Genomic DNA, 144,179 nt, shown 5'->3' on the forward strand with positions numbered 1-144,179 from the left:
AGTCATTACCTGGGAAGGGATAGAGAAATACGGAATGATGCCACTTAAGAAACCACAGAGCATACAAGTTCTTGAAAGGTCTTTTGCACTCTGAGCTTTACCCCTCATCAAAGATATAGCAGAATTAGAAAAGATTTTAAAGGATCAGAATGAAGAATGCTATTTTCAGAAACATATGAAAAGATTACGACTGTCCAATCTCGCAGGAGATTGCATGAGACAGACACAATAAATATCTCTACAAAACAGGGTACTCCAGATCACAGAGAATAATCACACAATGTTTATAATAATGACAGAATTCGGGTCATCAAATGGGCAGTAGGTTTATTAAAATGTCAAGATTCACAAGGTTTGGAGTCTAGTTATGGACATCCTTGTCAGCAGGTATTATGAACACCGAGTATTTATACAGATCCTAAAGACCACTGTTCAACTAAGGGAAGAAAAATTCTTAGGAGCATTCTGATATTCATATTCCTACAAAAAATGGGGCTTCACAAGTCCCCAGGCCACAACTGTAGTCACAGAGGAGTTACTGGGGCAGTGTCACGACCCACTGGTGTTGTTTGTGTGCTTCTTTCCCACCCTTCCACCCCAGAAGGGATGGGGAATGGGACAGACCTGCTCTGCTTCAACACACTCATCCTTAAGCCCTTGACCTGCATGTAAAAGAGCTTGGAAAGGTCCCTGGCCCCTTCCAAGTCAGCAGAATCACTTGCTCAGTGACCCAAACCTTTGCTTTCTTTCAGCATGTTGAGCCCTTGCAAAATCAACTACTTTCCAGGAAGGTGGAAGTCCTGGAGGAACCCAAGGCACCCCTTCAGTAAGGCTGGCATGAAGAGCTCATATCTCAGCAAGCAGGAGAGACCAGGGCAGGTTTTCATCTTTATTGTAGAGGACCAACCTCTCAGAGCTAGTTAAGCAGTCTGGCCAGAAGTTTTGCAAGGTGGGACAGTGCAGGAAGGAGCTGGATGCCCGTTTCCCATGTTTTGATCTCATGCTGTTCTTCCTGCAGGTCCATGATACATCTGTGATGCTCTGCAAGTAATTAACATCAATTCAACACTAAAATAAAACCAGCAGTGGCTGAACAATGAGGATTCAGACAGGAAATGCCTATTCATTGACCTTTCAATCCACTTGCATGTGAAACCTAGAGCAGACAGCAAAACCAATTCCACTTCAATCCCTCTTACTCTGTGTCATCACTGGCCATTGTCCTCTTGCTCCAAGTTAATATTCATCTCTGCTACCCTGGAGATCTCTGGCTGTTTACATATTGAAATATTATCCCTTTTATCCCTTGTGGTGGCTTAATGTCTCATTCCCTCTTGGCTTCCCTCCATTTCTGATTCAAAATTTCTCTATATGGGACCGTTTCAAATAAGAAGCAACTCTGATCAAGGCAACTGTTGCAGCTTTCATTTCTACAGATGATGACTAAAGCTTCAGCTTATGATTGTGGTTGATTTTTGTTCTCCACCCCAGTGCCTGGAACATTGATATGGAATTTTTAGTCTACAAAGTTCTCAACATATTGGTCCTATTAGGAGCTCATCTGTGACTGATGGCATCTCTGGAAATGGCTCTTCTCCCACCCACCCAGTTTAATTCCTGTTCTTGACTTCTGTTAACATGCCCTTGGTTTGCCCTGAGCAAATGGCCAGGATCAGCATCACACCCACCCTTGTGTGGGAACAGGCTACTCTCTGTCCTTTGGGATCTCCCCCAGCTCCACCCTTTCTTCTTTTATATCTTCCAGTCATCTCAGGAGCCACCAAATGATGATATTTTTCTGTGGTCTGAGAATATTAGTGATGGCTCACCCCAAATGCTCATCACAGCGTGTGTGAAAGTTGCTGCTAGGAAGAAAACTCCTACTGCTACTGGCTTCAGATCCTCAAACAGAGTGAAAACTTCAAGGCAAGTGAAGATGCCAAACTTACATCCAGAAACCTCTCAGGGCAAGAATACTTGAAAATCTGAAGGGGGCACATGAGAGACAGGGGAGTTATGCAGTTATGTCCTTCCCAAAACACCCTTGATTGTTCTGACAGCTCTCTAAGGGCTTGTGGCATTTGCCACTCCTGACAACTTCCTAGAGTCAGAGAATAGTTTGGTGGGAGGTCATCTACTCCAATACCCTACCATGGACATGGACACCTTCTACTAGACCAGTTTGTTCCCAGCCTTGTCCTGCCTGGCCTAGAATATTTCCAGGGATGAAGCATTTGCCACCTCACTGGGCAATCTGTGCCAATGTTTCATCACGCTCACTGTAAAAAATTTTCCTTACACCTAGTCTATATCTACCCTCTTTTGGTTTAAAATCAATACCCCTTGCTTTATTTCAGCAGATCCTACCATAAAGTTTGTCCCCATCTTTCTTATAAGCCCCCTTTAGACTTTGGCAGGGGTCTGAGGTCTCCCTGGAGCCTTCCCTTCTCCAGGCTGGACACCCCCAACTCTCCCAACCTGTCCAGAGTAGAGGGTCTCCAACCCTCAAAGCATCTCTGTGGCCTCCTCTGGATTAATTTCAGCAGCTCCACGTCCTTCTGATGTTGGTCACCAGGGCTGGAGGCAGCTCTGCAGGTGGGGTCTCACCTGGGTGGGGCAGAGGGGCAGAATCCCCTCTCTGGAGTTGATGGTCACGCTTCCAGTGCTCCAGCCCAGGGCATGGCTGACTGTCTGGTCTTCAGTCACACACTGCTGTGTCACCTCCAGCCTTTCCTCCCCTTCCACCTGCCAGCCCTCTCAGCAGGGTTGGTCTCAGTCCTCAGCTGCATTAGCAACAGATACAGGCTGGACTCCAGCAGCTGCTGAACCCACTGAGTAAACATTTGATAAGAGATTTACTTTTCCCATGTACACCAGACAAAGGAGGCATTTGATGTATCTCCACTTTACAGCTGATGTGCTGAGCAGGTTTAAGAGGCATGAGGGTACCCAAATACCATGGAAATCAATACGATCTGGGCATGTGTGTACTTCTGAGGACTTCAGATTCTACTTTTAAAATAGTTTGGTGGATGGTGGCGGATGTTTTTTGCCCTTTGTCACATGATGAAATCCTCAGATCTGCAGGGTGCAAGGTGCTGTCTTCCTTGAGACAATATATAGAGAGAAGAGATCTCCAAAGTTGGGCAAACAAAGACCTTTCACTATCTAGGTCAGAAAATGGATACATGCTTTAAACACCTCTAGCCAGGACACGTCCAGCCTGCTTCAGCACCAGGCTTTTTATCCTTGCTGCTAGATTCCATTGCCCAAAATTTCTGTTCAGAGAATATTTCCCATCCCACGGCAGTAGGGATCTTGACACCATGTCCCAGGAAAGAGTGAGAAAAGCCATGGATAAGTCAGGGCATCAAACCAAGTCTCTTCCTTATATCCAGTGGGGCAAGAATGAGATCCTGGGTCACTTGTGTGAAGAAGTGGCCATCCATCCACGAGCATTGCCACCTGGCTGTCCCTTGTGCAGTGTGTCAGCTCAAGGCTCAGAGATCCTCTGTAGAATCAGGTAGCAGAAGGGACCAACCCAAGACTTGTCTCTAGGGCTTTGATGTAAAGTCTGATCAAAGCCTCGGCTGGAAGACATGAACATGTTAGTGCCAACGAGCAGGAGTGTAATATCCTTGGGTCTAGACAGTAGTTGAGTAGCATTTCTGTGTGTCATGTCCATTACTAATGTATTTAGTCCAGATCTGGCAAAGCATTTTAGCCAAGACCACAGAATACTCCGTGGCAGAGCTGAGATCAAAATCTGACCCTCTGACCTCCAGATGAGTGCTTCAACCACATGAGCACATTTGTTGTGCTATTTACTCTCCCTTTTCATGAACCTTTCTGTATTTTTCATAACTAATTTGCCCCTGCTCATGAGGAAAAAAAGGATCCCCTTTCACATACAAATTGCAATGAATAAAAAACATTTTCATAGTCCTCAAACCCTTTATTTTTTTCAGTCTCTGTAAAACATGTCCTTTGGGTATTTATTAAATACAAAGGTTGTGAGATAGCAATTGTAAGTACACCTATAAATGACACACATACATATAGTCTCACAGAATATTCTAGAAGCCTTCTGGCCAATCACAGGCTGTTTGAATGGCCACTTCCAATTAGTCCCAGAGTCCTTTGTGAGTCCTTTGCTCCTCTCTATGAGCTGCCTGGATGTCATCAGTTGTGCCTTCTTGTTTCTTGAGGCATGGGTGTCTGTGGTGTGGCAGTGCTGCCCATCTCCAGCCCATCCCCTCCAGGACAAGCTCCCACACAGCCTCGGCTCTGAGGGGCTGCAGGATGGCTGAGAACTTGTTGTGGGTCCTTAGGGACCAACAGATTCCCTAAATTAAGCAAGTGTTGGTCATGGGAGGTCCATAGATAGAAGGAAGCTCAAGCAAAACAGGGAGAAACAGAGAGATCTGCAGAACCTGAATGTTTTGGACAGTGAAATTAACATCCAAAACTGGAGCCTGAATTTTATGTACACTTTACTACCTCGATCCTTTAGGTAGTACATCCTTATAAAGAGACACATTGGTATTTGGCATTTAATCTAAATACCTTCTATCAGTCCTACAGATATTAACACAAGTTCTTGCCACTGCCCTGGTGGCTGCCAACATATTCAGAGCTGCATTTTCTGCATCTCCACGAGGAACAAGCATCGTGATAGCCTTTTCCATGACTTCCCACCAGGTCCTTTTCAAGTCCCTCCTTCCCTCAAGGGTTAAACTAACTGCAACAAAGATAAGCTACCAGTGGGGACAGCTTCATGTCTCCCTTCGTGTCTCTGCAGAAATAGAGATTTTGAAGCACAATGTGTGCATGCTGCTGCTTCATGTCCTTCCAGGCTTCTGTCTTGGGGACTCGATCTATCCACATACTTGCCCAAACCTGTTTGCTGTGGTGATTCCAAGCACCTTTTGCTTTCTCTTGGAGGAAAAACTCCTCACAAGTGCTGTTTCATGTGCTCTCCCTGCTCCCTGTTCATGCTCTCTACAACTCTTGGTATTTTCCATCTGTGCTATTTCAGCCACTTTGCCCTGTGTCTTTCCAGCTGGGTGGGGCTAAGCTATAAAAGGGATCTGACCATCTTCCCCCGTTCCTTGGCGCAGAGCCTTGGGCTATACACAGCTTGGCTAAATCATTCCAAGCATTCCTTTCACTCTGTAGTAAGAGCATAATTCATTGCAAAGGTCTTTTTCACCATGCCCTCCTGTGACAGGAAATTACTGTTTTGCAGCTGCCTTGACTCACAGATCTTGGGATGAACTTATCTCAAGCATCTTGTGTGCAGAAAGATTCCATGGCAGCACTGAACAATAAACAGATGATAGAAGTGTGTGCAATGTGCAAGCACCATGAAAATGGTTCATGTTCCTAAACAGATGTTTCTACCCAGATCTTTCTCCTGCTGCCATTTCCCAGTTAGAAATACATGGTTTCACCCAACTGCTCAAATGTCAGAATTTTATGGAACATGCCTCGGTTGCCATTTGGTGGACCATGACCCAGCTCTGCCTTTTCCATTGCTGACTCTGATGAACTCATGGTTTCTGAAGAAGCAGGCATGATGACATTGTATAAAAGCCATGTCCTACTCAAAGGATGAGTGTGGCATTCACATTCTCAGAATAAACCCCTTCGCCCAGGATTTTTCTCCTGGGGAGCTGAAAAGCCTCAGAGAAAGGGAGAACAGTTCTTATCTCATTTGCTTCTCCTGTGTTGTGCTCATGTGGAATGTGTTTGGAGATTGTTTACCCACAGGTGATTGTTTGGTTGGATTCTGGTGTGAGTTGTTTTCACTCTTTGGGCAATCAGGGCCAAGCTGTGTCGGGACTCTGGAAAGAGTCACGAGTTTTCATTATTAGCTTTTTAGCATCCATTCAGGATCCTTTCTGGATTCTTTAGTATAGTATAGTATTCTGCAATATAATATAGTATTATAAAGTAATAAATTAGGCTCCTGAGAACATGGAGGCAGATGCATCATTCCTGCCTTCGTCAGGGCTTCCCTGCAAATACAATAGATAAGGACTAGCCACAGTTTTAGCTTTCCTCTACAGAAACCTGGGAAGGAATACAAACTCACACAAACTTCATGATGCCAACTGTCTTCGAAAGAGGGTCTCGGGATTAAGAGGGACATTTTCCTGATCTGTACAGCCTTTTGCAGGCCTCAAAAGTCACAATTCCTTTACTAAAAGTGTTTGCCCTTAAGGTGGGGGCCACGGCAAATCCTCTTTCTGTCTCTGGTGCATAGTTGTCGGCACTATATGTTCATACTTTGTGCTTGTGTCTTCTCAGAAAAGCATTTTAATCCATCAACTCCATACTGCAGCCCCAGAAGATCTTCTGCATTGTGGTGGCCAGGACATGTTCCTGTCCTTGGGTGCACATGGGGTGTCCTGGAAGGGACTGTGCATGTGAGATTTCCTGGGCAGTGCTGGGAGACTGAATGAAGTGGAGGCTGAAAAGTTACAGATTTGGCTCATTCCTAAGGTTAGATTAGCTTTTCTTTACTTGGGATGATCAGGGAAGAGGAATTGGGACTTATTTCAGGAGATAAATTATAGGACTACATTGACAATCTCCATTTCCTGCAATTAGAGAGAAATGTATGGGACAAGGTAGCTTGAGTTTTCCAAGTGTTTTCACAACTAGTTTTATCTCCCATGCCAAAAGCCCATCCAAGTCTCCTATTACTGCTAATTTTCAAACCCAGGTTGGATATCCAAAGTCCAAGGCGGCTAAAATTTCCAGGATCCATCCGCAGCATGGTTGTTTCACCCATTCTGGAAAAGAAAGAGACGACCCTAAATTTGTGTGATGATTTGCACTGAGAAGTTATATCATTCAGCATCTGGAATCATGGCGAACATGGGAACCTTCTGAGAGTCTCACATCTCCTTCCTAGAAAATGGCCATGCTTGCTTATCCACTCACACACCAAATTTTTCTTGTGCTCAGAGTGGTAACTGAACATGTTGTGAAGTGAATGCACATCATCTCTGTGGTCTACGAGCTTGTTTACTGGGAACTTGGAAAGGTCATGCCACAGGATGCCTTTCTGTTTCTCTGTATTTCAAACTTCAGACCTCTAGTTACACATTTGGCTTATGCTATGGACAGCTGCGGGATTGCAGCTTCTGGAATACTTGGTCAGGGTGATAGGGCACTGCCTTTCTTCACAGGGTCTTTTAGCTGGAGAAATAACTTCTTGAAAGAGCCTTGCCACTGTACATTGGATGTGCTGGGTGGTTCCCACAGGATGCCCAGAGGAAATGGTTTCTCTCCAGCACAGTTAGAAATGTGACCTTGCAATCTGTGCTGTGGGTGATGACCTCGTCAGGAAAAGGGCACTGGGGTTTTCAATGAGAACTCAAGCCAGGAGGAAATATTCTGTACACTTTTTGATCATTTGCTCCAGGGCTTATAGATTACATCCTGTTAAAAGTGTTCATTTTTAGTAAGCACAAAGCTTAAATTCCATTTGAAGTGCAGGGGATTTTGCATGGGCCTCTCTGCTTGGACAAATCTGGAACACTTAACACGTACTCAGTGTTCTGGTGACTTCAATGAGAAAAAACTTCTGGGGGTCTGCTCAAGTGTTGACTAATGAATTACAGTCAAACCAGTCCAGAAGCTTTTTTCCTCAACTCAAATCTGAGTCAGATTTCTTGTTGCTGGCTCTATCTCCATTTCTTTACTAATGTACTCATCTATAAAGTGCTAAGAATGCTAAGAATTCAAAGATTCTTGTCTGAAGATAGCACTACCACAGATTTTGCTTCAATGACGCATGAAAAACACAATAATTAGTATCAGACAGCAAACCTCCTTGCTGATACAAAGCAATTCCGATAAAACAGAGGTGACCTGTGAGGACACTTGACCACTGCTTAGTTTACCAGGCCTTGTCCCAGTGACAGTGCCTGTGTTTGAGGGAAATGGCACTTCAGGTAGTGCAGTTTTAAATAAATTTAACCATCTCTCCAAACTCTATATACCAACACAGGCTTCTTTTTGTTTTTCTTTAGCTCATAATAAAAAATCAGATCAGGCTTTCTAACTTCAGGGCTCTTTATGCTTATTCTACCTTTTTTGAGTCTAAAAGTTTGGATTTCACCTACAGTTGATATATATGCCTATTAGATGTATTTGCTACTTGGGCCTCCTTCCTAGGCTTCCAAGAGAATCATACATGGACTGGATGACATGTTTCAGTTCCTGGCTATGTCCCTGTTGGGAGATTTTTCTCTGTACTTCTATTCCCACACAGTATACAGAAAAATAAATCTTCTTTGCCCACAGTTTTTAACTACTTGCTCTAGTTATGGCATTTAGTCCATATTTGTAGAACATTTCACACAGCCCTGATCAGAGATGTAGTCATCAGACACTACCAGAACCTTAGAAAAATGACACTTTTAAGGAAAAAAATTCTATTATCAATGACAAATTCCCAATGGAATTAGTTATTTGGGTGCAGAAATGCCTTCAGAAATACTGAAAGTATGTAGGTTACATTAGATAAACTATAATAAATATTGGACACCTATTCTTGTGGTCATATAGGGCTGGAGCAGGGAACATCAAACTCCAGAGGGTCTTTGTTATGAAGTCCAATTGAAAGAAATCAAGGTCCCCTGGGTATTGCCAACAGGAGGCTGGACACACTGCAGATGTGTGAGTCCTTTTAATACCCTCTCCAAACCTTGAAGGGGAACAGTTAGCAATTCTGAACACGTGGATTTTTTGGGAGTATGTGTATTTGTACTTAATTTACTTACATAATTCTTTCCCACTCATAATCTGATCACCTTCATGTTCCAGGAAAAAAACCAAGAAAGCCCCAGTGCAAACAATTACTGCCCTAACAGACAATATTGTTTTCATTTACTCCCTTACAGCACAGACAAGTTGGGAAAGAAGTCTTAGTCATGAATTGGTGCTGCAAGAAGGGAAATTCCTGGGGAGTGAATTAGCACAGCAATATCCCAACATTTTTTTTCCTTCTTTTGTTTTTTAATGAGCACTCTACTAGTCAGCATCAACTAAACTTTTTAAATCATTTGTCATAATTTTATTCTGATCAGCACTTCACATGGAGTGATTCTCATCCGCATGGACTTAGCTTGTATTGACTTTACCTTTTTGGTATCACGATGAGCTGACTTTTTGCTGGGAACAGAAAAAAGGACAAGATTTCACACCACCACCACCACCACCACCAGGCCCCCTAACTTCGGTGGGTACTAGCAGGACTTGATTCAAAACCTCATGATGGAGTAATCACCTTGCAGCCAGGCAGGTTCCTGACTCACGTGTGAGTTTGATTTGATAATCATAGAATGGTTTGGGTTGGAAGGGACTGCAAAGCTCATCCAGTTCCACCCCCTGCCATGGGCAGGGACACCTTCCACTGGAACAAGCTGCTCCAAGACCTGTCCAACCTGACCTTGAACGTTTCCAGGGATGGGGCAGCCACAGCTTCTCTGGGCAACCTGTGCCAGGGCCTCACCACCCTCCCAGCCAAGAATTTCTTCCAATTTAAATCCACTCTCAGTTTCAAGCCATTTCCCCTTGCCCTTTTGAGGCCCAGCTCAAAAGTCCCTCTCCACCCTTCTTGTAGGCTCTCTCCAGGATTTACCCTCAGTTAATCCATGTTTTTATCTGTCAGCTTGACAGAGAAATTTGGCCAGTATAAATAGTGCTATCAAGCCTTGGTATGTCCTATTCTGTGGAAGAAAGGCTTTAAATGGTTCGAAAAGAAGACAGAAAATTATCCTGGGAAACACTATAGAAAACAAGTTATCAGTACTGAACTGCAGATAGTCCAATGCCTGACATTTGATCGTAATTTCTATATCTGCTGCTCAAAAAATATAGGCACAGCAGAATAAATAATCTGGGGAAACCTGGGAACATATTTATTGAAGGTAACATGGAAAATGTGGCTTCTTAAACGTCTCTCCATTCCCACTGGAAATTTCTAAGGTGGAAACAGCTTCAAACTGACAGAGGGCAGGATTAGATTGGATATTTGAAAGACATTCTTGGCTGTGAGGGCGGTGAGGCCCTGGCACAGGTTGCTCAGAGAAGCTGTGGCTGCCCCATCCCTGGAAGTGTCCAAGGCCAGGTTGGATGGGGCTTGGAGCAGCCTGGTCTAGTGAAGGTGGCACACCCATGGCAGGGGGCTGGAACTGGATGATCTTTAAAGTCCCTTCTGCCCCAAACCCTTCTATGCTTCCATGAAATCAGAGTTCAAATAGCAGTAGAACCATTTCATATTTCATCCTTCTGGCTTCTTAAGCACTACTACAAATAAACTTAAAAGTAACTTTGTCTAACACATTCCAAACCACTTTTGACCACCCCAGGGCCTTGACAGTGAAACTACCAGTTGTGAGGTGCAGGTTACTCCCTGCATTCAAAGATATCAATCAATACTTTCCCAGTGGGAAGGTGGGCACATTTTAAAGAAGGGGAAAGAAAGGCATGGGAAAGGTTGGGATCGGGCTGACCAAAAGCATCCTTTGGTTGGAGTCACTCCAGGCTCTCCTTGTAACCCAAGGGGTGGGATTCACCTTCTTGGGAAGGCAATGTCTAAAAGAAATCAGATGAACCACAGCAAGAAAGTGCCTCTCTCTACTGACTGCAAGGGCTAAATCAGGTATAGACATCAACCCAAATATCTAAAGTCACGTGTGAGGAGTCACATCTTCTGTGGCTTGCCCAGGACCTGATAGCCATTTAACAATTGCAGCAAAGTCAGAAGATCTTCTTTATGATCATGAAATGAAATGAAATGAAATGAAATGAAATGAAATGAAATGAAATAAAATAAAATAAAATAAAATAAAATAAAATAAAATAAAATAAAATAAAATAAAATAAAATAATAAAAGAAAATTTTAAAGAGATCAATCTGGTAATCTGGTTTGAGGTCCCATGACTTTAATCTGACTCAGACCCTGTTATTTACCACACTTACATCTCTGTAGCAATAGGAAGTCAACACATTATGGACTACAGGAAACACAGCAACTTTCTCCCGGAATAGTGTTGCCAGTGCCAGTGAAGACTCTGGGGGACCTGTGTGGATCCAGGCTTTGTGTATGATGCATGCAGGGGATGCAATTGACACACCATGAGTGGAAAACCTGACCCCAAGTGTCCTGCAATGTCTGTTTTGTATTACTTTTTGTTCCTTAAGTTACTACATGCCCTTCTGAGTTCAAAAGAGCAGTGGAGAAGATGGACTGCTCCTCCAACTTCCTCCTGGAAAAAGAATAGGAATCTGACAAATATCCCATGGATTTGAGACTTGACACAAACGAAATCTGCTCCAGAGATGGACCCCAAACACCACCCGGTCCTACTTTTCCTGTGAGCTGTGGGTTTTAGGAGAGTCAGTGGTAAGAAGAGGGCATTTTCATCTGGAGATGGTCCCATACTGCCATGTATTCAGAGATCTCATGGCATTTCAACAATGGTCAGTGCCTCCAAGAAAAGCCATGACCCAGATGATAACCCTCCAGGGCACCTTGCACTTGCAAAGGACTGCTTGGAGCTGTGCAGGTTTCTTTAGCTCAGACACTGCTATTTTTCTTTTCATTGGGATTTTCCCAGCAGACATAGCGTGGAGAGCTGTAAGAGATGAGGAATTTTGCAATCTCTCTAGATTGAAACCACCAGAAACCTTGAAATGGCAGAAGGGTGCCTTGGACTGAAATATGGTGGGAAAGACCCAACAAGGAGATTTTTCCTCATCCTGGTATGAGCTCTGCTCTCTGCTGGGGTGGCTCTGGCTGGATTCAGAGCAGGATGGGGCGGGGTGTTCAGGTGTTACTTGTCTCCTTATGATACAATTTCTAAGGAATCAATACCAGCCTCTACATTCTGGGCACACAAGAGAGTTAATGAACTTTGTAACTGCTGTTACCTTTCCTGGAGGTGCCTTTGCCACAACTTTTGTGATGAAATTCCTTGGTAAACCTACGTTTCCCTGTAAAGGATCACAGCTACCATGTACATCTTTCATAATCCCCTGAACCATTGGGGTTTACTTTACTTTGAAGCTCAGTTTAGCTTGTCTTTAGCTTAGAGACACCGTTTTACTGAGTGAAATTTTGCAAGCATATGAGTCAAAACTGGGTTCCTACAGCCATGTTTAGGTGTTCTGAGAAATGTGATCTCATCCAGAGAAATGTCAAGGACCTTTCTGTGGCCATGGAGAGCAGAGGTGCTCAGTACCTTTGAAATACTGTCAGCCTTGAAGAGTCTAAATGTAGGTTTTAAGGTCTAATTTGAGACCGTGGTTGAAAAATAAAGAAAATTCTGTGTCTTTTTTTCCCTTGAATATCTACAGAATAGAAAACTTCTAGTGCAATATACTATCACATACTTGTAATCTTGATTATTTCACTTACCAAGAAGCTGCTTTTCAGTAGACTTAAGATATTTGCTCAAAATAATTTTGATGTAATATCTATGTTGTCCCATTTTACTTTGGTGAAATTTAATTTTAAATTACTTTAAATCACTATGTTAAATATCTGTCATGAGTAAAGTCCTACGAATCCCTTCAAGACACAAAGCATGACGACTTTTTTTTTTTTAAATAATAAAACAAGAATAAAAATGTTGTACAAATATATGCACATGCCTTATGTCAGGTTTCAAAAGCAGAGAGCACAATTTCAGTAAGATGTCATTTAACTGAGACATCTGATAAACTTCCACTGAATGACATGCATTTGCATTTTTATTCTGGTTAAACATTCTGTCCTGTATTTTTGTTGGGAAACACTCAGAAGAGCGATGTGATGACCTGAGATTAGGAAAAAACCCACAAAAATCTCTTGGACTTTACCCCTAACCTCAATAGCAGCATGTGGCAGGAGAATGTTGTACCAGGGATGTCACCCAAAGACTTGTACAGCACTCTGACTGTGACCCAGAGCTATTATTTCATGTGAGCACCAGGGATGGAGCCAGGAGAAGCATGAGGAGTGTCAAGAAGGATTGCAGAGCCCTGGGTGGGGTGGTAAGAGACTCAGGACTGCAGGCAGATTTTTCCTGGATGCTCCTGGTTAAAGGGAAGGGGTTTGAAAAATCCAGTTGAAGCTGGGCAGTGCACAAATCCTTACAGGACTAGTGCCAGAGGCAGGGATTCTGATATCTAGAATGTGGGACTTGCTTTGAAAAACCTGCTCTGGTGGGGTCCTTCTGTCAGAAAAGGGAAAAATCAGTTTTGGTTATAAGTTGGCCAACCTGGCAAGGAGGGCTGTGAACTGAAGCTGCTGGGGAAGGTGAACCTCAATCCCTCCCACTCCTACCAGTTTGATGCCAAGGCCATGCCCAGAACCTGGAGAGGGACCCAGGTCAGCAGAAGAGCCCCTGCAGAGCAGCACAAAGCTGCTGCAGCCACCAAGGCAGCTTCAATGCCTCGGTGCAAATGCACACAGCGTGGGGAACACAAGAGGACATGCACACACACGGAGCACTGCAAACTTACCAGGATCAGGGAGATGTGGTGGGATGGCTGCTGTGCCTGGAGTGTTGGAATGGTGGGATACAGCTCTTTGGGAAGCACACACAGCAGTGGGTCTTGTCAGTGGAATGCATGGAGCCCTGCCTGGGGATGGATCAGGATGAGCTCATGGATCAGGGTCAAAGCAGAGAAAGGGACGGGTGACATTGCAGTGGGCTCTGCTACAGGGCACCTGAGCAGGAAGAACAAGGGGGTAAGATCATCTATAGCTAGGAGTAGCCACACATTCAAGCAGGGCATTGGAACTGGATGATCTTTAAGGCTTCTTGCAACCCAAATCATTCCATGACTCCATTATTTTGTATTAGCTAAGTTGTAGGTTTTGAACTCCGGGCCATGCTTTTTCTCTATCGGACCAACAAATCAAAAGAAACGTAGCTAACTTACCAGTTGGTTATTGAAACTCATTAAAATTATTCAACAGACATGTATTTCTCCCCAGTTTTTCTCTTGTATGGTCCTGTTATCAGTCAGGAAGGAGAAAAAAGATGCATCTGATGTATAAATTTAATTATCACATTTTAGGATCAGCTATAGAATTTAATTATTTTCTATAAAAATAAATAGGAATGCTATAGCAGGTGAGAGTTTTCAAAAGATGCCTGCTGAGTTTCTGAGCATGTGTGTTATCTTCAGTATGGTGACATGGTGTCTGAGGCTTAGATATTTTAAGTCAAACTAAGACATGATTTACAATTTACATCACTTTTTCCAAATAGCCATGGAAAGTCCCCAGCTGTGAAAGTCTCACCAAAAAAAGCGATGAACAGATATTGGGCAAAAAACCCTACAGACCATTTAAAAAATTAAACTCAAAAGAAAAGTGGGGGGAAGAATGTGTGGTTTAAAATGATCAACAGCTTACATTGTCCCCTCCTTGCAATTCTGCAAACCTGCTGCACAACCAGCTGCGTCCTTAAAAGAAACCTTGCTTGGTAACAGAGTCATGTGTTCAGTGGGACACACCACACACCACAACCACGATGAGGGGATGGAAAGACTGTGCTTGCCACCCAGTCATCTTAAGGTGCACAGCACACTGCAGAGCAGTCATGGCTCACAAGGGCTTGGGAAGACAGCTCCCATCTCTGCTCTTCCCACCCACACCACACTGAGTCAAAACTGCTGGCCATCATCTCCAAGGCATCTGGTGTCCTTTCCTGGTGCCCAACAGCTCCCAGCTCCTCAGAGCTCACCCCAACACAGCTCTTGAGCTGTGTGTCAAGTGCAGACATGTGTAGCATGATGTGCTATGATTGAACACATAATTGGATCACACGATGTGTCCTGAGGCTCCCATCCCTCAAGAAGGACCTGCACCCAGGTATTATCCCAAAACACTTTTGACACCCCTTATCCATCACCATGAGATAAGAATATATGGGATTAACAGAGTTGGCACCAAACCAAGCATTGCATCAAGCCCTGCAGATTGAAGTCTCTTTACTCCAACAGCCATACAAATCTCACATACCTCCAAGGAATTATAGAGGCACCAAAACAGCAAGCAACAAAGTGAGCTGTAACTAGCTGTAACTAAAAAAATTCCTTGAAAGAGAATAAGCAGGCAAAAATATTGTGGCAAGTTGTTGCAACAAATGTGTCTGGTCTTGCTTAGAGCAGTCTTACTTGAGGTGAAATTGTCAATGGTTTTCTTAGGTGACTTGCTCTGTTCTGGCTTTGTGGTGGGAGCACACCCTAGGAAAATGTGGTAAGGAGGAACAATTTTATTTTCATTATTCCAAATACTTGCACAAGATGATTTATCTTGACAGCAACAAATTCTTAGGAGGAAACTACCACTCACTGATGCATCCTACTGCTGACATGTCCCAGATGTGCAGTCCCCTCCCAGTTTGAATAGCAGAAGACCTCTCCTAGGCAGAAGAATTCAGCCTAGGACATCACAGTGCCCTTTGTTTAACCTCTTAATGCTCTGTAGGCTCCTACTTGTTAGGTTCTGCTTATTACTGAGTATCAGACAACTTCTAGATAGAAGTGGTGTTTTTTCTGTTCAGTTTCTGCCAAATTTGGAGCAGCATCTTAAGAAACCTGACCTCTCTGTAAAGCTTAATGTGAATCCATCCCATGCTCAAGGCTTCAAAACCCCTTACAGATTTTGGGAATGAAGAGTTTAAGTGTTTGTTGCCTTCAGGCCTGTCAATCTGTGAGCTTCATAAGCAGTTAATTTTGTGTGACAATGCAATATCGCACCTTATCCCCTTTTCTGTGAAGGAGACCCTGTTTCCACTGGACACAGGAATGAGATGCTCTCACAACAGGTTTGCAAGCAAGCACTGATAAAAGTAATTAAAATGAAAGTGCTTTGAGGATGCAAAGGTCGCTAGGTAGGAGTGAGAGCAGGAGACAACATCAGGCTAAGTCAGAGGAAATGAAGAAATGGAAGGAGTCTGTGCAATGGAGACCTTGCTGCTGGAGGAAACGTTGCGTCATATCTCCAAGTGGCATCACTTGTGGTGGCAGGAGCAGGTCTGGGGGACTTTTTACCCTCCAGATGTGCCAGCAGGGGGATTGTGGTGACCGAGACCAGCTTAGACTCACACAAAACTCTACCCACGCACCAAGGCAGAAGTGGGTTTTCAAGTATGCCTTGCCCTTCTCAGAAATTACTATCACAAATTAGGGGAAGATAATTGGAAATCATTCTAAACCTTCTTAGGCCACAAGTCCTCCTCTGCTAATTACAGCTGAGACAACTCTGAAAACATCTGGCCTGCCAAAACCCATGTCTGTCACACAATACATGTGGATTTCACCTCAGAACATGTAGCCAAACACTGGGCTCAGACAACTGAGTTCAGGAGTAATTTGAACAGCAAAGAACTTCTACCTTTTTTTACCATTATTATGCAAAACTGAGCTTAGAAGCTGTCTCAAAAAAAATCTACTAGAAAATCACATCAGTAGGATTAGGATTTCAGAATTGATGACTTTTGCCAATTTCAAGCCCAGCCTCTGTCAAATCCTTGCTCTGCCACTTCATCCCTTCTCCCAGGCTTCAGGCAGTGTTGCTCACACACCACCCAATATCAAAATAGTCAACTAACTGGGCAGTGCAGTGAGGGGTGCCATAGGTGTCACAGGTGAAGTGACACCTAATGTTAGGAAAATTAATCCACAAACACCAGAGGTTTATGTCCAAAAAGGAGACAGAGGAGTCATTTTTTGACTTTATTTGAATAAAGGGAGAGGCCATGGGGCATTCCCCTGGGATCTCTCAGATTTTTGGAGAACGCAGCCTCCTTTTTATCCTAATTTCCTGGGCACATTTCCCTTCTCTCTTTCCCCACTGGCTGAGGTACTGGAGAGGTACAGACTCCCCAATACACCTGATACCAAAGATTTCCCTCTAATGTATAACCCTCCCTTTTAATTTTTAATTCTTATGGAATTTACGGGTGTTTCTTCCCATTGTGTCTTTCATCTTTCAATGTCTAATTTCATTTATCAGCAAACCTAAAGTTTATTTGTAAAAACAAATATCTCTTTCCATTCATCAATCAGTGGAATCCTTTCCATTGTTTCTTTTATGTCTCGGTGCTAGTTTTATCTACCAGCAGACCCACAGCTCGTTTGTAAAGACAAATCCTTCATTCCCCTCACTAAGAACACATCCTGGCAATGCTGCTTGGCTCAGTTATGACCACGCTCCTCCATCACTGCCCAGCACCATTGACCTGCACAAGAAGGGAATGGGATGGGACTGGACTCCAGATGTTGCTGCAAGGACAATTGCACAACCTCCAGACAGGAATGTCCCACGTTTGAGTGACCACTTGAGCTGAGTGACCTAAATGTGTGCAAGGTGGGGACATCCCCTGGGTGTCACTTAGAGGTTGTTTTTGGGTAGTGGCTCATTAACAGCCTGGAAACCACCATGAGAGGTGATACTGATGCCTTAAAGAACCTAGAAATGAAACAACACACTTTTGGGATAATATTAGCCTGGGAGGTAATATAAAGACTGGTCTTTACTGGAGGCCTCCAAGGCCAGATATGGAAAATGCCTAAATGCCCAAATGCCCACCCTGACTGATTAATACAGCTTTATAAGTTTAGCAAATTAGCATAATTGCCAAAAAATCACCATAGGAGCACAAGTGGTGAGGCAAATCTTCCCCGGTTCAGCCCCTTTCTAAATCCTTCCTCCTCAGATGGGAGCTAAGCTTTGTTTAGGAAAATGTGTCTCAAAGAGCCGATTTCAACCTTGGTTCCCAGGAATAACCAAGATAGGATAGGAGCCTTGTACCCCCGGGGCTTGGAGACCTGGAATGTGTTTTGTCTTTCTGCCTAGGGAAAAGGTAGGGAGAAGCTACAAACACAGTAATAGGCTACAGAGCTACAAACACATGTCTAAAGAATATAGAGAATATATAAAAGCAAAAATAATTCTGGCAACATTTCCACCATGGAGCTCAGCAGCCAGCCAAGGCACTCAGCTGCAGCACAAGGGCACCAGCACCCATGTGGATAAAGCTACAAATTTGTGCCACCCACCTGCCCCCCAACAATGTTGTTTTGATGTATTTTGAGGCAGTCAGATCTCTCTGGGCCCCCACTCATCCTCCTTCTTGTCCTTACAGGGAATTGAAGGGGAGCTTATATGATGAAACTCTTCCCAGGGAGGGTGGTGAGGCCCTGGCACAAGCTGTCCAGTGAAGCTGTGGCTATTCCACTCCTGGAAGTGTTCAAGGCCAGGCTGAATGGGGCTTGGAGCAACCTGGTGTCCCTGCCCATGGCACATGGCTTGGACTAGATGGTCTTTAATGCCTTTTCCAACACAAACCATGCTGTGATTCTCTGAAATTCAATATTTTGCATAAAGTTCTGGAGTCAGGAGTGACTTTGAGAAAGGACAAAGAAAAATGTGCTGACCAGCAACCCCTACACATTATTCCCATGCCCCAGATAAGATTTGTCTTTTAGATCAAAAGACTGTGACATTTACAAATCACCATGTAGGCTTCCTGATAAATAATTTTTACGTGGAAATTCCCCAGCTATTCCAGGCCAAAAACAAACACTGCAAGAGAGAGAAAGAAGCCCATAAGACTTTACAAAGGTGAGATAGGACTAAAGGGTTGGAGAGAAGAAGCCAGTGCCTTGTGTAATGGCACACACAGATACCTATGTTATTTGCTGTGAGATGCATGCAGCATTTATAAGGAAGAAAGCAAGTGAAATGGTGCTAAGAAAAGAGACAGGTCAAGAGTAATCTTTTGTGCAAAGGCAATGGGCAGCTTTGGTCTGTATGGTGGAGTGGGAGGCAGTTAGGCATAGAATTCAGGAAATACCCAATGCCCAACTTTTAATGGCCACAACAATGCTGTGTTGTTCACAGTTCCTGGATATGCTGCGAAAGAAAACTCCAGGATAACCAAGATTTTGGTAAATGCCAATGAACCTTGTGTTGTGCTGCTTTCCTGGTGCAGCAGAGGAAGAAACCAACCTGCTTAGTCATAGTAGTTATTTCTATCCACACATCCACATTGGATAACACGCAGGACAGTGCCATATTGATTGCATTTCTTACAAACTCAGTCAGGAGGACTAATAACTCCACCAGTTTCCCTTGATGCTTCCTTGTTTACTTCAGGAAAAACTTTGAGTCCCAGGGACTGTACTGGTGTGAATCTGGGGGAAAAAAAGGGAAAGAGCAACCACTGGTCTAGAACAAAAAACTAAAGCACTGAGATTGAACATGAATTAGAAATATTCATCATAGAATAACAATGGCTTGCTTTGGAAGGGACCTAAAAGACCTTTGGTTCTAAACTCCCTGCCACGGGCAGGGACACCTTTCACTAGACCAGGCTGTTCCAAGACCCACCCAACCTGACCCTGAACAATTCCAGGGATGGGGCAGCCACAGCTTCTCTGGACAACCTGTGCCAGGGCCTCAACACCCTCACAGCCAGAAATTTCAGCCCAATATCCCATCTAAGCCTGCCCCCTATCAGGGTGAAGCCATTCCCCCTTGTCCTGTCCCTCCATGCCCTTGCCCAAAGTCCCCCTCCAGGTCTCCCAGAGGCCCTTTAAGCTCTGCCAGGGGCTCTGAGGTCTCCCTGGAGCCATCTCTTCTCCAGGCTGACCAGCCCCAGCTCTCCCAGCCTGTCTCCAGAGCAGAGCTCCAGTCCTTGGAGCATCCTTTGGCCTCCTCTGGACTCACTTTGCATGGTTATTTACCCATTGGGCAAATTACATTGGCGTGCAGGGATGAAGGTATGATACATCACTGACTGTCTCCCTGTGCTGCTAAACAAAACCCTTGGATCAATTTTTTCCCCATTTATGTCATTGAAGCAGAGCCAGCATTTCCTGACTGACCCAATACACTGATTAATACAGTCAACAGTCACATCTTATCCTTATTCCAACCCACTTATTCCACTCAGCCTGAGCAGAAATTAATTTCCCCCCTCAAAAAAAAAAAAGGCCAATTACTTTTATTATTATTACTTCATTTCACACTCCATTCAGCCCTTCAATTCCTATATGAGTCAATCCCCTCCAGCTGTGAACCTGGGCTAGTTCCTGGCAAAGCACCTTTTGTCCTGCCCAGCATTCCTTTGAGAGCACTACACTAAGGGAAAAATCCTCTTGCCATTATTCTTCAGCACCTTTGCCTTTACTCTGAATGTTAATGCAGACTAGAGGTGCCAGCTGGGGTGTTTTGTAGAATGAAGCCCCTGAGCAAATTCTCTCCACTTCTGTAAAACAGGGAAGAACATAAACTTGGTATCATCACATAGACATCAGCACAGATATTGTGAGTTCTCTTCGAGACTTTATGGGTTTTGGATAAAGAAACCCATTCCCTTAGTTTGGTTGGGATTCAAGGGTGGTGTGAGAGATGAGAGTGGATTAGGCATAAAAGAAATTACAGAGTTTATAAGATTTAGCCTAGGAGACAGATTTGTGTCCTATATTGCAGTTAATCCCGTAAGATATAAATAATGCAAATTTTAAAAGGTCAGAGGTGTGGGTTGCCCTTGGTTACATCTGAGCTGGACCAAGAAACACAGTTTGGGTTTAAATAAACAACTTTATGGAGAGAGTCAGGCACTGCAGCTCTGAGGTCCTGGCTGTGAGCTCAATGACCCCCTCTTTTGCTACCAGACAGACCCAGTGGTGCCCTTAGATAGACATTAACTTAGACATATGGAGAGACATCTGCCAACCTATTGTGAAACCCAGTAACTGGCTTCAGAGCCCCATATTCCTCACCCCTACAAGTGCAGTTTCTGTTAAATCACTGATTTATATTTCAAAATCACAAATTATAGATGGGCTGAAGCCTCAGGAGGATTTTTTAAGGTTTATTACTTTATTAGTTCTGTTTATCTTTCTGTTCTATGGTGACATAGAAGTAACCCCAGACTTCAGGAATAAACTTACCTGAGTGATCCTTGCCTGTGTTTAGTTAAAGACAATGAGGTACAATACTTTCCACAATTGTCAGGGGAGTCATACACCATGCATTGTGCTGGAAATAACATTTAGTGTCCATTTGGTGCCCAGTAAACTGGTGGAAACTTAAAAATGTTGGCGGCAAATAAGGAAAACAGCTCTATTTTCAGTTCTGCCAAAATCTCAGCTGAAGGTTTGTCAAGAGGTCCCCAGTACACCTTTCCTTACAAACTTGCTGACTCTGAATTTATGTTGTTTGTTTGTTTGATTTTATTAAGTGTCTGATAATCCATATAAAAGATTGAAACAGAGTGTTACTGAACAAGTTTCAACTTTGCAAAGAGAAGCGATAGAAAATCAAAACAAACAAAACCCTCAATGAATCTCCAGTTAAAATGTTGCATCTGAGCAGACATCTGGCATCAGTTTCTGCTGTGGGCTGAAACCTTGTCCATCCCCAAAGTGAGACTTTGAGCCAAAGTAGTTTTTGGCCAAGTACAGTTTCTTCAGGAAGGTCAAGCCCTTAACCTCCAGTCCTCCTTTTGCTGGCAGCTTAGAGCCTGAATATTTTGGGACAGATGTTCAGGTCTGTGGATCACTTAAAAAATAGGGGGACCTGTTTGCCTTTCTGAAAGTCTGAAAGATATTATTCAAAGCCCTTTTCATGATGAATTTTTCATTTTAGTTTTATATCAAAAGATCTGTTACCTATTTTTTTTCTGCTAGTGAAAGAAACCACAAATAATTTTTGTCATAAAAAAACCCCTAAACCCCAAAACAAATTAAAAAAAACCCAAAAGCAAAACAAAAAAAAAACCCCAAAAACAAAACAAAACCAAAAAAAAAAAGAGTGTGGAAGGAAATGGGATTTCTGGCAGAAGGTCACTTATTATGTGCATTGTGTCCTGAAATGGTTGGAGTGTGAGATGGGCATCAGGAAATATTGGGAAACTGCAGGAACAGGCAGCATTTCTCAGTCCTAAATGTATGTAGGAAGGAGACCAAGTTCCACCCCTTCCTCTACTCTTCCTGTGCTGGTTTCCTCAGCAAGAAAACCTGCATGGGTGTGTGAGGAAGGAGCCAAAGTGCCTTCCAGCAGGGCTCTGGTTGAGGTGGCTGTCCCAGGTTTAGATACTTTGGTAGACAATCAGCTCAGATGAAGTAAGGGATCCTCTGCATTTAATGTAGCTTTAGGTTCCTATTATTAAGTTTCTGAAATAAATATATACCCTCATTTTTTCAAGAACATCAGATTAATTTGCAAGAGGCTTTTGGTTTCTCTCTTGCACTTGGATAGCCATCTTCCAACTGGCCTGTACACAACACATCTGGGTCTTACTCAGGTTCTCTGTCCTGTTTCTACAAGACCAATGACCACTGTTCTACCAGAGGGTTTCTGGGGTGATTCCAGAGATGTTGGGATTGCTTGGTCCTTGGGAAGACAGTCTGGGAGGATCTTGGAATACCCAGCTGAGTGCTCAAGCTATCCATGCATGGAACCAGCAGTGCCTGAGAGGGCACACATGGCTCCCACCCATGCCATGGCACACGAGGCAGACGCAGCAGCTTCCCAAGAGATGGGTGTGCTTGCAGTGCCTTACAAGGTGGGGCTCAGGGCTTCTGCCCACACCCTGCCTGCCTTCCCAAGCACAGTAGCACACAGCCCTCTCACAGCCAGACCCAGCAGAGAACACTGACACATCCTAGAATTAACAAGGTCAAAAGGAGAGCTGAGGGAGGAAGGGTCTGACTCAGGTTCTGATATAGAAGATTCAGCTGGGAGGAAGGGAAGGGTTCCAGACTCCTGATCTCTTCACAAATGGGATCCCTTCCAAATCTCTTCACACTCTCATGGTGCTTTGTCTGTATTCCCTTCAGCAGTCACAGCACAGCACAGACTTTCCCGTCCCAAAAAAAGGTGAAAATTTCTGGTAACTTTTGCCTGGAAATGTGGCTGAAGTAGCTATGGACAATTGATAATAACATAGACACAAGGCAGACCCACTGCCCTGGGATTAGTTGGCAAGAATTGCCTAGGAACTCAATCTAAATTGCTGCGAGGAGGGTGAGATGGGAAGGAAGCCTGAACACGTCACAGAGGAATTTATATCACAGGCTTTGCTTCACACGTGATGTTTTTTCCCCCACCTACTCACACAGTAGGTTTGTGACTTTAATCTGTTTATTTTTAGTAGGAAGTGTAAGTAGGTAAATACTCTGAGCTGATAGTGCTCTGAGCTGCTATTTTAGGCAGAGAGGCTTAATTGTATATGTGTGCTAATTGTTGTTTTGTTTCTGGGTATTATTGATTTTGGACTTGCTCCCACACACTCCCACACTCCAGGTGAAGAGGTTGTTTGGCTACTATCACAAACACTCCCTGCTACTACTGTACAAACTGCTCAGGGTGGGGGTTCCCACACCTCCCACATCCCCCTCCTGTTCTCTGCTAAAAAAAGTTGGAGCCATTGGAAGCTGCCAAATAGGTCTTCAGAGAGAATTCTCTTGTTTGTCTGCAGGATGAGTGGAGGAGACAATTGCCATGCAGGTTGTGAGAAATGATACTCACATCTAAAATATTTGAAAGGTTTATTAAAATCTTATCCAAAATACAACAGAAGGCTGAATAGAGAAAATATTACTGCGCCAGGAGCAAAGGATTTTTCCCTCCATGTGCTCATCCACACAATGGAGGTTCTGCTTTTAACCCTTTAACCCCTCCCAAAGTTCTGTCCCTCTTCTCTGTCCAGTGGTAGAGTTTACTTTCTTAAATCTGGGTTGGAGGTCAGGCGCTGCCACAAGCCAACCCTGCCAAATGTCCTGCCTACCCAGGTCACCCCCTGATAATAACACAGGGGGAGGTAAAACATAACTATAAATCTGTAAAACTTCTCTTAACATTTATGCATTATATTTGCCTTTTAATTGTGAGAGTCAACCATCCCATTACTCATCTATCACACAGGTGGCCCCTACACTACACGGGCAAAAGGCAGTCACAAAGATGGTAAAACTGAGATGCAAGCTCTGCTTTTGCTTCCTTTGCTGCAAGAAGAGATGAAATCAGCTGTACCAGCATAGAAACTGGCTGTGAACTTCACCTGTCCTGCTAAACTACTTGATGACTTACATCTCACTGCCTCCAACACCTCAGTGAAGGTGCTCAGGGCTCAGGCTGGTAAGAAAGGCTCTCACCTGCTGCCTGTGTTGTAAGTCTGCAGTCACTCAAGGAGCTGTGCAAGCACTTGGCCCCAATTCCATAAGCAGCATGAGATTCCTCAATCATGCACAGATATCTTCATCTTCTAGGACATCCTTTCTTTAACATTTGGTAAAGAAAACTTTATAACCTGGTAAATTCGCACTGAATTTGGAATCTTTACACAGCCCTCTCCTGATTCCCTATTTCATTCTGACTTCCTGAGTAAAAAGCTCTTTCAGTAAATACCAGATTTTTTTATAAACATTCAAGTTCAATTCCAGACAATTTACATGGTTTGGGTAACATATAAATAAAACACAGTATAAATAATGTCACAAACCATAATGCAAATAGGTAAACAAATTACAAGTTTTTAAAAAATTACTTAATTTTTATTAAAACCAAGAATAAAAGTCAGACCAGAGTTTAGTCTTCAAATGGCTGAGGTCAGCTTGGACTAGCTGAAGACCTCTCAACCAAAGTGTTAACATGCTTAACTTAGTTTCTAGACTGTAAATCAATCTGTAATTAATCACCACCACCCCAAGCAAACAATCTCCTCTAATCTCCTTGTCATGACAGTACATTTTTGTAATATTGCAGATGCTCAGGGACGCCTTACAAACAAGAAGTGCACATCTATTTAAAAAATTAACTGGGTTACTGCCATTACAGATAGGTAATGAGGTGGTTGGCTCTTGCAATTAAGACATAAATATTATGTGCATGTTAAGAGAAGTTTTATTGATCTATAGTTATGTCATAGTTTTGCAGGGAGAACAGGGGTTTATGTAGGAATAGTGAGGGGTGGGGCAGAACACTGGAATGTATGGGATGAAGGCAAGGGGGTGGAACAAAGGGGAAGGACCAATGGGGTACAGAGAATCAACACAGGGTAACAAAACATTCTGGGGGAAATCCTGCTACTCACCATAACCACAAGGTTATGGCTTGTGGGTTGATTCTCCAAGGGAGGGCAGCCAGCTTGTCCTCAGCAGGTTTTCTGCCCTCCACACCTGACCTGCAATCAAACTGCGAGAAAGGAGTCTCCACCAATGGACAGAGAAGAAGAGTTAACTGGCAGACTTTGGGAGGGGCTGGGGTTACCTGATGCAATACCAAAGGTATAAAAGTTAGAGCATCCATTTGTAGATGAGCACATGGCGGTTTAGTTCAATGCTCCCAGCGCTGTATTTTGCCTTATTCAGTCTTTTCTTGTATTAAGGTTTAATAAGCATTTTAAATTTTAAAAGTGAGCATCATTTCTCGCACTGCAGTTACTAAATATTATTCCAAGTTCCATAATACTGCGTGCTTTAAGGCCAACATATAAAACAGCAGGTGCTGTTAGAGGAGATTGCTTTTCTACTAATAATCAAATTTTGGCTTGTGAAAGGCTGTTGTTTTCTACCCTCATTTTTTTTTCCTGGGAATTGTTGCACCAAGCACAGGCATAAAAAAAACAAGGGTGGGAAAAAAAAGCTGTCTTCCTGAATTTTTTCTTAATGGGTTTATTTTTTTTTGGTTTTAATCCCCCCACCTCCCCGCTCATCAATTGCTGGTAGCTCTCTTCTGTTACGTTGGTGCTGCTGGAGACAGCTCATTCTCTCTGCATTTATATTGCTAAACCAGGAGATTTCTCAGATCCTGTGCCCCAAACCAGCTCCTGGATTGACAGAATGATGCTAATTTTTAACTCAGGTTCTTGCACAAATTAGCAACATAAAGGTGGGGTGTTCTTTTGGACACATATTGCTATACCCAAGGGAGAGAGCTCCACCAAGAGCATGGCATCCTTCCTGCCAAGAGAAGAATGATAACCCACTCTGTATCAGCTGCCAGGGTGGAAAACCTACACCAGGACACGGCTTTCCTGTATCATTGCAGCACCCTGAAGGTCAGCCAGAGGGTCTACTTGGGTCCAAGTCAAAGAATAAAGCAAGTGGCAGACTGATCAACACAGACAGGGGAGCACAGTCATGCTCAACAGAAGCCATCAAGGTTTCTGCAAGGTGTAGATTTATCTGAGGGGGAATTTTATCAAGGGTAAGGCACAGAATGGAAAAGCACAGACTTGTGGTTTTGGAAGTATGCCTGATCTAATGCAAGCTGTCCCTGTCCATGGCAGGGAGTTGGACTAGATGATCTTTAATGCCCCTTCCAGGCTAACCCATTCCATGATTCTAGGATAAGCAACAATGGCCACATCCAGCCAGGAACAATTGGCTTCTCTACATTGGAGAAGACAGAGGGAACAATGTCTTTGACAGAAAAAAGTTGAAGAAGGTGTCCCTGAACATTTTACCACAAATCTTTCTGCAAGGGCTCCTCTGTCTCTAATCTATTCTGTGTATTGGTGTTGAGCTGGATCATGATTTTGCTCCTCCATGTTTCCTTCTATCCATCTCCTCTCCTGAAGTATTTTATCCATGCTTCTCCTGCCATCCAGACAAGGTAAGGCACTGAGTTTTGACCTCTCTTCCCCCTCTATCTAGATACAGGGAGCTCTCACTACCAAGATCTGCTTTTCAAACACACTTCTTGTTCCCAGAAGTGAACACATTTTCCTTCCAGATCCTACCTCTCCTCCTCGCATTGATTCACAGACCTCTGACTCCTTTTCCTCCTTTTCTGTCCTTGGTGCAGCATACCACTCATGCTTTTCTTTCATTCCCACACTTCCCTCTTGGAGACCAGTATTCAATCACACAGTTGAAGTTATAAACACAGCTGTCCTAAGACCTTTTATTTTCTACCTGTGCTACTCCCCAGCATTCACTACTGGAGTTCTACCTGGGACCAAGATCCAGACTACTATTTCAGAATGCACTGGCTTATCTCTGTCTTCTTATCTAATTTCTTTTTCTATCTCTTCACATTCTTGGCCTTGTGCCTTTGCCTTTTCTCTGTGTTCGTCTGTGAAATATCCTCCTTTCTTCAAAGCACTGCTTAAAATTCAGCTCTCCAACCAGCACTCCTCTTTTCTAGTCACTGGTAACCTCACATAATCCTTGTGATGAAATATTTTCTCATGCCCTGCCATGTGTTAAACTTGACTACATTAGATTTCAAAGTGTCCTAGACAGGGAGTATGTCTTTCATGCAATCTATAAAATACTGTTCACATCTAAGGTACCCTACAAATGTTATCTAATAAATGGAATTCATTGCACTGTACTTATGATCAGTTATAAAAGGATGAGGAAGAACAGCTAAGATGTGAAGTTAACCATTAAAAGCCTAAAACAACCCAGTGACATGAAGACTTGGATTAGGCTTTAAGCTGAAGGCAGGTAGATTTAGATGGGGCATTAGGAAGGAATTCTTCCCTTTGAGGGCAGTGAGGCCCTGGCACAGGTTGCCCAGAGAAGCTGTGGCTGCCTCATGCCTGGAATTGTTCAAGGCTGGGCTGGATGGGGCTTGGAACAACCTGATGTACTGGAAGGTGTGGGGTGGAATTGGATAAGCTCTAAAGTCACTTCAAATCCAAACCATTCTGTGATTCTATAACTTTCAAGTGAGATTTCACTTTGTTGTATAAAGAAATTTTTTTTTTTTGCACTTGAGCAAAATGCTGAGTTTTGCTTCAGGGCTTCTACTCAGAAGGAATTTACTCTGAAGCATCTGTGAATAGGCATTTCAGATTGCTTTGCATGAATAGCCATTGTTGTGTTAAGGTCTTGGTAACCACATGACCATGCTCTGACCCTGTTGGGCTTACTGGGAGAGTTGCAGCCCGTAAAGTTAGGCTACTGAGACCCTGTGTATTGCCAAAAGTCGGGAGAAAGGGAACAAAAAAAAAGAAAAAAGTGGCTTTTCAGAAGAAGCCAGAATGATCTCCAGTTCCTTTATAGTCACCAAACTGGTACGTCCTGGCCTTCTATTTAGTGAGAAGATCATTTGGGCATAGAGCAAAGGCAGTTAAAAACATTTAAAAAAATAATGGAATTGAAGCTCATAAGCAGTTTTGAGCAGTGTAGCTCTACTACAATGAGCATGGACTGGTTGATGTACAGTCCCTTTGAACCCAGTTAATTTTAACCTAACCCTGTAAAACAATTTATCTTGTATCAGAACTACAAACACCTTGGACATGACTGCCTGGTTGTATCTGGGCAGTCATAGCTATGACTTCTGTGGATTTTAGTCCAACCCATAAACTTGGATTTGAATTAAATGATAGATGTTACAGACAAATAATCAGAGAATCTCTATATAAGTAACATATAATCTAATAGCAAAAGAAGGCTAAATTGAGCACAGCTTCCTCTGAAAAGCAGATAGTGTGGGGAAAGCCCTGGAAGAGGATGCTAGTTGGGTCTTATTCTTCAGGCATCACCAGGAACGTTGCAGGGAAGGGAGGAATTGTGCTAGAAGAGAGTGATTTACCAATTAAAAGCTGCTAGCTGGGGAGAGAAGTTGCAGGGCCCTGTAGAGAACTGCTGAGCAAGGACACCAGATGAGCAGCAGCTTGGGATGGTGAACTGGCCCAAGGAAAGACACAGTGGTTGGTTAATTACCTGAGGAGGGTTGGAGACCAGAGAAAAGACTCTAGAAGATGCATTTCTGTTTCTGTACTGTTAATTTTGCCCCAAGTGCCAACAGTATCCAAGTGACTCAATCACAAATGGATTTTATCTTTGCACTACCCTGTGGAGAAAGTAGATGGCCAAAGGCTTGGGGGGCCAAGGCAAAGAGCAAAGCAAGTGATGTATTAGCCTGGGGTCACAGAAATTCTGGTGATGTGAGCCCTTGTTAAGACTCTTCACCACAAAAGCATGCTTTCCCCAAAGGAGGGACCTGATCAGAAACCTACTGGTGTTTTTTTGAAAAAAAGGCCTGAGGATAAGGAAAACACTGATCATAGAGTAATTAAGGTTTGAAAAACCCTCTAAGTTTATGGAGTACTCATTAAACCAGCACCACCGTGTTCACCCCTAAACCATGTCCCCAGCTGCCATATAATGGAGAAGTGTCACACACACAAAACCACAACCACATGGTTATTATAACATTTTTCCACTGGAAAAAGAAATACATTACTATAAATGTGCCAAGCTGAGGCAGAGCTCACATTGCATCATACTGTTGGGTCTGCTCATGAGAGACAGTAGCGGGATGGGTCCTGATGAGAGGCAAGATATTGATCCATTCATGTGGGTTTTTTCTGTAGGCTACATGAAAAGGACTCCTGCATACTTCTCACAGCTAGTCCACCTGTATTTCCCACCATCTGAACAGTTTGGTGAAGTTCACACATTTTCCCCAAAATAACAACACTTACTTGTGGCATTTAGACTGGCAGTTCAGTACTGATATAAAACTGGCCATTGCTAGGTGATGTTCCCATCATTCAGATACGGCATAGTCTTCCTGGCTTCAGCACAAGCCTTTTGTGCTTAGAAGTTCTATTACAAAAGTTCACCTGTAAAAGCAAAATGTGGGAGATGCATGAACAGCAGAATAAGAAATTAAATGCAGAAGTAGAATTATTTTTATTCCGTTTGACACATAGAATCATAGAATGGTTTGGGTTCGAAAGGACCTTAAAGATCATCTACTTCCAACCCCATAGTGAAGAATTCATTCTCATAGTGAAAAAATCATATTTATAGTGTCGTGGTACATGGTGTAACTAAATTAAGTAATTTGGGGATTTTCTGGTATTAACTTGATTTTTTTTGAGCTATTTCTTTTGTCAAAAGATCAGGAAGAAAACCAGCCTGCCACCATACTCAAACTGCAACATAAAAGCTGATTGGGTATTGTTCTTCACAGGAAACCATTTATAGCACAATGCAGTTTGGGCTGTTCTGGCTTAGCTTTGCCGTGACACATCTGCATGAGACTGTTTACGCTCCTGGAAAAACAAGAGAGAGCTTACAGCATGGCTGGAGAAGCCTGGCTACATTCCTAGAGAGCTTCATGCAGGTGGCATCCAATAAAGGCACCTGACCCTTTGATTTGTCTTTTACGTCAATAATTGTATGTTTTTGAGGGGGACAGAGTGGAATCATATGTTGAATTTAAAACTCGCCTACGTTTTCCTGCCAGCAAAATCCTTCATCATTCATAAAAGAAAAACATAAACATGTGACGTCATGAGCTCATGTTTCAAAAATGAAGCATCCAATTAAAAGAATCAGTCATTTCCAAACAGCAGTCTTTTTTCACTTCCATTGTAATCAAGTTATATTATTTTGGCAAAACTATTTACTTTTTTCATATGAAATAATGAATTCTGAGTAGCTGTACCTGAAAGCAAGCAGAAATTGAAGCTGTGGCAGAGAAACCCACGGAAATCCAGGGGGGATCAGGGACAATGGTTTCAAACTAAAAGAGGAGAATTTTAGATTAGAAACTTGTTTCCCAGAGAGTGGTGGGGCCCTGGCACAAGCTGTCCAGAGAAGCTGTGGCTGTCCCATCCCTGGAAGTGTTCAAGGCCAGGCTGGATGGGGCTTGGAGCAACCTGGTCTAGTGGAATGTGTTCTCATGGCAGGGAGATTGGAATGAGATAATTTCAAAGGTCCTTTCCAACCCAAGCCTTTCTGTGGTTCTATGAAATCCAGAGTATAATTGGCCTTTAGTTTTGTTGTTTAACCCATCCACACCACTCATGGCCCTGAGCTACCCTTCATCCTTGGTGCATTAGAAATTGCAGAGACTCCTTGCTTTTCTATTACACAAACAAGCAGTATCCTACAAAGTTCAGAAGGGACTGGTGTTACCTGAATAGCAATAGAACAGTAAATGATAGTGACAGAAAACTAAATCTGTGTGCTAACATGAGACTGTAAGGGAAAGGAAGCAGGACTGAGCTTGAGCAGTCCCCCAGGTGACTCCTCTCTGGTGAAGAGAAGATGGACCAACACAAGGCACTAGCATTAAGAAGAAATTTTTCAAAATGTTTGTGAAAGAACAGGACAAATTTGAACACCCCACAATAGCAAAATGGGGACATTACAGCCCCAAACTGAGAGGAACAAGGCTGTAGCCAAGACACTGGGCACAGCGTGGAACGTGTTATGGACCTCTAGGCTGGGTTCCTGCCAGGCCAAACCAGAAGATATCTACACTAAGCTCCCCCAAGTTGGAAAATGTACTTTTGTATCAAGAAATTAAATGCAGAAATTAAATACCAAACAACATTTCTGGTGATACTCCAACAGCAGCAATAGTGAGTTTTAAGCTGTTTTAAGCTGCTATTACAAAACACATCTGGCCAAGGGAAGCACAAGACAAGTCTGATGGACAAGTCACACCAGAAAGACACACACCAGAATTCCAGAAGTGAGACTATTCTGTTTCATTGGGCTTCTTGCACTGGTTTGGTGGAAACTTGTGACTCTACAAGAAATATTATGATCAGCAGGATGGGTGGAATATTGCAAAAAGAGGGTTCAAATCACAAGACTTTGGATTTTCATAAAACATCAAGCCAAAAAGTTGAAACATAACTTAGAAACAGATTCTTAAGTCTGTAAGGGAAACAATCACCATTTTCCATAGGAATAAAATCCAAGCTGTCTAATTGCATCCTGGTGTTTGCATTGCCTGTTATACTCCAGGGTTCAAGAGGGAGCTCAAAAAATAATGCAGGAGCTGTCATTGCTTTAAGTTGTCATAGGATGCAGCAGCAAATGGGATGTCTGGCAACGGGGAATGTTTTTGTAGAGTGGACTCATTTATTTGTGGAGGACTGTGTAGCACCCTGCCAAAAAAAAGGTGAAGGATGAAAACAGGTTTGCTTCCTCACAGGAGACTCCACAGGTCCTTGGGGGTCATTATAATGTCTGTCTTTGCTTTTGTACTGCTTAATTTCATCACATTTAGGACTCTTTACAAATCCCACAGGAGAGTTGTAATGATTGCATGGTTCTCTCAGGGGTGTGATTGACAACCCAAAGTTTGCAAGTTCATGTCTGTCACCATGATATTTTCTGAAAAATCTCTTTGCCAGGATTTCTCTCCTGGCAAGATGGAAAGCCTCAGCTTCTCCATGTTTTTCTGTTCTGGAATGTGATCTGGAGATTGTTTATCCAAACATCTGAATTGTTTTTAATTGATGGCCAATCACAGCCAGCTGTGTCAGGCTCTCTGAGTCAGTCACGAGCTTTCATTATCATTCTTAAAAAAGCCTTCTGATGTATCCTTTTTCTTTAGTATAGTTTTAGTATGGCATTTTTTAATATAATATAATAAAATAACAAATCAGCCTTCTGAGAACATGGAGTCAAATTCTCATTGCTCACCTCATCCTGGGGACTCTCACAAACACCACATGTCATTTCACCTGCTGTGCTCACCAGGCTACAGAAGGCATTCTCTTTCTTCCTTCCTGCTTTTCAATGGCCCCATGAACTCCACCGACCTGTGCAGTAGCTCATGTATCTCTCCAAAGAATTAGTGCATGTGTAGCACAACATCAGCACCTTGGGCTGTGCCATGCATTCAGAGTGCCACAAGCCCTCCTCCAAATCATAAACCACACTATTGTTTAGGTTGGAAAAGATTATTGAGTCGCATTGTTACCCCAGCAGTGCCATATTCACCACCAAACCACGTTCACACCTTTTGGAAACTTCCAGGGATGGCAGTTCCATCATTTCTGTAGGAAGCCTGTTCCAGTGTCCCATCCCACAGCAAACCTCAGTTCTGTGAGGGAGTCTCCATGGCATGGAAATCCAGATCTTCTAGGCCTATGTTAAGGAAGCTGTCTCATGCTTTTCTACAGTCATCCTAACTAACTAAAGAATTTCTTGGCAATTTCCAAGGGGAACTTAATTTAGATTTGACCTGAGAACCCCCGTTCCTTACATCACTCTGTCCTGCTAATCTCTAGGCTGTAGATTACTGCAATATGACCACAAAGTCCAGAAAGGAAAGGACAGAGAAAAAGGGAAAGGGAAATAATGAAGTCCTTTGGAAATCACACAAAGGACACCCTTTCTGCCTGAACCAAGATCAAGAATGTGATTTGTAATGAAAATGAACTTCACTCTCCTAAAAAAGTTGTTGGACAGGAATAGTGATTTCCAGTAGCTTTAAGAACTAAGTTGAGTAATTTCAACTTTTTTCTCTAGGCATGGAAGGTAAGGAGAAAAGAGGTGATGGGGGGCATAGCCCACCTCAGTCAGGAACTTGGTAACTTACTGAGTTCTTGTAAGTTTTGCAAACAAGGGTACCACCACTACCAAATCAACCATCTAAGTGCAGACCATGGCTGTGTCTCACCATAAGAGGAGCTGCAGCTCTCTGTAGGGGATTTTGGTAGTTCCTCTCCAGTTGTCCTGCTGGCATCTGCACACCATCTTTTCCCACATTCCATCTGTACATACCACATACATCCAAATAAAACAATTTACCAGATCAACTCTCCTACCCAACTTTTGCAATGGGACTGAAGCTCTGGGGCCAGAGTTGTTCTTGTGCCATCTGCACCTTGATTGAAAGAATTCAAAGCATCCAAGTTACATTTACCCTGAAGTTTAAAGTTTGCAACTCCTGTTCCTCAACCTGTTTATTTCAGCTTGAGGTTCCTACTTTATTTCCATACAATAGCTTTCCATAAAGCACCTGTGCTAAACCTAACCAAAAGTAACCCCAAGCCCTGCAGTATTTTCACAGTGGCTGATCAGATGAGGCAGTTGCTCACTGAGTCCATGCCCTACTATCAGTTAAACTTCATAGCAATTATTTATAATACAGCCATTTGATAACAATTATTTGTAGTAAAGCCTTATCCTGTGTTCTCTGTACTTAGCAAGCTCTGCTTTGCAGCATCTTCCTGGGTTAAGATGCTTTGGCAGATTTTTATTATGATTTTGGTCTCCTCAATTCTATTTATTACAGGAGAACTCATGCATGCCTCAGGACAAACTCAGAGGGGACCACAATCTGCAACCAAATGAGTATGTGCATCTTCAAGGAATGGCTCTAGCCATTCCTTGGTCAAGGCTCCACCCTGACCAAAACCCCTGCTTCACAGGGAAGGCAGCCCTTCAGTTCTCAAATTAGTAATTCTGGGCTTGGATCTATCACATTTGCATGGTATATTTGAACAAAAGACATAAATCAGGAGCTAAAACTGTGCTGTGGTCACCTACAGATCTATATTATATATTTTTATGCAAAAACCAAGGCTGCACAATGCTCAGTAATAGCTATTGCATTCACCTGTAGACTGATGCAGTTGGAAAACATTTCCAAGCATTCAAATCTTACTCTGGACACCTTTTTAATATTAAGAAATACTAGAAGGTGACATCTGATGACAGTGTTTTGTTAGTAACCAGTGTCTCTGCAGTCCTGAAGTGGCTGCAGGGAGAACTAAACAACCTGAAGTCTGGAGGGGAAAACAAATATCCCTATTTCTGGGAACACTGCAGCTACAACACTTCATTCTCACTAAATTTGTGCTTCTTCCCTGTGGTTTGTTCTCATGTCGTTGTGAACCTCTTCTCAATATAGTATTTTTATTTCACATCCAAAACAAATCAAGAGAAAAACCAGAAAACACAGCGCATACCAGGAAAGAAGAAAAAATAATGCACAGGTGGTCACTGGAAAAGGTTGTTGAGTTTCCATCATGCTAGGATTCCAAAAACCCCACAAGACATGGTCCTGAGCAGCCTGGCCCTGCTTTGAGCAAGAGGGTTGGACCAAATAATCTCCAGAGCTTCCTGCCAACCTCAGTAATGCGTGGGTACAAAGAACTGTTCCCAGCTCCTTGCTGCATGCAGGTCTCGGGCAGCATCCTTAACAGTAAAAACATCTGTGCAAGGAGACTTCCAGAGCCTTTAGCTGGCTTCTGGTAGAGCCTGACATGAAGAAGTCACAAAATACTGGAGATCTATAATCCTCTGGGACAGTTCTGGCTAAGAGCTGTGACAAGTTGATTTTTTTTTACCATAAAAGACAATTTCTGAACAATGTTTGCTCCAATGAGTAATATATTAGGCTCTCACAAGTAAGGATTATCAAAGTTTTAGTAAAAGTGTCATCAAAAAGGATTCATGCCAGGTAGTTTGGGCATTCAAGTGACAGAATTAGATAATCCTGGTTCCTTCCTTCCAAGCCAAACCATTCTATGGAGTCTAAAACCCATAAGTAGTCCATAAGAGACTGGTTGATATGCCTACCACTCTCTGAAGGGTTCATTAATAGCCCAAAAAGCCCATGGTCCTAATCATCCACTCCCAGTTGTGTGACAAGAGTAGCTTTTCTAAATCCATTTAATAACAGCTACAGAAAACAGGATCAACAGGATCACAGAAAATTTCAAAACTGCTACAAACCTTACTGAGCTGGAAAGCTAATAAAAGCACTAAGAAACCTAAAAAACCCCAACCAAAAAACCAACCAACCAAAAAAGCCCCAAACAAACACAACAAAACAACAAACAAACAAAACCAAAACAAAACCAAAACAAAACACAAAATGCTCTAGTGTTTTTTGGTTTTTTTTTTTTTTTTTTGAAGAGGCCAAAGATTGAGCAAAACTAAAATCATAGGAAGTTTTAAGTGGGACCAGGTCTGGAGTATTGGACATTTTTAACAATTATTAAAGAATCACAGAATGGTTTGAGCTGGAAAGGACCTTATAAATCATCCTGTTTCAATCCATTGCTGTGGGGGCAGTCTTGGGCTTCAAAAATTATATAAGACCATTTGATTACTCCTCAGTCCACAGTGCTTGAAAACTTCTTAATACCTTTTCTGTACCAAATAACTCAAAGGCCCTCTTCTCTAGAATGAGCAAGTTCCCATGTACTGATTTTCCTATTTTAACACTTCAGCAACTTTTTACCAAAGTACAGTGAAAATACCACCCCCAAACCCATCCAAGATGATTAACTATCTCTGCATGCCAGTCATAGCTCTACATGCCTCAAGGTACCACCAGGTTCTTTTTTTTTTCACAGTTTAAATCCTTAGCATACTAGTGCAACCCTCAGTTGCCAGTATTGGAGATACAAGGCCACTAGATCTCAAACTGCAGCATCTGTGCTGACTGCAGAGAAAAGACTGCAAATGATAGAAAATACTATACCCCTTGTCAATCCCAGTTAACTATCCTTAATCTTATGACTTTTTTTTTCCCAAGGTTTTTTTTTTTTTTTTTTTTTTTTTTTCCTGTCAGAGTGTCAAGGCCCTGGCACAGGTTGCCCAGAGAATCTGTGGCTGCCCCATCCCTGGAGGCATTCAAGGCCAGGCTGGACAGGACTTGGAGTAACTTAGTGGAAGGTGTCCCTGCCCATGGCTGGAGGGTTGAACTGGATGAGTTTTAAGGTTCATTCCAACCCAAATCATTTGATGATGATACTCTGCCACTATACCAGACTATACCCCAACAACAATTTCTTCTTGCAAAGGAACCCACAAATACACCTAAAGGCACCTCTTCCCTAACTTTTTCTTTGATAAGCTATGTGAAGCTCTAAATTTATCATAAGGTAAGTGCTTGTTTTCTGCTGGAAGAAAACAGATTAAAAGATTCTCAGGACAGACTTTGAGTAGGGGAAAAAACCTCAGTCCCATGGTTTGGATGGAAACCATGCATATGTAAACATTCTTCATGGTTTACTTCAAAACTTAGGGAAAGAAGCCAACCATAGACACACAGGTGCTAAACATACTTTTTTCAAATACAGGCAAACCCCAAAGCAGTATTTTTCTAGATCATTATTCTAAATTATGATCAGTTTCCTCTGGATTCAATGTTGCCAAGCTGAAATCATCTGCCTTTGTAGGGATGCACAACCACCTTCACCTGTGAAATCATTAGAGTTCACGAACTATTTCTGCATTAGAAACAAAAGCATATAGTCTTTATTCAAAATTTTTGATTTTTTAGAAGGTTTTAGATAGGTGGTTTTGTTTGTTTGTTGGTGTTTTGTTTTTTTTAATCCCATTGACTTAGGGCCCTTTGAACAAAATAAATGACTAAGGGCCATTTTTCTATTTTGCCCTGAAATTTTAAAAGCTCAGAGCTTTGTTTTGTAAGTCAGAGAACTTGAGACTGAAAATACAGTTACCACAATGGTTTAACCTTTCCAGAAAACATGCAGTCTTCTGTGATTCCCTGCATTTTTAAAGGACACATAAATTCCCCCTAGTTTCAGTACTTCCTCTAACTTCAGTTCACTTTCTTAGCATCCTTTTTTGAAGATTCGTGTGTTGCTGCAGCACCAGAGCAGGTTCATTTAACTGCTGAATTCAAAGCAACTCATTAATGCCATCTCACTTGCTCTACAATTTATCCACAGTTTTCTGATAGATACAAGCCTATTGCCTGCTAATTCACAGTACCAAAAATTATCACCACTATACCTACTCCTTCTTCCATTCCAAGAAAGGACATCAAATTAATTTCAGGAATGAAGATGCAGCTTATGAGGGACATGGGATATGCAAATTTTGTTTTACATACTGATGTTTTATTTTTAGCAGTTTGATGATTTTTATACGACTGTGAGAAGTCGATACATGGCTGCAGGGGGATGAAGCATCCCAAGGGCAGGCAGGAAAAAAGCTGCACATGTGCCAGGCAGGAGAAAAAAACAGGCAGTGATGCCTGGAGTTCATGCAAAGGAGAGAAGACTAAATGCTGCAAGCACCTTATCTTACTGTCATAATAAAAAATCATGTTAAAAAAAACCCAACTGTATTTACTCTACATTTTAGCTCATCTTGTCTATTTCTTATTTTTAAAGGTATGCATATGATGAAGTGCTGAAACACACAAATTCAATAAAAGAATCTGAAGAAAAATAAGCTGAAGTTTGGGAAGGCAGCAAAAGAATAAACACACTGATTACCAAAGTTCCTCCTTCTAAATTTCTCACATCACCCCTAGACATCCCCACCATTTGCTTCAACTTGCCAACCTTAAATCAATCCCTTCTCATAGAAACATGAAAAGTTTTCCGATGTTAAACAATTTGCTGTCTTCAAAGAACTGTCAAATAGTCCACTGTAGTTGTCCATACCTTTGCTCCAGACCTTACTAAAGAGGCAAACAAAAGTCTTACATAAAACATCAGAATAAACTGGACCAGAACTCAACAATATAGTGAATCCATTAGGTGCTGAATTCACCTCACGCTATTTCTTGGTATCTATTTTTGGCTGGGAAGAGCATATACCTTCACCTAAAACTGAAACTGTAACTTAGGGCAATGTTCTTAGTCATAAGTGCTTAGAGAAAAGTCTTGCTCCATCTTATATTCTCATGGCCTTCCAGTCCTACATATAACAGGGACACTCAAAGCACTGCAAGAGCCCAGGTGACAATGAAAATTTGATACGAGCCAGAAGAACTGTGTGTGTCACCTGCTTTGGACCCTTCACAACTGGGTATGGAAATACAGACCACTCCTTATGCTGACTTATGCAAAGCACAACAGACTGTCCACTGCTAATAACATCAGTATTAAGCCTCTTTTTGTCATCCTGTAGCAATGGGGAACTTTCATAACTTATAGCATAACTTCTTCACTTTTGTTGATTGCTGTGGTTTCATTAAAACAGGAGTAAAATCTCCTGAATAGTTATCAAAACCTTAACTACCTACAATGACATACTGGCAGGGTTATTATTTAACTAAAGAAAGAAATGTGGAATGTTTCATTTATAACATATTATTCTCTTCAATCCTGAGCACTATGGTCATCAGAATCCAAACCAATACTTATTTCAATACAAAGGTAACACAAAAATCATTAGTTTCATAACCCACTATTCCAGTATTTGCATGTCAAATTTATCAGGACATTTCTCCACAATTATATTCTACATTATTTTAGAACTAACATTGATGGAAAAAGAAGACAGAAGGAAAAAAGAAGTATAGGAAGATCGTAGTGACTTAGTTTATAAGACAACTGACGTTAGAGAAAACCAAGAGCCCCCTCTAGGGGTTACTGCAAGTTCTAACATAGGTGGATGCAGAACAGATTAGATAATAGTTTTTAGGGTCTGTATTTTTCAGTTTGAGTTACTCCAATTAGAATTTAACCTTAACTACAATATCAACAGTAAAATGACAGTTTAAAAAGAAAAGACTGACGCAAAAAGCTGTATTAGACTTTGGATGAAATCTACTTACAGTACTTCAGCACCAAAACGTGGGCAGTTAGGCTTATACATTTATATACAATTAAATGATGTCAAAGTCATAAAATGCTTAGTTATTTATAATGAAATCTATACAAAACAGTTAAAAACATGGTTTTATATACATTTTGAAAAAAAAAGGTATTGTCTCAATTATCAGAATGTATTAAAACTGGTTCTCTTGTCCCATCTGAACCCAAACCGCTCTCTGTGACTTGTAACTACCACAAAACCCCAATGTATTGCTTCAACAAGCCAAGGCATAAGGCTAATTTTGGAAACCCACCATTGTATACCCATTTAAGCTTTTAAACTCCCCAAATGGTCAATTTTAAAAACAGCATGTAAGAGTAAAATATAGATTTTTAGAAGTCTTAGCTCACTTCTAAATTCTCAAGTTCAACCTGGAAAGATGTTGAACTATTTATCCCCCATTTTGAAAAACTGATTAATAGCAAAATGCACCTTATTCTCCCCGGTTTGTACTAGAATTAATACAACTGCCTGTTTCACAGGAACTTTTTTCAACAACCTGTCTCACTTTAAATTTCATATTTAAATAAATAATCAAAGGTTAACTTGAGTAGATGAGCCTTTTGTATGCTTATGGCAGAAAGATATGCCTCATCTACTATTACCCTACTTCTTGTAAAGCATGAAAACAAAACTCCACTAGCAAATCCACTTTGTTACGAGTTAGAGGTTTTGCTTATTTCCAAACACTCACCAACAAGAATTTAAAAAAAATATTTTAAGCTTCTGAACAAAATTTTTAAGTGAGCACGAGTGCAAGAAAGCCAACCAATTCCAAAATTCCTGGGGCTTTTCCAGCACTGTCAGAGACATTTTTTCTCTCACATGCTATTTGAAAATAAAAATATTTCTTAAATGTTTTCTATTTTTTAAATGGTGTTTTGCTCAACAGCAAAAAAGACACAGCAAAATAATGATCCCTTTTCACTTAAAGCTGTTTCAGTATCTGGGCAAGGGCTTCAATAGCACAAGCTGTAGAATTCATTACAGATTTTGTTTTTGAACGGGAGTACATTCTACTGTCACAGGTTTACTAAATCTTGGTACCTACATTTTCTCTTTTTTTTTTTTTTCAAAACAATTTTTTAAGATTCAGTTTTTGCAATACTGTCTTGTTAAAACCTACTGATGCTTCAAGAGTCCAATGAACAATTCTAATAGGCAAAGTGCTCTAAGACATCACAATAGAAGGGCATCTTGGATGCTCAAAATCCCAAGATATTTTAAAGTACACTCCAGTGTCTCTATTCCTTAGGATTGTTCAACAGAACTTTGAGAGGGGCTGGGCTCAGTGCCATCCTCAGTGCTACTGTCCACATCTTGCTCCATTGCTGTCTCCTCATCATCGAGGCGCTGACTGGTAAAGTTGTTGAGCTCCAGGAGCCCGCTGGGTTCCACCACCACATTGGAGCTGGAGTGACAAGGGATGGGATAGTGAGGGATAGTCTGAAAGAAAGAAAATATTTAAGTTTAATGAACATTATTGAAGGTAAAGGCATCTGTGCAAGCACAGATTTGTGGAAAAGGGATTATTTGGTTTCCAAGGGCAATTTTCCCTAACTCAGGCTTCAAAGCAGCCTTTCACTGGATTGGGTTTTGGAAGGTAAAATTGGAATAATCTTGCTCTCCAGGCCTTTGATCTTCCCTAAAGGTCTGTGACAGCATAACCAATGCCCATCATCCACCAGAATGCAAACTCAAAGCAGAGATAATATTTTCTTCAGCCTGATCTTTTTTACACAAGACGTGGTGATAAAAGAATAACCTGAGCTAAAATGACTCACAAGGACCATCAAGTCTAACTCCTGGCCCTGCACAGGACAACACCAAGAATCCCACCAGGCAGTGCATTGTCCAAGCACTCCAGGAGTGTTATGTTTTTGTATACAACAGAGTTCAAGCTCTGGCCCTGCTCAGAGGCTGAAGAGACACAATTGCTATTTATTTCTAAGATTATTGTTATTATGGTTATTATGTAATTTATTTTTACTTGTACTTTCATAGGTTAAAAAGCTAAATCTCTGACTTTATACAACTGAAATTCTGGGCATTATTTGACTTTTGAAACAGCTCATAGCATGCCACAATGATAAATAGCACCAATTCTCAAAAAATACAGGTTTGAAATAAAACACAAATCTATTCTTGTCTATATAAGGAGGACTAAAAATGAATACAGAACTGGTAATTTCTACAAAAGAGAAGTTAGCTCCAGTAAAGACTTCACAAAACATCATGAAAAATTTCTGTACACAAATTGCTTCCCACATCAGAAGTATTTTCACTGTAACACAAGCATGATACATATTTAAATAATTTCAATCCACACTACCATTTGTGTGAACATATGCCATGCCAATTTGTCTACAAAGATTCACATTATACCACTTTGAAGTCTTATATACCTCCTCAGTTGACATTCTGACAACTTCTTACAACATAAACCATTATATTTCAGGCAGCAGAATCAATGAAAATATCAAGCATTGCAGTTAGGAAACGATTCAAAGCATTTAGGCTAAAGATCAACAGTAATTTTATCTCAGAAGTGGTCTTACCCTAAGTGAAGTTAAGAAGCTTTCTTCTGATTTCAGACCTTATTTGCTGAATCTTTCCAGTAAGCAAACCCTACAATGTCATTAATTTTACACTCAGAAGCAACTTTAATAGGTAATATAAGAGATTCTAGAACATAACTCCATACTAAGTGCTGAAGCAGTTTTAAGCATTGCAAATGAAAGTACTTTGTAAAATGGGATGAGTTTGGTCGTTTTCTTGACAGAAGAAGGAAGACACTGAGGACATAGAAAATGATACACAGTACTAGAGAAACCTGAGCCAAATTAAGAAGAATTACACTTCAGTGTAGCAATTGATTACAAGCTAAGAGTAGAAACAGAACCAAAATGTGGGGAATAAACCCACAAGTACTCAAACATCATTCAGTGACTATCATCACATCAGACACGTGTTTGCTGTGCTCAATCTTTGCCTTATTTGCTCAGTCTTCTCTTACCTGGACAACAATTTCTGAAGAGCTCTCTTCAGCTTTCTTTTGTGATATATTCTGAATGTGTATAAACTGGTTTGTTGTAGGTATTCCTCGTGCATCGAGTTTCCTCTCTGTTAAAGTAGGACCAACAGCAGGAGGACTTGAGCTGGATTCTGTATGTGTCTGTTGCTGGGGGATGGAAGGTGCCGTCATCCCTACTGCAGCCACCCTCGGGCCCTGGGTACAAGGTGACGACTCTGCTTCACTAGCAGCTGTACTAGTGGACGTGGCCTTGTTTGGGGGATCCACTACCGTGTGTTCTATGTTTGCATCAATCTGAGCTTCCACCATAGACACTCTCAATTTATCTGCTACTGATGTCTCCGTGGATGCCTGCATGGGAAATAGGCTGGTAACCAGCAATGCCAGTTTGGGCACAGAACTGCCACCTGCTACCTTTGAAACAAAAGGAGGCTCACGCCCCTCAAAAGTTAGCTCTGTAACAGTGGATCCTTGCATTACAGTTAGATGTTGCACCTGAAAATCAAATTTTTGTTGTGCATATTACAGTTAATATATTTTTTATTGAAATCCTCATCAATATTTCCAAGGACAGAATGGCACAAACAACATACTTGCTATTAGGAAGACAATTGAAACTCAGTGTTTTAACAAAGGAATTAGCAATGATAGGGCAACAGTTAATTGAAGCCTGGGGAAAAGCAGCTTTTTAGGCTGCTAGATAAGGATTGTAGCAGTATAATACCACAGCAGCGTAACTTTCCTTTGGGATTTACAGCCCCCTGGTATGTTTGATAGTTTTCACATCTATTCCTGAAAGGGCCAAAAAAAAAATTGTACTTTTCTGGAGTTAAGTCAAAATACATTTTTTTCCCCATGTTCCTCAGTCTCTGCCTTTTTCCCTCCCAAGGAAAATCAAAATACTCCTGTACGTGAAAGCCACATAACTTCAGGAAGATGTAAACTACAAAGGAAGAGGAACAATGGAGAGCCTTAGGAGACTGCAGTGTATTCATCTTTATTTCTACAGAAATAAAAAGTGCTACGGGAATGGAAATTACGAATGTGTCATTATCTAAAAATTTAAAGAAAATAACTAAGGACAAATTCCATGCACCAGTGGTGGCTGAAATTAAGAAAAACTGTCCAACAAAATACATTTGTGAGCTCTATGGATTTTTCCCCTATAACATGTGCTTCTCTCTCCTAGCGTCAACCTTCTGCTGGGGCAATTACTACCAGCGGAATGAGGGATTCTCTCTTGCCAGGACAAAACACTGCTACAGCGACAGGGTCGGTGTTTAATTTTTTTTTTCCTTGAACAGCGACGTGTATTTTGCATGCTATCAATATTCCGTTACCTGGCTTGCTGGCTGTTTCTCTGAAGAGGCAGGTAGCTGCATTTGACTCTGGGGGGGCTGGGGTTGCACGTAGATTTTTTGTGCCGTTGGTGCCTGTTGCAGTTTGGGCAGCTGCTGCGTGGTTTTTACTGCAAGCACCTGTACTACAGTTTGCTGTGGCTGTGCCACTAAGGTAGGGAGTTGCCTTTCTTTGGACATCATATGATGTGGGGGGTGCTGTGCATCTGGTTTGGTCTGTGCTTGCTCTTGCTGCAGGGGGGTTAGCTTTTGATGCCTTATGGAAAGTTGGGGCATTTGTGGGAGTTTGTGCTGGATTTGATCAGCCTGCAGGTGGATTGTCTGCTTCTGCTTAGTCTGGAAACACTGCAGAGTTTTCACTTGCAGTTGAGTCTGTTCCAGCTGCGTCTGGCTCAGTTTTTGTTGCTTTTGTGCCTGCGATTGTGTCAGGGCAGATCTGTAAAACAGGCCAGTCTGAGGATCTAAGGTGTCCATCTCTTCCACTTCTCCCTCCTCAGTTCCAAGTTGTTCACTGTGTTTGGTAAATGCAGTGTGACTGCTTAAGGCCTTAAGAAGAAGAATTTAGAGCAAATTAGTAAAGAGAAATATAAGAATACACAATCTAGAAATAATTTTTAATGTTTCAAATTGACTACTTTAACTTTTTTTACCATTACAGACTCCCAATGCATGTATAAAAAGATACTCTTACATGGGTATTTCGCAATATATAAGCAATCAAGATCTATTATTATCATTAAACTGTGGTACATCTCTATGTGTGAACATGAGCTTCACAAGTAAAACCCTCTCTTGGATTATGGAGATCTCGCTTGTGTCAGACTGAGGCTCAAAGCTCCCTAAGGTTGCCTGGCAGTTGAATATGAAGCAGCAGGGAGTAGCAGGTGGCTGAGCCAGTATCTCCTCATTCAAGCCAGAGTCTCTCTGCACAATAATTTTTTATTCTGCCTCTTGAAAGCCTAATTATCTTCCCTAGGGTTTCTTCTGCAAGGCCCCGTTTAACTACAGACTGTCCTGTTTTAGCAGAGATTCTCTCTTCTTCCTTTCTCAAAATTGCATTGCAATTTTTCTTGGGCATTACACAAACATTTGTCTTTTTGAGGGAATGAGCAACCTGTGCTTTGTAAACCAAAATGTATAAATGCACTGAAAAGTGGTGTTAGCAAAATCAAACAGCCTAATACACCTGTAAAAATATACTGCCTGACATGAGTTTATAACTCTAATGCAGTACTGTTCTAGAGTGCAGCTGAAGTTCCCAAAAGTTAAAGCACTGCAGAGCTGAGCAGGTCCTGATCAAAGTCATTCAAGTGGCTTCAGCAAGACTTCACCACAAGCTGCCCTTCTTATTTGAATAGTTTAGGATCCCACAGTCCTGATCTAAATATGATCTGAGTTTTTGATTCAGAAAAGTTTTCCTATTCACAAACTAAAGACATCAAATGGAAAAGATACTGTGTGTTCTGTGTACTGACCAGATTCCATTTCAGCCCTCTTTCCCCTACACTATCACCAAGATAATCTAATGAGGTCAGGCCACCACAATACTGCAACCACCCTCACCATCAGAACACAATCACAGAATGGTTTGGCTTGGAAAAGACTTTAATGACCATCTAGTCCAACCCCCTGCCATGGGCAGGGATACCTTCCACTAGACCAGGTTGCTCCAAGTCCTGTCCAACCTGGCCCTGAACACTTCCAGGGATGTGGCATCCACAACTTCCCTAAGCAGCCCATGCCAGTGCCTCACTACCCCTACAGTAAAGAATTTATTTCTAATATTTAATCTAAACCTCCTCTCCTTTGGTTACTGAAGCGATATTAAAATAATTTATTTGCTTGTATGCTGAACATTTTTGATGGCAGCAGCATGATACATACATTCAGAATAAAGCCCTGGTCCTATGTAATTTATATGACCTACTGCTGCTTATAGACCTCTGGGAAAAGAAAGGATCCAACCTGCTGCATGATATGGGTAATGGCTCCAGTGGAGGATGCAGGAATAGATTTCACCACAACAGAAGTCTGCGTTGCTGTCTGTGACTGAGCCACGTGCTGCACCAGAGTCCTCTGGGGCTGAGATGACTGGTGGGGCTGGGACCGATGACTGACTGAAAGTAAAGAGGTCAGTGGCACTTCTCCAGAACTAACTGCAGGAACTTCAACTGTTTGCTTTGCAGTTAGGCTTCAACTGAAAGCATACATGAGTGAAAAAGATCTAAGCATGGAAAATGTCTTTCACCGTGTGCTGGTGTCAACCTTAATGATCTATTCTGAGAAACCTCTTAAGGTAGCAACTCTGAGGTTTTGCTTTTGTCTGTTTCCTAAGTAACCACACTTGGTCCAAACCTCCTCTGGCCACCCTTTCCCAATACACCAATTTTGCAAGCAGAGTTTGTACTTGATGTTCAGCTGGGTTGTTCATACAGCACTAGAATATTGCTGTAGAACACAAGTTATTATGTGGTTTTACACTCTTAAAAGCACGGCCGCAATTGACTGCAATTAAGAACAGCAAGCCTTGCTCACCAGGTTTCTACCACTGATAAACTACACACAATACTCCCCAGAGCATAAACTAAATTTGGAAGATTAGCAAAATAAGACAGATTAGAAAATTTTAGGTATTATTAAAGCAAATGAAGCTGATCAGAAATGATAATCAAAAAATGTAGCCCTTGTTATGGGGTCTATGTCACTTTTGAGAACAGATCTAGCTTGAGTTACAGAGTTATAGTGATAGGCCTATAGTTAAACACTGGATTGATAGAAAAATCATGTGCTGCTGAGGGAAAAAAAAAATTAAAAAAAAATTTCTGTATTCCAGTCACTGATAAGATATTAATCCAAATCTCTTTATGTCTGTCCATACTAACATGCAAATATTTGTGTAACCTAATTTCTTAGTTACAAAGTATTTAATCACTGCAGGAGAACAAGCAAAGTTTAAACTCAGTTGCAACAAAACTTAAAATTAAAAAGTTTCTAGTGATGTTCCTGAAAGGTTTCCTTTCTTTTTTAAAGAAAGGTCAAATTTTGAATTAATATGGTAATTTTACTTTCTCACTCCAAGAAAGTTGGTTTACATCAATACTGGCCTGCATGCTGTGCCAGATTTATCCTGGATATCTCCCAACAATGCCTACACAATTGAAAACTTAATTTAAAAATAAAGTTTCTAACCTATATGGTTGTGTAGATATTCTTCCGAATGTGAACCAATACAGTGTTGTCTTCCTGAGTCTGCAGACAGACAAAAAATGGTGACACTAAGATGTGTGAATTGCTCCCTTCATCTCATGAGGAAGCACACTCTGAATCCCAGCTCCCAAATGTCTAATCCTTTGGTCTAGGCACATGCAGAACATTTCACAACAGACTATAGATTCTTTACTATCTTTTACTACTGAATTTTTAGCAGAAAATACAGCTATGTGGGTTCCTGATAAATTCATAGAAGTATGAATCAAACCAAAAAGAAACTCAGTTACTTGCATTCCTTGGCAATGTTCAGAGAAACTGGGGGAAGGGACAAAAATCCAAGTGCAAAATAACCAGTTTAGTGCTGCAGCAGAACCTGCTGCTGCCAACCCATAGGAGTCTGCACTTCTCTGGAAGATTCTCACATTTCAAATCAATGTTTACAGAAATCCCAATATTTAAAATAGTATCTCCATATCTCCAGGAAATTTTTAGCCATTGTACTTGGTACGGTTTCTAAACAGTAAAGTACTGAAGTCTACAAAGACACTGACTGTAATTTTCCATTCTCCCTGCAAAAGGCCCTCTTGTACATCAACTTTCACAGCAAGACCCATGAAAAACTGGAACCTTGAAGAGAAGCTCAATGCACAATATCTGCGTCAGTGAAGATATTTGACTGCTAATTGGAAAGCACTTTAACACCATTTATTATACTTTGGAGTTTGTTCTAAAGGAGATCCAAGGGAGCATAATTCAAATATTTGAAATTGAAGCCAGATACGGTAAGTGCTATTTAAAAGAAAAAATAATAACATCCCCCCAGCCCAAATTTCACACTACTTAAATTCAGGCCATTTAAGGGATAGAAGCAATGGAAGGAGGTACAGAACAAAATGAAAATACCAGATTAGACATTTAGCAATAAAATTGTGGAGCTACATATATGTAGTAATACAGTTTAATTAAGTTTTATTTCTCTTTTTCAATGTAGACTTCCAACATGTTTTTGGTTTCATTTTCCAAATAAAATAGAGACCAACAATATGGGTTTAAGAAATTAAAATGGAAAACAGGTAATCTGATCCTTTCATGTAAGTGTCTCATATCTAGTGTTCTGGGGTAGTAGGGAACATCAGAGAGACAAGAGAAAGGGCTTACACAAAATGGATGTCCAAATAGCAGTCAAGAATTTAAAGAGATGAATTTGAGTAACTTATATATTTTAGAAGGGCATATTTATTAGTTTAAGGCTTTCTAGAAAATGAAGAAACTGGGGCTACATTGCCATGCTAAACACAAACCTGGCTTTAACTCAGGACTAAATGGATTTTAACAAACTCAATGCCTGACTCCTTTCAGTATGTACAAAAACTAGGCTACGGTTCCTCTAGCTTCATTTTCTACTTTCTTCTTACTGGACATTTTCATTTAAGGGTGATGGGACAGTCTGTCTTCTACATCCAGCAAATGGAAAATCTACTCAAGTGGGCTATCCTGAAGCAACCACTCTGTTTCAGTTAGAAACATTTTTCCTTATGACCCAGCAAGGCAGCTGTAATCTCTGTCCCCTGCACAGGGTCTCAAGAGTGGAAGAAAATACTCATTTCCTCTACAGAAAATTACAGCAAAAACACAAAAGTAAATTTTGGAGTTTTCTTACAAAAGGTTTAAGTCCTCAGACTTAACTGCCAAGCCACCCTCACACTAACCTTAAGACACTTACCAGTTGTGATATATTCAGCCACTAGTTCTGACTCTACAACAGCAATTGAAGGACTTTCTGGAGAATGCCTCTTTTCTTGAGTCATCTGGATTGGAACAGCCATTTGGCTCAAGTCAATAGTAGGCTGCCTTGGCTTTGATTCCAACTTTTCCTTCACTGCTTTAGAAGAAAGACAAAGCATAAAATCAACCTCTAATATATAAACCTTCATAATAAAACAAGCCTACAATATAAATGTACTAGTTCAATTAAATATAGAGAACACTATAGATGCAAACAAATTGATACAGGATAAAAAAGAAGGAATCAAGTTGAATCAAGATAGGTGCTTTTCAATTACAAAACTTATTACAAAAGCCAGCTTAAGCAAAAAATAACCTCTGAAATTATCCTAAACAATCTCATGGGTTTTCAGACCTGTTGTCTGCTGAAGTTCCAGCAAAGCTTTTATTGTGGAAGTAGCTGACTGAGATTCACTGGATACATCCTGGTAAATTATTGTAGGGTTTGTGTCCACAGGAATTTCATGTTCTGACCAATCTTGACTTCTTGAAGCAATCACATGGACTACAGGCTGAGAATCTGTTTGCAAAAAAACCAAAGGCACATCATAGAATCATGGAATGGTTTGGGTTGGAAGAAACCTGAAAGCTCATCTCATTCCAACCCCCTGCCAAGGGCAGGGACATCTTTTACTAGACCAGGTTGCTCCAAGCCATGTTTGACCTGGCCTTGGACACTTTCAGGGCTGAGGCAGCCACAGCTTCTCTGGGCAACCTGTGACAGTTCAAGTCATCATACAACCATTTTGTGTTGGAGGGCTCTCATCCAACTTCTTGCTTTAAAGCAGGGTGGTAATTCAAAATTATACCAAATTACTCATTACTTATTAGTTTTGAACATTGCCAAGGATGCACACTCTCATTCTGCAACACTATAGTTTCTTTTTTAATTGATTTCTTTTGTTTCTTTTTTAATAGATTTCTTTAGTTTCTTTTTTAATAGATTTCTTTAGTTTCTTTTTTAATTGAAGTAAAACATTGTTCATAACATCAACAGTTTCCAGCAAAAAACCAAAAGTTCTGTATCTTAGTTTTTTGTAAAAGATTTTGTTTGAAAAATCAAGCAGGTTTCTTTGTTTGTTGAATTTGCCTTGGATTGAACTTTTCTCCAGAAGGTTTTAGCAGTTCAGGTGATCAGCATATATTAAGCATTCTGAACAAAAAGCACCTAATTTTGCTAAGTTGGTTGAATCTTCAGAACTTTTTTAAAACTTACTTAGATGGCAATATAGACCAACAATTACAAAATTATATAGAAAAGGCACAAAGGTTTCACTGAGAAACTTGCTTTAATTTGCTGTACTGATATGTATCATGGTCACTCCCAAACACAGGCTGGATTTTGTTTATGCCCTATTATTTATTGCTCCTTTTACACACAAAGAGCTGGATCTGTATCATGGCTTGAAGCCAGGGTAGAATTCCCATCAGGATTGCATGTCTGATATACATCCTGATGCATGTACATGCCTATAAAAGGACCAAGATCTGTGTTGGCCCCATGGCAGCTTTCAGATATGCAGCAGAGAGATGCCTTCGATAGAATCTGGAAAGACAGTGGCAGAGCATGGACTGCCAAAGTAACCTCCGTAACTTGCTGCCCACCCTGACTACCTCTGGCAGACTCTGCAGGAAGAGGGAACAGGTTGCATTGTAACAGCAAGTTGGAGCCCAGCAAGACACCTTTATCACCACTTCTCAGGATTAATGAAAGCATATAGTAAGTAGCTCAAAAGAAAGAAAAATATAAAGGTACGGGAAGAACGGTGCTTCACTGCAAACAGATGGGGTGAACCTGTGCTAAAAGGAGACACATGGAGCTCTCTGGAGCAAGCTGGCATGCTTGGAAGACAGTCCACTCATACATCAGGTGACACCAACACAGACCTTGAGAGCTCTGGGAAGACTCTGTAGAAGAAGAACTACTGTCAGTGTAGGTTTGTGGTTCTTCTTTCACTTCTGGGAGAGATGAGTTTCCTGTCTCTGCTACCCTTGAAGCCTGCTGTAACGTTTCAGTCACCAGCTGTCTGGTTTGTTCACTCACAACTGTTGCTTGAAATGTCACTGGCTTTGGTTTTATGAGGACCTAATTAGAAAGGTAAATTTTGTTTATAGTAAGCACTGAAGAAAACAGATCTGAGCAATCAGAGTACAGGGTGCCACTCAGATCTACGTACACCACCTATATAATATTAATATTTTACTTAGAAAGTCTACCTCTAAATTCAGCAACTTTGATTATTAAACCATAAAGTCCAAGTAAATGGCAATGCACAAGAATGTACTTCTCACTCAGTAATCTGAAGTGTTTAACATAATAAACCACTAAACAGTTATTTTTCAGGACTAAATAAAACTAGTGTGATAAGAGAAAGCTATGCAAGTGAGCTGGAACATGCACTGCACTGATAAGGACAAGCACTTCCACAATAAATACAGTCTTGAACAACCAAAACACACAAAATGTTACATCTCATAAAAGCTTAGTTCTTTCAAATACTAAGTGCAGCCAGAGAAAAAGCTGAAACTGAAAGCATCCAGAAATAAGCCAGATTCTCTGTATACAGCCCCACCAACTACACAAGGTTGCAGGGACAGCCAGAACAGGTATTAAGCAGTAAATAAACTTCAATAAAACCTCAGATTTGATGAATGACCTATGTCCAGATTCTGCATCTTTATTTCTAATGGTCTAACCATCAGCTGTAAGATGTAAACAAGTATCTGGAACCATGGCCAGACAGTTTCAGCTCCAGAAAAGACTTAGTAAATCCTTTTGGCTTGCTCTAGGCCTTCAGAAAAAGCTAACAAATGCAGATACTGTGCTTGAGAAATCAGGATCGAGGCCACCTCATTACGCCACTAAGTCTCATTCCCCACAGATATATATTAAACCTGGAACAAATGAGGAAACACATTGAAAAATTATTTACTTCCCATTAAAATTTAGAGGTACATTCCAAGACAGAAAGGGGTCCTCACTGTACCTGTGTTTTCCCTTGTTGACCATAAACAATTTTAGTTGGGATGATTTTGGTGGCTGGCTGGACCGTGGACCCTATTCCTTTTGGCTGTGTAACAATCATTTTTGTGATGGGTCTTGTGGCAGTGATGATAGCAGGTTTTGCCCCTGCTGGCACTGCCTGAATAGTTTTCTCCCCCTGTAGAGAAGTCAAAGTTTACAGATTAACTTAAAGGAATTGTTCAGTGAGACCCAATTTTCAAAAAAAATACAGTTATATGTGAGTGTGTGTACCATGAAATAAATCTGCTGCCACAACTACATTTATCTGATAGAAAATACATTAGATGACTAAGAAAAAAAACCCTATGGTTTTGAATGGAAAAAGCTACCAAAATCCACTTCTCCATTACCTTATCTTTCAAGCAGCTCTGAAGAGGTGAATAAAAAGAAGTAACTAAAAGACAAAAAAGTTTTTAAAACTGGAACTTTCTTCAAATCCTTCACAAATGTTTTTTTAAGACCACCAATTTCTGTTAACACTAACTTTGGCAAGACATCTACATACTCGAACTGAGATTCTAAAAAAATTATTTAAATTGAGATTCTAAAAAGAAAAAAATCAAATTAATATAGATTTTTGCATTGTCTTCAGGACCAAGACATTAATTATGCATGGACTTTTTTTCAATTAAAAGTTCACTTCATCAAAAAATCCAGATTCCAGATTCACAGCACTTTCACAGGAATCATTTGACTACAGAATAGTGTTTATATATGACTAGACTCCAGATAGCTTGAGAAGAGCAAAGACATTGAGCATGCTTTTTTTAAGCTCTGCACAGTAACAAACGAAGTGAGTAGCACAGCAGTAGCCAGTTCCTACCAATATCTATGAAATAGCTGGAAATCCCCCAAACCATACTTGTTTCAAAAATACCATCCCATTTTGGTAGCTACTACTGTATAACATAATATTTCCACTTGTCTGCAAATACACCTTTAATTCTAAAACTAGGGAAGTTCAAAACTTAAAAAAAAACCATAAAAGATTAAAAAAAAAAAACCTTTCAGTAGTTCTGCTACTCAAGCAGCCTTTTAAATTTTACAGGAATAAGGCATTAAATCTCACAGTTTTATCTAGGAACATTGATCATTTTTATTTACTAGTACTTACAGATAAGCTCAGTTGATGCCAGAAACTTGATTTTATTCTTAGGTATACCTCAGGTTACCCAAAAAATAATTCACCACTATGCAGTACCCACAGCACAGGATGCCACAATGTTACAAACCAAATTAATTGAAAGTGGTTCCCCTACTGTGAGGACACAGCTTGTTTCTGCCCTTTATACCCAAACAAAAAATGGCTGGAGATGCAAGTTATTAACACAGGACCCTGGTTCTCACTGGAGCAAACAGGCTGAATCCTAGTAATTTTCATCTATTTAATTGCTTCAGGAATTCAAAATCATTATACATGGAAAAAAAGTTCTAAAGTTTATATTTTCCTTTATCTTTGAAAACATCCCCAGTTTGCTTTAAGCATGTTCTGCAAACCACAGTCTAGTTTTTAAAGATCCCTGACATCAAGGCATGCCGGATCTGTTAAGGAGCTCATGCAGTTTGCTTTTAATTGAGCCTTTAGCAGAATGGAGGACAAGCAGCAGCCACCACACAGCTTGTCACTAGGCTCTCAATTTGAGACTTGAAACAATTACTTACCCCAGCATTCAACAGTGTTGTGACAACATTTTTGCCTGGAAGCCCTTGAATTGTAGTTCCTTTTCCAGTAGTTTTTTGCACAACAATCACATTGGGTTTCGATGTCATTGGAATTGTAGTGATTTTGGTCGTAGTTCCTAAAATTTTGTGGGGAAAAAAAATAATGTGCTGTTTATCACATTTTGTATATTTCCTTTCACCATAGAAGTTGGTGAGCTATAGAGGAATCATTGCATTTAAATCTGACAGCACATCAAGAAACCAGCAGAATCTGGAATAGGAATTCACGTCACCCAACTCAACATGGAAAGATTACATGCCAACTCAACAAATCTTTCATCTAAAGTAAAAACAGGTGTGCCCAGGGGAACATAATGTATTCTACATTAGGACAGGCAACCCCTTCTCACAAGTTACAGAGCAGACTAACACAGCTTTCTCAGGCAAACGTAGAATTTTTCAAAGGCTGGATTTAGGGTGGGATAAGGACTCAACTCAAGGTTCTATTTGCACAGACAAATACTCTTCTGCAGATGACCTCTGTAGAAGAATCTATGTACCAAGGATGTATCTCCAGTTAGTTGTTTTGGGTTTTTTTGTCTGGTTTTGTTTTTTGTTTGGTTTTGTTTGTTTATTTTTTGAAGAGCTGACCGGCTATTTCTGTTTATATGTTAGTATTTAGTTAGTTCAGTTAGTTCCATTCCCTTTATCAGGTTTTTAGTTACCTGCACTGACAGGTAATTCTGGTCAGCCTTCCACAGTCTACAAAAGTACATACACTGGAATCAGTCATCAGTGCTATCAGACTGCCATTGCAGCAGCTGCTCAGACAGCTTTTCATCAACAATTTCTCCTTTCTCCAGAGGAAAGCACTATTCAGTCACAACAGAGCTGCAAACCTAAGGATCCCCTTTACTACCTCTACTCATTAGTCATGCCTGTAAATTCTTCACAACCTATTTCAGATTAACAATTCTACCAATTCTGGGAAAGGGAAGATTATGATTGATTTAATCCTACTGACTTCGGAGGCATCTAAAGACTGCTCCCTTAGCAAAAACAATTAAGCAAACAAAAAGAAAAAAGCAGGCATGATTTCCAAACTTGTGTTCTTATTATCCTCATCAGGATCACTCACAAGTTTCCCCACATTAGCTGCTGCTCAGGAGAATACTTCCACTTGTGTACAATTAATTACAAGACTTAGAAATTGTCTTAACAATTCACCACACCCACACAGGCTAAAAAAAGTTACTTGTTGCCAAAGAAGATGCCGTATCATCACTAAATATAATTCTGTGGAAATCAAAACCTGCAAAACTGCTTTACCAGATTACAGCCCAAGAGCGCATTTACTGGACGGCTTGTGCAGCACCTTGCAGTGACTGGAGCTGGCTGGTACCATGTCAGGTCTTTGCTAAACAAAGTCCTGAACATATACAAGAAATTGTCACTGGTATCAGTGTGCTTAGTCCTGGTCCCAAAGAAACCCTATCTTCAGAGATGTTTTGGGTTGGAAGGGACCTAGAAGCTCATCCAGTTCCATCCCTGTCAAGGGCAGGGACATCTTCCACTATACCAGCACTCCAGGTCCCATCCAACCTGGCCTTGAACACTTCCAGGGTTGGGGCAGCCACAGCTTCTATGGGCAACCTGTACAAGCACATAACCAGCAGGAAGACCAATGGCTAACTGGACAGGAGACTAACACAGATAAGCAGCACAGTCTGCATAAAGCTGGGAGGGAAAACTTAAGGCAGAACACGGCCCAAAGGAAAGACAGGCTGCCACTAGTAAAATATCAAAATAAGGTGGAGATTGCATAGCTGAATTTAACATAAACGGTCCATTTTTATTCCAGTTCTTTGGATAGGCAGTGGAACAGAGGAGGGCAGCACTGAGATTATGAAGTGTTTTAAATTTGGGCCAAGAATATTTTCTGATCTTTCTGTCCTCTGTACAACATACTAGTCCCCACCTCACATTTCTATTTCCTCCCAGCTTTCCTTCATATTTACTGTTTCCTTCTTAAACACAAGAACTACCACAATCCTTAGGAACACTCCACCTTCAAATTTCTACCTATTACCTTCTTCTTCATGCTCAGCTATTTTCCTTCTGAATTCTCCAATAAAGGTTCTAGTAACTATTCGAGCATGTAACCCACAGAAAAGCCCTGAACAATTAAAGCAAGCCCAAAGTTACTTTTGAAATAAAAGTCTTACCAGTAACAACAGTACTCATATGCCTACCAGAAACAATATTACTGCTGATGATCTTTCCTCCTAGAGTAGCCAGTGATTTTGGAACTACGGTAATGATGCTACCACTTGTAGTTTTCACGTAAGTAGCAGCCCCTGGAGTTCCAGCCATTCGAGCTCCCAGAGAAGGGCTCACTGTTGGCCGTGTGTAAGTTGCTTGAGTTCCTGTTTTAAAGAGAGAGAAAACAAAGTTCACTGTTACAACACAATCCTGTACTAATATTTGTGAAAAAATATGTTCGTTTAGAAGAAAAGTGTCATATCTATTCAAAGATATCCCATCCTGCAATCTATTATCACCCTTTAAAATTCTTCTAGTAATTTTTGAATACACAGAGCAATATTCAAGTATATACTAAATTTAAATTGAATATAACAGTCTTCTGAGTATTTTAACAAATGACTGCCTTATTTTAATTCATGTCCTTGTAGTTTTCAATAGATGTGCAGATTCTGCCTGTAGGTTTGCCTCTTGCTCCCTTGGATGCCCAGGAGTAAGGCATCTGATGACACAACCAGAACTCAACCCTTCCTCTCAGGAATGACACTTCTCCTATATGATAGATTGCTTATAAAGAGAACCACCAATGATTAGTTTAAGTAACACCCTTAGAAAAAAATATTTGCAATGATGATGCTATTTTATGGACTTAGCATACAGCAGCACAAAAGAAACCTCTCAGCATAGTATAAATGCTGATTTTTAGAACTAGTCCTTTTCTGAACACAAAGGGAACTGAGTCCACAAAAGAAACTTGTTCAAAAATAACAGCTACACAAACACTGAAATTCCATTTTGCTTGTAATGCTGCAGATAGTGCCCTTAATTGCTAAAGATCAAAGAGGAAAGAAGTTTGTTTCATCAAGAAAGATGTGTTCACATCCAAGAGAGCACAGCACAGATTTTACCAAATAAATGAACTGCAAAACATTTGTTTTTTCTAATGCACTCAAAAATGTATCTGTGGAGTACTTTAAAAGTAATAAACAGAGTATTAACCATTAGTTTATGCTAAGGACATGAGGAGATGGCCTCAAATTGCACCAGGAGAGATTCAGGAAGGATATTATGAAAAAATTTCTTATGGGAAGGGTGGTCAGACATTGGAACAAGCTGCCCAGGAAAGTGGTGGAATCAACATCCCTGGAAGCATTCAAAAGCCATGTGGATATGGCACCTGGGACAAGGTTTTTAGTGGTGAACTCAGTGGTGCTGGGTTAATGGTCAGACTTGATTATCTTAGAGGGCTTTTCCAACCATAACGATTTCATGGCTCTAATATTACCAGCCCATGCTAAAAAAAAAATAAGGAAATTAAGAGTTTTCTGAAAACCAGGATAAAGCTACCTTTTAAGTTTTCCTCATGCAAGTTTACAATCAGAACAGTCTGCATTATTATCAATTAGAAACACAAATACAGCCAGATGCTCAGAAAAACACAGGGAGCTTAAATTTTAATTTACTGGTCTTTTTATAAATCCACTGCAGGACTATGAGCAAGTCACATTTCTTTTGAAGTCCATCATGCAAAACAGGAATGGTGCTGACCTGTCTGCTTGAGTTAAATCAATATTAAAAATGTAATATAAGGTACTACAGAAGTGCAAAGTATCTGTATAGATTGCATAAAAACTTCCTTTAAAATAAACCCAGTGGGAAAGGAACAACGGTATTTTTGTGTACCAGTTCAAACAGTGGAATAAAAGAGTACTCAGTAGAAAAATCCTGATCTAGAATAAATAACAACAGAATTGTGAATGTGCTGTTGTGCCCACTGTTCAGAAGAGGTAAGAGCCTTTTTGTAAGCCTAGGAAACCATGCTTGATTCACCTGCATGTCTGGATTTACCCTCCCTTCCCTTCTCAGAGCCATAACTTACCAGTGGGAGTAGTGACCAGTTTAGTTGTCATGATAGTCCCATTACTGCTAACCACCATAATGGGTGAATTGCTACTGCTGGGCAAGGTCGCTGTAACTGGTTTGGGAAGGATTTTACTGGGCTGCACCTGTTGAGTGATTATTTTAACACCTAGGAAAGGAGAAAGGTCACTGTTAAAATACAGGCACGATAAGTTACTTTCTGAAATGCTTTCTCAGACCAAGGCCTAGTGGGCAAGTAGCCCCACAAGGCTTTAATTCTGAGCCCATATATTCTTGATAATGAAAAAAATTATTTAATTTTTTTAGGTGGGGTTTTTTTTTTGTTTTTTGGCTTAGTTTTGGTTGGGTTTTGTTTGTTTTGCAATACCAAGAAAGTCATCATCTTTGCCTTTCATGTGCCTGTTTCAGTTCCTAGCTACTTCCACTGTCCATTCCATCACTGATTCGTTGATGTTATTTTTTATTTTTCCTGGTACATGATACAAAAAAACCAGAACTTTCCCAGGAGCCAACAGGTTACAACCAAGACTGAATAGGTTCATATACTAGGAACCATCTAGAAGCAAAATAATTCTTCATCAATTCAGTCTATAAATCCTAAAGTGTCATAAGCCTAGACAAACTTTACCATCCTGAATAAATGAAAAAAACATTTCTGCACAAGGAGTATTAGTGACTATAAGGAAGCAACTGTGCCACTGGCTAGGGAAGGTTACTTTAAGTAAACTGCTCTCTTTCCCCTTGATTTATTGGTTATCTTAAAACCACAAAGAAATTTGGCTTAAGCTATGAGTAGATCAGTAAGAATGAAGGATGAGGGCACCTCAGTACCTCCAGGATTCTGCTCCCTCTCTCTTCATTTTATGCTGGGGAATGGTACCTCTGTGAGATTCACTTCTCAGTTGCAAACCAGCAAATTCACAACATCTGTTCAAAAGTACATCCAGGAGATGTGCATCTTATGATCTGTTCCATGATGAGGTAAATGCATTTCATTGTGGTGGACAAATGCCATGGAACATACAGCCTGAATGAATCCCATCTAGATGAAGCACTTAGGTTTGCACACAAGTATTCCTAGGTGAAAAGTCTTGTCCACTTGAGATGTGGAACATCCTCCAGAGATGTTTTCTTCTCTCTACACTGACTATAAAAGCAGTACAGAGCAAGTAAGCTCCAAACTGAAAGAGAAATTGAAGTCTCTGTATCATCCAAACACAAAACGGATAAAAAGTAATGTCTCCATGAAAACTGATTCACATCTTCCAGAAAGAATTGGTATCAGATGGTATTTCCAAAGAAACTTTTAACTAAAAAGCACAATGAACCTAAATTCATTGTAGAAGATGAGGAAATGAAGCTCACATTGATATTGTTCAGTGGCTGGAAGCCTTTTTTATGTCTTAATTAGTAGCTACTACTTTTCTTAAGCAATGGTCCTATAATTCAAAAGGTAGTTTTATCAAAGGACAGGAGTAGGGCTGTTTACTTTTTCATTCCATGGTCTATTTTAATTGTTTGATAGTATGTTATAAAATAAGAATTTTACTGACAGGATTAAAATAAAATACTGATTTTATATTAATATAGATAAAAATACTTTGCACTTTTATAGCACTTATTTGAGAACTGGTTAACTCTGCAAACTTTATTTCTTACTACTTCTTGCTGAGATAAAAACTGCGTGCTATAGCAGAGAGAAGCCAAGAAAGAAAGATAACATGACTTGCCCAAAGTCAGCTGAATGAATCAATATCATAAAAAGAATCCAGTCTAACTTCCAGATGTAACTGTATTTGTTTTGACAAGTACCTCAAAAGTACGTTTTGATTTCTGGACCAAAGAAAATAATTAAAACATGAAGTAACTTCTTTTTCCAGGTGATATAGTTGAACAACTCTTGGATCTTCAGAAAACTGGTGCGTTTCAGGTTGCCAATCACATTATTTCTGAACTTATTTACATACCTCTCAACCTCTAAGACAAAAACACATTTACCTAAAGCATGGTCTGTAATACCTGAACCAAACACGAAGAGTGAAAGTACCAACTTCTTTACTTACTGTTACTTGAAAACATTAAAACATCCTTCACTATCTACTTATATTCATGTCTGAAGCCAAATCCTGTACTCAAGAAATCATGCCTTCATGACCACTCCCCCCCTAAACATTTTGGGGCAGAATTCTGCCCTCCTTTCCTGAGTTGCAGCCAGACCTCATCAATGTGACCCAAGATCAACTCCAACTACCTGATTCCTGTTTGATCTGAATGGTGGGCTTGATGCCAGCTGGCAGCTGAGATTGCTGTGGCTGCTGCTGGGCTACAGAACACGGCACCAGCTGCTGCTGCTGTGGTTGCTGCTGCTGCTGTTGGGCCTGTTGGACTTGGTGCAGCTGCTGTTTGGGAGATTGCTGATGCTGTTTGGGAAACTGTGCTAAGATCTGAGTTGGATTCCCAACCAAACCTTTTGGGGAAGGTAGTCTGGTAGAGGCAACTTTAACTGCTGATGTAGATACACCTGTGAAAGAGTAAAGGGTTTAAGATTCACCAGTGCAATGAGAAAGAAAAATACTATAATTTCTAAAATAATCTTAGATTTCAATTATCCTTACTACTGAAAAATACATTGATATATGTGAGGAAATAAAGCTCCCATGTAGCAGAAGTGCTCTGTTAGGAGGCAATGGAGCTTCATACAGATTTTCAATGTGGCAGCAGAACAGCAGCTAATGGAAAGACCACAAACCCAGTTTACTTCTGCACCTTTTGTAATACCCACAATTCAATAATATTTTCAAAGTCCCATCTTTAAGCTTCAAGACAGCAAAATACCTATAGTGAAAGCATTTTAAATATAGATATAGATATATTTGTATTTATAAATATTTATAACAGTCTAGTTTAGTGAAAGGTGTTCTGGCCTCTGGCAGGGGGGCTGGAACTAGATCTTTAAGGTCCCTTTCAACCCAAAACATTCTATGATTCAATGATTCTAAAATCACAATTGCAAGAAGTTGGCATTAGGACGATGTCAAATATCAAACCCATCAACATTGGAAGGAAGTATGTGCTAGCAAAAGAGTTGTTTGGAATTTTTTAAAAAAATCAAGTGATTGTACGTAAGTTATAAAACTGTGGGCCACCTGTTTTGTGCTGTTAGGTTAGGTGATCTTATAAGTAAAAGTGATTAAAAGAAGTTTGCAGTAAGATGGAAAGAAAAAGTTCCAAATAAATCTTATTACTTATTTCTGTCATTCCCCTACATAGCTGTCACAACATTTATAGCAAAATCTGACTTTGTATATAATTCTAAACTTCACATCCATAAACACCAAAACAGAGAAACTAAGTCCATATCTTATAATTTTTTAACTAAATCCTAGTTGCAGTGGAAAACAGAAACAGATGGCAGTGATAATGACAGAAATAACAGTAAAGGTATAATGCTGGCAATCTAAATAAGCAACCCTTTTTCTCACTGCGTCATTCAAGGTGACTACACCACTTCCTTGGGCAGCTCTTTTCATTCATGAGTTTAATTTTACATTTGAAGATATTACCAGTTCATGTCACAAAAGTTTTCAACAGCATCTTCTGCAATGCCACTGACAGTCTTGGGGAAAAAAAACTGTTGGAGAAACACTCCACCTAATGTACTTTAGAATTAAAGCCTCCTCCACGATCAAACCCAACTAAGAATCAACAGTTCAAACAATATGAAAGCCTGCTGTGAGTCCTTCTGCTCCACAGATTAATATCTGATTATATTAATACAAGAAATAGGGAAGGAAAATACCTCCTCAGCCTTGATATGGCAACCCAGTGTTTTGTGGAATGGAACAAGAATGGAAAATACAGACCGGGAAAAATTGTGATGTGACACTTGTACTTGTCAGGCAGTTTTTCTTTCAAGTGCTGCTCACTAAGGCTCATTCATTCATTCATTCATTCATTCATTCATTCATTCACAGCTTCCCTTTTAAATGCTAGCTGGTGGCTGTGAAGCTGAAACAGTCAAACTAACACACACAGTTGGAATTTGAAATCAGAAACCTAAAAATTTTAATCAGGCCCAATCAGGTCTTAATTATAAAGGACTTTAAAGCTGGCATGCTGATAAAAGACACCGATAAAAAGGTGTAAACACTTCTCTACCTTTCAGAACTGTCATCTGGGCATGTTAATAAGTTGTATTTACTTGATGTTAGCTTTGCATCTTTAAAAGCCCAATTTACAAAAACATACAATCACCTTCAACTATTGAAAACATACATTTTTCTATGCACCAGACAAAGTTCTTGAAGCCAGCCATTTTGAGGTTATATTGTTTTAGAGCCAGGTCACACCACTGCATCACACCCTCTTTAAAAAGAAGATCTGCACATTAACTGTTGAAGTACAGAGGAAAACAGTTCAACAAGAACTTTTGTGGGGCCTCTTGGATTAGTTTCATCAGCAGATTTCTTTCACATAGCCTGTGCTTTACTCATATGTAAACAAAAAGTGCATCTCCCAATGCTATTCTCAATGCAAAGTCCAATTCCTCAATGAAAGAGCCTTGATAAGAGAATTGCCATACCTTGTGCTACTGTTGACATAACCACTGATGGTGTGGATGACACTACAGCAGTCACAGCAATAGTATTTGCAGTGCAGGAGGGAGTGGAGCAGCTGCTGCTGCTGCCCACAGAGGACTGGGAAGCAGTGATAACCACGGGCTGCTTTTGAGTAGTTGAGGCAATGACTGATGTTGGGACAAGTTTTGTAACTGCTGCATAGTTGTGGGACTTGGAAAGGATGTTGGGTACAAAAGTTGAGCTTGGAGAGGTGGTTACTATTATGACCTAAAAAAAAGAAAAAAAAAAAAACAAGAAGAAATTCATTTGTTCCTTGCATCTACATTTCAGTAACATGTCTGTCTATTTAGTTTTAGGGATACATGTTTATTAAGAGCTTTTAAGACTGTCCATCACATTTGCTCACAAGAAAAAGTTGCAACTATTTTGAAGAAGTGGTGATAAACATTTCCTTAAAATTGGGATTTTTAAGGAAAACAATTACTATAGAATAAAGTAAAATTCTCTCATGTCTGAAGGCAAACAGACAGGAATGAACTTGACTTCATTAAACTGGGCCAGGAAGCCTGAAATCCATTTTAAGAGAAACTGAACATCAGATTTCCAGCAAGTTTTAAGTGTCACTCTTCCGAACCTTGCAAAAATATCAAGGAACAGCAACGGGATAAAATAGATGATTTTTTTTCCTTTAACAATTAACAAGCACTTGCTGAGACAGTAATGGGAAATGCTTTTGATCTACAAGGCTGTAAATAATATTTCATCAGTGAAAGAAAAATTCTGTAGGTTTAAAGCAATTTCTGTTTTATTTAGTGCTCTCAATAGCAAGAAATTCTTTCTGATTTGTCTGAAGAGAATGAGCACCACCCCAGTGCAAGTCACAACTACAACTCCATGAATTTAATCTGACATAGAAAAACACAGAATTCATGAGAGCATTGGAAGCAGTCTGTCCTTGTGCAACTCACCTAGGAAACTAAACATTTATTAAGTATTGAATATGGGGACTGTTTACGTAAAAAAATTCCTTTTACTCAACTTATATTTCCCTTCTTGTACTTACATAGTCAAAATAGAAAAAGAAGCACAAAAACACAAAACATTTTCAGTTTATCATGCAAGAATATTGAGAAATTACTTTAATAATGCTGTTGTCCCAAGAAAAATTTTGTTTATTAAAACCTTGAAAATTTAAACTTATTAATGATTCAATGTAACAAAAGCCAAATAGAAAAAGAAGGCACAAAAGGGGCAAAGAAAACCTGTGTCAGCTCACGCAAAGTCTTACACTGCTAGCCAAGCACTACTGAAACCTTGTCTGATAAAGAAATAATATGATAATGGCACCAGAAACAGACTTAAGCAATAAATCAAGCATCAAGAGATTACAAGTTTAAAATTTGCTTAAAGAAAAATAAGAAAAGAAAAAAATAAATAAAAGGGAAATAGCCACATGGATGGAATAAAAGCAGCAAGTTTCACCAATATGGCTGGTTCAGCCTCTCCTTTTGCCATAGCTCTTAGTTTGATGGTCAATGCTGCTCAGATAAAGCTTTGATCTCTTGATCTGAGGACAATCAAAACCTTACTAGCCTGCAAGCTATAGCAGGTTGACCACAACTAACTGTGTGTCTGAAGGACAAGGTTTCCATGTTCTGCTGCTTTTCTACTTGGTTGCATTCTCCAGTGAGAACATTTTCTCTACATCAGTCTTATTTTTGCATTCTGCCTAATTCTGATTTAATCAAAACACCTTTCTCAAATTGCTCTTGGGCTACAAACATGCAGATGAGATGAACATGACACAGCTTGTTCAAGTGTGAGAATTGGAAGTGAAAGGATTCTATGATATGCCTCTGGAGTTTTATCTTGTTTCTTAAAATGTCAGTTTACACTAGGAATACTTCCAACTGTCTGCAGTTTAGGGTCAGCTTCATTCATCCCAGAGTAACTAGTAACTAGGAACACACTCAAAGGACAACTTGCAGATTAAAAAGGCAGATTACAGGTTAGAGTGAATATGAACTATACTACAACAGGGCAAGTTCAGCACCAAAACTAATAAGATACGTAGAATGAAACTGGGCATAATCACAACTCCTGTAGACAACTGCATTTTCTTAAGTCCATGATTATCACTTAAAAAAGATTTATTTAATCAAGGAAGGAATAAAGCCTGTAAAGCATTACAGTTCAACAGTGACTGCTATACTGTGACTAAGCAGGTTTGTGTCTGTCTATTCTATCTCATCTTTCAAAATTAACAAAGCAGAGCAAAGTTCAGTACCTTCTGTGTTGTGGTGTTTGCTGTCTGTGTTGAGGGCCTAGTGAAGGTTATTTTCACATGCATGAAGTACATCCAGAAAACATAAAATTCAGGTAAAAATGTAAGTATTAAAGTTCAAATCACAACCACTGTATTTCTGAAATACTATTCTGTCATATATGTTGAAATGATCCAAATAATCTCATAATGGGTACCAAAACTGCATCCCATGTTTTACAGGAGAGAAACTGCCTGACTTTAAACATACACACACACACACAAATCAAGGTGGCAATTTTGTTGTTGATGGTTCTAGTTGTTACAGTAAAATCTAATTCCCGACATGTACTGAATTTAGTCCAGTCAGCTCTATTTTGAGAGATGTCAAAACTTAGTCCCTGAAAAAGTAAGGTTATTATAACTGCCAGAAACTTCACTAGGTAGATGCCTTCCATGTCCTACACAGGTGACTTTATTACAAGAGAACCCAGAAAATGGAGCTGTGACATTATTAGTTGTTATGACAGATTTTCCTCCAACCTACTAAAATGTCAAAACAATTCAAACAGGTGGCAAGCAGAAACAAAGAATTTCATTAATGTCTAACAACTTACACTTAAATTGGAAATGTCTTGTTGGATATGAATGAACAAGACTGACTTTTAATTTAAAAGGGGATTTCTCCCACCAAAATCATCCAGTTATATATTTTGGCATATCTAAATCCAACAAAAGAGGGCACTGTGACAAGTTCAGATACAAACGCTACTCTGCCTAACAAAATAAGCACTGATTTTCCTGTCACTGCAGATTAGTAAGACAGTCAAATAATAGAATGCAAAGTGAACTCTAGAATTTCTGCGTCAGAACAAGTGGAGAGGCATAACTGCAGGAAAGGTCCTATCAATAATCCACTCTTCTGGAGACTTAGTACACTCCATTTTTAACTTCCATGATATATAACAACCATACTATAAACAACCCTACAGATGTTTAAGGCAAAAAATTATTCCTGCAGTAATTATAACCCTAATGTGCAACAGGATGGATAGGTTAAGCCCTGTAGTAGCTGTGGACTTGCCGCACTGAATTTAATTTGATGGTTTATACTCACACATGGATTTCTCTAATACACTCATGTATTCAGAGATGTAATTTGATTAAGGACACTGTTAAAGAACAGTGAAATGAAAGCATCTTTCCTGGAGTGGGAAGAGGTCAGAAAGCCAATATCTTTATTGCATGTTACTTCAGTTAATCTTACTTGGTTTTAAAGTTTCCAAAAATCAAGACACAGGAACTGCTAATCCAAAAACAGTCATAAAGCAATTAAGAAGACTACTAAGACAAATACCATGCAAAGGTTTGAGCTCAATGGCCAAAACTCTCACCATTGGAAAAAAATGCTTGTTAGCGGCCAGCCTAGCATAAGTCTGCTGGTATCAAGGCAAAATTAATTCCACAGAGATCCTACATCTCCCTGAAGTCTGCTATACTAAATAACTGTACTAAGAATGAACTTGGTCTGAACCATTCATTCTTTTTAAATCTTAAAAACACAAAAATAGACACAACTAAAATGCCTCCTAAATAATGGTAATATAGTCATGCCATAGATTAGGCACTTAAAAATCTAAGTCCAGTACAAAATTTAAACACGGAAAACCTTTTCTGCACTTTGCATGGTGGTGAAAGCTAAGCACACTCAGCTGAAATAATGCAACCGATTTTGACCACTGTAACACTGTTAATGTAAAATGAGAAATGGCACACTAGTACTGGAAGGAAAATAAAGCCCCTGGACTTTGACCAGCTCCAAGAATAAGCATTATAGATCCCAAAAAACTAGTCTCTAGATAAAAGGCTTGGCAAGGGAAAGCCCCTGCCACCTCTCCTGGAATTCTACTACTGCAAAGAGTAATTATAAATAAGGAAAATAGAAATAAGAAAGATTACCTTTGACCAACAGTTGTTACCATCTGAAGGCTGTTCAGTGGCCTATGTGATCCAGTTCTCAGTGGACTAGTGTCCATATCACAAAACCCAACACCACAAATGGTACTAACTGGTAACCTTGTTGGCAGTCTCACCAGACAGGCCAAGAATTGAATGAGCATGGAGACTGAATCCCCTCTCATCCCTAGAAGTGGTCCCTTCAGGTCAGGGTTGAGGCACATTGGTGGGGCAGTCTGGGGGAAGCTTGCACTCCCGCTGCCTGTGCTGTACCTGTTCTGTGGATAAAAAGAGGGCTTCAGTCTCCACGGCTGTCAATCCAGGTCCTTTCACACACAGGTGAACTAAATTCATACAAGAGTTTGGTTTTCCCTTTGCTCGTTTTAAAGAGGGATTACCTTATCCCAAGTGCAATCCTTAAAAAACAGCTAGTCAGATCATAGAAAGGAAGAGTCAAACATCACATCTTATTCATTGATAAACCAGAATAAAGGAACATTTGGCAGCTTCCCCCACATACCTTCTGTGTTGTGGTGTTTGTTGTCTGTGTTGAGGGCTTAGTGAAGGTTATTTTCACAGGCGACATGTGTGGTGGTAAGGAGTTGGCAATGCTCTGCATTATATTACTCATTTTGGGGCTCCCACTTACAGGCACTGTGATAGTTTTAGTGACAGGAGTCACTGCCTTCGGGACTTCTTTCAGGAGAACAGGGGAAGAACTAGAAGAATTCGTTCGCCGTCTTTTGCGGGGCTTTTCATCGTCATCTGAGCAGCTGACACCTGGAAAAGAAATACTTTCTCTAAATTGTGTTTCCCCTGTCTGCAGATCTCAGTGCTTTCTGAAACACTACATCCTTTTTGAGTCTTACACTCTATTTCAAGCAAGACAAAAAGAAATAAAGGATAAATTATATTTTATGGTCACAACCCAGCTGTATCACACCTCAGATGCTCTTAGTCCTTGATATGGGCCACACTCAGTGCAGGGGACAATCAGGGACAAATCACCCAAAACCCCAAGCTATTCAGTTACTGGGTTACTTCATTCAGTTTGAGAGATTAAAAGAACGTAAGAGCCAGTACAGGGTTTTCATTCTGTCTACAGAAGTTTGACTAGTGAAGCTACACACACAAAGGGATTGGGATCATGCCACACACATTTTAGCTTACACTTTTACACTACTTTGGGGTTTTTTTTGGTGGTGGTTTTGTTTACAGCAACTGGACTATCAAAGTTTATTCCCCTATAATTTCCTTAGACTTCAGCTTTGCACCTACTTTCATGTCATGTTTACCCTTACAGTACCCTTCTGCCTTTCACCTTAATATAGCATCTTGAGATAAACTATATAATAAAAAGAAGAATTATAACTGTGAAGGTCAATCCTCACTTCATCAGTTTTTGCCTTCTTTGGTGCATTTTGTGCAACAGATATAAAATGGCAATATAACAAACAATAATGAAAAACAAAAGAAGTCCAGGCTCAAGAGAGTTCTTTCTTCCTCACAATCGTATACTGCACATATAGAAAAAAAAATCTGCTGCAATATTCATCTCAGGAAAGGATAACAGCATGATTAATGGATCTTAAATCCAAATGAAACTTGCCAAAGTAGGCAACAGATTCATAAATTACAGAAAGGCACAGGTTAGTAACTTTGCAAACCTCTCACAGCTACTCGGTAGCATTGAAGGCAGGACAGGCTCTACAGAAGGATCTGAACAAGCTGGATCTATGGGCTGAGGTTCAGCAAGGCCAAGTGCCAGGTCCTGCCCTTGGATCACAACCGTCTCCTGCAGAGCTACAGGCTGGGGGCAGGGTGGCTTTAGGGTGGCCAGGCAGGAAGGGACGTGGGGATGCTGGCCAACAGCTGTCTGGATATGATTCAGGTGTGCCCAGGTGGACAAGGACAATGGCACCTGTCCTGTATCAGCACTGGTGTGGCAGCAGGACCAGGGCAGTGACCATGCCCCATGCTGGGAACTGCTGAAGTATCTCCAGTCCTGGGGTCACTTCTGGGCACTGCCTGACAAGAGAGACACCGAGGTGCTGGAGCGCTTCCAGAGAAGGGAACAGAGCTGGGGAAGGGTCAGGAGCAGCAGGAGCAGCTGAGGAAGCTGGGGGGACTCAGACTGGAAAAAAGGAGGTATGGGGGGACATTCGTGCTCTCAACAACTCCCTAACAGGAGGGTGTAGCCAGATGGGGGTTGGGCTCTTCTCCCAGGTAATAAGTGAGAGGACAAGAGGAAATAGCATCAAATTGTGCCAGGGGAGGTCCAGATTAGGTATTAGGAAAAAAAAACCTCACTGGAAGAGTAGTCAGGCATTGAAATAAGTTGCCTGGGGAGACAACAGTCTGGAAGTGTTCAGGAGGTATCTGAATGAGACACTTGGAGATGTAGTTTAGGGGTGACTATGATGGTTGGACGGATGATCTTGAAGGTCTCTTCCAACCTTGACAAATCTGCAATCCTGTTATTTATGTTTACCATGTTAACTTGTGCCACACCACTTAAAAAGAAAAACAATCAGAGAGAAGCTGAAGAAATACAATCCTGCCTATGCAAAAGATGATAGAAAATCTTGTTCCATGTGCCTGAAGTTTACAGACAAAGAACACCATCTCAGCAGAAATCAGTCCTGCTGGTAATCAAAGCAAACTTGGTTGGTAGTCAATTTCTAATTAGGGCCAAGATCTAATTATGGCCAATCCTAATTAAAATTAATATTCTGGCATTCAAAAAGTGAAGATGTAAGAACTAACATGGACAAGAAACTGCCCAGCACCACAACAGGCAATTGTGGAAAAATGGTATTCTCTTTCAGCAGGAGTAGCAGCTCATTTGCAGGTATGTGTCTAAAGGCTGACAACTGTACCTACAGAGACAGGAAACTGAACTAGGGAAGAGAAGCAAACTTCAAAAATATAGCTTCAGTTTGCTGTAGCAGTAAAAGTGAAGAGTGGATCTATACAACCAGATTTCAAATAAATATATTCTATCCTATTCTCAATCAAAATATTCTAATCAATAATTTACTCTATGCCCCTGAATAAGCCTAGTGGCGACCTCCCTCTATAAAGCAGAGGCTTGATTACATAATTTTAAGGTTTATTATGGACAGGCTTCTAAGCATTACTGTGAGTGCACTATAGAAACTTGTAACTTGTAATGAGTGCACTAATCACATTGAATGTGTGCAGTCATTTAAAAATCTCAGAATCCATTTAAATCCAAAATCCACATGCAGCTAGCATGTGAGGTCACAGTTGTTATTTTGGTGGGGCATCAAGAAATATAGAAAACTTTGTTTGTGGTCCTCATCCACAAAAAAACTCATCCACCAATCCATCAAGACAGAGCATTATTTTAAGTACAGCTCATTTGACCTCCTGTTTTCACTGCTGAAGTTTTGCAAGAATATTATTCTTATAATTTCATGTTAGAAATTGCTGTACAAAGTTTTCCACAGACATTTAGCTAAAAAGTAATACAGCTTTGACTGTAACTCACACTTGATAAGTAAGGAAGCAGAATCATGGAAAGGTTAATGGCTCAATGAGACTTTGACTTGGAAGAGGTTACACCACAGACCAGTGGCAAAGTCCTGACTGTAACTCAGATCTCCCAAATCTGCTCCTAAGCAGGTTTGTTAAAATCAATGTGACTGATGTAACATACTCTGAAAGACACACAACTCCTTAAAAAAAAAGTCAGTAAATAAAGTAACAACAAAATGAAGTACATGAAGTAGGGAAAAAAGAATTAAATCTAGGGACAGACAATGAAAATTATCATCCCTGTATCATGTGTCTAGACTTATTTGATATTTATTATCATGTAGAAATTCAATAAAGTCTACATTAAAATTTTAAAATGTTAAGAATGTTTTCCCCTGAATCTTCAAACTAAACCCAAGTGATTAGTGCATAGATCAGAAAAATGAAAAACCTCAGTGTAATGGGCTTCATGGGTTGACAGAGCCCTTAACAATGGTTTTTTGCAAGTATATTATATGTATGTAATAAGTGGAATTTCTGATTAGCTAGAAGCTTATACAGATGTATACATTTAGCATAAAGATAATTTCTAATAATTAAATAGTTTTTAAAATATTAAAGGTGTACAGAGCAAACATAAAAATAGCATTTATCTGCTTCTAAATAGCATTTATCTAATATTAATCTTTACTTGTTGTTTTGATAGAATCAAATAAAACTGAAGGAAACATTTTAATAGTAAAATAAAACTACCCATGATGAGAACATAATCTGCTTTTAGAACTAGCTGACTTACTAGCCAAACAAAGATGGGGACACATACACCCTCTGAAGAAAAAAGACTGTTTCTAGACTCCATGTCCTGGATTTCCTGATTTAATTACATGAAGATGGGTCTCTGGTAGGAATTCGTATGAAGTTTTTGCAGCTGCCAAGGAACGCAAGCTTCACTAAGACTAACTTCCAGGTAAATCACAAAATGGCCAGACACAGTATGTAAGCATAAAGCCCTGCCAAACTGCATCCAAAAATAAAAAATTCTATGTCAACCGTGAAAGTGGAAAAGACGGACCTTTTCTAATTCAACTAAGTGACTACTATGCATTAGTTCTCAACAAGATGGATCAGAAATTCACTGATATACAGAAATGTCTATATTTAATTTTCAAAATATTTTTCACTTGTTGTCCTTGTAGCTTTAGTGCTCCTTGCAGCATTTTGCAGTGAGTGGATTTATCCTGAACACTATTTATCCGAAAAAGGGAAGCAATAAATTAATTCTCTAGACTAAATGAAGGCACAAAGGCCTGAAATGACTTGCCCAAAGTCGGAGTGTTTAATTTGGTCTATGCCTCAGCCATGTTCTCCCTTTCTTTCCCTTTTGTTAATCAGTTGCTAGTATCACTTACTTTTGACGTAAACAGTACTTCCACTTGGCAAGACGACTACATTGGAGGCTGGACTGGCAGGTCTGGGGGACTTCACTGTTGCTACACTGCCACTTGGAACAGGGGTAGATGTTGGGGTTGAAGTGGTACTTGTGTAGGAATAGCAAACCACCACTGAAGAGGAGAAAAGACACCTTCCATATAACTGAAGTGCAGAATCCCATTATTCTATCACTATTTTTACAACTGAAATGGAAGCCAAAGACTTACTGGGTTTACTATCTGTGGTTTTGCCTCTGCATTCCTGTTACTGTGGAATACTCCCCAGTTTGGGCTAAGCATGGCCATGAGATTAATGGTCTTCAAAGACAACACAAAAATCTAAACTCCTGTCCTCCCATCCCCAGAAATCTGTGCTGCCAATGTGAAATTTTTTTGTATTGATCTTTGTTTTACTTTATAATTTGTTATTTTTAATTTTAGCATTAATTCAATATGTTGATATTTTTGCTTTTCTATAAGTGATCACATCTAGACAAGTAACTGATAAAAAAGTGTTATTACCTCAACATACATCAGTTGAAAAAACCAAAATATTCATTCAGTAGTGAAGAACTGATTGTGCTAATCAGCTTTTTTAAACCATTGCTTTTAAGTAATAACACAATGATGCAGTACTTCTCACAAAACCAGGATAAAACAGCCAGTTTCAAGAAATGTTACACATTCCCTAGTCGTATGAAGCCTACTTCAAGCCTGCTGAGCCAAGCTAGTTGGAATGTGTACTACCATTATTTAAAAAGCATAGGGAAAGCAGAAAGCAACCTTTTTACTTGCCACCATAGTACATTTAATCTGAAGGAAAAAACCCAAAGTGGCATTTTCTTGATTTTAACCAAAACCTACTTGCATTCTTAAAATAAAACATTCTGAAACAGCTTTCATCACTTACAGAACTTTACAAAATCTAGCCATTAGTCAAAGTTTTTAAAGATTACAGAGTTGAAAAGTTAATCAGTGAATGTCATTTTCTGACAAACTGGGTTCTTTTCATATTTCAGTTGCTAGAGTGTCAATAACACAAAGCAGTCAGATTAATGCTGCAGATACCACAAAGGTATCTTTAAAAAAAGGGGTATTTTATATTTCTGTGAATAATGTTTGGTAAGAAAGATTTGGATTTTTTTTGTAGGTCCATAGACTGGTTTGGGTTGGAAGGAACTTTAAAGCTCACCTAGCTCCAACCCCCTGTCATCAGCAGGGACACCTTCCACTAGACTGGGTTGCTCCAAGTCCCATCCAACCTGGCCTCAAAAATATATCTTTCATATTTAACACTTAAAATCTAAGACACCAGTTTCTACTGTGACGTTGTTTTTACATTCCCATAGCAGAAGAATTCCATCTTTCTCTCACCTTCTTTGTTTCCAGTTTCTGCAGGAACTGGAAGAGACGCATTGTGCTGAATGGCAGCGTTGGCAACAGCGTTGGCGGTGACAGTGAAAGCTGTTTGTGGAACAAGGCGCGGCATCAGTGGCACCAGTCGACGACCTTCTATGGACCACTCAGAAGAGCTGTTTGGTCCAGACATACTAAACAGAAATGCATGTTCTCTAAGTATTTTGACAAGTTTCCAAATACTCACTATCCTAGTTGAGTATATTTCTTTTCCAACAGTACAAGTCTAAAAGGTAGTTTAAGACACACCTATAGAGCACTAATACTCAACTTACTTTATTTCATGAAAGCCCTTGCATTTTTGTTACCTGATATAAAAAGCCTCCCATTTTAAATTGAAGAGTTGACTCTTGTTTTGTTGTTTTGTTTTACAGAGCTGTTTCAAGGGCCAGAGGTGTGTGAATGTCATACTCAAACCCCCCACATTAGGTTAGCTACTATTCAGTTGCTGTACTCTCTGCTTCTGGATTATGAAAATACCAAGAAACCAAACAGATATCATAAAAGACTATTGAAATGGATTATGTTACAGGGAAAAACTCTCATAAGGCAAATTTAGTTTTACCTGAACAGAAGAGTTTCTAATCCTTCCTAAAGTAGTCCCAAACAAGGTGACAGAACATGAGATTATTTAAATGCACCCTAAGCATCTTTCTAAACAGAAAGCTATCTTCTGGTCTAGTCTGCTCCTAACCTCAGTACTTACACCCACACTAGAATGTTTCATAAAAACACTTCTTATCTAGATGGAGAAATATTTTTGACTGTTTCACTTAAGTCATTTGTCAAATCAGCAAAACCAAAATGGCAAATTATTTTTCAATGCTGTAATGTTTTTAAGCAAATCAACCCATTTAATGTATTAATATATTCTAAAAAAAATCTTCTCACATGAAATATTTCAAGCAAGTTGCAGCAAGAGCTACTACAAAGTTGTTTGTAAAATGCAGAGTATCTCCTCTTTATTAAATCTTGATATGCTTCAGCATTCCTCATACATATGCATATTGCATAAAGAGAGCTACATAAGCTTAGGTAAAGATACATTTTAAAAACAAAAAATAAAGGGTACAAAAGCAGGCTTTCCTAAAGAGTTAAGAGAATTATGTAAGTCCAATACTATATTACCAACCATCACTCATAAGGAATCACTGTAGGAAAAATAAAGAAAATCAGCACTTCAAAACTGCACCTTGTCTGGATTATATTATTTCATTGACGTGCAACACCTCAGGACAAACTATTCATGTTTTGCAAAATGCTAAGACTAAAAGTACTACTTAAAAGAAAAACCTGATTCAGGAAAAGAATCCTGATTTGACAACTACATGCTTTTCATTACTCCCCCGTTCATTTATTTAAAGGGGTGTAAAGACATTGGTGGGTTTTGTTTGGTGAACAGCATACTTCTAAATCTTTAAACTTGAAAATTAAAACTTGAAGACTTTCTATAGCACTAACTCAGTATGCTGATTTTCACTAGACTTGGATTGCTAACAATTGCTAACTCCAAGCGTCCTGCTATTTATATTATTTCCTTTCTTTCCTCTTCACAACACCAAAGTGACAACAGTCAAACATAAAAAAGTCAACAGCTGTAACACAGAATAAGAAAAAAATACAGACACTTACAATGCAGCTCTGTTTAAAGACAGTCCTTGACAGTAAGACTATTAAGTAATTACCAAAAATACATAACCACTTGGTCTACTGCTCCTCCAACTCTCAAAATCATGTGGAGCTTGTGAAAGCAAATGCAAGGAGGAAATGGCCCAGCTGATGCCAGCACAGCAGCTGCATCGCTGAGAGTGGTGGACACTGATGTCACCAGCTTGCTGCAGCTTTTTCTACTCTGACCATTTTTTCCTTTCTATGCTGATACACTGTTTTCCACTAATCTGCCACCTCTTTTCCTCTCTTTGTCTTTCCTATGTAGTTTTCGCTCTCTTCTTAAAACAGCCTTTCAAAACTGATTAAAATAAAACTAAAAGCAAAACAAAGAAACAAACAAAAGCAACATGTTCATCCTACTTAGGAGCATCTCTATTTTCTCCATTCTCTGTTTATTCTGGTCTCTCTCACAGAATGGTCTCCATGCCAAAAAACTGTTTCTTACATTGTACTTGTACAGTGAATGGGATAGCCTTGGGTCCAAAATGCAAGGGTACTAAATAACTGTTTTAGGTCCCTGCATATCTAATACAGTAATTCCTTCATCCATACAGTGTTTTAACTACTGGCTCTTTAAACTACCCTCAATCCTCAAAATTCTACCATTCAGTTAAGGCATAATGGATTTCCCAAAAGGTACTTTTGCAAATAGGTGGCAAAATTACTTGGAACTCACTTGTGTGCAATCGTTGTTAGTCGTTCATCATTTACTGCTCTCCGAACTTCAGCACGATGGCGTTCTGTTGAAATACTATTAAAAAAACAATAAAACAAATATATTTTAACCAGAGGAAGACATGATTATTCATCTAAAAAGTCCAGCTAAAAGTAGACTTATGAATAATTTATTTAAGAGAAGAAAGGGAACAGGACTGTACATTTAAGAGACTGTCACTTAAACCTCGCTGTCACAGAGAGAATGAATCATATTATTTCCCAAAAATATTAGTGAAGAATGAAAAGACCATTACTGTTCAAAGGGTATCCTTGAAAAACAGCTAGAATCCAACATCCTAGTGAGATCAATACATTTAAAGGATATGGCAGAAAAGTTCACACAGGACACACAGCATTCTTTCTTGAGGCACCTTGGGTTCAAAGACCTTGGAGCTCTACCTTGACAAAACCCCAAGCCAGTGTACATTCACAACCCAGTTGTAACCCTTTTAACACTCAGTATCCCAAAAACTACCAAGAAACCAGTAACATTCTACCACTGAAGGAGGTTGTTTTCCTTATTAAAAACTCCAAGGAGAACAGGAATGAAACCTTGGCAACATGGAGAATTACTTCTCCAAATTCAGATTTACGTTGTGATCCCAGTGAAAGAAAAAGCATGTAACACCTTAAAAGAAAACAGGTCATAGTTCTTAGTTTGAAAAGATCAAGGTTACCTAAGCACTTTAGAGAGTTCTCCAAGAAGATCCTTCTTCTCTTTTGTAAGGTCTCCCTGTGCACGTAAGGCACTGATGACACCTGCATAGGCCTCCAGTTCTGAAGAATCAGAGTGAATAAAATTTCCATTTAATGATCACAGCAAAGGGGATAAAATGTTGTTTTCCATATTACTGACAGCATTCTAATAATTTTCAAAATCATTAAGAGTAACATGTCTTTCAATTATTTAGTGCTATTTCAAAAGAGATTGATGATTTGGAACTCTCTTAGTCAATTACTCTGCAGCAGAATACATTTCTATGAAACAACTGTCTCATCACAGAGGATTATCTAGTTTACAAACCCAAATGAATGTGTGAAGCTCTCTCTGACCTGACAATTCAGGCAAAAAGCTTGAAGAAACTGTTTGGAGAGTAGTTCAGAATTCTCTTCACATGTATCATTATTATGAGTTCTATGGAAAAGTTTGCCTTGGAAAAGAAATACACTATCAAAAGATCAACTGGTTTTCTTGGAATGTCTTTCCCTAAGCAGCATGGAGAGCATCAGCTATAGTTTGTTAAATATGATCATCATAATCTTTTATGCCTATTTAGTTGACATGGTACAACTGCTTGAATCTGAAAGAAATGCAACACAATGAATTAAACCTGCTCAACACAAATTAAACAACCCAGCTATTCTTAAACATAGAACCACCATGAAGACTAACTCACAAAAATACAATGCTGATTTACCAGAAATGTGTAATTCCAGGTGGCTGAGATGTCATACCAACAGCACTTTCAAAAAATGAAAATGTAAAAGGCTACTGATATTTTTGAATTTTGTCCTACTAGACAGGGTGAAGATATATCTAATGCAAACAATGAAGCCTGCTAATTTGGCAAAGAATGACTTGCTATTCTGAGCTTCACACTGTTTAGGAAAATCCAAAATAAAAATATCTTGATCCTTACATAGGAGACTTCCATTTCAACAGTCAACTCAAACAAGCCCACAACAGATCCCAGTTACCCAAAACCAAGAATAAAAGATGCAGGCCAAAACCTAACACTGCTGCAGTTTGCTGCAAAAGAAAAGACGGATGCTTTTCAGAAAAGTTTCCATTTAGGATTCCAAAGAGCTAATTTCCAAATGAAATCAAGGAATTGTGCTGAAAAGAACTTCTGCTCTCCTGTCCCAATTAAGCAGATAAAACAAAAAGCAGAGTAATTTTGGTTACCCATGCAGTCTGCACAGGGATGCTGAGTGAACTACAGAAGCATTTACAGCTTCAGTTATAAAACATTCACTAATTAATGCAATGGTTCTTACTAATATCAACGTTTATTTAGACAATCATGTTACAATATTCATTATACTAGTTATTTTCCTCTGTTAACAACCTAAAGTAATTCTCAGATACAACCATATATTTATTTATCAAGGGCACACTTGTTATTCCTTTTGCATCACAAATAAAGAGCCTCTACACTATAGCTGTAAAAATGCACATTCTGGTCTTTTGGAAGCTAGTAAGGATTACAGAACAGCTGTAACTTCCTCCCCTTTGTGTTTATGCAGCAACACAAAACACATGAACTGGCTAAAATGGGTCTGGCAAGTAAATATCATTATTGCTAGTGTTAGGTGGTACAATCATCACCTTGTTCAGTAATAAAACACAATCGACACCAGATCCTGCATACCTCAAGATGCATTTCATCCTCACCTACATCCCTGCTTCACTCCTTACAGAGTACTCCCACTACTGCTGTACCATTAGCCAAATTAGATGTTGGGCTGTGAGCTGGAAAAGCAGGACCCTCTAAAGTAGATGGCTATTGCTGCATGTGACTGTCACACAGCTGCTGCTGACACTGCCTGTGCTCCTTCTACTCCCAGTCCGGCTGCATGCCTCCTCTCAGCTCACAGAGGCGGTGCCTCAGCCTCACCCTGCTGGCAGGGCCCCCTTGTGGGGACACAGCTCATGCAGGCAAAACAAAAATTATTATTTTTGACTTTTTTTTTCCTTCCTGTCAGCGTAGGTTATGTCATTGAAGGAGGTGTAGCTGCAGTTCTGTTTGGCTCAGCTGCACCAGCAAGGTTCTGCCAGCACACCACGGTAAGCTAGGGTGAAAGTTTTTTTCCAGGCTTCCAGCCAGCACAGCTACATTAATGAAACTTAGTAGCACATATCTGGTCAAAAGCTTTTGGCACTCTGTACTTTCTCCTAGTTTCTGTACTTCTTGAGCCTTGCTTAAGACTTAGGGCTGTCACCTCGACAGTACAGCTTGTTGCAACCTTGTGTGCCACATCTGCATCACTGTTCCAATAGCACGCAAATCCCACATTCCCAACAAATGAAATAAAAAGGGCAAAGGGAGGGAAAATAAGTTCTGTACTCTCAAAAAATAAAGTGGATGGCTCCGCCATGTATGAGGACCTTGGCACAGTTAAGAAATACGGCACACCATCTCTCAGCAGTCAAACAAAATGAGAACAAGAAAAGCTGTCACTTGAGAGTCACAGAAAGTTAGAGGGAGCCTCAACTTTCTTCTTGATATCATCTCCTAGATTATGGTCCTCAGAAGAAACTGAAAAATATAAGGCTTTTTTCTTTTCCCATCTAGTATCATTTAACTGGCAAAACTCCAAACACTTAATTACACAAATTCAGCCATAAGAACTCAAAACCAACTATGCCGGATTAGACCAAAGGTCTAACAAAGGATTCTCTCCCCTACAGTAGCCAAACGCAGGTAAGTGAGGAAAGAGCAAACGTTTTTATTGCTTTCCAAAACACAGAAGCTTCTCTCCTCATACACTTAGATCTACTAGGACAGAGCACAAAAATATCTTCCACTGTCTTGGGCAGGGCCTCAAATACTGAGCTACATTTGAAACAATGAAAAAGATTCCTGTGGTTACGGCTGTTGAGTGAGGACATCATTTTCCCACTTCCCTGACAACCTGCGTAACTGCAAATCACAAACAGCATTTTTTAAAATCCTGTTTTATGTCTTCACAATAATAACTTCAATACTTGATTCATGCCTACAGGGACAGTTAAACCAGGATTCCAGTTTTTTGGGGGTACAAAAAGGTGTCCAATACAGAACTGGGGGGGAAAAAAACCAACCAAAAACCACAACAAAACAGGAAAAAAAACCTAACCCCAAAGGTTCTCTTTGAAAATTTTGCTGCATGTTAATAGTGACAGAAAAACCTAGCCCTGCAACACAGCAACTAGGACATCCAAGAGAGATTCGACCACATCAAAACAATTCTTCTCTACTCATTTTGCTAGGGCTGAGAGGGTTGGCCAAACATAACTTTAAGCCAGGGCTGTCAAACCAATGACACATGGAAAATGCAGGAAATTACTTGCAAGTTGCCTGTAGACATATTAAAATATTTCATGCAAGCAGCACGAAGGCAAATCTTAAAAGGGCAAAATACAGACCCACAAATTGTATCTTACTGTACCCAGTTTGCGAAGGATCCTCTTGCACTCATCCCTACTGAGGTCCAGAAGAGTAGGCCACACCACAGGCATCCTTCCCTTGCGTCTGTGCTCCCACAGAGCTCAGCCTCGCTGGAAAAGGAATATAAATGCTCAAGCCCATAATTTATTGATTTCCCAAGCCGATTAATGTAAACTCCTCAGCCAGCGCACAACTCCACCGACACATTCGCTCCCATCCCCGCCCCAATCTTTGTAGTGGCATGAAGGAATTCGGCAGTTTCACAAGAGCATGGACTTCCTATACTCTCCAGCTCAAATGCATCACCCAAGCCTTTTTCCAGTGTCCTATCTCCTTCCTGAAGCCTATTTTTTTCAGGCTGAAACGCTCTTCGAAATGATGTTTAAGTCTCCTCCCTCTCTTTATGCAGAGTACCTATTAAAAGAATTCTTCCAGTGAACCGTACGCTCCCCTTCCCCCCGGAGAACGCGTTTTGCGCCAGCCTATATTATATGACAGGATGGCAAAAACATCGTGTGCGCAAATTTGCTCTCCACATACCAACACCAGCCCCCTCCCCCGAAAAATAAGCCAAACACAGGAACACCTCGATCCCAACGCAGCGAGATTCCGTGGGTGGCGGGGAGAGAGGGCGCATCTCCCCGACGCGACGAGGATAATAAAGGAAAAAGAGCAGCCGGAGGCGAGTTGGGCAACCGGGGCTTGGGCCGGGCAAGGAACGGCACGACAGTGGGGGTGGGGAGGGGTGGGCACCGGGAACAAAAGCCCTGAAGCCGTCGCAGCTTCCAGCGTGGGTTGGAAGGGGGGAGGGTCTCCTACAAGGACGCCCGAAGGCAGCCGCCACCCGGGCATCCCTGCCCGCCCTGCCCGGGCCCTGGGCGCGGGGGACTGGCCGGAGCCAGCGGCGCTGGGTTCCCGCCGGGATCGGGGAAAGAGAGAGAAGGAACGGGCGGCGGCTGGCGCTGCTTTCCCGCATCGGCCGCAGCGGCAGCGCCGGCGGGCGGGGGCCGGGACGCTGCCCTGGGCCCATAAGGGGGCGGCGGGTCCCCGCCGTCCCGGAAACGGAGCTGCCCCTCTCCCTGAGGCGGACCGCCCCGAGTAGGGCGGGGAGCAGGACCCACCTGCCCGGCCGTGCCCAGTACATCGAAGGCTCCGCGGCAGCCGCACCCCTCCCCCCCACCGCTCGCCAGTGCCGGGCTCGGGTTTGTTTAGTGGCGGCGGCGGCGACGGCGTTTACTCGGGCCAAGATGGCGGACTAGCGGGCTACGCACGCGCGGGCGCCGCAAGGTACGCTAGGAATTGTAGTCTCTGCCGCCCCTCTGCCGTGAGGAGCGGGAAGAAACAGGTGCCAAGATGGACGCTCGAGTGAGCACTGCGCATGCGTATTGATGGGGAGCATGCTGGGAACGATAGTTCTCTCGGTGTTGACGCGCGGGAAGCTGCGCCCACCGTCCCGCCGTGGCTCGGTGGGCGGGTACGGGCAACCGGAGGGGACAAAACACGTTGCGCGTTTTCTGCCCGGGCTGGGGCGCGCTAGCGCTGTTCGAAAGCAGCCGCCTACCGCAGAATTCCAGGAAATAACAGCTGGCCATCACTCCTGGAAGGAAATATGACAGGGGAGAACATCACCCCGACGCCATTTGGCTATGTGCAGTTTTCTAACTTAAAACGGGCGCAAGGGGCGCGCAAGGATGCCACAGAAAAATAAGGGAATAAATTGCGCACCTACAGCCCCCTCGCAGCCGCTCCGGGTGTCTCTGTTCCCCCGAGCACAGCAGCCACCTGCACCTGGGAAAAATGCGTGTTTTATGATTGGCTTTTCGCAAATATTAAAATGAATATTATATGTGTTATGTTAGCAAGTTATGTTGTATTAATTTTCTTAAGTAGTGTGTTAAATATAGTTTTAGGCTATAACATAATGTTGAAATAGAAACTATGCTATGTAAGATACTTTTTAAAAGAAGGACCTCGCACTGAGATAGCAGCCACAGGACACCTAAATCTTTCAGAGAAAGGGAATTTATTGCTCCATTATTGGAACAAACGAACTTCTTCCCGCCTCGCTCAGCCCTGAAGATGCTGTTAGGATTCAGAGGAAGAAGTTGACACTGACCAGACAGAATCCTGTGTTTGAATGGAATTTATGCATCATGTATGAGGTGTATGAATATGCAACAGGCTATTGGTTTTAAGGGTTAATTCTCTGTTAACCGTGTGTCTTTTTTTGGGCTTCTTTTGCCCAGAAAGAGGTACCCGGACATCTGTAACTCTTTGTTTTTATTGTCTCATATTGTCCTAATCCAAATTGTCCAAATTTTTATTACTCGAATTATATTGCTATTTTTATAACCATTTTATTACTATTAAACTTTTCAAATTTTAAAAACAAGTGACTGGTGTTTTTCACAACCCCAACACCACGAGTGCCAGTGTCAGAGCCCTGGGCCTGGCCACTGTCTTGGATATCACAGCGATTATAATTTGTTTTCCTGAAGTTTTTCATGAAAAGCAGTGAGTTGTATCTGTTTGAAAATCCTCGAGTCAAATTAGAAATAGAAAATAAAATGTCTAGGAAGGAAATAGCTGAAAAATCACACCCAGCTCCCTTCAGGGTGAGGCTTGCTCCTGGCTCACTATCTCACAGGGCTCACTCAGGGGCTTTGCTGCAGGCACTTTTTCCCTGTCTTGGACATGGACCCCTGGGGCCAGGCAGTTTGGTGAAGAGGCTCCTCGTTCTGCTCTCTCCCAGAAAATCGTGTGCTACCTTTGCTTTTAGAATGCCAGAAACAGCTGCACCTTTGCCGAGAGGATGGATGGTGTGCGCTGAACCGTAACACCTGTTTCCAGCAGATCCACAAGGGCTGCATTTCCATCTCCCTACAGATAGTGTGAAAAACGCCAGTCACTTGTTTTTAAAATTTTTAAAGTTTAATAGTAATAAAATGGTTATAAAAATAGCAATATCATTAGAGTATTAAAAATTTGGACAGTTTGGATTAGGACAATATGAGACAATGAAAACAAAGAGTTATGGACAGTCCGGGTACCTCTTTCTGGGCAAAATAAGCCCAAAAAAGGACACACGTTAACAGAGGATTAACCCTTAAAAGCAACAGCCTGTTGCATATTCATACACCTCATACATGATGCATAAATTCCATTCAAACACAGAATTCTGTCTGGTCAGTGTCAGCTTCTTCCTCTGAATCCTGACGGTGTCTTCAGGACTGAGCGAGGCGAGAAGAAGTTAATTTCTTTCAATAAGAGAGCAATAAATTCTCTTTCTCTTAAAGATTTAGGTGTCCTGTGGCTGCTATCTCAGTGCAAGTCCTTTCTTTAAAAAAGTATCTTACATAGCATACTATTTCAACTTTATGTTATAACCCAAAGCTGTATTTAACACACTATTTAAGAAAATTAATACAGCATAACTTTATAACACATATAATATTAATTTAAATATTTGTGAAAACCAATCATAAAATACTCATTTTTCACAGATAGAAATGTTTCTTCCTTTTTATCACTCCTGAATATTTTCTCACTTGCTGTTTCCTATTATTCTTCACAGCAGTATGAATCTCAAGGACTTGAAAACAATTATGCTGAACAGTACAAGACAGCTAGAATTTTTTTTTCTCCTTTTAATGCCTTCCTAAACAAGAATGAGCTGAAGGCAAGCAGGATCATCTTTGCATAATATTGCCCACTAAATGTCCTAAGATTTGTACAAATGGGAAGATGCAGGTTTGTGCTAAAAATTGGAGTTTTCCTTTCCATGTCAGAGTCTTCACTGGAAAGGAAATCACAAATTCTGTGATTTCCACAAATCTGGAAATCACAGAATCCTGGCATAGTTTGGGCTGGAAAGGACCTTAAAGCTCATCCAGTTCCAAACTCCTACTTTCTACTAGACCAGGTGGCTCAAGATGTGTCTTTTAGTCAGACTACTCTGGTCAACAGGAAAAGGCAAGGACAGCTTCACCACTTAGAATATAACCTTTTTGAGGTTTATTCAGAATTTGTAATTCTGATGCTCTAGCAGAGTGTGAGTTTTATTGCATCCAAGATGTTTTAACAGCCAGCCCTGATATTTGTAGAATAAATTTTTCCATGAGCAGAAATATCCAAACATGCCTTCTTAAAGGAAACTTATCTACTAAGATCTAGATTTTAGCTGGATGTTATGTTTGAATTTGTGTGTTTATGAAAATGCTCTCAGAGTGGAATCACTGCTAATGATGCAGCTCATAAGGAGCAGAAATACCTTTTTCAGGCTTGCTTAAACATAATTAGATTTATTTTGTATTTGTTTTCGATCTTTAATTTTTTTTCCAACATGGAAAGAGAATCAAGAGAATCAAAAGTTATTGTGGGTAAGGTGGACAGACACACACTGGTGCTCACATATGTTGTTCATATTTATGTGTTGAAGAGAATGGTATTTGCTTCATTTCCTTTGGCACACAGAGCAGAAAAGTGATGCAAAAAATGACTCAGTTACGTATGTATGAAATGCCTAAAGCTGTGATTGCTGCATTTCTACAGATTTCCTAAGATGATTTCCAAGAATATTTATTTTTATTAAGGATGAAGACCCAGACTTGATGTATGAGAGGTTCAGAAAGTCTGAAAGCCAAATTTTCCTTGTAGTTAAAGCCACAATGTTACCATTTACTTCAGACTAGCCTACAATCAATTCTCCATTACCCAGAAAAATGAGAGGGCTGAGATAGCGTAGACAAAGTAAAAAAAATGCCCAAAGCACATAAATAATGAGTCCTGAAAAGCATAAAAAGGCCAGAGCTCTGCAGTGGTTAATCAGCTTGGATCAATAACCAGGATTGTCCAAGCAGACACACCAGAACTATCCCCAAAGTCAGCAAGGTCTGGTCAGGAGCATCTTCTCTAGTCAAATCCCACATCACATAACCAGTCCAAGAACAGCACAGATCTTTCTGTAAAACTGAGCCAGGGTTGTCTGAATTCAGATTGACTGCATGCAGGCAGCTCAGATCTCCTAGCCTAATCCGAGACTGAAACTTGACAGCATTTCGTTATGTCTGATGACAAAAATATCAAGTGTTCCAGTTATAGACTAAAAAAATAATAAGAAAAAAATACAGTATGGTTTAGGCTTACTTCATTAATACAGAAACATGGCTAAATGTCCCACATTTGGTCAGTAAACTCATATAAGATAAATGAGGTCATTGTAGGTAAAGGAAGAAAATGCAGTGTGAAAATGCCAGCATTTTTTCTAGCTTTTGATGCCTCACAGATACAAATAATTTTTTCATTTCTCATTACCTACATCCTTGCTTCCTGAGTCATCATTTAAGGAGGCCCAGAATTACAGAGCACTTTCTGAGTGTCCAGAAAGTAAAGCAAGAAACAGAATTGTTGGCAGCAGCATTTTGTCATCTTTCCTAAGGAAGCAAAGCTGAACAGTGTAAAAAAGCCACAAGGTGAAATTAATTTGTCAGTCAAGGGGAGCTAAGAACTCAAATGATCAAATCTGATGGTGACCTGATGACCTTCAAGCTGTTCTGATCTCTCTTGTGCCTTCATTTCCTACTTCAAGAATACACTTTAACAGCAGACAATGCTATATAACAGTTAGACATTATGCGTAGGCTGGTGAGGCTCTGGCACAGGTTGCCCAGAGAAGCTGTGGTTGTCCCATCCCTAGAAGTGTTCAAGGCCAAGTTGGACAGGGCTTGTACCAACCTGGTCTAGTGGAAGGTGTCCCTGCCCATGACAGGGGGCTGTAACCAAGACATCTTTTAGGTCCCTTCCAACCAAAACCACTCTAGGATTCCATGATTAATTTTATAAAAGCATGCTGCTGAGTATTCTTTTTAAGAATTTGCTCAGTTATATACATTCAAACAAAATCTGTTCCTCCTTTCAGAAAGGCAAAGAAATGACCATCAATCCCTACTAGTTTTTGTTATGTTCTGTACAACCCAACAATTTCAGATTCTCCATTGGCTTAAGTAATATGAATCTCATAAATAACACACACTGGTCTAATTAATCACACTTTTTGGGTGCTAACAGAATATTCTGTCTCTCCACATTAATTTTTGTCCTCAAAGACAATGGAAGAGAGAAGGAAGTAAGCTTAGAAGCCTCAGCTGTGACATGGCCCAAGGAAGAGCTCTGATTTTCCCAGGAGGTGATTTGTATGCAGCTCAGGTCACCAGGACAAAGCTGTGTTTCTCAGCTCTTGAGGAGCTCATGGGAAATGAGTGGAGCAGCCTCGCTGTAGTTCTCGCTGGGTTATTAACTGCATCTCCCCTCACATCGCTACAACCTGATTGATACAGGCTCTGCAACAATCCCTTTTCTTCAGAACAGCTTTTCATGGGTAGAAGAGAGGTGCTTCAGCTTGGGAACCAGGCACAGCTACGACAGCTGCTGCTTTTACGAGGAAAACAGTGAATTTCCAGCTTCCAAGAGACTTATGCTAGCAATTTTAAAAGTATAATTGGAAAATCAAGGGGAAAAAAGGTATTTGTTTCAGTCTGCCAGCAATTAAGAAAGAAATAGAAAAAATCCACTATGCTTTTGATATTAAGATGAATGTAACATGGTAGATTTTTTCAAATTTTATAGAAATTAAGGATAGTTTAAAGTATCTTCCATGTCTTGCATAAGAGAAAAATAGACTAGATTCTAATATAAGTTAAATTATTTCTTGGCCTTTGTTTGTTTCCCAGTGGCTTAATCAATGGAGTTTCCACTTATCCTAATAGGTTATTTAGTGACTCAATACATTTTCCGGACATGAGCATCTCTATCTTAATGTCATTCTTCTTCCCTCAGACCATTGCTAATCTCTCTTCCTCCTCAAACACTTTCCCATCACATTTTTCCTCCTGGCTAAGAGAAAAGCAGAAGCCTCAACAATGTCTAGGTGCTGGTAACTTGCAGAGGAGCTTTTTACACACAGCCTTGTCAGATTGTCAGCCGGGACTATTTGTATTTAAATTCACAAAGATATTTCAACTACTTTTAGTAAAGATAGCTTTGTGTTCCCAATCAATAGCTATTCCCCCCCTCCCCATTGTAAGTAAAACATGTTCTATTCATCAAATGCTTTTTATTTTACAAATCCTAACAGCTTCTGAGCTGAAAGTATCTTAATTCAGCAAGTATTAAAAATGCATCAAAATGCCACTGTGTATCGAGTTAAGCATGTATTTAAACACTTTGCTACACTGAGGCAAAAACTCAACAACTTAACCTCAGCTAATGAAAACAATCACTTGTGACATTTTATAACATATCAAAGCAGGAATTAAACCCGGGACCCTCTGCAATCTTGGGAGGCAGATGAAAACCTCCATCCTCTTTGTGGCTTGCTGTATTGGCAAAGAACAGATAAACTTGCTTGCTCAGAATAGGAAACTAAGGAATGGAGCAAAGTATTGAAGTTATTGCTCCACTGAGCCACTCGAGTCCTTATCTACTGCCACATATGTGTTATACAAGTGCTGGGTATCTCTAACAAGCTTCTGCCATCCAAAGAACATATATCCCAGATCAGCAATTAGCAGAATTCAGTCACACTGGGAGCCAATTTGTACTGTATTTTAGGGAAGCTTTGCATTTTCTTTTTCAAGCTGCACTTTTAACCCATCAACAGACCATCTATTGCTTTAAAGTTCAAATCAACTCATCAACAAATTACTTTCTCATGATTTTGACCAATTATTTTTACAAGCTGAATATGCTACAAATACTAAGGAAAAAAGTGAATATTAAAGATTACATAATCCTAATACAAGTACTAGAAATTATATTGATCCTGGAACACCTTGCAAATGAAAGTTTAAACTTACAGTATTGTTGTAGGGTGACAACAGCAACAGAAAAGCAAGCTGGTGCTGCATTTGCAAACCAGAAACTAGCATTATTATCACTGTGCAGTTTTCAGTGAAATTTTGGGCAAAGTCCATGCACTTTAAGAGGTTGATAATACCATTGGGGATGAGCAAGGCTTGTACAGACAAATAAAGACAACCCTGTGCAGGGGCAAGCACATAGGGAAACTCCTTCATGGTGGTGTAACCAAATACCTTCAGCGTAGCACAGGGTGGGGAGTCTGTGATCTTGTGCTGGCTGGAACTTCAGAAGCTGTAGAAGCTGTGGTGGAAGCCCAGACTTAGAGCAGCTGCTTGGAATTTAGATGGCTGCTTCCCTCTGCAGCAGAGAAGGAGCTGTTGGCCAGAATACACAGCTGAGTAAAAAGAGTAAGAAGTAGAACAGGTAAGAATACAGACAGCCTGTGCACTAAACCATGTTTTTTGGGCAGATCTTCACATCAAAGTCCAGTGCTGCAAAGACAATGGCTGTCTGGGTTTCCTCATATTGAAGATCTGATAGAACACCCATAAAAAACACCATTCTTTGAATAAGAACCATAAAAAGAAAAAAATATCCCAGTGAAATAGGGAAAATGCGATGGAAATTTGGTCTGACAACCTTTTAATATCATCACAGAGATTGTTAACTTTAATTTGCAAAAAGCTAACCTCAAGGGAGGAGCTGGGATGCTGCATTACTGTAACTTAGGGTGGGAGTTAAGCTGGGTACTGGTCACTAATATTGCTTACTCAGCCTGAATTCACTTGTCCCCAGAGGTCTGACACACACCACTTGCAGGACTTGGTTATTCCCTACCTTTGCCTCCCAGTTCTTCAGAACAGCAGGTACTTAGGAATTAAAAGAGGATGTATCATCTTTGGAAGGAGGGTCACATCTCTCAGGAAGTATTTGAGTGGGTTGCCAGGGCATATTAAAAAAAAAATTAGGGAGGCCAAAGCTCAGTTTGAACTTAATTTGGCAACTTTTGTAAAGGATAATAAAAAATGTTTTTACAACTATATTAATGGCAATAGGTAGGGTAAAACCAACCTCTGTTCTCCACTGGATACAGGAGGGAACTTGGTAACTGCAGATGAGGAGAAGGCAGAGGTGCTTAACATCTTTGCCTCAGTCTTTAGTGGGAAGATGGCTTGTCCTCAGGACAGCTGTCATCCTGGGCTGGTAGATGTCAGGGAACAGAATGGTCCTGCCATTATTCAGAAGGAGGCAGTCAGAGAACTGAGCTGCTTGGATCTTCATAAATCCAGGGTGAGGAGGGAGCTGGCAAATGAGCTTGTGAACCATCACCGCTCTCCATCATTTACCAACAGTCCTGGCTCACTGGGGAGGTTCCAGATGAATGGAAGCTGGCCAATGTGATGCCCATTCACAGAAAGGGTGCAAAGGAGGATCCTGGTAATTATAGGCCAGTCAGCCTGACCTCAGTGCCTGGTAAGGTTATGGAACAGTTTGTACTGAGTGCCATCACACAGCACTTACAGGATGGCCAGGGTATCAGACCCAGCCAGCAGGGGTTCAGGGGGGTAGGTTGTGTTTGACCAACCTGGTCCCCTTTTATGACCAAGTGACCCACCTGGTGCACGCAGGAAAGGCTGTGGGTGTTGTGTACCTGATTTCAGCAAGGCCTTTGACACTGCCTCCCACAGCACATCCTGGAAAAGCTGGCAGCCCGGGGCTTGGACAGGGCACTCTCTGCTGGGTTAGGAACTGGCTGGATGGGCCCAGAGTGGTGGTGAGCAGTGCTGCATCCAGCTGGGGCCAGCACCAGTGGTGTCCTCAGGGGTCTGTGCTGGGGCCAGCTCTGTTCAATATTTTCATTGATGACATGGATGAGGGGATTGAGCCTTTAACTGGTAAATTTGCAGATGACACTGAGCTGGGAGTGTGTGTTTATCTGCTGGATGGTAGGAGGGCTCTGCAGAGAGACCTGGAACAACTGGAAGCATGGGCAGAGTCCAATGGGATGGAGTTTAATAAGTCCAAGTGCCGAGTCCTGCATTTTGGCCACAATAACCCCCTGCAGCACTACGGGCTGGGGACAGAGTGGCTGGACAGTGCCCAGCAGAAAGGGACCTGGGGGTGCTGGCTGACATGAGCATGAGCCAGCAGTGAGCCCTGGGGGCCAAGGAGGCCAATGGCTCCTGGCCTGTGCCAGGAACAGCATGGCCAGCAGGAGCAGGGAGCTCCTTCTTCCCCTGTACCTGGCACAGGTGAGGCCACACCTTGGGTGCTGTGTCCAGCTCTGGCCCCTCAGTTTGGGAAGGACCTTGAGACGCTGGAGCACATCCAGAGGAGGCACCGAGGCTGGAGAGGGGCTGGGAACACAAACCCAGTGGGGAATGACTGAGGGAGCTGGGGGTGTTCAGCCTGGAGAAAAGGAGACTCAGGGGTGACCTTATCACTCTCTACAACTTCCTGAAAGGTGGCTGGAGCCAGGTGGGGGTTGGTCTCTTTCTCCAGGCAGCAACTGACAGAATGAGAGGACACAGTCTCAAGCCATGTAAAAGGAAAAAGCTTTTCACAGAAAGAGTGATGAAGTACTGGAATGGTCTGTCTGAGGAGGTGGTGGAGTCACCATCCCTGGATGTGTTTCAAAAAGACTGGATGTGGCACTCGGTCCCATGGTTTAGTTGAGGTGTTAGGGCTGGGCAGGACTAGATTTTGAAGATCTTTTCCAACCTAATGGTTCTGTGATTCTGTGAACCCTGTGGACAGAGATATCTTGGAGTTCACAGCGTTATAGTGAATAGATATTTCTGGATACAAATCTACAAAACTAGCTCTGTGGGATTAACCTGATGTCCATTTGGGTCTTACACTTGGGTAATCCCAACAACAGGGCTGTAAGGCTTGTAAGAGAAATGTAGCAGTAAAAAGATTCATGGAAGCATTTCAGACTTTAAATATTCTCTTGCAAATAAATTTTTCATAGTAGGAAACCTGCAAGAGTATACTGTCACACTAACAGTACTCAGAAAATTAAGGCATGTAAACTTTCACCTTGGGAAAGAGACACACAGTCCATTTCCAGAAGCAAACAGAAAAAGTTATTTTATACCCACTATTATATGAAAGAAAATCCTGTATTTAAGATACAACTAATTTTTGAAGACACAGAGAAAAGCAACACTAACACACAAAATTCCTTTAAGAATAATTTATCAGAATACAGATTATATGTTCAACACTAATACAGTATATAATCCCTGTTAAATGTTCTACAGACACACTTGGAAACATACTGTGAACAAGACTTGAATAATCAAGAAGATTATTTAAAATATATATGTACACTTCAGAGGCTACTGTGAAGGAAGAACAGTTTCAGGGATTTCTGCACTCTCTACAAAAAAAAGATAATTTTTGAAATTTCCAAGTAAGTAATAATGTAAACTAATTTTTATTTTTAAAGAAAGTGCTTCTAGTATTACTACTTGGTTATTAAGTCTATTTCCTTTCCATTATGTAGAAAGCACTTAAGAATAAGTCTCCACATAAAAACCACCATCCAGCAAACCTCAGTAAGTCCACTTTATAAACAAGTCCTTGCCTTCATTTCACGTCCTTAGGATAGCTCCTATGCAAATATACACATATCTAGAAGGTAACAGCCAAAACATACTTGCATAATGCTTCAAGTGATGCAACCAGTATCAGTGGAGACTTTGGTCAGAAGTGGCAGCTCAGAAATATGTGCAATGGCTAATTTCATTTTAATACTGCCATTCTGGCCTGGCTTGCTCAGAGCCCCAAAAAGGAGTTTAGCAAGTCAGTACTTCTGTTTTGTGAAGCAATTTGGAGGAGAAAAGGTCTTTCAATATTGGGCAGAACATCCAATTTTCTTATTAGTTATGTAAGAAGTAATTTTTTTCCTGCTGAAACAGATTTTCAGTGTTTTAAATTCACTCTAACATTATGCAATCATGCTCCTATACTATTACTACAAATGAAAATGATCCTGCTCTCTTTTTTTTTGTGTTTCCTTGTATCAGCATGAACATTTATGCAACCTGCATCACAGATCATATGGCACTTATCTGGACTGAATCTAACCTGAGTTTATTTTAAAAAAGATTACTTATCTGATTAACTCATTTATACAGTTCAGTGTCCATGAATGTTGGTGGTCAGTGTCCAGTTATCTTTATCATTAGCTTAAATGACTACTCAAAACTACTTCAGCTACATACCCAAGGTAGAATTCAGGCAAACAATTAATGGCAAAAGAACAGATGTTATTATGATCGGTGCACTTGATGACAAGACTTGCTCATGTAAAAGACAGCCTTAATGCTGCTCATACTAAACAAAGAAAGCTTAAAATATTTGAAGCTCAAAAGGATTCAATAAGTAGGGTTTTTTGTTATTTTTCCTTTATGCACTCTTTTGAAAACTTATACTTTTGACCATTTCATGTCTTTGGACTGTCATTCCTAGAGCCCAGCACATCTCCAGGACAGTAGGACTTTTTATGTGAAGATACATAAAGGATGTATCACAGCTGAATTCTTAAAACTACAGCAGTATTACATCTGAAACAATCATCACTTGCCATCAGCATTTGTAATTTCACAGGTGCTCTACCTACTTTTAAACAGGACATATTTGGTGAGGGAGCCCTTACCCACTTCCTACCATCCAGTTTTCTGTATCCTGTTTTTTTCCTAAGCTTTATTTTATTTTTACCTAATAATGGCTTCTGACCAGTACAACCTCTATTTAATTATGTTGTTACTTGAAAAGCTTGTGGCTTTTACCATTACTTCTTTAACTACCTGAAAGGAGGTTTAGCCAGGTGGGGATTAGCCTCTTCTCTCAGGCAACCAGTGACAGGATGAGAAGACAGGGTCTTAAGCTGTGCCAGGGAAGGTTTAGGTTGTACATCAGGAGGAATTTTTTTCACAGAAAGGGTGATTAGACATTGGAAGGGTCTGCCAAGGGAGGTGGTAGAGTCACCATCCCTGGAGATGTTTAAGGAAAGCCTGGATGTGCTCTGGTCTAGTTGACAAGGTTATGATCCGTCATGGGCTGGACTCAATGATTGCAGAAGTCTTTTCCAACCTAATTGATTCAGTGATTCTGCATGGGATTATCCATCAGGCTGCAGGGTAACAACATCCTCCTAGAACCAAACAAAAGAATATAAGACAAGAGAACACCATTACGACCTGGATGTCCACCCTATGCCTGGTTTCAAAGCAGACACAGTGTAGCATATATACAGATGGGAAGCAGCCCTGCCCCGCTCCATTCCCCCCTCTGTGAGTTTCCACAGGGAGGGAAACTAAGGGAAACTTGGCCACAAATGATCAGAACTGTAACAATGAGGTTGGCTGGAGACTTGTGGCTAGTGACCAGGAGCTGTGAGCAAAGACAGGAGGGAAACCAGTGGTGGAGTTAATGGGGGAATGGGAGGTACTATGCTTGGAGAGTGGGGCTTACATGAGAAAACTATGTAGTGCTGCAAATACATGAATGAAGAAAAAGGGATAATGTGGCAGGAGAGACCAGGGAGACCAGGCTGACATGAATAAGTTGGACTGGAGAAGAAAGAAATGTGGACACACACACGGTGTAAGTGACACATGCATGGTGTGATGGACACACGCACGGTGTAAGTGACACACACACAGTGTGATGGACACACACACAGTGTAAGTGACACACGCACGGTGTGATGGACACACGCACGGTGTGACACACGCACGGTGTAAGTTACACACGCACGGTGTGATGGACACACACGGTGTAAGTGACACACGCACGGTGTAAGTGAAACACGCACGGTGTGATGGACACACAGTGTGATGGACACACGCACGGTGTGATGGACACACACGGTGTAAGTGACACACGCACGGTGTGATGGACACACGCACGGTGTGATGGACACATGCACGGTGTAAGTGACACACACATGTTGTGACAGACATGCGCACAGTGTGATGGACATGTGTGGTTAACACACGCACAGTGTGCCAGACACCTGCGGTTAACACATGCACGGTGTGATGAACATATGTGCAGTGTGACGGACACACGTGGTTAACACGCACGGTGTAAGGGACACACGTGTTTAACACACGCACGGTGCAATGGACACAGGCACAGTGGGACAGACACACACACGGTGTGACGGACACGTGCGGTTAACACATGTACAGTTTGATGGACACACGCCCGGTGTGACGGACACGTGCGGTTAACACACTGTGAAAAATGCGTATTTTATGATTGGCTTTTCGCAAATATTAAAATGAATATTATATGTGTTGTGTTAGAAAGTAATGCTGTTATTAATTCTCTTAAGTAGTATGTTAAATATAGTTTTAAGTTATAACAAAATGTTAAAATAGAAACTATGCTATGTAGGATATTTTTTTTTAAAGAAAAGACTTGCAGTGAGCTAGCAGCCACAGGACACCTAAATCTTTCAGAAAAAAAAATTTATTGCCCTCTTATCAGAAGAAACAAACTTCCCGCCTCGAAGGCGCTGTTAAGATTAAGAGGAAGAAAGTGACGATGACCAGACCGAGTCCTTTATTTGAATGGAATTTATGCATCATGTATAAAGTGGATGAATATGCAACAAGCTGTTGTTTTTAAGAGTTGATCCTTTAAGAGTTAACGGGTGTCCTTTTTCAGGCTTGTGCTACAGACCCGGACGTCCGTCACTCTTTGTTTTTGTTGTGTCATATTGTCCTAATTCAAATTGTCCAAATTATTATTACTCTAACTGTATTACTATTTTTTTAACCATTTTATTACTATTAAACCTTTAAAATTTTTTTAAAAAGTGATTGGCATTTTTCACACACACGCAATGGCGTGATGGACACGCGCGGCTAACACACACACGGTGTGATGGACACACGCACGGTGAGTGCCGGACACACTCGGTTTAACACACGCACGGTGTCACGGACACACGCGGCTAACACACGCATGGTGTGTGACGCACACACTCGGTTTAACACACGCACGGTGTGATGGGCACACTCGGTTTAACACACACACGGTGTCACGGACACACGCGGTTTAACACACGCACGGTGTGTCACGACACACTCGGTCTAACACACGCACGGTGTGTGATGGACACACTCGGTTTAACACACGCACGGTGTGACGGAGACACTCGGTTTAACACACGCGCGGTGTGACGGGCACACTCGGTTTAACACACGCGCGGTGTGACGGGCACACTCGGTTTAACACACGCGCGGTGTGACGGGCACACTCGGTTTAACACACGCACGGTGTGTGATGGACACACTCGGTTTAACACACGCGCGGTGTGACGGACACACTCGGTTTAACACACGCACGGTGTGTCACGGACACGCGCGGCTAACACACGCACGGTGTGACGGACACACTCGGTTTAACACACGCACGGTGTGTCACGGACACGCGCGGCTAACACACGCGCGGTGTGTCATGGACACGCGCGGCTGACACACGCGCGGCGCAATTCACACGCAGACCCCGATACCCCGCGCATGCGCGCCCCCGCCGTGCCCGCTCCTCGCGCGCACGCGCAGGGCCGTGCCCGCGGCGGGCGCGCGCGGTGCAGTGTGGGAAGGAGGTGGCCCCGGCCCGGCGGAGCGCGGCGCTGAATCCTCCCGGCCGCTCACAGCACTGTGGAGCCGCTTCCCGCCCTGCCTCCCCTCCGGCCGCCGCCACCTCCTCCTCCTCCACCCCACACACGCACCCTCCCCCCCCGCCCCCCTCCCGCCGGCCCGCGGATTTAAAGGGGCAGCGGCGCCGGCCGGGGGAACCATGCCGAACTTCTGCGCGGCACCCAACTGCACCCGCAAGAGCACCCAGTCCGACCTGGCCTTCTTCCGCTTCCCCCGCGATCCGGCCAGGTGAGACCACCTCGGGAGGGGCGGGCTGGGGGAGGGGCGCCCGGCTCTCCCCCCGAGGCCCCGCCGGCCCACAGCGCTGCCTGTCTGAGGAGACATCGCGCCGGAGAGCGGGCTCCCTTCCCCCTGCCCGCTCTGCTTCCCCCGCGCTTCCCTAACCGCGCCTCCTTACCCGCGGGGCCGCCGGCGCCTGGACCTCCGATGGTGCCTGCGGAGGCCGCGCTCGCTCCGGCGGGGCGGGGCCGTGGGACCCTCCGGGCTGTGGCGGCGGGAGGCGGGCGGGCGGCTGCGCCTGCGCCGGGACGGCGGCGGCGGCGGCTGCCGCCCCTCGGGGGAGTGGTGGGGACGGCAGCGGCGGCGCCGCTCCGGGATGCGGCGGGAGGAGGGTACCTGGCCGAGACGGGGGTGGGGGCTGCCTGCCTGTGGGCAGGGTGGGGCCGTGTGTGAGGTGGTGCAGTGGGATATATGGCTGTGAGACATGTGGGGCAGCTGGAGGGGTGCCGGAGCCATGGGCTCAGGTAGGGAGCCCTGCACTGTGGGGGGCCCGCGCAGGCTCAGCACTGGCTCCAGCAGTGAAGGTGCATCAGTCCTGCTCTGTGTATTAGGCAGTGTGGTGCTGGACGATGAGGTGTGTGCGTTGCAAATGGGACACTCCTGCGACGGGGAGGAACTGTCACGGGATTGCTGGGATGGTGGCAAAGCGTCATGATCAACAGCAGAGGTGATGGGAGAAATTCGCAATGGGTGAAAAGCAGGGGTGGTATACTGGTAGAGCAAAAAGTGTGTGAGTGGGAGACAGTGGAAAATCCTATGAAAAATAAGTTGTATACTTAGACATAGAAACTGCCATGTAAAAGTTCACCCTTAAATCGAGATGACACTTAAAATCACTTGTTTTAACATGATGCTCACAATATTGGAAGGGGACATAGGCATAGAGCAATACCGGTTACCTCTTTTTGAACAGTCAATAGTTAAGGCTGGCTTTTCATGATTTATACATGATATTTACTTCCTTCCTCCCTTGAAGCTGCTTGACCTGATTTTTGGAAAAATCAAAACCATGTGAGAATTATGCATATGTAGTATTTTCTAAGGAAACAGACCCTCCAAGCAATTTCAAATGAAGATACAAAAAGCTTATATAGGTAGTAGCTGCTCTCTAAAGTTGTGATTTTGGATAAGTTATGAAGTTCTCCTGGATGAATGCAAGGCCTTGCTGTAAAGGCTATCCAAACTCTTGATGTATAGTACATGCAAGGTATTGTAATACTATCCATATTCCACATGCTTTTACTTTAATAAGAACTGAAATAAAAGTGCTTGCTCACCTACTCTTATTCTTTCATTTTCGTGTTTTGCTCTTACTATTGTCTCTTTCTGCCATCTGTCCTGTGAGACCCTTAAGATGTCACACAAAGGAATGTCTGCAGTTTGTGTGGAATTGAAGAAAACTGGCACTGTCTGAGCTTCAGTCTTAATTTGTAAGAGGTCCATGCTGTAAAATGTGAGTCACATCAAGCTGTACAGAATTCCTCAGTAGATGACAGTTTACTGTATGAAGAAAATACCCTCTTCCATAATTTTTTATGGAAGGACATTTTGAATGAGTGTTTTCCATGGTAGCAGTGCAGAGAGGTGGATAAAGGTGTGTGACCAAATTATTACATTTTAAAGAATATTTTTTTTTAAACTGTATTTTATAAACTCTAGGATGGTTTGGGTTGGAAGGAACCTTAAAGCTTATCTCATTCCAAGCCATGGGCACGTACACCTTCCATTAGACCACCTTTCTCCCATCCAGCCCTTGGAACACTTCAGGAATGGGGCAACCTCTGCTTCTCTTGGCAACCTATGCCACGGCCTCCAAACCCTCACTGTAAAAAATTTCCTTCATATATCTAACCCAGATTTCCCCTCTTGCAGTTTGAAGGCATTTCTCCATGTTCTGTCACTACAGTTCCTGATGCAGAGCTCCTCTCCTACTTCTCTGTAAGGCCCCTTCAGACATTGGAAGATGGTGTGAGGTCTCTGCACAACCATCTCTTCTCCAGGCTGAGCAGCCCTGACTTTCTCATCCTGTCTTCAAATGGGAGGTGCTCCAGTCCTCTTGCCAGCTTTGTGGACTTGGTCCAACATTTCCATGTCTGTCTTTATATTGGGGCATACTGAACACAGTACTTCAGATGGGGTCTCAGAAGATGGGCAGGAGGAAGGAGAAACTATACATAAACTGTTTATAGCATCTTTGTACTCTTGAAAACAGTCAGTGATAAAGATGATGTTCTAAGTTCTCTAGAAATTCCCCCCTTAATGTTTTACAACTTTCTGTCCAAAGGTGATCATATATTCTATTTTACCAAGAGCATTTAGAGACTGATAAATCCATGCATCCTTTTGGCTTTACAGATTTGAGGGTGTTTTATTCTGTGGGTTGGTCTACAGCAGTCTGCAGATGGAAATGAAAATATGTTCCTTGTACTGCTTGCTCTCACTTGTGTAGGTCAGACTGGGATGGTGAGCAAAGTGCATTGTCCTAAAATGTTATTTGCACTTGGCAGCTTACAGTGGGAAAGCTGAAAATAAAGTTGTTAGAATACATCTTAAAATAAATTTTAATATAAAAAAATCGTTGATGGTAAATGTATAGTCTGAGTGAATTGTTTCTACTACCTTACTGTTTTCAGTGTTTCCATGATAGCTGGGTAATTGCCTTTAATGTTTTCCCAGTTCAGTGCTAAGCAGTTCTAGTTAGACATTCCAAGTCTGATCTTTAAGGTGTTAGGAAGTCAGTGAGAGCTAACCTGTTAAGACTACCTTCTTTCATTTTGGCTACTTGAGAAGATGAAGGGTTCAGAGATTAGCCTTTGGAGAAGAACCACCAGTATTTAATGGGTGGTATATTGTCCTTTCATATCAAACTAGTGTAAGTAGCCTCTGTTACCTCCATAAGGTTTACAGTTTTTATGCAATCTAGGCAGTGATCCTCACTGTAAGATATATTTGTTTAACTCTCATCTGTGATTATGGCTCTGTTCATCATGGTGGCTCAAGTTACAGTTGAGCTATGAGTGTTTAGAACAAAATACTTCTTAAGCAAAGAGATGCTGTTCTGCTGCAGTTGACCAGTAGGTAATGTATACTCTAGTTGCAACTCAGTAAAATGCCATTTCAACTTCCATGAGATGTCACCAGATCTCTGAAAATGTAAAGTTTGTGACTGAAGAAAACCTTCTTAAAAGCTAATGAGCAATGCCTAAGCGGTATCAAGGAAACTTTCCTGCCTGACCATTCAGGAGCCACACTGGGAGGCCCCTTTGCACAGCCCAAGACTTTAATTGCTATGAGCAAAGCCCCTCCAGGGCAGGTGGCTCCAGTGAAACAGAGTGCCATTTGGCTCCCTGGATGTCCGGGTCGGCTGTTGTCTGTCTCTGCCCAGACACGCGTGAGATGGGTTCTCTCCGATCGGGCTTCAAAAGACGAGGCCGGACTCTCAGGTTTTTGGTCTTCAAGGTTGTTTATTATTTCTTATCTACAAAGTTTTCCCTCTGCCCAGCCAGGATCTGACCAGCAAGGCAGCCAAAGGTACTCTGACCACCCACGGGGCAGTCGTGTCTTTTTATAACAAAACCTACATAAATCATATTTACCTTTTATTCCCAGTACTTATCATCCTTATTAGCAAGTGTACCTTCACCAAGAACCTATCAAAAAATATCTGCGTCACACAGAAAATGGAAGACATGAAGAAGGAAGAACCACGAAATAGGTCTAAATTCCTCCATCTTGTCTCCATAATCCCCCTGTACCAAAACCTTAAAATCTGTGTTTTATCTTGTAAATATACTATTTCTATACCATTCAAACCCCAGTGATTCTCATATCCTCATACACAGGTGGCACATCCCTAGAGGGATCAAAGTCGAGCCACCAGGCGCTTTTGGCAATATTCCAGGACCTCCGAGCCCCCCCCCAAGGGTTCTCTCCGTAGCTCTGGACATCCGGAGCGATGTGCTGAATTCCCACACCTGGACATGTCACTACTCGTGGTGGCAGACAAGTTTCCCTTTCAGCCTCCACCCTGGGTTCTGGATTTTCTGTAGCAGAGTCTCAAATGTCTGGTTCCTTTTAGCACTTTAATCATAATGTGATAATAGCTTGAGCTGATGCCTCTGGGGATTGATCCTGAACCAAGAAATCCCTGGGCTTTTATATCCTTACAGTCTCTGCACCCATTCTGTAAGTGCTGCCCTTATGTCCAGCATTATTCCAAGTACAAATATAACAAAGCTAACAGCATTACCATAGGGTAGAGTGCAACATTATAGATTCCCGTGCACAAATATTTAAATGATTACCAGTAAAAAAATCACAATCAACTGGTTGATCACCTACTACTCATTTGATGTGAGAATGGTGTATCCAGTTTCCTTACCTAAAACTTACAGCAAACAGTATATGGCTGTATATGGTCCTTCCTATTTAACTTCCAGTTTGGGTTTTACTGAAAATACCTTAGTTAATCCTTCATCTCCAGATTGTATGTCATGTAGCTGTATTTTGTTTTATTTATTATTTTGTGTGAAATTGTTTCCAACCATTTATTTTCTAAGAGGCTGGTCCTGGATATAATTCTCTGCCAAACACTATTCCTCTGGATGACCACTCTAGAGGTTGGTGAGAGTTATTTCCAATATCTTGCTATCCCATAGTACTACTCCAAAACTCCAGGCCATTTTAAATCTACCCGACTACTGCTGTTGTGACTGTGCTGCTAAACTGAGTCACAGGTGATGCTTGCCATTTATGAATAACACTATATCTTCCTGAGAAAGCAGCAGTTCTCTTTATTCTAGAGAAAGTAATTTACCATCTTCTTACCTGTATAGAGGTACATGTCTGAAATATGCATTAATAAATATACTTTAAAACCATACACAAAGTTACCACCATTATAAGTAAGTACTAGTCCACAGAAAATACCATATTTGTACTTTGTGCCAGTTCTGAATGCACCATTCGTGCCACCAGTTTGTCTCCCTGACATTGCCAGGAGGTGATTCAGGGGAGTTAAGGTTCTGTAAGGAGCTCTGGCTTTGCTCTCTCTCAGTGTTTGTCAGCTTCCCTGAATCACTGAGAGAAGCAGGTAAGACCATGGGGTCAGGCTCTTTCTCTGGACTGAAACCCTCCCCACTAACTACAGAGGAGGCTGATCAGCCTCTGATCACATTTAATGAGTTGTTTAGTAGTTGACACCCACTGAGAAAGTCTGAGAGCCAGAGTCAATATAATTTACATGCTACAGGTCTCCCACTTTAAAAGAGTATTTCTATCATTTGATGAAGTGAAGAATGCTCCCCTGTTCTCTTTTTGGGGTGATTGCACTGCCAAAACAAGAGTGCAAGATCTGGCAAAAAATCAGATTTTTTAGAACATTTTTTTCCTTATTTTTAGTTGTTACTAAACATGCTCTGTATGGGTCTCCAAGGACAATATTGGAAATTATTTCTATTTATGGCATTTGCTGTCACAATTATTTTAATATTTTGCATGAGCAAAAAATTGAGATTTGCAAATGGTTCAGCCAGCAGAGAACAGAATCAAAGAGTCCCCTCTTTCATCTGCACAATTGCCCATTACTGAGCTAAAGTAGGGGTGAATCCACTCAGACCTGTGATTTCCTCATCTGGGCTGCCCACCAAAACATCTGACGAGACAGCCTTTGTTCTTATAGTTGATTTTCTCCCTCCTTACTGCTATAAACATAATTTCACCTTTGCAGTCAAAAGTAATAGTAAAATTGCTTTCTTCTAACTTCTAGCAACAGAACAAGTAACTTTGTTGCTCAGAGAGCAATGGCATGTACCCCATTAGGGGAAGTTGAAGCTGACTTGCAGTAATTGAAGCATTTGCATCAATTACTGCAAGTGGTTTGCTTACCAGGAGAGACAGTCTCTTGCCTACCTAAATGAAGTCCTGTCAGTAAACTGCCTAGAAAATGTTATGACTTCAGACTACAAGCACATTGCTTTGGTTTTTAATTTTTCTTTTTAAGAGCAAATTCTTCAGCAGTAAGTAGTTAAGTTTCATGAGCAACTGTGCTACAATCTGCTCTGTGTGTGTGTGTGCATGACAAAGGCAAGAATATATAAATTAAGGGAAACACTCCTGAATTTGATGGGGTGACGTTGAGTGGTGAGCAAAAGCAGAAAAAGTAGTTTTTACAAAGATTTTATGGGGTGTTCCAAAGGAAGTTGTAAAGGACTTTCCCAAGCCTTGTATCAAGGTCACTTGCACTCACTTGTGCTCCATTTTGAGTATGGTTTGAAATTGTAAGGGATTTTGTTTTATCCTAAGACTATTTAATTCTTCTCCTTACATGCAGATGTCAGAGATGGGTAGAGAACTGTCGAAGGGCAGATTTAGAAGATAAAACTCCAGATCAACTCAACAAGCATTACAGATTGTGTGCTAAACATTTTGAGACTTCTATGATATGCAGAAGTGTAAGTAAAAACAAGCATTTGTTTACTGTATCTTGCAAAATGTGACTGACACTTTTCACCAGAATGCTGCCTTTTAATCTTGCAGCTCCTCAGTAATTTGTCCCTAGGAAAATTAATTTCTTAGTCTTAATTGGGATCACTGCCATTGTCTGGGGCTCCACACAAGCTCTCAGCCATTGAAAATGATTATGAAGATGAACAGCCAGAGGAGACAGAAAAGTGGTGCTCCTGGCAGTTTAATGTGTTTGTTGAACACTGTCTCTCACTGCCGTGCTTTCCTCGTTTCACTTGTTTCGCTAGAGATTACAATATTATATAAGTTTATTGGGTGTAATTTTGCATATCTCTAATTGTTTAAACTTATTAATGTCTTGTTCCTGAAGTGTGTAGTTCCACTTGTTTCACTAGAGATTACAATATTATATAAGTTTATTGGGTGTAATTTTGCATTTCTCTAATTATTTAAAGTTATTAATGTCCTGTTTCTGAAGTGTGTACATGGTGTGATTTGGTTAAATTACACTCTGTTGTGGCCCCAAGATTTAAACACTTTACATCTGTCAAGCTACAATTTCCTGTTACATTTTTATCCAGCTAATGCAAGTTACTGTTTTCTGTTAATGAAGTAATAGCTTTCAGTTCTTTTTGTCAACAATATGATTTTAACAGCTTGCATAAGAGTAGGAAAGGGTGCACTTGGGACTTTGTATCAAGTTTTAATTTCTAGGCTGAATTTCACTCTGGTATATAAGCAAACTGGATCTTTTAGTTATGAATGATAATTAAAATATGCAGGTCAAACTCTGAAGTCCTAGTGGTATTACACGTGATGAGGTCTCTAATAGCCAGCATCCCTGCAACAGATGAAAATTGGAAGTAATTATGACTCTGAAAGGAAACACTATGAAACTGGGTTTGTTTGAAATGTATTTCAATCTAATGACAAGATGACATCAGTTAGAATTTTGTACTCAGTAGAAATTGGCCAGTATAGGCAACACAGGTTTACAGTATGTCCACATATGACATTTTTCTTTAAATATTTTTTTTACCTGGGAGCACTTACATGATCATCTAGAAGTCTTTTCTTCTTTTTTTTTATTTGCAGATAAATTTTCCCTCAATATGATCTTTCATAGTAGTGCTTGGTGGACTTCATAGTTCTGCAAAAAGAAGCAATTGAACATTTTTGTCATTAAATGTTTCTAGAATTGGGAAATAAGTGATTAAACCCAAAACACAATAGTAACAAAATGTTTCCCTTCTGATGCATAAATGTCTTTTTATCCAGAATGTTTATTTTTTAAAAAAATCATAATATTGCAGTAAATTAAAATTATTGAATCTAGGGTCTTGGATATAAGGATAATGGGCACTAAAAAAAAAAAAGGATTTGTAGTTTGGAGTTTTCTGTAGTATTTCTTCCTATTTTCAGTGTCCTCTTGATATCCCTGAAATTTAAATTGCATAGCTTAGCTTTCTCTTTGGTAACATCAAAAAGTCAAAGTACTTTAGAATAATAACATAAACAAGAAAAGAAGGAGAGAAAAAAAAGGGCACAGTGTCTGAAATTTCTCCAAGAATTCCCTAGTGGACATGTCTGTTTTCTTACAGAGCCCATACAGAACGGTTTTACGGGATAACGCTGTGCCAACTATATTTGATCTTACAAGTCACCTGAACAATCCCCACAGCAGACATCGGAAGAGGATAAAAGAGCTGGTAAGTTTCTAATGTAAAATTATTGGTTTATTATTAAAAGAAAAGATGACAAGTAAGTTAATGTGAAACTTTTACACAAAAATGTGAAATAAAAATATTTAGCCGCTTGAGTGTTTGTATTTTCTATCCTGCCTATTCGTGTATCTTTTCTGTTGATTATAAGTTAAATGCATGATAAAAATTTTATCGAAGGAAGTCTTGAAAAAATAATCTGGAAAATTAAATGTGTTGGTCCAGAGCTGATTCCTTCATCCAAATCAAAAGTATAGTTTTCTTTTCCTTGTTACTGCAATGCCAACTGAACACAACTGAAGCTTGATATCTTGCTGCATGTTTTGGTTCACCCATTTAACTTCTGAAATCTGAATCAATTCATGCTTGTTTTAGCTTACTGTTGTGAAAAAATGATCCATGGATAAAACCAAGATTGAGAAATTTTTTTGTGGGATTGTGTCTTGTGTGTCGTTTAGGGTCTCCATGGTTATGAGTGTACTGACAATTAAGAGGAATTTCACTCCTAATTTCTGTTTGTACTTGAAAAATTTCAGACAATTTCTAAATACTTCTTTGTGAGTTTGGTTGCATCTGTTGACTGAAAATGGAGTTAAAGATAGTTCTGTCTACTGGCAGCACATTAACAAATTGCAATAGAATCTATTTACTAATAATTATACATATTGAAGAACCTCCTAATATAACTGTTCTCATGTAGTTGGTAGATACATGTCATGGCTGTAATAAACTACCTCAAGAAACCTCCTGGTGTTAGAATTTCTAGCACTTTTTGTCAAATGTTAACTGGTCTCATCTACAGTATTTGTATCTCATCTTGATATGTTAATATTTTAAGGTCACATGTTAGACATTGTCATCAATATAAGTTCTTTTTGTTTGTTTTTTTAAGAGTGAAGAGGAAATAAGAACATTGAAGCAGCAAAAGAGTAAGTGATCAAAATAATTGAGGTAATAACTTTATTTCCTAAGGCTGATGAGGTAATGCAGGACTCATAACTATTAGTTTATATATAACTATTAGTTTATATTAGTTTAGCAGGAGGATAATTGACTTCCTTCTTGATTCAGCCAGCCAGTCTAAATTGTTTCCAAAATACTCATTCACTTTTAAACTGGAAACATTCTTCTCTGGACTCTGTTAACTTAAAGGTAATGGGCAAGTAAATGTTGTATTTTATTTTTGACACAGTATTTTCATTTTGTAGTTGATGATGCTTTTGAACGGAAACAGGCAAGTCAAGAATCAAATGAAAACAATGAGCAAAACACTGTCTCAGAGGAAGGAGGGGAAGAACAAGAGGAAAAAACTGCCCCCTTAACAGTGGAAGAAAGAGAAAACAAAGATTACCTTAAATCATTATTTGAAATTTTGATCTTAATGGGTAAACAAAATATTCCATTGGATGGCCATAATGTTGATGAACTTCCAGAAGGCATTTTTACTTCAGATAACTTTCAGGCTTTACTGGAATACAGAATAAATGGTGGCGATGAAATTCTGAGGAAGCGATTTGAGATGACTGCAGTCAACCTCGAGTATTGCTCAAAAACTCAGCAGAAACAAATGCTTGAGATCTGTGAAAACTGTGTTAGAGAGGAGACACTGAGGGAAGTAAGAGACTCACACTTCTTTTCAATTGTCACCGATGAAGTAGTGGACATAGCAGGAGAGGAACATTTGCCAGTGTTGGTGAGGTTTGTTGATGATTCTCACAATCTAAGAGAAGAATTCATAGGGTTTTTACCATATGAGGCTGATCCTGAAATTTTAGCTGTTAAGTTCCACACAACTATTACTGAAAAGTGGGGTCTAAACATGGAGTACTGTCGGGGTCAAGCCTACATTGTCTCCAGTGGATTTGCTTCTAAAATGAAAGTTGTGGCTACAAGACTCTTGGAAAAGTATCCACAAGCTGTGTATACACTGTGTTCCTCGTGTGCCTTAAATGTTTGGCTGGCAAAATCTGTTCCTGTTGTTGGTGTTTCCATTGCATTAGGAACAATTGAAGAAGTTTGCTGTCTTTTTAATCAGTCTCCACAATTACAGGTAGAACTGGACAACACAATTTCTGCTCTTTTTCAGGACAATGACGAAAAGGGTAATGAGTTGAAGAAGATCTGTCGTTCTCAGTGGACAGGCAGGCATGATACTTTTGAGGTATTAGTGGACCTCCTGCAAGCACTGGTACTGTGCTTGGATGCCGTGACCAGTGACTTTTCTGTCAGGTGGAACAACTTCATTGTCGGTCGAGCATTTGTACTTTCGAGTGCACTAACAGATTTTGATTTCATTGTCACTATTGTAATTATGAAAAATGTTCTGTCTTTTACAAGAGCGTTTGGAAAAAATCTCCAGGGACAAACATCAGATGTGTTCTTTGCAGCTGGCAGCTTAACAGCGGTATTGCACTCTCTGAATGAAGTGATGGAGAATATTGAAGTTTACCATGAATTTTGGTTTGAGGAAGCCACAAATTTGGCTACAAAACTGGATGTACAAATTAAACTCCCAGGAAAATTTCTCAGGGCACAACAGGGGAACTTCGACCCTGATATGACATCAGAAAATTACTACAAAGAAATCCTAAGTGTCCCAACAGTAGAGCACATTATTCAAGAATTAAAAGATATTTTCTCAGAACAACATTTAAAAGCTCTTAAATGTTTATCATTAGTGCCCTCAGTCATGGGACAGCTCAAATTTAATACATCTGAGGAGCATCATGCTGACATGTTCAAAAATGACTTGCCCAATCCAGACACACTTTCTGCTGAGCTTCACTGTTGGAGAATCAAGTGGAAGCACAGAGGAAAAGATATTGAACTTCCAGCTACTATTTATGAAGCACTTCACTTGCCTGACATAAAGTTTTTCCCTAATGTTTATGCATTGCTTAAAGTCTTGTGCTTACTTCCAGTGATGAAGGTGGAGAATGAAAAATATGGAATAGGACGAAAGCGCTTAAAGGCATACCTGAAAAACACCTTGACAGGGCAAAGGTCAAGCAACCTTGCTTTGCTCAACATAAACCTTGACATAAAACATGACTTAGATTTGATGGTGGACACTTACATTAAACTCTATCCAGATAAAGTGGAATTTCAAGACTGTATTCCTTCAAACAATTCTGAAGTAACAGATAATGCCTAACTTTTTAAGCTCTAACCAATCTGTTGAAACAGCTTCTTCTTAATTAAGTTTCAAAGCTGGGGAGAAAAACCAATGAAAACTTTTAAAATCACTGCAATTGTGTTTTCATTTTAGGCCTTGGGCTGAAAAAGCTGTGGTCAAAGACCTAAATTATGTGTTGTTAGTCCATACTAAATGTGTTTGGCAAACAAAATCAAGCCTGACACAAACCCATGCTCTTGGCAGAGGTGCTTTCTACATCTGATTGGCTTAACTAGGTGCTCGTTTACTTTATTGCATTGTGGAAAAAGTACATTATGATTGTAGATCTGGTGGGGCTGTTACATATTCACTGATTAATTAGGACAAGAAAGAAATTCAAACTATTAAAAAGAGTATAATCTATTTCAGTTCTGTTACTTAGGATTTTTTTTTAAAACCCAAGCTTTTTAAAAAGTCTTTGATGTATATTTAAGTGGCATATTGGAGAGTGGATTCAGCTATTGCACGATCCCCATGCTGTGGGCAGGTCTCAGTGTAAAGTGAATGTCAGTGATATAGGGGTACGTTTACGGTTTTGTTGGAAGAGTCAACCTCTTTAATCTCTTGATGACTGTTTACATTCCTTTGTGTCAGACACAAAACTTTTTTCTTTAGGCTTAACAGGCATGGCAGGAGTATTTAAGTTCTTAAAAGACACTAAAAACTTAAAATTTATTCCACAAATGTTTAAATCTGTTTGCTCTGCCCCAACTCTGATGCAAATGCCATCCATCTTATAGTATGTTTTATTTGTAAACTCACTCTGGAAAGATTAAAATAAGAGTTTGTTGTTTGTCTAGAAGTAAGATTGGAAATATTGCTGTTATTTTTGGTGAGAATGAAACATTTTTGTACAGTTTATGGAAATTTAAAATAAAATGTGAATTGCTTTTTACATAGCATTGGATTTCCTAGTAAAGCTGTGCCTCTGGAAATGTGTTCTGTAAAGGTGCTTTTTTATTTTAGCAGTTTTTTCTTCATTGTTTTTGCAATTCTAGTGAGCGGCATTTTCTGAAGACAGAAGAAACTGTGCAATAGTACCACTGATCTGCATGTTCTGTTTTTTAAAGTATTTTGAGATAGCATTAACTGCAGTGCTTTTACTGATAGAAGTTCTGACAATCAGGCACAAAAAGATTAAATTTGAAGTGGTTCAAAAGTAAAATTTTGCAGCTATCCTGATGCATGACAGGTTTATAACTTATTTATCGATTCAAAAATCAAATGGCTTGGGTTGGAAGAAATCTTAAAGCTCATCCATTCCCACCCCCTGCCGTGGGCAGGGACGCCTTCCAACAGACCAGGTTACTCTAAGCCACATCCATCCTGGCATTGAACACTTCCAGGGATGGGGCAGCCACAGCTTCTCTGGGCAGCCTGTGCCAGGGCCTCACTGCCCTCACAGCCAAGGATTTCCTCTGCTATCTAATGTAAATTTCCTCTCTTTTAGCTAAAATCCATTCCCCCTTGTCCTGTCAATCCAGTTCCTGATGCAGAGTCCCTCTCCAGCTTCCCTGTAGCCCCTTCAGATACTGGAAGGCCCTGTGAGGTCTCCACACAACCTTCTCTTCTCCAGGCTGAACAGCCACTATTTTGTTGTCTTGTCTCCATACGGGAGGTGCTCCAGTCCCATTACCAAGTTCCTGTCCTTCTTATGTTGGAGATAGGTGGGAAATTACAATACTTTTATGTCATTTTCAGTTGCAGTGAGAAAGGCCCCCTGCAACAGCAAATTGAATGATTCTAAAGAATGTGAGTTCATAGTGCTCTAATGTAGTCAAGACAATAAGATCAAATTTGGAAAAAACCCACCTTTTCTAAACATTATCTTTTCTTTCCAGTAATATTTGTATATGCTTTCTGACATACTTTCATGTTATTGCAATTCTTGTCTCAACAGTAAAAAGTGTTTTAGCTAATAGCTTTTGCTGTTCCTCTCAATATATGAAAATAGCTCCCAAATCTTGGTTAATGCTATAAAAAACATTTTAAAATTAAAAGACTTATGGAAAATTGGCTCTTTTTAAAGATGATCTCAATTACAATTTTAATATAATAAATAATAAAATATTTCCCTTCTTGGAGTTCTGTGAGTTCCCCTGCTAAACACAGCAACATGGTGGTCATGACATCAGAGGTCATGAACCCTGTGTCAGGAAAGTCAGGTTGGATGAGCCTGGGCTTACAGGTGGAATCAGAGAAGGAAAATTGGTATCCAGTGCCACAGAATTGGCCAAAAGATCTGAAGACTGCTTTCTGACTGTGGAAATGAGGCCTTTAACCCGGGTACTGAGACAAATTGAAGAAGGGAAGTGCAGTAAAACTCTGCTTAAGTTACTAAGTGTCTGCTGGAGCTCAGCTGAAGACACATGCTTGTGATAAGCGCTGTTAATTAGCTGGCTCAATCTTTTGGTTTTGAACTGTCTTTCACAGAGATGTTTAGCTTGTCTGCAATAAATCAGGAGCTTCTGATTTACTACAATTTGATTTGTCCTGTTGGTGAGGAATCTCTGGATTTTTTGATAGCTACAGGAGTTAGTCTGAGTAGTGATGATTTGGTAGGATGCTGAAAACTAAAAGAAGGGAGATTAGGATTAGATGTTGGGGAAAATTATTGTCTCTGTGGGTGGTAAAACACTAACACAGGTTGCCTAGAGAAGCTGTAGCTGCCTCATGCCTGGAAGTGTTCAAGGCCAGGTTGGACACGGCTTGGAGCAATCTGGTCTAATGGAAGGCATCCCTGCCCTTGGCAGGGGGGGATTGAGATGGTCTGTAAGGTCCTTTCCTATCCAGGTAATTCTGGAATTCTATGATTGGTCTATGATATGGAGCAGCAAAGGCATAGCAGGTTGCAATGATAGGTGCCTCTTCAACAGGAGAGGTTTCTGTGGAGGAGAACAATTTACTGAAACTACAGTGTTTCCCATCTGATTTTTAGGGGTGCACAGAAAGAATGCAACTGCAGTGTAATCCAGTTACACAATTTTGCTACAGCAGGTCTGAGACTGATAAAAATGTGTCTGAAAATGAAACAATCACTGAAGATAAACTTGAATTCTGTTTTGTTGAAGAAATTCTGGAGACAGGGAATTCCAGTTTTTAAATAGTCTGTCAATTCAGGGCAGCATATATTTCCAAGGTGTATGTGAGGTATTTACCTTAGTTTGACCTGGCATTTTGGTGCATTCTGTGTAGTGAAGTAATTGGTCTGTTACAATTACTGTAAGTATTGCTGCTCAGATATAATTTTTAGTGAAAGTAGATTTCCATAGCTGCTCAGCCTATCATGCTCTGTGAAAGCAATGCTACACAAAGTGTATTTCCTTTTCCCATGCACAGAATTCCTGCTAGAAACCAGTATTGATACTTGGAAAAAGAGCATGTATCATTTTGGCTCCTGTAGTGTTATTTCTGTCATTATCTTCAGAAATCCTGTATCCACTTGTTCAGGTGCCACGGTTGTGCTGTAAAGAAGTGGATGAGCAGAACCACTTAAGGATTCTAGGTGCAGCTATTGTCTTCCACAATCACTTTCTGTGCAACAGTGCAAAATCTCAGAGTGCCCAGAAACATCCTAATTACTCTTAAGCAGAGGAAAATAAATCTCTTTATTGTATGTTTCAAGAAGCAGCCGCTAACCTAGAATAAAAATAGGTGTTATCCCAAAGAAGCTTAACATTCTGTCATCTCCAGACCTGTAGTGCTCTCTACTTTTCCTAAGGAAAACAGTTCCAACAAGGAATAGGAATCTCCCCAACATTTCGCCTAAATGTAATTAGTGAGACATCAGGAAAAAAAACCCAAACAACTGGGGTTGGAAGTTTTAAACATATCTAATGCAGTTTCAAAACATGTGCATGCTCTTTATAAGTTTTCTTTACTTTGAAAAAAAACACTGTTAATCAAATAGAATTCAATGTGCATGTTCTGTGACACAGTAATTGTTCATTTGATTTTTGCCATATTGTGCAGTGTTTCTAATTATTTATTTTCCTGCAGCAAACTTGCTTTTTTCTAAAAACCATGCCTGTGGTCTTCTGTTTAAGCTGGCAAGAGTTATCCCTGGAAGCGTCCTTGCAGTCAATGCGAGTACTAGTGCAGTTTGTTCAGGGAGATTGAGAAGCAGCAGTGACAGAGCAGATGTCCCTGTAATCCCCTATTCCTCTGTTTTGTAGTTTCCCAAAGTTAAATATATCAGTGAGTAAACTGGCCATGTGACTGCTTATGTGATCTTAAGAGTTAAGGATACTCTAGTGTTGCTCCCAATGCCCCTCGCCCCCCCGCCCATGCATGTTAGCTGACATAAATATCCCAGGAAGAAATTTGTTTTCTTGTTGTAGAATTTGAGGTGCAGAGTAGATGATGGCTGTTACCATCCCCCAAAGCCACCCAAGCAATGTACAGACCTTCCTCAAACCCTCATGGCCACAGGCTCCAAAGAGCAACACTATAATAAAAAGATGTTTTTAAAAAATAGTTATTTTATATAGGTGCCTACTTGGGTTCTTGCTATGATAGCATGCTCTGAGCCTGGCACATGGAGTCCCAGCTGGAGCCCAGGCTTCCCTTAGAGCACCCAAGAGAGGGCCCTGTGTCAGCTTCAGCTTTATTAAAAGGTGCTAAGATATACAGATTTACATTCAGATTTACATTTAAATGGAGATCCCTGTGAAAGCCAGTGCTGGAGGCAGCTCAGCATGTCTGCCAATAGTTTCAGGTGTCTCATGGAATCTTTTCACTAAGAGGGGACCACAGTGTCTCTCCTCATCTGTGACAGCCTACAGTTGGAGCTGTAAACTGCTGGGGCCACACACACCACTGTTAGAGTGGAAATTCAGCTTGTCACCTCTTCAGCCAGCAAAGGTTTGAAGATCTTGGCAAAGGAATGTCTTTCCTTGCCCCTGGAAGAACCTACAGATCAGCAAGAGAATACCTTTTGCATAACCCCCAAACCTCAGGGTGATTTCTTGGCAAGTAGATTCTCGCAGCCAGGAGTCTTCAGAATCTTGTCACCAGGACAAGATTCTGAAGACTGAGGAATTCAAAGATTGAGGAAAAGAACTCACCAGGACCTTGGGGTTTTTTGTTCTGTCTTACTCCTGGAACACCACTTCACTCTTCATAGCTGTTTCTAGTTAAGCATTTCCTGGAAGCTCCTACTGTACACAAACACTTATGTACAGTAAGCCCTTGCTATCTTGGTGAAGGAAAGATACTGGGAACTACTGGAAATGGATTTGGGTCATTAGGGAAGTGGGAGAGGGATGGGGATATACGTGAGAAATGGATTTGGGTCATTAGGGAAGTGGGAGAGGGATGGGGATATACGTGAGAGAGGTCAAGGGCACCATTGGTAGTGTGATGCTGGAAGCTGGTGTAAATTCTGTACCAGAACAAAAATGGAGTCCTGCTCTTCTCCATCTCCACTTGCAGTGGTGTCAGTCCTGATTCTTTGCACCCTTCAGGCAGGAGAGTATTGTAGAACGTGGATGCAGTTTTCCATCTGAGAGTGCAACATTCCTCTTCGGAAACTTCAAGGAAAAAAAAGTGCTGAAAGTGCTGAAAATGCAGACACAGGCATTTTCTCTCCTCTTTGCTTCTCCAAGGTATGCATAAGCTCCTGAACACCTTGCTGGTGTGGTCCTTCAAGTCTCACTGGTCTTCTTCCACAAGTGAGTGATATGCAGAGAGCTGCAAGGAGGACAGGTCTTTTTCCAGATCTAGGTGCTATTTTTCTGTGCCTGCACGCCCCATAGTTTTGTGCCCAACTTGCTGCCCTCTGAGGTCATGTTTTGAATGTCAGTGTTCTTAGGTGCCTGTGTTTTACATTTCCCATTCTGGAGACATGGCTTTCCTGAAGCAGTGGCCCCCACAGCTGAGCTGGTCGGCACAGCAGAGGATGGGTGTTCACTACCTGGGACAAGAGTTTTTTTCACCACACACCCAAAACCTCTTCTCCTCCCTGCTTTGGTGTGAGGGTCTGTGTGAGCTGGGCAGCAGATAAGCCTGCAGCTGTCGTCTCCACCCCAAAATGCCAGGCTTGATCCTCCTGTGAGTGTATTCTTCTCCCCCAGCCCAAACCTGAGTAATTTTATCTTATCTCCATCAACTTGCAGTCCAGGCCCTCAGTTGGAAGGCAGACTCAGGGTGTGGTGGTCTTCCATGCAGTTTGTGTTATACAGTTTTGCTATGATAGGCAAAAGTATTTCATAAAAATGTTTAAGCCATGTGAGAAATATTTACTCACTTTTCATAGTTTAGGAAGGTTTATTAAACCTTATCAAAAATACAACAGAAGACTGAATAAAGAAAAATGGTTACAGCACTGGGAGCAAAAGATTTTCCCCACCATGTGCTCAGCCCCCTCCCAATGGAGGTTTTCCCTTTTTAACCCTTTAACCCCTCCCAAGGTTCTGTCCATCCAACCCCTTCTTTGCTGTCCAGAGGTGGAGATGACTTCCTCAGACCCTGATTGGAGGTCAGATGTCACCATAGTGACAAGCCACCCCTCCCAGATGTGCCAACCTGGGCTGTCTCTTGATAACAACATGAGGGGGTACAACACAACTATAAATCTATAAAACTTTTCTTAACCTATATACACGATATTTGTCTGTTAATTGTGAGAGTCAATCAGTGCATTACTCATCTATCACAGCCACAAATCATAACATTTCAGTCTCTGACAGAAGGACTACAGGAGTTAACAGGCTTGGAGACAAGGATTTGACAAGGAAGGCAGGAATGTTCAGGGTGGAAGATGGTTGTTGTCAACAGGGTGATTAATTAGCACTAGAGCGGGTGATTAGAAAGCAGGATGGATTCTTTATCATGTGAAGGCTTCAGAGTGAAATTAGATATTTTTCTGTAGCACAGTACTCCAGCTGGGTGCAGAGGCATTAGTGGAGAGAGGGTGGCTGTAGCTCACTCCAGCAGTGTTCTGCCTCGAGGTCCCTGCAGGCCAGGGAGAATGGGTGCTGTTTGCTGCTCTCTGCAGGACTTGCAGTCTGTCCTGCACAGGAGATCAGGAGAGGGAGCAACAGCAGCCTTTTCTACGGTGAACATCCTCCCCAGACTCTTCTGGGTGATACCCCCTTTTCCCTGTGAGAGCTGGTTCTCTTTTGCTAGCACAGCCAGTGTTTGGCAGACTTCCTGTGTCTCCTTGTCTGCAGTTGTGGTTGGAGGTGGAGGAGACTTTCTCTACTGGATGTGACAAGTCAAAATGAGAGCAAGAGGAAGAATAGTGAGAGGACCAAGGTATTCAGCAGAGATCTATGTGCGCAGCTGGAAGGTTGCAGACAATTTAAAAGTGGTCTTCATTGGTTTGCCTAATGGATTTGATACTAGTAAAAGTGGTCTTTCTCTTTGCAACTTTAAATGTTGGAATTACTCTCACAGAAAACATGACTACTACAAAAATACCACTACCAAAAAGTCACTGCTTAAGTTGAAAGGGTAATTTAAAAGCCCCCTCATATTTCTTTTTTTATTGATTCCTCTAAACTTTTGAATGTTCCACAACTGACATGGAATCACATTAAATATCTAACTCCAAATGTTTTGAAGATCCCTAGCTATCTCTTTGGCCCAACCAACAGGTGATTAGGTGTTTCAGTGTTTTACTTTGTGATGCCTAATTGACTTCAAAGCTTAAATCTGATTTTTCCAAACTGAGCCGGCAGTTTACTGGTTTTCAGTTGCAAATGAGTTGGGGGAGGACCATGCATCGATGTAGTTGGGTACCACAAACAAAGTGATGAGTAGAGATTTGCTTACTTTAGGCATAGCAGTACTGAACATTGCTAAATACCCATTATAATTTGGGCCACAGCCCACTCTTGCTTGAGCAAGTGTCCTGCTAGTGCAGCAACAATCTCCCATTATTGTCCAAAGGTCTTTTGTGAACCCTGCAAAGTCATAAAAGTGAGAATTCCTACCTTGAGTTAGACTATCTAGTCCTAGACAGTGTTCACACTTTTCATCTTTAATTTGCAGCATTCAATGGATTTACCATTGTCTGTGACTGTAGAATAAATGCAGAGTAAGCACTACAGATTTTAATGAAGGTAAGTTAAATTATAATCCTGATAGGACAAGAGGAAATTACTTTAAACTGAAGGAGGGTAGATTGAGATTAGGAAGAAATGCTTGGCAGTGAGGGTGGTGAGGCCCTGGCACAGGTTGCCCAGAGAAGCTGTGGCTGCCCCATCCCTGGAAGTGTGCCTGGCCAGTTTGGACAAGGCTTGTTGCAAACTAGTCTAGTGAAAGGTGTCCCTACTCATGGCAGGAGGGTAGAAAAATATGATCTTTAAGGTCCCTTCCAAACCTTTCTATGATTCACCACAGGTAAAATGGCAGTATTTCCTGCTCCACTAAGAAATTTAATTTAGCCATTGCAAAGACTGGAGGGGGGGTTTGTTTTGTTTTGTTTTTTTAAGCAGCTGCCAGAGCTGAACAGTGACTGAGTTGTGTCCAGTGAAGACCAAACTTGGACTAAATGGAACAGCTGCACAAAGATGTTCAACATAATAGGTAATGTGAGTCTTTAAACAAAATCCAGTGCCATCAAAGTCAAAATACAAAAAAAACTCTTAAAAATTTTCTTTGAAAGAACAGATGGAAAAAAATTTCTTATGAGCTGTATAACAGGATCACATCAATCAACCCAGCAGCAATGGCACATAGAACCCTTCACACGTGGGCAAAAAACATAACCAGAACCAGACACAATAGTGATATGTCCAACTCCTCAAAAAGAAGGAGAGTCAGGGTGAACAGTGTCTTGGTAGGCTGAGGACAGGCAGGAAGCACAGTGGTTACAGTGGTGTTTTATCTCCATAAAGCTGGAGTTTGGAAGATACAGGAAAGCACAATTTCAATACATTTTTTCAACTGATCAGTTCAAAATGTATCAGTGAGCTCTCAACCAATCCTTTTTATGTGTGGTAGAAAGAAGGTGATAATCAAGCTGTTCAGAAAATGAAGCAAATCTTTAGAGTCCAGTATTTTCTCCTGTGTATTTCAATGTTATTCTGCCACTAGATGTCCTGCTGACCTCACAGAGTAGGGGATGAGCTGCTTTCCCTGGTGAACGGCAGGGACCAAGGTAGAAATCAAGCTGTGACAAAAACTGCTTGTAAGTTTTAATTCCCTAGGGATTGTTTTTATTTAATAATACTTCTTAAACACAAAGAATCACTGAGAACCTTCTCATCTGCCTCCTCTTTTCAAGTGTCACAGTGGGAATAAGACTCTTGCTGTCATCCATCACTGATCCTATTTTGGAGCACTTGTTTTCTACTTTATTATTTCGATTATCTTCCATAGCCCATCTCCCTGGTAGTCTCTTTGCTCATTTCCAGGGAATTTGTTCTCCTTGGATCTCATATGCACAGGTGATGAAGACTAAGAGCAGCTCACCACTCTGTGTTTCCATTCTTTCTCAACAGAACTGAGAATCTTTCAACACCAAATGGCCCCTTCCCAATCTCAGTATGTTTCCCACGACAGTTCAGGACAGTGTCCAAATGCAAGGAAATTCCAGGGATGCTCAGAAGCCTATTGCAGTGGTGGAGCTTGGAAGAAAATATCAGAGTTCATGTTTTAACAGACTTTCCTCAAGACAATGGGGAGAGTTTTCTCCCCTTTCCATTAAACAGCTCTGTATCTCAGTAGCAATTATCAGAAAGGAAGTGCTGTGCAGGATAGGTGGGGCTTTGACAAACAACTGTCTGATATAAATTCTAGGACTGACAAAAATGAGCAGCATATCTTCTGAACAAATATGACAGCACACTCAGCCTAAGGGCAATACCAGTAGCTGCTGGACTAGAAGATGGGATCCAGAGCTTGGGCTGGTCCCCAAGCCTGATATGGCATCCCAAATAACAGACCTGAGAATGGGAGGATGTGTGGATGGCTCCTCTCTTTACGTGCTCCCACTAAGGGAAAAGCTGTGCCTAAAACTTATGTGTGTTTGAGTGCAAATCCCTTTTCTGCCTTTCACATTTATTCTCTTTGCCTTCTTTATTATCACTTGGGTCAGTGGCAAACTTGGCATAGGACTGAGTGCTGTTCTGAATTGCAAAGGAATACTTTCCCACTCTGCAGGTAAGGTAATGCACTAAACATTTCCACTCCTCAGTTTCACCATCAAAGCAGAGAACAGCAGTAGTGACCCAAAGAGCTTGTGACATTGAGATGTTTGACGGGTCCCAGGGGACAGAGATAGCACTGTGTTGCATGAGCTCCTGTGGCACATCAAGTAAAAAAACTAGTAAGGTTTGATGTGCAAATTGTGCTGCAGCATTGAGACTATTTCCAGGAATCAAAGAGTCAAACACCATACAAAACCCTTAAACCTCTGATTTTATCCACAGAATTAAATGGCTTTAACTGTGCTTTTTCCTAGAAAACTCATAATGCCCTTAGCACTTAAGAGGAGTTACATGGAGATTTTTCCTTCATTTGAAGTCTGGTTGAGTCTAACTTAATTATCTAATTTGATCTAATTCATTGACCAGCTCATTGACTTTCATTTAGTGGTTCTTACAACATGCTCCAAAGCCTGTGGTGCCTGGACTCCTTTGATCATGGATAGAGGCAGGATGTTACAGCCATAGGCATGAAGACACTGAATTGGCTCATTACTTCATTAAATTAGAGCAAAGAGCTGGAACTCAAATGGGAATGTGACACACTTTTTCTAGTCCCTGTCAGCTCATCCATTTTGTAGCTGATTCCAGACAGATGCTGATAGGCATTTTGCAGGATATTTGAATGCCTGGTATATTGACAGAGAAGGCCATAAGCACAACATAAAAGGAAGAAGACACGAAATGAGGATTTTTTAAAAAACATCTTTATTCTCCTCCTCATAAATAATAATACCAATATATAGGCTTTAATTTCTCTCTTTGTCTCTCTTTGCTTCTAGGCAACACCTTGAGCTCAATCTGACCCCTTGACCCTCCTTCCTGTAGGATGATCTGACTAGCATTCACTGATGAGGCTGTGGCACCATTGTTCTTTCAAGTAAATGAAACTGCCTGGCTACATCCATACTAATAACCAGCACAGCTCGCAGCTGACTGTACAGTTAAATTTCATGCAAGGTCTCTGGAACAGCTTTGGATAGTCCCAAACAGTCCTGTAGTTGCACAGGCCAAACAGCCTTCCTGGTGAGGAGAATGGCCATGACCAACCTGTTCTGTAAAGAAACAGAGATTACCAATAAAGGTATGGAACCTTGCATCTCATCTGGCCATCGGACTAGGGAGCAGACCTTAGCAATGTCTATTTTTGCTGGACAACTGTGATGCTTAAATGCCTGCCTTGGAAGATACACTGCTAGGATGAGCTGCAGAGGTCACAGTCTTTATGTGTTTGTTCATGTCTTAGTTTGGAAAGACAGGTGTCTGCTAAGGAAGGCAGGAGCCTCCCCTGAAATGGAAAAATGTAAACTCCCTCCCTCTGAATTGTTATACATTTTAAATTAGGGGGGCTCTCAGGCAAAGATATGGGAACAGGAATAGCAGTTCTTTACTAGGGAAGAAAATAAACAGATAAAATAAACAATGCAGTAAACTAAAACAGCACTGACAAAGTCAGAACTCAACCTGACACCCTGTGGGTCAGGGTGTTGGTAGCAGTTCAATTGGAATGGTGGCTGCAGCCTCCTGGAGTGTCAGGTGTGGTTCTGTTGGAGCAGGGATCCTGTAGAAGGGTGTAGTCTTCCTCGGAAGATCCAGTGGAAGAGGCAGCTGCTCCTCTGGGAAAAATCCAGTGGAGAAAGCCATGCTGGTGTTCCAGAACCTCAAGGTTATATCTGGGTAGGAATGCTTGGCTCTCTCCTCTGGGCAGAGCATCTCCCAGTGGGATGCTGTAGTTCTTATCAGCCATGCAGTGACATTCAGTAACCTGTTATCAGCAGATGTCTCCCAGGAGGGAGGATTGGCTGTGGAAGAGATAAGGAAAACTGCCCACTTAACAGAAGACAGCTGCCATACAGATGGCAAATAGAATACAATTTGCTTGGCAATCCAGGACAGTTCAGTTCTCTTACTTCATGCATATTAAGTGTATTTAGGAACTTAATCCTAAAGCTGTCAAAGGAGGAGTGAAGGAAAAGTGGAACAGTATTTATTGGATCACTTTTACTTGGGGCTGATGTTCCCAATTTTCCAAGGACACCTTGCATATCATGACTTTGCTCAAAGCATGAAGTCAAGGAGTTTGGCAGCAGGTGAGCAGTCAGTCACTCCTCTCTGCTTTACAACTGTCCCTAGTTCATCATTCCAGGAGGAACCATGGAATTCAAAGTGGGAGATTGTATCCATGGTGGATGGTAAAGGCAAGGATGCAGAAAAGATTTTGAGTAAAGTTTACAGATGGCTTCTCAAATATCCTGAAATAGGTTCCTTTGGTGGTATTTTAGTTGTTTCGCCAACCAGTTCCTCCTTGGCCTTGTGAAGAGTTTGTACACAGGGACAGCTACATTTATGCTTTGTAAGTGTTCTGTTCACATTTTCTGTATTGTATTTGGGTCAAATCAGAGATAAGATTTCCAAACTGCAAGTAACCCACTCTTTTGATAAATTGACTTGATCTGAAGAACTTACCTGGGGATTCCTGGGACAGCATTTACAAACAAAGCAGGTAAAATCTCCTTCCCAAAGCTGAATTTTGCTTCTGTAAGAGCAGCCATCACCCCCAGGCAGCTCTAAGGTGACATCAGAGCTCAGCATTCAGCTCCCACTCAACAGCAGTGCTCACTGAGCCTGGTAAGTACCAGGAGAAAAAGAGGCCTCCAGCATCAGACAAATGGGGAGCTGCAAGAGCAAGGACAGAGGAAGCTATGAAGGTGCTCCAAGGGCTGCAGACAGGCTGGGAGAGCTGGGGCTGCTCAGCCTGGAGAAGGCTCCAGGGAGAGCTTAGAGTCCCTGCCAGTGCCTAAAGGTGCTCCAGGAGAGCTGGAGAGGGACTTTGGACAAGGACCTGGAGGGACAGGACAAGGGGCAATGGCTTCCCTCTGCCAGAGGGAGCCATTAGGCGGGATTTTGTGAAGATTACGTGGGATACTGTGAAGAAATTTCTGACTGCAAAGGTGATGAGGCCCTGACATAGGTTTCCCAGAGAAGCTGTGGCTGTCCCTTTCCTGGAAGTGTTCAAGGCCAGGTTGGTGTCTTAGTTGGAAGACAAATTTAGGAGAAAAACAGTCTGAAATGAGTGTTTATTCACTACAGTGACTAAAGCTGCTACAGCTTTCCTCAGAGGCGGCTGTGAAGATGCTTCTCGGTGGACATGAGTCACACCATGAACACCCACCTTTGGACTCTGGCTGTGGGAGCCATGGGGTGGCGCAGTTACCCTGGATGTCAGCTCACAGCTAGCTATTCACAGGCTACGTATCTTCCCAAAATATGTGTGCACTCCCCAGCTGCATAACTACAACCACATGTCAAGGAGCTGCTGCTTTATGCACGGTGTAGCTGCATCGCCCAACCCCTCTCATGTTTTGCCTTCCAGGGGGTCAGTGAGGTACCGTGGGAGAAGAAAATGCAGTCAAGCACATTGTGGTCTCATGTTAGCAAGTGCACCCCTTGCAGGGATCCCTTTCCTCTCCTTTTCTTAAACAGGGCTTAAAAAAATAAACTAACTCCAAATGCATTTTATGCCTCCCCCCCCGCCCAGGAAAGCATTTGAAGGATATTGTTTTTTTTATTAGTGAGGCAGCAGGATGCAAACCAACAGATACAGACCACGTGGCAGAAGGTGGTGGTGGTGGCCACCCTCCCTCTGCATGCCCCATCTCCACTGCTGGGAAGAAAAGGTTGGAGAGCTGTCTGCTGTTTGTGAGTAGCACTCTTTGCTCTCTGTCTTTGGGTCTCTTTTGGGCTTGCAAAGGTGTGATAGGTCCAGGGCCCTGGCTGACTTCCAGGAAGGTGGAATGCACTGAATATCCTCAGGTTCCTCCTTGGTTTGAAGCGGAACTGGTTTTTCTTCTTGCTTCTTCTCCCCAGGGACTGCAGCGCTTTGCTGTGCTCTCACAGACTGCCACAGAGGGGGTGCATTCCAGTGGAAAATGTGCCTCTGCTCATGAACAGGGACACTGCACGTGCAGAGAGGACAGCTTGAATCCTGTGTTTCAATGAGCTCTATCCTGGGATTAAAAATATTTTGGGATGCAAGGAGCATTTCTAGCCTGGGATGCCATATTTGCTCATGCAATGCCTGCAACTCTGCTCAGCCCAGAGTTTGCTTCCTGTGGTGAAGCTGAGGCAGATGGATCCTCTCCTGCTGCTGGCAGTCAGCATGGCCATGGTGTTACATGCACAGGTGCTCTGTGGTGCCATGCAAGCACTATGTGCAAAACACACCCTGCCAGGAAGTTGTGGTATTCTTTCCCAAGAGCATCACAGATCTCAGGTGTGATATGACTTGGACTCACCCTCCCGCCCCACAGGCATGTTTTGCTTTGTCTATAAAGGCCCCTCTAGTGTTGTGGGATGCTGATTCTTATCACCCTGTACACTTGAGAGATCAAAACAGCCTTGAAAAGCACCTCCAGACTTGGCTAGAAGTGCCCTGCAGCCTGCCTGTTCTGGCCACATTCCAGCACAGGAGAGGAGCTCCGCACTCTCCTCTGAAAGCACCACACCAACACCATCTCCTCTCTTGGCCAAAGGCACAGACGTCTGGAATGTGACACAGAGCACTGCTGTCCGTAACAACCAGTGGGTGCAGATGCTGCCTGTGGCTCCATGTGGAGCAAGAACCACAGGGGCTGTTTGTCTGGGTGTGTCTGTCTCTGCTGAAGCGCTTTGCAGCTGCCTTCCAAGGTCAGTACAGTGTCACCATATCTCATCTCAAGCAGCACCAGTTTTTTGGCAAGGCTTAGGCCAGAAGAGGCCTTTCATGGCACTGCTTCACATGACAACCACTGGACTGAAGCCACCATCTAAGCCGTGAACCTAGCTTTCCTCTGGGCATCTCAGAAGTCCAACTAAGTCCGTGTGAGACCTAAATCTCCCTTCAGAGATGCCTTTCTCCGCTGATCAGGTGCCCAGAGCTCCTGAAAGAACATGCTTCAAGGTGCAGTAAATTGTTTTAACATTTAAGATTAAATGTTTTCTTCCCCTTCCAAAATTGCTTCCCACCTTCCCTCAGCAATTCATATGATGCTGGTTCCAGGACCAGTTACCCAAAACCAGCAGGTCTGCCACTTGGGTGTGCTGAGATGTGGAGATATCATGCCTCCACTCCTGTTTCATCTCTGGCCTTGAGTCCTTGGGATCAAGGATGGGGGCAAGTGCTCCAGCAGGAACCTGACCACCCTTGGCACTGGGTGTCACTGCTGGGGTGCACTCAGCCTGCCCCAGCACCCTTGGTGCCCAACTCGGGCACCACGTCTGCTTTGCTATCAGCTCCTGGTTGTGAGATGAGCCCTGCAAACCTACACATTCCTCCTTGCTTACACATCACAAGCTTTATTTGTTTTAATCAAAGGGGGCCCTGATAATTATTAACATATTTAATTATTTTTACTCTGAGTCACTCAGCTCAGGCTGAGTGGAGTGATTACAAGGATTGCTTTACTGCACAGTCCCAGCCCTGGAGCATTTGCACCACCAAGTAATGACTCCTTGCAGACAGAGCTCCCATTGATGCCTGTCTCACACCCTGCCTTTCCTTCCAGTTTAAGCTGCTTTTTGCTTTCTGGTCTTCACAGGAGTAAAACTTGGCACATTCAGACAAAATTTCCAGGGCTAAGACTTTGCATGCTGAGGTTGCTCACTCTGGAGCAGCAAGGCAGGGAATGATGCTCATCTGAGCTTTGCTCCAGCCCTGCACCTCAGGAGGGGTGTTAGTCCATCTGCACTCCTCAGGAACTGCATCACCCCAGCCAGGACCTCCCCTCCCAGGCTTGCCTGGAGTTGCATGGCCTCCCACAGCAGACTGCAATAGGTGGTCTCTGTCTGAGGAAACTCATAACTCTGCACTTCCACATGATTTACGAGGTTCTCCAGCCTGGGCTGGCCCATGAATTCAATCATTCCTGGGCTCAGTGGTTCGTGGTGACACTCCTTGGAACTGTCTGTGTGGTTTCCTCCTTTGTTGTCCATCAGGGCTTTGGAAGGAGGTGCTGCCCTTGGAAAATACCCACCATCAGTTTGGAAGGCCTGGGCAGTTTGGATGGGGACCAAACCTGTGTTTCTGGGGTGCCTTTGCAGTGGAGTGCATCTACACCATCCTGAGTGAGCTTGGTTCCTGCTGACTCCTGAGTGACCTGGGACTTTCTCCCTAAAATACAACAGGGCACTGTGATCATGGATGTGCATTTGGACAATGCTCTCGGGCACACGGTGTAACTCTTTGGGATGGTGCTATGCAGGGCCGGGAGTTGGGCTTGATGATCATTGTCACTCCCACCCAGCTCAGTTTATTCTGTGATCTTGGATTCTGTGATCCCACAGGATTGCCTTGGTGCTGAGCATTCAGGAGAATTAGTGTGGCTTGTGAACAATAATTACTTTAATTCTCTGTCCTGCCAGTGATGTGAGACTGCATTAGCCAAATATGTAGGTACAAGGAAATGGTGGAGTCTCAAGGATGCACAGAGGAGGCCTTGGCAGAGCTGGGAATGGAGCAAAAACCTGCTGACTCACACAGAAGATGCTGACCCTTGCTGAAATACAGCACTTCTTTTGTCTTGGCTGATTTTACTGCAGACTCCAGGAAACAGAGCTTGGGTCCTGGCATGTAAAGTCTTGTACCTATCAAAGTCTGTTTCTAATCTCGATCAGGAATTTGCATGGGCAGCAATCATCCCAAAGTCCTTGTATTTTTGGTGTCATCTCATTGCTCTCAAATTTCTGTGTGTGCCTTGAAGCAGTCCCCAAAAGCCACATGGCCACAAGCTGCACATGAGACCCTGCAAACACAATGTGCAGGGGAGGGGGTAGAACATGTGCTTGGAGCTGATTTTAGCTCCTGCACCTTAAGTACATCCTGGCCCCTGTGATGGCCATGTGGCACTTCTTGGGTTATTTTAATCCAGATGGGCTGCCTGAGCTAATTCCCAGCTTCCAGGAGTGACTGTTCTGGCAAAATTAAATGAATGACCCATGAGTGGTGGCTCTCTCAATGCTGCTGCTGCTCAAACCTGTACCAACACTGCATCCTCCACCCACCACTGCTCTCCATCCCCTCCACAAACAACCAGACAAAGCTCCTTTATTGCACAGCCAGAGCAGGGAGGGGAAAAAAACAGAGCAATTAAAGTTGAGACTATGTTAAGGCAGAGAAAAACACAAAAATGAGTGCCTGCAATCCCAGCAGTGCTAAACCTATCTGCTGACTTCCCTTCTGAAAGCAATCTTGACCCCACCCGGGTGGGAAAACGCCTGTAGTTGTAACCACCCTGTCAGAAAAACACAAAATGAGGTATTTGTCTGAGCATTTGATTGCAGAGCTTGGCACTCAATTCATTCCCTTCTACAAAATAACAAAGCCAAGATGCTTCAGGTAACAGGGTAACAGTCAGGCCAAGAAGTCTGGGAGTTTCACTTCCTACAAGTAAGTTTTGGCACAGTAGCTACCTCACACACAATTAATTACTTCAGCACCAGATTATAGTTGTGGGCTCCAATAGAAGTGATAATAGAAACCAATTAAATTAATCTATATTTACTTTGTAGGCATATTTCCCTTTGGTAAATCTTTTCCTTAATTTGACAGATTGGACTCCAGAATTTTGTTTTTATTAAGAGATACAACCCTAAAACCAGAGGATGAAATCCAAACCTGTAAAGCTAAGATTTCCTCCCTTTCATGTTCAAAACCATGTATGACATGCAGTTAAAAAAAACCCCCAAACCAGAATGTATGCACATACCCAGACTAATAAAAGCATACCATGAAATATGTGGTAAAGTGCCAGCATGTCTTGCTGGAAGTACATGAGCATGAGCTGGGCTGGAGCTGGTGGTTGACACTATGTTCACACCAGAGCCTGAAACTGAGATAGACTTTGGTGTCACAGTGGGCAGGCTCACAAAACAGCTTGCATGGGAGAGAGCCACGGTTTAATGTCATCTGCCGTCAGGGAAATGGCTTGCTAAGTGCAGCTGCTCAAAATGCGATGGTCCCACTTTGTGCCATTATATTTTGGCATAAATCATAAATGGTTAAGTACTTCTGTGTTCCAGTAACACTGCTGCTTTTTCACGCAGTTTGGATGTTTCAGCATACATCTAGGAACAGCTGAAGGCCTTTGTGTCTTTTGTGAGCTCCATACACAGTGACTCAGAAGTGAAGGATTTATAAACCATTGCATTACCATATCCACATCCCAGGGAACAACCCTAGTAAGGTATAGCACCAGTCACCTAAACAGCGACCTGCCACAGACAGAGAAAGCCATGAAACCCGTGCCCCAGCATGAGATGTGTTTTTATAGGTTTTTATACCTGTAAGCCCTCCCTATGTCCCTGGCAGCCCTTCCTTCCTTGCCTTTTCTGCTCCAGCATGGTCCTCACAAGCCTCTGAGGATTCACAAAGTCCTTCTTGTCATCCACTCAAACTGTTCCTGAAATGTTGAAGGTGTCCCATCCCATCCCGTCCCAAGCCAGGACATCCCTCTGGCTGCCCTGGATGGCTCGAGCCCTGGGCTGGGGGGCTCAGAGACCTTGGCACGAGGCCAAAGACACCTGTGCCTTTGATTTTAACCCATGGAAAAAATCAACCAACTCTGTATGAGGATTTACAAGCCATGAGAGTTTAAGTAGAATGATAGCTAGTTTGTCACAAGATAGAAAAATAGAATTTTTGGGTTTTTAGAATGGGGGTTCAGAAGCCAAGACGGAGGGATTTGGGCATGCCTTGTCCTTTCTTCTTCTTGTCCTCCATCTTCTGGGTGATGGTGGCACTTTTGGATTGGTTTAGAGAAGAAACAATGTCTAACACAGGTGATAGGTATTGGAAAATTATTGTAAATAAAGTACACGGAAGTTTTTAGTATAAAAAGACAACACTGCCTCTGGGACGGTCAGTGTGCCACGGACGGGCTTGCTAGACAGACCTCAGCGGGTCAGAAAACGCCTGTTATAGATAACAGGCAATAAACAACCTTGAAAACCACAGCCGAAGAACCCCAACTCCTTCTTCCATCTCGGCGCTGGGAGAAAGAGACCTCCTAACACCTCGCAGTCATCTCCACCACGGAAACCTCGAGACTGTTCCGTGTCCGTCCCGTCCCGTCCGATCCGATCCGATCCGGTCCCGCCCGGTCCGATCCGATCCCGTCCCTTTCCCGTCCCGCCCGGTCCGATCCGATCCCGTCCCTTTCCCGTCCCTTTCCCGTCCCTTTCCCGTCCCTTTCCCGTGCCTTTCCCGTGCCTTTCCCTTTCCCGTCCCTCTCCCGTCCCTCTCCCGTCCCTTTCCCATCCCTTTCCCCGCCGGGCGGGTGCCAGGATTGCCCGCAGCTGCAGGGGACGCTGTGCCGCGAGTTTCGGCCCTCACACGGTAATGGCGGCCGCGGCCGGCGGCTGGGCTGGGGAAAATGCATCCGATAGGAACTCACAGGGAGAGCCGATCCTGGTGCCCCCTCTGGATGGCAAGAGGAGCTGTAGGAGAACCTCGGAGTAGCGAGCTGGGAAGGCAGAGATGAGCAAGGACGCGGAGTGGTGGATGAGATGTATCAGAAGCTCGGCAGGCGGCGGCCCAGCTCCGGAGCAGGGCAGGGAAAGGCTCCCCGGGAGGGGAAAAGGCTCCCTGGGATCCTGGGGTTTCCCCCGAGGCACCCCAGCAGATGGTGGAAGTCCTGCTTTTTAGTGAGGTATTGATAAGGTCCCAGTTCAGTAGCTGCATTCATCAGCAGAGACTCATGTACGGCAGAGAAGCAGGGCCGGGCCGGTGGCGGGGATTCCCTCCGAGCGGCTGGGCCATCCTCCTCCAAAGCAAGAGAGAACTAGCAGCTGCCACAGCGCCTTTCCCCCCTTTTTTTTTATTTTTGTGGTGTCTCTGCCCCTCCGAGAGAAACCCTGGGATATCAGACGTGCAGCCAGATGCCCTCCTCCTCTGACTTTGGCAACTCCTTTTCTCTCCTTTGAACATCTGGTAGTTACTGTTCTTTAGCAACAAATATGCGGGTAAATGTCCTAAGAGAAAAGAAAAACACAAGGAAAAACCCTAACCTCCAACAACAGCAATAAATGCAGCAGAGCTAGGGTTACCCAAGATGATAGTGTGACTCTGTGACTAAGAGATCAGGAGAGAAGTTTATTTGCACTGATAATGGTGGCCTGGACATGTGCAGGATGGCAGCAAATACATGTCCTCATGGACTGTCACTTTTACTTCATGAGGAGGAGCTGGGCAGAAGTCTCTGCCTTCCTCTGAGCTGACAGGAATGGGGGGACACAACAGGGACACCTTGCAGACGCTTTAATACCTTTAGAAAGCCATTGAGTTTCTTTTGGGCTCTGGAAATCTACTATTTCCAATGTTGCTGTTTTGTCAGCCTAGCATAGTGTGTGGATTTTATAGCCATAGAATTGCTACTCAATTTTCACTCTCTCAATGGTGATTTATGGATTCTGTAAAAAAGGTTAAACCCTCTTCTTCTCCTTGTTAGTGCTGTTTTACACACTTCACATAGATCAGTGCCACAGCATTTGGAAGAGTCTATTGGCCAAAGTCCCAAAAAATCCAAATTTCTCTTCATTTTGGATCTCCTGTGCTTTAAATCAGGGAGATGTGTGGCAATCTCATCTCAGCAGACCCACAAACGGAAAGTGGAGAAGGAGTAAAAAAAAAAGGATCTGCAGAACAGCACAAGGACACTTCTCTGGTATATCCTAGTGAGACAATAACATCAGGCTGTCACAACGTGCTGGATAGGTCCCTGTTTTTCTTTGCCCATGCAAAGATATGTTGCTCACTCAACAGAATACTTGGGAGGATAGAGATAAAATCATACAATCATAGACTATCCTCAGTTGGAAGGACCCCACAAGGATCATTGAGTCCACCTCCTGGCCCTGAACAAGACACCCAAGAATCACAACACATGCATTTGTTTGTTGCTGATGTGTTGCAGGTCAGCAACATTGGTTGCTCCCCTCTGGTGCTCCAGAACACCTCCCAAACCAAGGAGACAAAAGCACTGTTACATGAAGGACATGCTGCATCTTTGCAGTCTAGACTTCCCCTGACCTATTTGAACTGATGTACCTTTCTGACTGATAATTTTCCCTTTTAGGGCTCAGCTTGCTTTCTGGTGGTGACTGTGATGAAGAAGTTCCTGGGAAGAGTCTCTCTGACATTAGCTGCTGTATTCCCATCCACAGGGCTGGGCTGTGGATGGGGTCAGATACTGAGAGCCAGAGCGGGGCGAAAGGCACCACTACTGATCCGTGTATCCCATGATCCGTCTGCTGGTGACTGTGATGGAGGAAGCTGTTGTGGGGGGTCAGTGTCCTGCATCTAGAGGAGGGCTCCAATATGTGGTTCCTCACCCACAATGAGATATTTTGCTGCTTTACCACCACACCCCAAGAGCCATTGTCATATTTGGCTTATTCTTCCACCAGGTGTAGGTTTTCTGTTTTAAAGCAGAACTTAAAAATGAAAACTATGCAAGGAGTGATTTATGGTCTGTGTTACCACTGGGTCAGGAAATGAGGGCCTGAAGAGGTAAACTTAGTCTTAACTAATGCTCCATTTCTGTTTTTCACCTTCCATGAACTCCATCAGACTGATTGTGCATAGCCTCTGTGCACTCTTTTCTATTGCAGTTGAATTTGGACATCCTTTAGAGCAGGAGATCTAGCAGGCTGTGCCAGAAGAACTCCAGAAGTGAAACTGTATGAGCCACCATTGCTGGGACATGCTCAGCAAGCCATGAGAATATCACATTATCATATCTGTGCCCTCAACCCTTCTCCATTGTTATTGGAAACCTCTTGTGAGCCCTGAATGAGCTTCTTCCTCTGTCTCCCTTTGAAATCTAGTTTCTGACTTAATAATTTCAGGAGAGGAGATATGCCTATTGAAACACATGAACACTTTAACACTGTCAAATGTCCCCACCAGACAGAGGAATTAAACTCCTGGGTTGTTTTCATTCTTGTCTCTTCACCCCTCACCCTTTTCCCTCATGTGCATTGACTGCATCAATAAAAGCCTGCTTTGTAAGTTGTCCAAGCTATTATTATGTCAACATATTCTGAAAGGCCCTTCTAAAGTCACAGAAAGTTTCAAAAGCTTGCAAAAAAACAAATCTCATGGTAGATCCTCACCTGCTTCCCTTACCAAGGAAATGGCAAGAGGAGGCTCAGAAAGGGTGGAAGTTTGTCCTCGGGAGAAAAGAGCCAGAGGCAACAGAGCCTTGTAGTCTATCAGAGGTCCACGGCTGGAGCCCAAAAACAGACACATTTCATTTCAAAAAGAGCTTTAACAGTGGGAATGATTAGGTGTTGAAACAAAATACCAATGAAAGTAGTAGAGTGTTCCTCCTCAGATACTTCCAAATTGTGAGCAGATGCCTGCTGGAACACAGGTTTCAGCCAAGCACAAGTTATTGCGTTCCTTATTGGAGTATGCAATTTTATAGTCCATATTATATGGAGCTCAGACTAGATGATCTTATGGCCCACTATGACTTTAAAATCTAAGAAATAGGTAGTTCTGCATCAAAAGGAGCCAGGTTTCCTCTGGATTTGTATTTTGAGGCTGGCTAACTCTGCTGCCTAAGAAGACACAAAATCCGATTGAAGGCTTTCTCATTTTATAGCTGTGCTTTTAAAAAAGCAGACTTTATTTTCAGGTTGTGTTTGTCTGGCTTCAGATGTGGTTATGGGTCTGCCTCTCTGCTTGACTGACTAGAAAGCCTTTGCTCTCAGGAGGATACCAGACAAAAACCCTTTTTGGCCTCTGATCTCCTGCAAGAGTGGTTGAGCTTGGCCAACAGAGTCAGATGCTGTTAGAGTGGGAGTGGACAGACATGAGCACACACATTCTCACAGTCTGACAGAGAGAAGTTTGCAGTAGCTTCCTTCCTCCAGACTAAAACCAGAGAATGATAAAAGTTAACATTAAAGGAAAATTTTTCTCTTCAGATGGAGGTTGATATGGTTGAATACATTCTTTGTCAAAGCAGTTGCCTCTGATAGCAATCAGACGACCCTGAAGATCTTGTCTGTTGGGGTTATATACTAAATATTCGTGTTAGCCTGACTTTATTTATTCTTGGCTTTGTAAAATATGAGAGCCAATCAGTGCAGAAATCTGGTCTCTACTCAGTTTTCATGAAAGGTTGGCAGCTCACCCCCTTTAAATAAAAGCTAAAGCGGAATTCATTGTCCACGTCATGTAACCCAGTTAGGATTCAATTAAGAGCATTTTTGGGCTGTATTTTAGGAGTGTCTGTCAGGATTTTACCTTGCTTTAAACCCTTCCTGTCTCCGTGTCATGCTGTGTGGAAAAGCTTCACTCTTTGAAGGAATTGATCTCCCGTATCTTTTGCCCCACACCCTCCCCAGACACGAGGGTGAGCTGATTTTTGTTAGGTAGCAATAACAACTTCTCAGGATGCCAAGTTCAAAGCTTCTAACCTGCTGCCAGTGTGAAGCCCAAGAGTGAGGTCAGGACTAATCTCAGACTTCTGACCTTCCGGTCACATCCACCATTGCTAGATCAGAGAGCAAAAGTGGAAGAGCTTATTTTGAAAGGTTTTAGATTTCAGGTGAGGTCAACAAAAGATTTGCCCAGATGGAAGAAATCAAGAGGATAATATGGCACATATTAGAGGAGATGAAAGGCATTGTGTAAAACAATCTCCTCCTTAGCCTAGAAAGGAAAGTCTAACTACCAGGGTAATCTTCCGGCAATGGCAAGTAAGCCCAAACCATCAGAAAATGTAGCAGAAACCAGGCACTGTCCTGGAAAAAGCAAGGCAAGCTTAGAAATTCAGAGTGACATTGCTGGGATTTATAAAATCTTCCAAACAGAGTACGCTCCAATCTCTTAAACTGGTGGGATTTAGGTGTCTTGGTGCTTTTGATAGTTCCCATGAGGCACTTTTTTGCATTTTAAGCAGTGTGAATATCTTGGTAGCCCCACTGTGGGAGCTTGATTTGCCACATTTTGAAAAATTTGAAAAATAAGGGTCATGTGGAAATGAGAAATGTTTGGGCACTTCACCCAGAAGAACCACACAGAAAGACATTTATGCAGCATCCAGCCCACTTCAGCTCAAGGGACATCAACAGACCTGGTATCGCCCTGCCATTTTGCAGATATGTGTTCCCAGCTATACTGGGGGCCTGTAATGGGATTGGGAATTAAAACCAGATTTCCTGACTACCAGCTCTGCGCCACTGATTAAATGGAAAAAGCATAAAAAAATAGATTTCAATTTATGAAACCACCTTTTGGGAAAATGACGGGATTTTTTGTGAAATTTTTTTTTCTTTAGAGGAAAGAAGGGAAACCCCATAGAGATGTGACTAGAGTCCTCCCCTCTCCAGGTTTCTTGTATGTGCCCTCTTGCAGTTTTTCTTACACCTGAATTTGCCTCAGTGGTGATGCCCTGGAGGAACAGGAGCACTAGTGAGTCCCTTGCTGGGGATACCCCGCTTGGACTAGCTGTGGGATGTGCTAGCATTCAGGGCAGTATTTCATCTGCACACAGGACTGCATCAGTAGAAGACTGTGTCCTAGGGTAAAATGATAAATTACATAGAAAATAAGTCAATGCTGCCTTTTAAAGAATAATACAGAAGTTTTGTTGATCTGAGGTGACAGATACATAAGCAGTGGTGGACACACAGATCTCATGGGCACTTGGAGGGAAATCCAGCCCCAAAGGGTATTTGTTGCTCTGTTCAATGCACTCTGAAAGGTCTTGTACAAGAGACCTTGTTTTCCATTCCTTGGACACTTTTGTAAGTGTTTTGGATGAAGACAAATAATAGAAGATGCTGCTGTCAGTCTCTGTGCGCAGGATTTTATCTGGGGTTAGCTGGGCTGTTTTCAGCTCAGAGTGGATAACAGCACTGTATGGGATTACCATATATGTGTTGCATTTATTAGTATAAACATAAATGTTGTTACAGGCATAAATCAAATTAAAATTTAGACTTTTCCACGTAAGTTCAAATGTGGATCTGTCCAAACCTCTCTCTTACATTTGTTAGAAGCCACTCCTGGAGAGAAAGGGTCCTGGATCTCTCACAAATGCCTGCTTGATACCCACCTCCAGGGGAAGGACCCCAAAAACCTTGCTGTGGTGCCATCACGTTGTACACCTGCACCCATGAGGTCCCAAACCTGAGTCAGTCAAGCAAGCCTTGCCCACCCGTTGTGTAACATCTTTTCACAGACTGCAGAGACTGTCAAAGGACAGGGACTCCGTGATGATCTTGGGCTCTGGCTCCTCTGCTGCTTGTGAGGGCCCTTGTACCTGACGGGTTTCATACTTCCTCCTCTGCCCAGGGGCGACTGCTGCTGGCTGTGGCTGCCCTTGTGGTTTAGCTGGAGCCTGGATGGTTGTAATATCTGTTGGTTCTATGGCTGTGCTATCTACCTTTCCCTCAGTGGGAAAGGTGGCACTGCTGGGCAGTGTCTACAGCCTCTGTAGCAGGTTTCTGGGCAGCATTCCTAGTCTCTGGGGCAGATTTTGAAGCAATCCTCATCCTCAGATGACCACTGGACTTCCAAATGAGCAAGATGAACGGTATATTTTCAATTGCCATCCAAAGAACCTTCAATCTGCTGTAGAAATAAGACAATAAATTGAAGTGGAAACGAGTCTTAGCTGGAAATGGGCTGTATCAAAAAATGACAGCATTGAAGATTTAAGCTGGAATATAGACAGAGTGAGGAATGCTTTACCCCTGGGAGCAGCTTGAAGTCCTGAATCATCAGGGAACAGATGGACATTCCATTGAGACATTGCTCTCTGGGCTGATCAGAGAGCATCTTGCCAAAGAAATGACCACAATTCTTTGGGGACAATTCATTCTTTATATAACCCAAACGTGTTTATTTTTTGTTTGGTTGTTTTTTTTTTTTTTTCCTTACAACCTGTTACATTTCTCTGCATTTCACTCTGAATGCATGGGGACCCATTTGCTGTAGCCTGTTTTGTCCGTTTGTTCTTCTTAGAGCTTTTCCCAGTGGTGGCACACAGTCATCTTTCTTTCAGATGTGGTATTAGCTACAAAAAAGGCACATAGTTAGGTGTGGCAAATTCTAGTATATTACCTGAATCTATTTCTTAGGAGGGAATTATGTCCTTTACGTACATGGAGGGCAATATACAGACAGTTCCATCTCTGTGGCATCCTGTTGCGTTCAAATTCACATCCCTATTATATAACAGCAAGTGGTCTTTAGACGTCTCTCCCTGTTGCCAAGTTGTTTTTTTGCCAAAATGCTGTCTGCCTTTGAAATGGCAATCATAATGTTAGGAAAATTAATCCACAGACACCAGAGGTTTATGTCCAAAAAGGAGACAGAGGAGTCCTTTTTTTGGCTTTATTCGAATAAAGAGAGAGGCCATGGGGCATTCCCCTGGGATCTCTCAGATTTTTGGAGGACACAGCCTCCTTTTTATCCTAATTTCCTGGGCACATTTCCCATCTCTCTTTCCCCATTGGCTGAGGTACTGGAGAGGTACAGACTCCCCGATACACCTGATCCCAAAGATTTCCCTCTAATGTATAACCCTCCCTTTTAATTTTTAATTCTTACAGAATTTAGAGGTTTTCTTCCCCATTGTTTCTTTCATCTTTCAATGTCTAATTTCATTTATCAGCAAACCTTAAGTTTATTTGTAAAAGCAAGTATCTTTTTCCATTCCATTCATCAGTCAGTGGAACCCTTCCCATTGTTTATCTCTCAATGCTAGTTTTATCTGCCAGCAGACCCACAGCTTGTTTGTAAAGACAAATCTGCTATTCCTCTCAATAACATTTTCATAAGATAGATGAGAGAAAAGTCTTATTACAGACAATTAGTACAAGGATGTATTCTAATGAAAATCCTCCTGCAGGGGAAAAGCAGTGGGGGATGTTCCCACAAAGCTATGACTGAAATCTTCACTTGTCCTTCTTTCCCCAGTTCTTTGATCATTGAAGCCATTTACAATATTAATATTTTATTTGTAATTCTTTGTTCATATTTGCTCTAATGAAAAGGAAGAGATACAATTTCCTCTATTACAAATGTGTATTTCTGGAATGATTTTCCTCAGAAAATATTTTGAGCTCTTTTTAGAAAAGCAAGCAGAAAAGGATTTAAGTTTCTGCATTGAGAAATGTGAGCTACTGAGTTGTTATAAATAAGCCTAATTTGATTTAAGCAGAGGAGATTTTAGAGTGGAAATTAGAACTTGGCATCTTTTTTCTTCCTGAGATGTAATGTAAGATGGAAATGATTAATATTTAAAAAGATCTGATATGATACAACAGAGATGCTGACAGAATTGTTCTTCAGTCATGCTGCTTATTATTATACATGACGTTATTATCACAGGAAAAAACCCTCCTACTTATTTTACTAATTTTTCAAGTTCCAGAAAATGAACCTGTTGTTATTCAACCAGTTTCTCTTCATGGGAAACCTTGAGCACTTAAATCAATTTCCTTCAAGCATCAGTTTTTAAATCTGCAAAAATATGTTTCTCTATGTCAGAGCAAAGAGCTCAACTTAAGAAAGATCACCTCCCCAGCTCTGAAAAGATTATTTTTGGAACTTTATTTTTTTTTTTTTAATCCTGGACAATGTTTAAAAGTAAAGTACTTTGTGCAATATTATTAACAAAATCACTACAGAGATACCAGAGTGGGGAGGACTGGGAGAATTGTGTGCAATACTGCACTGTGTTAGTATCTGCCTACCTCCAGTGATGACTGGCACAGTTACTCATCCCACAGCAATATGTTTGGCACAAGAACAAGGAATTCATGCTTCTGTAACCAAATGCACTAGTGAGCAGCAGAGGCATTGGGAAGGCTAGTCTGAGTGGTTTTTGCTTGGCTTCACTTTGGCACCCATCTCCAGCTCCTGCTGAGCCCATATTAAATGGTGCAAAAAAATCAAACTGTTTCATACTGATTTCAAAGGAGGTGAGTTTTCACAGCTCCCTGGTCATTTCTAACAAGCTGTGTCTACAGCAAGTCCCTTCTGGGTCTGGCACAGCTACTGTCAGCTCTTCTACCAAAAACTAGTAGCCTGTGACTGACGATGTATAAAATGAAATATTACTCTTTTTTTTTTCTTGGTTTTCCTTGCTTGATGCAAAGCCCACTGTAGGTCCCTTTGTTCTTCACAAGGATGGAGATTAATACTTTTTATAATGAAAGACAGGCTTGAATGACCTCCCTCTGAGATGAGCAAAGGTGACTGCAGAGGGGGCTGCAGGAGTGCTGGGCAAGTGGTCTTGGTTTTTTCTCTTTGCTATTTGCTTTTATATTATGAAGGACAAGTTTGGGACTATGCATGGCAAATCTCAGCCAGGCTGAAATCTGTGTTTTCACCTTACTGAATATCAGATTGCCTCTGCTGAGGATCAGCATTCAGCACTGCCACCAGGCATTTCACAGCACATTAATTAATCTGGAGATCCAATCAATACACCTCGTGATCCTGACAATACTGTAGTGCCATGCTTTGGGCCATCTCATCCTGAATGCAGCCTGACTTTTCATGCCAACACACCAAGAACCCAGACCTTCTGCAGTGCTGATGGATAATGCAGGACCCAGTAGAGCCTGCTGTGACCAAGACAACTCCTTGTGGAACCTCAGAAGGCCTTTTGTAAATGTGGTCTGCAGTTCCTGCCAGCTTTCCTCCTGTTGCCTGGTTGGCGTTAGCTGCTGCCCAAGGCCAAAGAATCCAGCACCAGCTTGTCAGTGAGCAGCTAAAGGTGTTTTCTGTATTTGCCATGCATGTGCATTACTTGGGGTCACAAAATGCTGTGGTTTGGAAGGGACTTTAGAGACCACGTGATTCCAACCCCCCTGCCATAGGCAGGGATGTGCTCCACTAGAACCAGGCTGCTCCAAGCCCTGTCCAACCTGGCCTTCAACACTTAGAGGAACGGGGCAGCCACAGCTTCCATGGGCAACCTGTGCCAGGACCTCACCAACCTCACAGGGAAGAATTTCTTCCTAACATTTAATCCAAATTTACTCTTTTTTAGTTTAAAACAATTTCCCCTTTTCCTATGACTATATGCTCACATAAAAAAGCTGCTCTCCCTCTATTATAAGCCCCCTTTGATCACTGGAAGCTCTAAGCTCTCCCTGAAGCCTTCCCTTCTCCAGGCTGAACACCCCCAGCTCTCCCAGCCTATCTTCAGAGCAGAGGTGCTCCAGCTCTTGGAGCATCTGTGTGTCCCTACTCTGGATCTGTTCTAACATGTCCATGTCATTCTTATGTTGGAGACCCCAGAGCTGGATGCAGAACTCTAGGCAGGGTCTCATGAGGGCAGACTAAAGAGAAAGATTCACCTTCTTTGACCTTCTGACCCACCTCTCTTTTGGTGCAGCTCAAACCTATCAGTGCATCATTCCCAGAGTCACTGCAATACTGGGGCAATGCATGAAGCAGGGAGAGCAAGCTCCAGGTCCAACTCCCATGCCCCAAAGTTGTTTAATATAAAATCCTCTCATCAAAGGCATATCAGATATTAAACTTTTAAGATCAGGTCCTACACTTGGCCAACACCAGCAGCAAATCTGTCCTTTCTTTTTGCATGGTTCCTTCAAAGGAATAGATGCATGTAGATGACCCAGCTGGTGATGATACTTATCATTGTCTTGTTATTTCTTAGCCTGAAGCTTGTGAAAGGAAAAAGCTACAGTAAAGCCACTTCAGTTCTCCTGGTCATCTTTGGGACTTTTCATAAAACATCAAGCTCCATCCCTTGCTGGGGGATTCATGGGGCATTTTGGATGCAACCCAAGGAGCGTTTTGGCCTTTCTTGTCCCAGACTAAGATGCTTCCATGACAGCAGCATCAGCTGCCTGAAACCAACCCCCCACCTCCACCAACCAGCAACACAAACCGAAGCAAGTCCCTGGTGCCAATAACATTTGAAGACTCTGTCAGAACTGTACTAAGTTCTGATAAAGTACTGCATTATCAGCTGCAAGGCACATGTCATCACTCAAGGCTTGCAGTAGGGTAATCGATATCCAAGCTTAGGGGCAGATCTTTCACATTCTGTGTGTCAATGACCTTGAGAAATGTGAAGTTTTAAACAGCAGGTGGCAGCTACTTGAGATTTTTCTGTTAACATGGAAAATGAAAAAGGTACAGAAGGAGTGAAATTATTGTCCTGAAATGGACTGCCTCCATTCACGTACTGGCTGATTGCATACATCCATCTTCTGCAGTGCCAACTCCTTCTCCTCATACAGTTGCATTTTTGGCTTTGTTCCCCAGTGTAAATCAGCCAGAGTCTCCACAGTGATGGTGTCAGGTATCAGCCTGGTGCTTGGTTTCAGCCCAGCTCCTCAAAGTGTACCATAAATAAAGACATAGAGGGGCAGCAGATGGGTGTCATTTCTTCCCCAGACCCTTGGCAGCTACCTGGGACTCTTGTGAGAGGGTCTTCAAATAGTGTTGGAAAAACCATCCATAGAACTACAATAATTTAAATAAGTTACTAGCCTGGAAAATGTCCGAAGACACCCAATCAAGATAGCAATGCTCAAAGGTAATCTAAAACACAATTTAAGTGCATTAAAGTTTCTGTGTTTTGGTTGTTTTGTTCTGTGCCAGTTTGGGATTGGATGGGAGGCTTATTCCATAGGGGAAACCCAGAGTATGACTCAAGTCTGGGAGGTCAGAAGGCATATGATGAGTTTCCCTTTCTGCTCTCTCTTCTTCACAGTGTTTTTTTTTACTAAGAAATAAAAGAGCCTGAGGAACAACACCTCTTTCCTGCTCCATGAAGCTATCATGCTTTCCATTTCCCACCAGTGATAAATTCTCTTTTTTCCCCCCATAGGAAATTAGAAGAGAAAGAATAGAAGCAAACAAAAAAGAATATATTTTCTTTTTCCATTGAAAAGATGCTTTTAATCCCCCCATAAAAGGTCTGATAACTATTTTACCGTCCACTTTGCAATTAACACCTTTTTTTCTTTGAGTTAATCAACACACTTCATTCAAATCTGAGCAGGGTATAACCACCAGATAATTTTGTTGCTCCTGTTCCAAACCTGCAGATGACCTGGTGAGATGGAAATCTTATCTGCTAATCAGTAGCAGATTAGTGTGTAAGGAAAGTTATCCCCACCACAAACCTAGCCTGTCAGGAGCTGCCCTTACAGCAGAGCTGGGTGTGGAGATTTCTGTCCTGCTTTGTGTCTCAAATGGGGTAGCAGATGTGGAGAACCTCTGTGGCTCATCGCCACAGAGCAGCCTGCAAGGTTATCTGACTCCTCATGACTGGCTGTCATACGTATGGTGTCTGCTCCATCACCCTGTCCATCCTTCTCAGGGTTTGTGTTGCTGAAATGGCTCCCAAAGTATTAAAAAGTCTCTTTTCCCAGCCCTGTGACCGAAGAAGAAGTTGGGATTCTTTGGCTCTGGTTTTCAAGGTTGTTTATTTTCTTTTATCTATAACATTCTCTTTTGGACCTGCAGAGGTCTGTCTGCCAGGTCAGTTTGTGGCACACTGACCACCCTTGGGGTGGTGTTATCTTTTTATACTAAGAACTACATGTATTTTAATTACAATAATTTTCCAATACCTATCAGCTGTGTTAGACAGTCTGTCTCTACCTAAACCAATCCAGAAATGTTACCATCACAGCAGAAGATGGAGGACAAGAAGGAGAAGAAGAAAGACAGGACATGCCCAGATTCCTCCATCTTGCCTCTTGAACCTCCATTCTAAATCCCCAAAATTCTACATTTTTACCCTGTGATAAATTCACTATCATTCTACTCAAACCCTTGTGGCTTGTAACTCTTTGCACAAAGTTGGTAATTGTTTCCATGGGTTAAAATCGAAGGCACAGGTGTCTTTGACTCCATACCAAGGTCTCTGAGCCCCCTGCCAGGGTCTCGAGTCCTCCAGGGCAGCCAGAGGAATGTCCTGGGTTCTGACACATCCTCTCCAGGAGAAGTGCATGGTTTAGAAGAAGACACGTGCCTTTGTCTGTGCATTGAACACCAATAGCATTGTAGCCTTATCATTGTTCACCAGTGCCTCCATCTGCCCAGCAGCCCATCAGTAATCCCCTGACTGCTCCTGGGGACAACCACCAGGGATGTGCTGCAGGGAAAGGGAGCAGTGCTGTTTCCATGGAATCAGCAAATGGTTTGGGTGCAAAGAGATCTTCAAGATCTCTTTGACATGGGCAGGGACACCTTTCACTGTCCTAGCTTGCTCCAAGTCACATCCAGCCTGGTCTTGAACACTTCCAGGGATGGGACAACCACAGCTTCTCCGGGAAACCTGTGCCAGAGCCTCACCACCTTCACAGCCAGGAATTTCTTCCCAATATCCCACCTAACCTTGCCCTCTGGCAGTGGGAAGCCATTCCCCCTTGTTCTGTCACTCCAGACCTTTGTCCAAAGTCCCTCTCCAGCTGTCATGGAGCCCCTCTAGGCACTGACAAGGGCTCTAAGGCCTGGAGCCTTCCCTTCTTCAGGCTCCAGCTCTCCCAGTGTTTTAGTGTCACCCCAGTGTCTCTACAGGGGTAAGGGAAGGCTGCTGGTGACAGAAAGTGGATTGGAGATTCATGTCCCACCAAACAACACTGTGATCCTGTGGCCATTTTTGGATACAGATATACAGGTTGATAATCTTTAATTTGAGCCATAGGACTGACACACACATCACAGCATCCTGCAGATGGTAATTTATTTGAGGGAGAGAAGAAGTACTTTGTGGAGCAAGAAGATAACAGTTGCCTGGCATTCACAGGCAAGGGTGGGTGCAGGGAAGTTAAAGAAGAGGCTAAACTCATTTCCTAGCAGTAGCTGAGGGATAGGAGAACTGAATAGCCATAAGAGGATGGCTTTGCCAGCCACAGGTTTGTACTGTTAACTCTTTTGCAGTTGAACATTCTGGTGATATATGTGGTTGACACAGATGTAAAAGTTATTGGTTTAACCCACTTAACTCCCCTCTCTATTTCAGTCTTGTCTTTGATGTACTTCAAGAATTTTTTGCCTTGCTCTGTTTATTCAGCCAGCTTCAGATGTGGACACATTTTCTCTGTTTCTTGTCACAAATACGTCCCTGTTTAAATGTCAAGACTGACTATTCAGGAGATTATCAGCCTCAGGAAAAAAATCAGCCCAGTATAATAATATGCCATGACCCTGGGACATTCTCACCATGGCACTGCATGTTTATGCAGATAACAAGAGCATTAGGAAATAAAATAATTAGCTTTTATGATGCAAAGAAAACCAGACATTCTGAAGGGAGATGAATCTTCAGTCTCCAGTACAAATCTGATGTAAAACTCCAATTGCCTTTTTAAATTTTTTCTTTTTAATGTGTCATGTATTTTCTCTGAGGGAGGTAGAAGGATTTCTGAACAGGGAGACCAAAAATTAAAATACTTGAGCTTTCCTTTCAAAAGTGAAAAACTCAGAACAGTTGAAAAGAAACAAATAAAGAAGAGAAGATTTTCTTTTTCCATTGAAAAGACATTTTAATCCCCCCAAAAGGTCTGATGAGACAATATTTGTCCGTGTCTGCTCTGGGAGTTTAAGTCAATATTTGGTGGAAGTTAGAATGAGATTCCTGCTATTGATCCACATTTGCTTATTCTGGGTTTTTTGCAGTTTTCCCGACACATTTGTTCTTTGTCAGAGTCTGAGACAGGATATGGGATTGCTCGAGGCTCTGATCCATTCCTGGCAGCCCCTGTCACTTTAGCTCAGTTTGCATGGCACAGTCAGGAGGTCAAAGCAGGGTCCTGCTCTGGGGTAGGGTGGATTAAAATGTGGAGGAGGGCTCTGGATGTGCCCAGCTGAGAGCAGAGCTCAGTCCACACAGCTCTTGGGGTAAAGTGTGGCACCCACTTCAAAGCACCTGGCTGGACCTGATGGCTGGACTGGGCACTGAGTGGCCCATCTGCATCCTCCCAGGCCCACAAACCTCTGTCAAGGCAATAATTTATAAACACTCCAGGAGGGAGTTCAACATTTCTAACATTCTCATCCATGGGTATTTTCTTTCATCTTCCACGTCTTTTGGCATCATTCTCTTCCCTCCTGTTGGTGCTTAGAGGCTCCAGAACACAAACACAAGTACAACTATAAGAGTTGGAGAAGAAGAATTTTGCTGATTCCTGTGCAGAGGACAGGCTTGAGACATCTGCCTAGAAAGTCTTTTGAGGAAAATATCCACCACCTATGCCCTTGTTTAGTACTCTTCATCTGGATAAAATAAAGTCCTAACTCTTTCTCAAAAAAACAAGAAAGCATTCAGCAGTTGGCAGAAAGTCATAATTAATTTATCTGTGAGGAAATAATATCTCTTACATATATGACCAGTTTATATACCAGAGTTTGTGTGCTCATTGGACTGTGTTTAGGTGTGGGCTGCAGCTCCTTGCTGTGTTGGCACAGGAATGTGTGAGTATGGATTGACATATATTAAAACACCTTGGAGCTGCTTTATTTCCTCTCTATCTTCAAGCATCCCCATGCCCTGTGGTAGTGAAATATACAGTTTAACCTGGTGACCTAGAGATTTGGGGATCTTGATACAAAACAGCTTGATCAGGCATGAGTAGGGGCAAGTGAGTGTAGCACAGAAGTCAGGGAGCTCCTCAGGTTGGGAACAAATATCAGTGTTAGCAATAATGAGTCCCCCTTCCCTCCCTGGCTGCGTTCAACAGTACAACTCAGTGTCATCCAAATCCAACCAAGTGCCCTCTTTGGTACAACCACTGTAAATCTTTGATTGATTTAGGCTGTGAGGCTCTGGAATATTTCAGAATACCCAAATGATCTTTTTGATGCCTCTCAGCATCACCCATACAAAGCAAGACTTGTCCTCTTTGAGGTTTCAAAGAAGGAGGATGAGCCCTATTGGCAAAGGTACTGGGCTGAGACAGAATTAGGGAAAGTATAAACAAAGACGTGTGAAGAAAGGGAGTTCAGGTGAAGGGGGTCAGCCAGAGCACCTCATATGAGGATGCACCTTTGGAGTATGTCCAATTTGGTAAACTATCTGGAACCTCCTTTGTTGTTGTCTTAAAGCGTGTTTGAATCTGGCTTCAATGGCTGCTCTTGGGGATAACATTTAGGGTTTGCACATGGTGTGACTGACACTGGGACGTGATGGGCTGGCAGTGCACACCTGGTCCTACAGCAGAGTCACACTCAGATGATTGGGGAAATGCTTTGGCACAGAAAGAATCAGGAGCGGAGGTGGGAAGAGAAAGAAACCCATGCCGTATTTGCTGCATGTCAGGCAGATTTTTTTTGTTGGCAAGTATCTCAAAAGCTTCACTTTGTTCAATTTCCTTATTAAAAAAAAAGAGGATTGCAGCATTTATTTATGCAATAGATTTTCACAACTCACATTGCAAAACTATAGGGTGATCTGATTGTCAAGATTGTCTCCCCACATATTGTTTTTCACGTTTGGCTTTCCTGTTTCTTTAGCTTTGGGGATAGCTAAGGAAATTCCCACTACAAGTCAATGCATGAGGTGTAATACCCTTCCTGCTGCTATTGTGGGCATAAGACTGAGAAAGACACAGAAAGATTTTAATGAGGTCTATAAAACAGGGGGACCTCACCATCCCAAAAAGCAAGGGATTACTGTGATCCACTCGTCTTTGGTGACACCAATAAGTTGTGAAGTGCTTTAAAGGACACTCTTCTCAGTCAACTTCAACACAAGGTCCAAGCCTTCAGCCAGGGTAAATGTCTGTGACTCCATGGCATGGGAGGCATTGGGAGCTACAAAACATCTGGGGTCTAGGCTCAAATCTCCCAGGAGGGAGAGCTGGAAAAGACCTGGGAGAATTTTGATCCTTTCGTCTTGCTGAGGCAGAATTGCTACTCACAGTGTATTTTCTACTGGTCTTATTCTAAAACCTTGTTCCCCAAGGTGCTTTTGGGGGATTCTTTACAGCTTGTCTTGTCAAAGCTTTTGAAACAGATGAACACAGTGAAGGCAACAACTGGGAAACGAATCAAGCTCCTTATGTATGGAAACATGAAATTGGACCCACCATGAATGATCCTTTCAGAGACCAAATCCCATTGCCTCCCCATATCCGTGCTGGGTTTGAAACTAGTAATTTTCTTTAATTGTTTTTGTGCATGGTCCAACTGTCCCACATCTCCTTCTGTTTCTTCCTGTTACAGCTTGGCATTGAGTGCTCCAAGGTCCAGGCTGTAGAAGGAAACACAGACTTTATTGGTTTTTAAGTATTATAAAGAGAAATGTGGCCATGAACATGGTTCCACTCAGCACTGCTAACCCTTCTGAGTGGATGCAATGCTGACCATGAAAAGGCTCTGCAGTCAGTGAGGAAGGAAGCCTTCTTTTCTTCTCTGCATGAAAATTTGCACTGCAGATCTATGGCATTCATGCCAAAATCTGTGCCAGGCTTTGCTGACTTTGGGCAGAAGGGATTTCAGCCTTCAGTCCTTGTTGTTATTGCTGCATTAGACTCCAGAAGTTTCATCTGGGTCGTATTGGGGTGGAGGACTGGGGATTTGTGGTGCTTCACACTGACTGAAAGAAGACATATAGGGATGCCAACCAAAAAAACCCAAACCCTAAGCAAACAAAAACTCCTCCAAACAAACAACTTCCCTCCTCTCCACCCCTTCCCAAATTGTTGTAGGAAGTCTGCAAATGAAAGCATGACAGAGAAAAAATGACCATTGTGTGGGTTCATTAAGGAATGTAATGGAAAACCAGGGGGATTTGAAAGGACTCTGGGTTTGCCTCTATCATATTAATCAATAGCTAGTTTTGGCCTCCTGTAGCCTCCTTGACTGCAAAACAACCCAAAGGGTTTCTTCTCATGCACAAATGTCACTTTTTTCATCAGTCAAAGGCAACTTTCCATTGTACACAGCACAGCAAAGCAAATCTGGAGAGGAGACCAAAATAAGGAATAAAGAACTGGACAGCAAGAATGGGAGGAGGTGAAATGTGTCTCCCCCTGGAAATACTCTGAAGCACCAGTCTGAGGCCAGCTTTTCAAAGGGCCACGTGAGCTGGCAGTCTGCATTGGGGCTGCTTTGCAAAAGTTAAAATGAAAGTTTTGAAACCATCAGAAGACAAACTTTGAGTTTGTGCCAAAATAGTGGTGGAAAATTCTGGCATAACTGTTCCTAAAATACCCTGATTTTTAATTTTTTTTAAGCTAAGTTGGATGGATCATTTGGAGAAGCAGATGCGTTTTTAGGCACTTGTCAGCTCTTGAAAGGCACGACACAATTCTTTGCAATCTGGTTTTCTTTCAAAGGCTTGCATGGGAAAGTTATAAATGAAAGTGTAATTCCAGATCAATGAGTTTCTGCAGCTCTTGTGAATGTATTACTTGTGTGTCCTCATGTGGATGTATGACTGTTTTTTTAATGTTGCTTTAGATCCAGTTTCTGCTGAAATTGTGTGAGTGTGCCTGAAAAGATCTTTTAGGGGCAGAAGACCTGGAGATAAAAGCCCTTCCTGCAGGAACAGCAAAGAGTTATGCTGGTGATCGAATGCATAGCACATGGGTACACTCAGTT

At 41.7% G+C, this 144,179-nt stretch overlaps 2 protein-coding genes across 11 annotated transcripts; one reads left to right on the top strand and one right to left on the bottom strand.

Moving 5' to 3' along the window:
- Positions 1 to 39,111: 39,111 nt before the first annotated feature.
- EMSY (EMSY transcriptional repressor, BRCA2 interacting) lies at positions 39,112 to 80,500 on the bottom strand. Of its 10 annotated transcripts, none has more exons than XM_084201278.1 (21): positions 80,370 to 80,500; positions 79,250 to 79,358; positions 75,775 to 75,874; positions 75,057 to 75,131; positions 72,668 to 72,843; positions 71,273 to 71,425; positions 67,012 to 67,142; positions 62,146 to 62,410; positions 59,815 to 60,084; positions 57,562 to 57,711; positions 55,673 to 55,846; positions 53,421 to 53,557; positions 51,721 to 51,894; positions 50,621 to 50,819; positions 49,089 to 49,253; positions 48,672 to 48,830; positions 46,928 to 46,987; positions 45,704 to 45,855; positions 43,721 to 44,284; positions 42,363 to 42,731; positions 39,113 to 40,792 (listed from the first exon to the last, which is right to left on the bottom strand). In XM_084201278.1, exons 2-21 carry the CDS (start codon positions 79,317 to 79,319, stop codon positions 40,598 to 40,600), a joined length of 3,738 nt encoding a protein of 1,245 aa, XP_084057404.1. In that variant the 5' UTR covers positions 79,320 to 79,358; positions 80,370 to 80,500; the 3' UTR covers positions 39,113 to 40,597. The 10 variants fall into 10 exon arrangements, with proteins under 10 accessions (XP_084057407.1, XP_084057404.1, XP_084057401.1 ...); XM_084201275.1 differs by having other exon boundaries at positions 48,672 to 48,827; positions 66,883 to 67,142; XM_084201273.1 differs by having other exon boundaries at positions 66,883 to 67,142.
- Positions 80,501 to 94,889: 14,389 nt separating this feature from the next.
- On the top strand, positions 94,890 to 107,231 carry THAP12 (THAP domain containing 12). Its single transcript, XM_084226087.1, has 5 exons — positions 94,890 to 95,018; positions 101,401 to 101,521; positions 103,136 to 103,243; positions 104,148 to 104,184; positions 104,464 to 107,231. The coding sequence occupies exons 1-5, from the start codon at positions 94,930 to 94,932 to the stop codon at positions 106,407 to 106,409; spliced, it is 2,301 nt and encodes a 766-aa protein (XP_084082213.1). The 5' UTR covers positions 94,890 to 94,929; the 3' UTR covers positions 106,410 to 107,231.
- The last annotated feature ends 36,948 nt before the right edge of the window (positions 107,232 to 144,179 follow it).

Source organism: Fringilla coelebs, assembly GCF_963513975.1.
Source record: "Fringilla coelebs genome assembly, chromosome: 2".
NCBI lineage: Eukaryota > Metazoa > Chordata > Aves > Passeriformes > Fringillidae > Fringilla > Fringilla coelebs.

Coding starts and splice junctions, on each gene's coding strand:
- EMSY (XM_084201273.1), bottom strand. CDS start 79,319: ATGCCTGTGGTGTGGCCTACTCTTCTGGACCTCAGTAGGGATGAGTGC. Junction 53,558..55,672: donor CAGCAGTAATATTGTTTCTG/GTAGGCATATGA, acceptor ACAAAATTTTAG/GAACTACGACCAAAATCACT. Junction 48,831..49,088: donor GGAACTTCAGCAGACAACAG/GTCTGAAAACCC, acceptor TTTCTTCTAAAG/CAGTGAAGGAAAAGTTGGAA.
- THAP12 (XM_084226087.1), top strand. CDS start 94,930: ATGCCGAACTTCTGCGCGGCACCCAACTGCACCCGCAAGAGCACCCAG. Junction 95,019..101,400: donor TTCCCCCGCGATCCGGCCAG/GTGAGACCACCT, acceptor CCTTACATGCAG/ATGTCAGAGATGGGTAGAGA. Junction 101,522..103,135: donor CTTCTATGATATGCAGAAGT/GTAAGTAAAAAC, acceptor GTTTTCTTACAG/AGCCCATACAGAACGGTTTT.